General features: G+C 36.3%; 5 protein-coding genes and 1 non-coding gene across 6 annotated transcripts; 2 read left to right on the top strand and 4 right to left on the bottom strand.

Annotated features, from left to right (window-relative positions):
* Positions 1-68238: 68238 nt before the first annotated feature.
* On the bottom strand, positions 68239-77205 carry LOC132552201 (uncharacterized). The gene is made up of 4 exons (XM_060216350.1): positions 75260-77205; positions 70394-70569; positions 69808-69852; positions 68239-68826 (listed from the first exon to the last, which is right to left on the bottom strand). The coding sequence occupies exons 1-4, from the start codon at positions 77113-77115 to the stop codon at positions 68777-68779; spliced, it is 2127 nt and encodes a 708-aa protein (XP_060072333.1). The 5' UTR covers positions 77116-77205; the 3' UTR covers positions 68239-68776.
* A 7679-nt stretch (positions 77206-84884) lies between these two features.
* LOC132552161 (protein LTV1 homolog) lies at positions 84885-104087 on the bottom strand. Its single transcript, XM_060216303.1, has 11 exons — positions 104005-104087; positions 100942-101076; positions 100536-100685; positions 99735-99822; positions 98817-98961; positions 92093-92273; positions 90568-90695; positions 90011-90147; positions 89439-89491; positions 86919-87113; positions 84885-86205 (listed from the first exon to the last, which is right to left on the bottom strand). The coding sequence occupies exons 1-11, from the start codon at positions 104005-104007 to the stop codon at positions 86092-86094; spliced, it is 1329 nt and encodes a 442-aa protein (XP_060072286.1). The 5' UTR covers positions 104008-104087; the 3' UTR covers positions 84885-86091.
* On the bottom strand, positions 91132-91208 carry LOC132552217 (small nucleolar RNA SNORD53/SNORD92). The gene has a single exon (XR_009554321.1). It is a non-coding gene; the product is annotated as a small nucleolar RNA SNORD53/SNORD92 (small nucleolar RNA).
* Positions 104088-104542: 455 nt separating the features above from the next.
* On the top strand, positions 104543-109832 carry LOC132552160 (mediator of RNA polymerase II transcription subunit 26-like). The gene is made up of 3 exons (XM_060216302.1): positions 104543-104705; positions 107045-107119; positions 107579-109832. The coding sequence occupies exons 1-3, from the start codon at positions 104643-104645 to the stop codon at positions 109586-109588; spliced, it is 2148 nt and encodes a 715-aa protein (XP_060072285.1). The 5' UTR covers positions 104543-104642; the 3' UTR covers positions 109589-109832.
* A 4952-nt stretch (positions 109833-114784) lies between these two features.
* LOC132552204 (SCL-interrupting locus protein homolog) lies at positions 114785-128560 on the bottom strand. Its single transcript, XM_060216352.1, has 15 exons — positions 128430-128560; positions 127956-128060; positions 127523-127638; positions 127036-127139; positions 125533-125595; positions 124711-124958; positions 123998-124081; positions 123593-123679; positions 122255-122402; positions 121259-121359; positions 120794-120878; positions 118214-120246; positions 117869-118019; positions 116703-116836; positions 114785-116122 (listed from the first exon to the last, which is right to left on the bottom strand). Exons 1-15 carry the CDS (start codon positions 128558-128560, stop codon positions 115090-115092), a joined length of 4623 nt encoding a protein of 1540 aa, XP_060072335.1. The 3' UTR covers positions 114785-115089.
* Positions 128561-130636: 2076 nt separating this feature from the next.
* On the top strand, positions 130637-143601 carry LOC132552151 (UMP-CMP kinase-like). Its single transcript, XM_060216292.1, has 7 exons — positions 130637-130674; positions 133909-134106; positions 136828-136974; positions 137343-137492; positions 137742-137818; positions 138353-138449; positions 139806-143601. Exons 2-7 carry the CDS (start codon positions 134026-134028, stop codon positions 139860-139862), a joined length of 609 nt encoding a protein of 202 aa, XP_060072275.1. The 5' UTR covers positions 130637-130674; positions 133909-134025; the 3' UTR covers positions 139863-143601.
* Positions 143602-144179: the final 578 nt, after the last annotated feature.

Genomic DNA, 144179 nt, shown 5'->3' with positions numbered 1-144179 from the left:
GCAACAGTCCAAGAAAGTGTCCATGAATACACAATATTTAATATTTGTAATATCATGAATATTTAATACATAATATTCAGCGACTTCATGAGAATTAATGCAACATCTTTCTGTTTTAATTGATATTTTAAAATCTTGATTTTTGTGTAACATTTAAAGCATATCCAACACCCACATGAATCACATTTAAATCTTTCCAGTCATTTGTATCCTTACTACTTACAGTATTTTGGTTTTCACTATAATGGCGTTGTTGTCATATTTCAATCGAGCAACGACAGCAAACAAGGAATTGCTAACTAGATCAATTGGAATTTTACTCCTCAGAAAATACCGATGTTTAGCATTTTCTCACATTCATTTGATCACACATGTGGAGTCTGATTGATGTAACGTAACGAAAGCTTTCGCAAGATTCTATACCGATGGCGATTTTCAAAATGGACTTTAGCTTAGGAAACTTTCTGTTTGGAAAAAGAACTTCAGAATTATTCGTATACCAAAGTATTAGACAACTGACTCCGCTTTCCAGACAAAATGGCTCACTGTCACCCCCGTCACCCCCCATATCCGGATTCCAGAGAAAATGTCGTCGAGAATGCTATGACAGTTTTTTTGCACTATGCAAAATCAGTTAGAGTGAACTACCTTTTGAGAGTCAGTGTGCCCTTTTATCACGGTATTCTTTAATTATACAAATACCAAAAATACATTTCACATTTCTATATTCAGTATATGTATTTATTCTACTAATATCATCGACGAGGTGCATTGTTCGCTTCTTGTACCCGATCTCTAATTTGCTCCAAAGTCTGTGACTGATTCCCAGAACCTTATGGTAAAAACCCCCCACTTTAAATGGCAATATTAAAGTGCAAACATTTGTTAACTTTATTTGAATGATTTTCGCAATTAATTAAGATTAATTGTGGGTGTTGATGTCATGGTACCGATTCACATAGCTTGCTGATTGGTTTTAGAAGTGTATTTACTAGATGAGGATAAAACATTCACCATAATGAATAGTGGGTGTATTGTCGTGTACCATGCCCACGTGTTCATCTTTCTGTAGTGTTGTACCTGTATATAGCTTTTAATGCGTCTTCCATTTAAGAAATGTTCATATTGTGTCGCATTGTTATCATTATTATTTCAAAATTTCATTTTCATTTTCATCACCAGTTCGATTTTCATAAATAAAACTTACTATTTCAAAGGAAGTGTCTGACTAAATCATTTCTGAAAAAAAAAAGACTTTTTTCGGTTCGGTTCTCAAAAATATATAAATAAACCCTATTATTATATCATGAAATGTGTGACTTAAATATTATTTTAAAAACGACAATTTTTTAGGTTTTCAAGATTATATAGATAAACCTTATTATATAAAAAGTATCCGACTAGTCTGTTATTAGAAAGAAGACCATTCTTCTGTACAATTTTATTTTTATACGTCTGACGGTACCGATGATCTTAATCCATTACAGGAGTTTGATGTCGTGATGACCTTCAGCAGATAAACATGCAAAATAGTCTGTCGTAAATAACCTACGTTGATTTCTTAACAGTGCACAGTCAATGACAAACAAATTCATAATACAGATGTATCCGCGCGGAAACTGGATTTTGATCTGGATTATTTGCATATTCATCACTGACAAATGACGTGCTGTTTTCTAAAACATTTATATTATAGCCGTAAATGTTGATTACTTGTAATTGTATCACATCTACATCGTATTAAATAAAAATGATTTTTCAGACAATGCATTGCGAAAACAAGGAAATAATGGCATTTAAGTTCAAAATCAATGAAACGAGGGCAAAATCTGAATTAAAGAACATTTTACACTGGAACTCTTGATTAGGTTTGTAAGATGAGTGTTATGGAATTTTGCTAACCTCCGACAAGTTAAAATTTGAAAAAAATGGCGATATATCTCATTAATCCGATTGGAAATCGTAATACTTGAAATATCCTATTTCACGAACAACCAGGACTGGTTGGAAATTTTCTGACTGTGACCTTACTCACTTTGAATGACTAAGAGTTACAAGGCTGTGGTCCCCGATGAAGCAGAAGATGCTTATCCTACCGGAGCACCTGGTCATATTCTCCTTGCACTTTTAGGCGATATTGTCTTCATTGCTTTTAAAGAATATTATCTAACCAGCCGAGTATAAATGACCTGTCGCAAACTTGACGCCTAAGTAGTAAATTTTGTGACGTTACAATTGGGTTAATGAAAGGTTGTCGTTAATCACATGCAGCACTCAATTCGTGTTAAAATATTATCATTGTAAAAGGTGTTAAGGCGCTGAACATGGGAAAGTTTATGCAATGATATCAAATGTTTCCTATTTCTTATCGGCTTTAACCACTGTTTATGTTACGCGTATTTGATCATTGCTGATGTTACCAAGTCCTAAATAGCTTCCATTTGTAAGAAACTTATACAGTACATTTTACAAAAAACCTAAATTGTTATCAACTTTTAGATACTCTGTATAGTTGCCTAAGATGATATTCCATTCTAGAACATTTTTATAGTAATATTCTTATAAACATATTGAGTTGGGCAACAGGAAAAGTCTAAGAAAAATTCCTCTTGATGTTATACACAAATAGAAATTTTAGTAAAATAGTAGTTTGATTAAATGAAGAGCATTTTAACAATAAAGATATTTGTTAAAAATCTCCTTATTAGTTATGAACTTATACGTATACAATACATTTGTTATTAACTTACTTTGTAATTAAATTATACAACGTCTTGATACCTGATTGTCTTTGTAGTTATCAAGTTATACAATGTATTTGTGACTAACTGATGCAATGCTTTTGAATATTTCATATGAAAATATAGATAGATTTAAGACACTTTTTATCATATAACACCGCAAACTTTTTACCTTCAAGTTTTTAACATTTTTAGTCCATTTGAATATTGGCACGGTTCAGAATATACACCTATCCATTTAGAATAGGGTATTTCCTTCGATCAAGTTGGGTTTTCCCCAGTCGCCTCCTTGGTTTAAAATTTAGCCCCCTTTGCATCGCTTACGAGTCCTACATGGACGAAACAGCTGTATGATGCAGTTTAGTTCATTCTTTAGCTTCACTGTATTTCATCTAAGTATTAAAACATGCCACTTACTTGTGTTTTTGTACAATCTTTGACAGGATTAAATAAAAAAAAAAGGACAATATAAAACGGAGGCGGCAATTCCGTTTCCACATTTGCAATTTTTGACGTAACGTTCTTTTCCATATAATGACATCACAATCGATTTCTGTCTGGCTCAGTCAATGAAACATGATCAATGGCATATTACACTACTGACATAACGCAAAATATCACAAGGACAAGTTTGTTGAAAAACAGGCAGACCATATGAAATAATATCATATGAAATGAAAATCATTTCATCCTATATGATTGTTCAAAAAACACACAAGCAAATTGTACATTTTGACACCGATTAAGATCAAACATGTAGGACTCGTCAGCGATGCTGAGAGCCTGAATTTTAAACTTAAGCGACTGCGGAAGGAAATGTCAAAATCTAGATCAGGAAGGGTACTAAATAGAATCTTGTTTAGGATAGATCTACATACTGTTTTAAAATCAATTTATAACTTCTTATATATAATGCTTAAGATGTTATGTTTACACTTATATCATAACAATAAAGAACACCAACACGTTAACATAATCATAATCCAAACTCAAACTCAATAAAACATTTACGCGGAGACTCTGTGAACAGTACTAGAGAACCAGGTGTGCTGGAAGAGTAAGTCTCTTCTGTTTCATCGACGACACTCGACATGTAAATCTTGGTCAACCCTAGTTAGTAAGTAATGTCACGTTCTCAAAATGAGAACAAGTATTCAACAACGGATCAAACAGGCAAGTTAACGAGCATCAAACATGTTCTAATTTAGAATGTATATCGAACCAGATATGTGTGATAATACAGATCCTCATATTTAGTGAGGTAATCATGTTTCTTTTCTTCGGAACAATTTTCATATTGAGTGGTCCAACAATGTTTCTCTCCCTTTAGCAAACCTTTAATGTTTAGTGATGTAGTCATCGTTTGCAGAACTCTCTCGCCATACCAAAGTTTACCAATGTGTACCAAATTTTTAGAACGTAGTCGGGAACTGGACAGATATGAGGGTGACATAATTGATATCTCTTAAGCGTATGATCAACGTTTTTATGAGTATCACTGCCATTTTTCGGCCATGGCTGCTGTTGTCTGTAGAGACGATAACATTGAAGTATGGTGGAGTGCCAACAAGTGCCAACAAGTGCCAACTGGAAAAAAGAAGTTATATTAACATGGATGACATGAAGATCAGGTCTACGGACAACTGAAATAAATGAATAACTGAAACACTGACACAACAACGGAGCGTTGTCCTGCAAGAAAAACAAAACATCTTATTGACGAATATGGCTACCATCCAAACCTTTGATATCAACTGATATCCATTGTTTTCTATTGGAATAACTTAGACATCTAAATCGAGAATTTATGAAATATTTTATTGATTTACTTTCTTCTGGTTTCAACACAATATTATATGATTATCAGCAAAAGAAATGCAAACATCGTGGACAGATTAATTGTATGTGCAATAGAGCAACTTTTTCATTTGATGTAGAGGCCATTAACTATTTCAATGCAATCTCTCTCTCTCTCTCTCTCTCTCTCTCTCTCTCTCTCTCTCTCTCTCTCTCTCTCTCTCTCTCTCTCTCTCTCTCTCTCTCATTTGAAAATGATTTCCCGAATTAAAGAACTGGGTCAAGCGGGACATTCTATAATTGACTTTGAATATCGGGATAGCATAGGAAAGTATTTGGAAGAATATAAACCCGTACAAACTATAATGAAATTAATGTTTTCACTGTGATGCCCCTTTACGTGATAAGGAAGATGGTTGTCTTGATGATGTGACAACGGACGACGCCATACCAATCATACAACTATTAGAGAGAAAAACCACAATGTGCAAAACTGACATTTCAGACTCGTTAAACCTTATGCCTATTCATCTGAGTCAATGGCATTTGTAATGCATTCAGTAGTTGGATAACTACAGCTTTTAGAACAAACTGGCATTTGGATGAAGGTCAAGCCCCGGGATATTTAACACTTTATCTGAGGCACTCTGCTGGATGCAAAAGAAAATGTTGATATCTCCCACATTTTACATTTATTAGATGACTCAACTATGAAAGTCCAGATAAATGTTTGGAAGGAGCAAAGACTTATTACATCTGATTTTTGAGAGACTGAATATTCCGATGACTAAACACAAAACCTGTGGATATGGTGAAACAATACCTAGGTCGCATTTTGGTTTCTAGTAAAACACAAGCGCGTTTAGCTGAAAATAATTTAGTTAGGATATATTTTTCTTCAACAATTTTCAATCCAGGCAGTCTTGTAACTAAACTGGAATTATAGCACTTGCTCGAGGATATTGGAGCTATTTTGACCAAGAATGATTTGCACGACCTTGGCCTGCCGGATTACAACTGTGACAAATGACGAAGATCTTTCAATAGCTTTCAAAGAATTGTAACCTATTGTATTTGTGTCACAAATAGATATGGCAATGTATTGTGTTCATGTCTGGCAAAATTGCTTTAGTTTTTATCGTTCTGAAAGGCAGATTCAAATCTGCACATATTATGCCTCTTATGAAGAGACTAACGTGGTGTGTCGATTTACCTATAACTTCGCTGTTATCTCAACATGTATCAGTCATAGCTGATACTTTGTTTCGACTGCAGATGGGAAAATTAAGAAAAGTCATTCCAGCAGCCAACACGTATCCTCGTGCAGTGCCAACCCCGACCGAAATTGTATGGACCTCAGACCGGTAGTGGAAGATTTGTGGAATGAAGCAATCGCCTCCGGCAAAAAGAGTACTTATATAACAGATCTTTTTTTCATTCGGTTCCTTCTGACACAAGCGCTAGTGACACTGATGCACAAGTGACCGGGAATATATCTCTCTGTTTTGCAGCACATTGCTTCAATAGTAGATCGTCTCATATTACAGATAAACTGCATATGTGTAGTGTACGAATCCTGTGTCTGCATAAGAACATTTCGTAACCGATAGGAAGCGACATGACCGATCTTTTCCCTGTGTAGATGGTATCAAGTAGTCATGAACTACTCACGACCTCGTCGCCAAGTCACCTTTCATATCTTGAATAAACTTTAGATATTGATAGGGACAGTGTGTATAGTGTTTTTTGGGAGAGTGGCAGGGGATGTAGAGTTCACAATTAAACTACATTTGTCCTATCTAATCATTTATGTGAAAAGTATTTGACCGTCATACAAGATTGTGTGATAATCACACTCCAAACCTGATCATATTGCTGTCAAGTTGTTAAAATTTCATTATTCTATTTATCTTTATATTGCATGCTTTAAAAATATAGAATCGAGACAACAACAGTGACCACTACGTTTAGATCCTATGTTTATGAACAATGGTGCACTTTCTAGGATTACGTTCTATTATCACTTAAAAGGTGTAGATATTAATCCTGATGTGTGTAATGAACATGTATTTGGAAAAGGTCTAGCATAGGAGATCATCTGATGAAAGTGTTAGTCAGATGATCGTCTGATGCCTATGGTAGATATATCAAAATACCATGGACACCTATAGAAGAGGCTCAAACATCTATGGCTTTGCAAAGAATCATATGTTACAACTAATATCCAGTCTAACAATGAGTATGTTAAATATAGTTGAAGTTCTATATTCTGTTACGTACAAAGTATATAATAACTATGATTATTTTAATATATATTGATATTTATTACATATCTTATCAACTATAATTTTTGGGCACCAAGTTCAATTTACCCATTAAATTGAATTTTTGGATATAAAAAAAAATGCTGATTTACATTCTTAACTTTTTATCCTCAGAATTGTAAACGGAGTTAATATTTTTCACCTGATCCTCATGGCTCGTGTACAAAAGATATAGTTACAGGGGTCAAATAATAGGCTTCAAGACTGAATAAAATTAAATTTTCCTTAACCTCATTCAGTCTATGCATCTCATCAAGCTACAACGTAACGAGATTCAGGTATAAGTAGGTACAGAATTGTCTAAGTTACACTAAGGGATCATTACGTAGTCTTCGTCACGTTAACTGATTACATATTTATCATCTGGTCAACTTACAAGCCACACCATTATGAGAAATGGTATACGTTTCACTATCGTATTTCTGTAATTATCCTCTACACTTCTAATTTTGTGTGAAATTAAGCTGGACACATTTGATGTTCGTTAGTTTGCCTATTGGTTCAGTTGTTGTATATGCTCTCATTTGAGAGGATGTGAGATGTCATTGACCAAGGTTTACATGGCAGGTGTCGTCGATGAAGCAGAAGACGCTTAACTCTTTCGGAACACCTGGACTAATTCTCCTTGTACTTTTTCTGGAGTCTCCGCGTAAATATTTCTTTAGGCCATAATTTGTTCTAGTTGTATGGAATTTGAGTTTTAAAATGTAATTATGTTGCCTTGTTAGTATTTAAAAAAAATGTTTTTGCCAACTACTGCTGTCTCTGTTCAGTCCTGAGAGTTCTGTATAATTGTAACTTTATCCTCCTGCTAGGGAGAATGACATATTATATTAGTGTTCTTGATATCGTGACTGAGTTGCCCTTTAATCCAAATGATATTTTGAACTGAGTATAACAATTGTTTTTTTCATTGAAGAACATATCTAATAAATGTATATAGTGCATTATGTATCTTTTTGCCTTTTGTGTAAATACAGCATTAATATAAGCTTAGACATATTTATTCTTTGACTTAAAAATGGTTTTATTAGTGAATATATAAAACATTGATAGCAGTCATAACGTATGACTTATGATACAAAAATGTTAAAAAAAAATAAAATTGTCTTTTTAATTAAATAGATATTGGCATTTTCTCAAATGTGAGAAATTTATTTGCTTTGAATTATTTACAAAATGAAATATTCTGTTGATATGCATCAAAGATTGAAAGGAGGGGGGTTACTGTGCTTAATTGTTTGCAATTATTGTCATTCAAATAGCCATTTTTTCCAAGGTCAAGAAACAGCTTTAAATAATTGTTTTCATGTACTACCAAGTCGGAATTATTGGATTTGAAATCTGTGATTTGTGATGATACCTGATGTAAAATTAAGTTGAAATCTACGCAGGACTTTCAGACTTATACTGAACATCGAAATTGAAACGAATCACACAGTAAACTACACCGTCAGAACATCATTCGAAGCAGCTTATTTCAGGCCATATGGCTATAGATAAAAAGGTATATAGAAACACAACAGCCAAGAAATTACATTGGAATTCATTTTACATTGAAGTTTGTCCTTCTGGCGGTCAAACATTACTTTTTTTTTATAATTTTCGTTTTCTTAGTATAGAATTATTATTCTGTTACCTTTTAGTGAAAGGGAAAATTCATCTTATTTACATGTTGCATGGAGAAATAGCAAAAACTATGTTCTGCAGAACACAATAAAAATATATATGTAAAAGGATTAATTTTGTGAATCATACTCTGATGCTCGCAGCAAATAAAGAAATACAATAGCATCATTTATCAATATTTTTTCTTTGAAAATACTTCTAAATCTAACCTTTCCATACCCATCAGAAGGTGAATCTTCTTTTTTCACATTTTGTCCTTGTTTATTGAATCTGAGTTTGGACTATGGCTGTGTTGAAATGTTGGTGTTTTCTTGTTGTTTTAGAAACAGCGATGGTTGTGTTTCAGTAACTGGTACTGTGAAGTCTGCGTATTCACTTTACCCTTTTTTTTCCAGCCACGTAGCTGGTGATGTAACGATCAATACCATTAACCCTTAAGAATGTGACAAAGGAATCATGACCCTGCCGTGAGACTTTTTTTATTGTCCAAATTGAGGTACCACTGAGGATTGAACATTTAAGAACCTGGTCCAGAAGCTCAAAGGTTCCTTTGGCAATGACATTTTTTCCAACTGTTTCGATCGGTGTTTGCCGTTTGTATTCGAATATCAAGATGTTTTCATATCGAGGTTAGAAATCTGCATATCAAGAGTATTATGTAAAAGTATGTAATCATTTAGAGCTTTATTCTTGTATTAACTGGAAAATGTTATTCCTTTGTTTCAATCGAACATTATTAAATTTATTTAGTCTATTTGTTTAGTTATTGATCTAAATTAATTCAACAAACCTGACGAACCCATTTCAGGATCAATCACACAGACAAACATCCCAATTATTACATACAAGTACATGTAGTATGAAAAACATGAATTGAAATTCACTTACATTGAAACATATTAAATCGGGGACAGAATTCACTGAGACGAAAAATCAAATACATTTTATAAAAACATATTTTTTGCTAAAAATCATTTACCTTTATTTACTTACCGTGCTAAACAATTCTTGTCTGAAACACGCGATGTGAATTCTCAGTCCCAGAAGTTTAGACTTTCCATGGATTACACAACTTTTGGGCATAAATATGATTTAGAGTATCAAAAGTTCGATATCCACATTCTTAATATCAAACACACTCGAGACTTGTGTATCAAATTTTGTACTTATATGTATATATGTTCAAGAAATGCCACACAAGTACAAAACTTCAATGGTATTCCCAACAGTATTATTACTGATGGTATTATAACTGATGTATTATAACTGATGTTTAACAACTGATGGTATTATAACTGATGTATTATAACTGATGTATCATAACTGATGTTTAACAACTGATGATATTATAACTGATGTATTATAACTGATGTATTATAACTGATGATATTATAACGGATGTATTATAACTGATGGTATTATAACTGATGGTATTATAACTGATGTATTATAACTGATGTATTATTACTGTATATTATAACTGATGTATTATAACTGATGTATTATGGTATTATAACTGATGTATTATAACTGATGGTATTATAACTGATGTATTATAACTGATGTATTATAACTGATGGTATTATAACTGATGTATTATAACTGATGTATTATACAACTATTATGTATTATAACTGATGTATTATAACTGATGTATTATGACTGATGTATTATAACTGATGTATTATAACTGATGTATTATAACTGATGTATTATAACTGATGTATTATAACTGATGTATTATAACTGATGTATTATAACTGATGATATTATAACTGATGTATTATAACATGATGTATTATAACTGATGGTATTATAACTGATGTATTAACAACTGATATGTATTATAACTGATGTATTATAACTGATGGTATTATAACTGATGGTATTATAACTGATGAATTATAACTGATTGTATTATAACTGATGTATTATAACTGATGTATTATAATTGATGGTATTATAACTGATGTATTACAACTGATGGTATTATAACTGATGTATTATTACAACTGATGTATTATAACTGATGGTATTATAAATGATGGTATTATAACATGATGTATTATAACTGATGGTATTACAACTGATGTATTATAACTGATGTGTTATAACTGATGTGTTATAACTGATGTATTTTAACTGATGGTATTATAACTGATGGTATTATAACTGATGGTATAACTGATGGTATTATAACTGATGGTATAACTGATGATATTATAACTGATGGTATTATAACTGATGGTATTATAACTGATGTATTATAACTGATGTATTATAACTGATGGTATTACACCTGATGCTATTACAACTGATGTATTATAACTAATGTATTACAACTGATGTATTACAACTGATGTATTATAACTGATGTATTATAACTGATGGTATTATAACTGATGTTATAACTGATGTATTATAACTAATGGTATTATAACTGATGCATTATAACTGATGGTATTATAAATGATGTGTTATAACAAATGGTTTTATAACTGATGTATTATAACTGATGGTATTATAACTGATGGTATTATAACTGGTGTATTATAACAAATGGTTTTATAACTGATTATATTATCACTTGATGTACAAAACATATTCAATATAACAGCACTGCACTCATTCTTAAGGGAGCAAAATATTTGTGATTCAATATGGCTTCTTTTAAAGGAAATGCCTATAAAATCAAACCTTCTTCTTCTTAACATTTTGCTGGTTTTTTCCAATTTATTTTCAGCTGTTGATCGAGAAAGAGATTACACGTGATCGTTTTCTGACAAACGTGAACTAGTTATTCATTATGTTCCTGAAATGCCTCTCTCTACAACATTGTCATTATCCAAGCCATGTTATAATATGTACCTTAAGTTATCATTTTTCCTATTTTCGCAAAATCTCATATATGTACTTCCTTCTTGCACATAATCCCATGATATTTTATTAATTATATTTTGATCCGGAAACTTTTCCCTGTGTTATTAATATTTTTCATCCGATTATTTGGTTTCATTAGATAACTGAGCATGACCCGGGACATGTCTGATATGTTTTCTGATACGTCTCCCCTCGGAATTGATATCCCGTTCTCGCTGTCATCGGTTTTGATCGTGCGTGCCAAAGGTTGAGCCCAAGATAACTGTGGCCTTTCATGTCAATATGGTATGATCGACGTCATTGAATGAGAAGCGATTTGGTAGCTGTCATTATAGAAAAGTGACACTCCCAAAAAACGTTCAAGGCATGCGAAACACATGGGTGGTCGGGTGGCGTAATGGTAACGCACTCGCCTTTCATTACCAAGGTGTCCGGAGATCGATTCCAGGAACGGACGTGAGAAGGTATGGGGTCACATGATCTCCCAAAGTAATGCCCCTTTCGCACTTCCATCCAAGCCAGCGAGACTGACTGATGTTAGTTGGATAACCTGTTTCGCAATTGTTGTAAATAGGTAAAAAAAATTAACTAACGATTTTAATTTTAAGCATTTGATGCTGGACTGCATATGATGGGTAGTTACAGAAGTTATGAACGCTGTCGTGGCTATATCACTGATTCAAAACGGCATGTGACAGACATGGGTAACATACAAGTTTTAAAGACATTGAACATGTATTGTAGAAGGTTACTTCTAAAACGTTCTTTTTATCATAGGATTGTTCCCACACATTACCTTAAAATACTAACAACAGGAGTGGTATATCACTTTTGTATAAGGAAAACTTTCCTAGTATCAGCTTTAACGCTCTTGGTGCTCCTGTCAAACTTGGTTCGATAACAAAGGGTTCAATATGGTAGTTTCACAAGTAAGTCAAATATTTTAGTATCTTTACAAAAAATATCAGACACACGCGTGAAACATATTTCTCATTAATAAAGGCACTATTAATTTTTTCTAATTTTAACACATTCACTAGCAAAAACTATACATTTCTCTATATTTAATTGGAAAAAATGTAATGAATTATCAATGAAGGACCAGTTTAATTCAACAACTACTGTGATGATAATCACTATAATCTCGTTAAGTCACAGAGGTATTACTGTAATATTTGTAAGTGTTGCTTTCCGTTCCCATTCGGAGTAAGGTATTTTTGTAAAATTTATAAGCGTTGCCTACCGTTCCCAATCTGGGTTAGATATTTCTGTAAAAATTTATAAGCGTTGCCTTCCGTTCCCATTTGGAGTAAGGTATTTTTGTAAAATTTATAAGCGTTGCCTACCGTTCCCAATCAGGGTTAGGTATCTCTGTTGTGTTTGTAAGCGTTCCCTACCGTTCCCAATCAGGGTTAGGTATTTCTACCGTTTCGACATTTGAAGCACGTGATATGGCTAAAATTTCTTGCATAAGAACAGTTACAAAACACCGGGTCTTTTTCTAAAATACATTTTAAGGGTGTCTGTCTATATACCTGTATTTCATTTTGTCATATTTGGTTTTATCGATTTTGATTTTGAATCATTTGTCCTCATTTTTCGATAAATCAGAATATCTTATCTTACTGCCATTGTCCAATAGTATGCAGTGTTGCCTCGAAACTCCTCAATATCACATGAACTTCTGGCTTAATAACAACACACTGTCGCTCACTCATCTAAAACGGATCAGCGTTTCTGTAAGACTTAGAATAATAAAAGCCAGTATTAACTCTATTTTGCTGTTGTTGAAATCCGCTCCGATGTTGAGGGATGGTGTGACAGATCGTGTCAAATATTGCATTCCCCCCGAAACCATTAACACTACACACGACCCGAATTCAGGTCCAGTTTCACGACGACTAATTGGCATGGAGCAAACTCCTACTAATTGGAGCAGTTTCCCAGGACAGGAAATTCTTGTACTGTGAATTGCAACTTAATTTGTGTTTTTTTGCCAGTGTGTCGATGGCTAATTAATTATTAGGTTGCCAGTAACACTCCAGTTATAGACCCCGTCGATGAGCCTGGAGGACACACATCCGTCCCGGGGCCATTACCGTCCCAGTACACTCCGATAGCCTCTCGGCCCCACTTAAATTCAGGAACCACATGGTATGTAGTGATTGGTGAAGTGTTACAGGACAACATGCGTTTATGTTTAATTAATTTTTAAAAATATCAATATCCGTTTAATATCAAACATTTGAATGTACCTTTAACCAAAAACAGATTAAACTCGCCGTCAACGTCTTGCGAATTGCATCACATTAGATCTGCTCAAGTATTTTCAAAACCATTCAGTGTTTTTATTTTGTTACATTATAAATTCTTGAATTTTGATAATTCATTTTGTTGTATTTTCTATACTTCTTAAAATCAGAAAAAATGTGACATGACCGCGTGATATTTGGTAATTTGTTCGGGGGAAATTCTCTCTTCTATATGTCTATAATTACAATGTGTGATTTTGTGTGTTTATGTGTTGCTAATTTGTCGTCATTACAGCGAAAGGAGGGTAAGAGTACACATGATACTGTAAAGGACCGATAGCATTCCGCCCATATCCAACACGGTCTCAGTTGTAACGTAATAGACAGTCGCCGACCTATAAAACAAAGCTAATTTGAATGGCTTTTATGTGTTTTCGAGTAGCCCGGTCATAAATATAACTTCAGTGCAAGCTTTACGTTAAGAGTAATGAAGGCGAGTCATTAAAGGGACAGGCCCGGTCCTAGATCAGTAACAGAGTCACGACAGTCGTTAAAGGGACAGGCCCGGTTCTAGATCAGTAACACAGAGTCACGACAGTCATTAAAGGGACAGGCCCGGTCCTAGATCAGTAACACAGAGTCACGATAGTCATTAAAGGGACAGGCCCGGTCCTAGATCAGTAACACAGAATCGCGACAGTCATGAAAGGAACAACCCCGGTTCTAGATCAGTAACACAGAGACACGACAGTCATCAAAGGGACAGGCCCGGTCCTAGATCAGCAACACGGAGTCACGATAGTCATTAAAGGGACAGGCCCGGTCCTAGATCAGTAACAGAGTCACGACAGTCATTAACGGGACAGACCCGGTCCTAGATCAGTAACACAGAGTCACGATAGTCATTAAAGGGACAGGCCAGGTCCTCCATCAGTAACACAGAGTCACGACAGTTATTAAAGGGACAGACCTAGTCCTAAATCAGTAACACAGAGTCACGACAGTCAAAAACGGGACGGTCCCGATCCTAGATCAGTAACATAGAGTCACGACAGTCATTAACGGGACGGTCCCGATCCTAGATCAGTAACACAGAGTCACGACAGTCATTAAAGGCACAGAATCACGACGGTCATTATTGGGACAAAACCGGTCCTAGATCAGTAACACAGAAACATGACAGGGTCATTTACGGGAGAGCCCGGTCCTAAATCAGTAACACAGAGTCACGACAGTCATTAACGGGACGGTCCCGATCCTAGATCAGTAACGTAGAGTCACGACAGTCATTAAAGGCACAGAATCACGACGGTCATTATTGGGACAAAACCGGTCCTAAATCAGTAACACAGAAACACGACAGGGTCATTTACAGGAAAACCCGGTCCTAAATCAGTAACACAGAGTCACGACAGTCATTAACGGGACAGACCCGGTTCTAGATCGGTAACACAGAGTCACGATAGTCATTTAAGGGACAGGCCCGGTTCTAGATCAGTAACACAGAGTCACGACAGTCATTAACGGGACAGACCCGGTCCTAGATCAGTAACACAGAGTCACGACAGTCATTAACGGGACAGACCCGGTTCTAGATCACTAACACAGAGACACGACAGTCATTAACGGGACAGGCCCGATCCTAGATCAGTAACACAGAATCCCGACAGTCATTAAAGGGATAGGCCCGGTCCTATATCAGTAACACAGAATCCCGACAGTCATTAACGGGACAGACCCGGTCCTAGATCACTAACACAGAGACACGACAGTCATTAACGGGACGGTCCCGATCCTAGATCAGTAACACAGAATCCCGACAGTCATTAAAGGGATAGGCCCGGTCCTATATCAGTAACACAGAGTCCCGACAGTCATTTAAGGGACAGGCCCGGTCCTAGATCAGTAACACAGAGTCACGACAGTCATTAACGGGACAGACCCGGTTCTAGATCGGTAACACAGAGTCACGATAGTCATTTAAGGGACAGCCCCGGTTCTAGATCAGTAACACAGAGTCACGACAGTCATTAAAGGGACAGGCCCGGTTCTAGATCAGTAACACAGAGTCACGACAGTCATTAACGGGACAGACCCTGGTCCTAGATCAGTAACACAGGGTCGCGACAGTCATTAACGGGACAGACCCGGTTCTAGATCACTAACACAGAGACACGACAGTCATTAACGGGACAGGCCCGATCCTAGATCAGTAACACAGAATCCCGACAGTCATTAAAGGGATAAGCCCGATCCTGGATCAGTAACACAGAGTCCCGACAGTCATTTAAGGGACAGTCCCAGGTCCTAGATCAGTAACACAGAATCCCGACAGTCATTAAAGGGACAGACCCGGTTCTGGATCACTAACACAGAGACACGACAGTCATTAACGGGACAGGCCCGATTCTAGATCAGTAACACAGAATCCCGACAGTCATTAAAGGGACAGGCCCGGTCCTAGATCAGTAACACAGAGTCCCGACAGTCATTTAAGGGACAGTCCCAGGTCGTAGATCAGTAACACAGAATACCGACAGTCATTAAAGGGACAGACCCGGTTCTGGATCACTAACACAGAGACACGACAGTCATTAACGGGACAGGCCCGATTCTAGATCAGTAACACAGAATCCCGACAGTCATTAAAGGGACAGGCCCGGTCCTAGATCAGTAACACAGAGTCACGACAGTCATTAAAGTGACAGACCTAGTCCTCGGTCAGTTACATTTCTCGTCAACTATATATGTTTTGTGTCCTTTTGCGCTGTTATATTACTATGATTCTCTTCCATCACAAATATGTTATCTAATTCAAATCAACTGCAATGTCTAATGTTTTTCCTTTATGGCTTGTCATTTTAACGATCTCCAAACACATTCAATTTCAGGTACTCTTTCGTCTGAGAATTTACACGTATATTTTCAAGCTGTATGCATCTCGGCAGATTTTTCTTCACACTCCACAGTGTCATCTTTTGTAACGGATGCGCGTTGTTATATCACTTTTGACGTTTTAGATTCATGATACCATAAAAATCTAGTATTTTGACCCAAAATTCCTCAGAACCATTTCCGTTTTGTCCCAGAGTCACTTCCGCTTTGTCCCGCCTCTGCGTTCCCGGATCGTGAAATATATCACCGTCCATGTAAGTGTTATATCAATGTCACATACGATGAAATGTTGGAAATGGATCCCTGACAAGACTTGTATGTTTAAGAGACCTCGTAAAACCCGGCATTTTTCGAGACAGACAACTTTACATCCAGAGCTTTGTCAAATAACGAGCGCTGCTGTTTAGATTGTTGCTCTGGAAGTATTAACGGAGTGGCAATAGTGCAAGCGATGGGATATAATGTCCCTTATAAAACTACAATCAGATTACTCGGATGTCCTCACCACCAATAAAGTTCGGAATTACTCGGGACGTATGGAGCTTAAGCCGCTCTCCGGGGAGTTTGCCATCCTGACTAGGGCTCGATGGCTGTAGTAGCGTTTAATTATCACCATTAGAATGACCAATATACGGATAATGATCCATAGCGACATGTTCAATGTAACAAATGCCCCTCCATTGTCATACAAGCCTCTCGGGAACAAGGACTTTGAAGTGTCGTTAAGCGCGTTACTGACGTAGATTACCCGTTCGGTCCAGGACGATTTCCACCATTCATAGGTATAATCAAGCTAGCGACACCAGGAATAAATTTATTTACTTTCTGCTCACATCAGAATGTCTGGCCTAATTGGATTGACGGGAACCATGAGGTCCGGTGGGGACTCCAGTATGTGACAGACATACGGAGAACTGTTTTGTGCCTCGTGAAGACAAGTAGTTAAAGTAAAGCCGACAACTGCCGGCGCCGGCACTCTCCCCAAACGGTACTTGAGAACTTTCGAAAATTGACGGCGATTCCTGGCATGTTACTCTGCACAGCAAGACAATCAATGTTTCAAACTTACTCTAGAACAATGCTATCATTTATTGTTCTTTCTAATTCAATTTTACCGAAATTTAACAGGCAATAAAGCGGGGTGATCGCCTCCGTTGCAATGGCGATGTGAACGATACTTTGTTTCAATCTTTCAATATTTCAACGTTTAGATTTTCTTCGTCTAATTAATCTTGCCGTAATATATCCTCTAGGGAAATATAGGAATTTGAGAGCTTTGTTAAAATATAACTATAATTTTGACCTAGCATGATAATACTCTTAAATGTTTTTACACGTTTGAAGTAAAAGTCTTCAAAATCAATGTTGCAGACGTAACAAACTGGGTACTAATATACCCGCTATACCCTTCCATTTTACACTCAAGAACAGTCAAAATGTTACGCATTAACTTCATTGTATAAAATCTTCATTCACCACTCGGTAATGTGTATTTCAGATGTCATAAAACACCTATAAGTAGAGAAACGTGTAAACAAAATAAATAGATTAACATAAAGATCTTTTATGATTCTCGGGCTGAAACACGTATCCGAATCAAAATCGCAAAAGTGAACAATCCCGTCTGATGACAGGTGGGTGAAGTTAGCAGCGGATTGACGAATCTCCGGTACAGAATCCACTGCTAACTTCAGCCCCTCAGTTAGAATATAATTTGGAATCATAAATTTATATAGGAGAGCTAACTAATTACTTTAAACCATATTACTCAGTTGTTTCCTCCTCTAAGGAACTCGTAGGTGATGCTAATGGCCTAAATTATTGAAACCTAGAAGGAAACGGAGGAAAATCATATCTGGCCGAAAGAGAGTGTCAAAAAATGGGTTAAAAACCAAACACAATATAGGAAGGTTCACTACCCAAACACAATATAGGAAGGTTCGCTAACCAAATACAATATAGGAAGGTTCACAACCCAAACACAATATAGGAAGGTTCACTAACCAAACACAACATAGGAAGGTTCACTAACCAAACACAACATAGGAAGGTTCACTAACCAAATACAATATAGGAAGGTTCACTAACCAAACACATTGGGGGAAGGTTTACTAACCAAACACAATATAGAAAGGTTCACTAACCAAACACAATATAGGACGGTTCACAAACCAAACACAATATAGGAAGGTTCACAACCCAAACACAATATAGGAAGGTTCACTAACCAAACACAACATAGGAAGGTTCACTAACCAAATACAATATAGGAAGGTTCACTAACCAAACACATTGGGGGAAGGTTTACTAACCAAACACAATATAGAAAGGTTCACTAACCAAACACAATATAGGACGGTTCACTAACCAAACACAATGTAGGAAGGTTCACTAACCAAACACAATGTAGGAAGGTTCACTAACCAAACACAATATAGGAAGGTTCACTAACCAAACACAATATAGGAAGGTTCACTAACCAAACACAATATAGGAAGGTTCACTAACCAAACACAATATAGGAAGGTTCACTAACCAAACACAATATAGGAAGGTTCACTAACCAAACACAGTATAGGAAGGTTCACTAACCAAACACAATATAGGAAGGTTCACTAACCAAACACAATATAGGAAGGTTCACTAACCAAACACAAGATAGGAAGGGTCACTAACCAAACACAATATAGGAAGGTTCACTATTCAAACACAATAAAGGAAGGTTCACCAACCAAACACAATATAGGAAGGTTCACTGACCAAACACAATGGGGGAAAGTTTACTAACCAAACACAGTATAGATAGGTTCACTAACCAAACACAATGTAGGAAGGTTCACTAACCAAACACAATGGGGGAATGTTCACTAACCAAACACAATATAGGAAGGTTCACTAACCAAACACAATATAGGAAGGTTCACTAACCAAACACAATATAGGAAAGTTCACTAACCAAACACAAGATAGGAAGGTTCACTAACCAAACACAATATAGGAAGGTTCACTATTCAAACACAATAAAGGAAGGTTCACTAACCAAACACAATATAGGAAGGTTCACTGACCAAACACAATGGGGGAAAGTTTACTAACCAAACACAGTATAGATAGGTTCACTAACCAAACACAATGTAGGAAGGTTCACTAACCAAACACAATGGGGGAATGTTCACCAACCAAACACAATATAGGAAGGTTCACTGACCAAACACAATATAGGAAGGTTCACTGACCAAACACAACATAAGGAGGTTCACTAACCAAACACAATGTAGGAAGGTTCACTGACCAAACAAAATATAGGAAGGTTCACAACCCAAACACAATATAGGAAGGTTCACTAACCAAACACAATATAGGAAGGTTAATGAAAATAAAAAGACATTATTTCCACTATCTTCAAAAAATACAGATGGCATATGATACATCTTGTCGTAACGTTGTCTATGATAATTGTTATAGTTTGTTGATATCCTCTCTGATATTACTTAGTAATGATATAGAGTCAAATCCGGGACCTCTGTGTAACCTAGGTATTACACATTTGAATGTTAGATCCCTACGTAACAAAATTGATATAATTGATTCTGAGTTATCACATTGTAATATCTTATGTCTTACAGAAACACATCTTTCACCTAACATATCTGATGATGATATAGTTTTATCCTCATATTCTAAAAAAATTCATAGGCGTGACCGAAGGACTGGTCCTAGGGGAGGTGTCATTATTTATTGCAAAGAGTCTGTTTTTTCAAAGAGACGTATAGACCTAGAAAATGATGATATAGAAATTATTTGGATTGAAGTTAAAATTGACTGTCACACATTCTTGCTTGGCTGCTTATACAGACCTGAATCAAATATTGCCTATTGGTCCAAGCTTGACATTATGTTAGAAACTGTTATTGAAACTGATATGAATGTGATAATTACTGGTGATATTAATGTAAATATGCTGAATATTGAACAAAATCCTCATCCTAATCACTTGTTGATGAAACATAACCTGAGTAATTTAGTAACTGAACCTACGAGAATAACACCAACTACCTCCACTTTACTAGATGTTGTCTTAACAAATACTATTAGTATTATCCAGAACACTGTTGTTCATCCTCCAATTTGCAGTGACCACTCAGTCGTATCTTTTGATGTTCTTTATTCAATATTTAAGCAAAAATCTTACATTAGTGAAAAGTATATTTTTCATGAAGCTGATATTGAGAGTATGAATACTGAGTTGGCATCAATTGATTGGAATACATTATCTAGTACTTAATCTGTGGTTGAGTTGAACCATTATCATATTGATTGTATTAATGACTTGATTTCTTGTTTCGTTCCTGTAAAAAAGATTACTATTCGTCCAAATGATAAACCCTGGATGAACAGGGAGATGAAATTGAAAATTAGACAGCGTAACCGTGTTCATAAAAAAATCTAGATCTGGCTCATCTCAACAACACTAGGAAAACTACAGACAAAAAAAGAAATGAAGTAATTGACTTAATTAGAAAAGCAAAGAAAACTTATTATGAAAATCTAGAGAAATGTCTAAGTGATAAAACCCTTCCCCCTAGTAAGTGGTGGAAGATTGCCAACTCAGTATTCAAAACTAATAATAAATCAGCCTCAATGCCACCTTTAAATGATAATGGTTCATATATTAGTCATCCCTTTGCAAAAGCTGAATGTTTGAATACTTACTTTACTTCTATTTCTACTTCCTCTGCAAATCTTAAGCCTTTACCACCAGTTATACTTAATACTCATCTCATTTTGGACAATATTATTATTTCTGAACAAGATGTTAAAGATCAACTCTCTGTTCTTAATGAACAATATAGGAAGGTTCACTAACCAAACACAATGTAGGAAGGTTCACTAACCAAACACAATATAGGAAGGTTCACTAACCAAACACAATATAGGAAGGTTCACTAAGCAAACACAATGTAGGAAGGTTCACTAACCAAACACAATGTAGGAAGGTTCACTAACCAAACACAATGTAGGAAGGTTCACTAACCAAACACAATGTAGGAAGGTTCACTAACCAAACACAATGTAGGAAGGTTCACTAACCAAACACAATGTAGGAAGGTTCACTAACCAAACACAATATAGGAAGGTTCAGTAACCAAACACAATGTAGGAAGGTTCACTAACCAAACACAATGTAGGAAGGTTCACTAACCAAACACAATGTAGGAAGGTTCACTAACCAAACACAATGTAGGAAGGTTCACTAACCAAACACAATATAGGAAGGTTCACTAACCAAACACAATGTAGGAAGGTTCACTAACCAAACACAATATAGGAAGGTTCACTAACCAAACACAATATAGGAGGGTTCACTAACCAAACACAATATAGGAGGTTCACTAACCAAACACAATATAGGAAGGTTCACTAACCAAACACAATATAGGAAGGTTCACTAACCAAACACAATGTAGGAAGGTTCACTAACCAAACACAATGTAGGAAGGTTCACTAACCAAACACAATGTAGGAAGGTTCACTAACCAAACACAATATAGGAAGGTTCACTAACCAAACACAATATAGGAGGTTCACTAACCAAACACAATATAGGAAGGTTCACTAACCAAACACAATATAGGAAGGTTCACTAACCAAACACAATATAGGAGGTTCACTAACCAAACACAATATAGGAAGGTTCACTACCCAAACACAATGTAGGAAGGTTCACTAAACAAACACAATATAGGAAGGTTCACTAACCAAACACAATATAGGAAGGTTCACTAACCAAACACAATGTAGGAAGGTTCACTAACCAAACACAATGTAGGAAGGTTCACTAACCAAACACAGTATTAGAAGGTTCATAAACATTAGAATGAGCACTGACTTAATTTTAATATTGAATGATTTGAAACCAGTAACTGGGTCTATTTCGGTTTAACACTTAGTAGCCTCGATCTGACAAATAGACAAAATAGCCATCTTGGGGACTGGTTCATGATAAACACCTATTGTACGAATAGCCAGTCTGTAGACACACACTAATGTGTGAGGTATGAAGATTTTATCAACTTAATCATATAGTATTTGCTTAAATCGTGAGGATAGCCAATGTTACACAAAGACTTTCCTATGATAACAGCTTAAGTGTCTGTTGTTTCTAAACACGAGATGTACAAGACATTAGACATTTCACAGTCAATATTATTAAAGACACGTGTAGTATTTAGTGAGATTTATCATTGTATGAGAGACATTCCAGTGTTCCTCGCTAACACAAACCGCTTTCTAGGACATTTCTTTTCTGGTCTCGTTCATTATGTACCAAGCTAGCGAGGCCGTCTTCCTCAGAATATGTTTGTCTTCGTTACCGAGACAGGAATAATTGGCCTAAATTACAGATGGGTTTTAATCATCCGATTCCAACAATATCTGTTTCATGTTCAAATGCCATGCCTTCAAAATCATGATTTGTATATTTCTGATCACCTTCCTCTACCATTTGCATACTAGTCTAGGATCATTTATAATGCTAACATTGACATCCGTTTTGGAGACGATGGGACGTCTTATATTTGTACATTAAGAATGCAAATATGTCCACGTTCTCAATTTGATGCCCTTTCTATGGTCTACGTTTATTATAAGGCGACTTTATCATCCTCTTCTTAATTGTTACTTTAAGCTAATAATGCCTGATACTTTGTACAATCAATGGCTTTTTCATAGATCCTTTAATATGATACAAACATTCTGAGAGTCCATTAGTATCGATCGTTCGCAGCAAGGTAAGCCGACGTCTCTCCCCGCCTACTGGCAGTAGCAGCTGTGGCGGGAACAGGACGGGAGTGTCGTCTGCTCGAAGCGCATCCTAAACACTTCTTTATGGGCGATCCTGTGACGGATGGAAGACGCCCGGGTGATCTATCACCTTACTGCATGATTCAGTGTAGGGTAGAAAACCATACTTCATCATTTTCTTAGGATCTTTCCCAGAATTTTTTTTTAAGATGCAAGATATATGAGAATGGAAATTTTTCCTATTACTCGGTCTGCACTGTACCAGATAAATGTTTTAGGGAAGCGCTTTTTTTGAGTGATGTCATTGAACATGAGAGATATTCTACTATATTCTGTGGTAACAGATCGTCAAAACATGTAATCCTACCAAACTGTGCAAATAATGATTTGGAATTGAAATAAGGTGTTCTCATTTCGTCTTTCCTGTTGTAACTAAATGTTTAAGATTTTTATGTCAAGGTTCATGAAAACCTGGAATAAAATGTAGTCAAGATTGAAATATCAGCTTGAGTAGAAATTGGGCCAGAGTTCCGATTAAATTCCATGATTTCTGGATTTTTATTTCACTCAGTCACGCTATATCTGGTAAAACTAGAGGTCAGATATTACCAAATACAAATTTCGAATCGGGATCATGTAGATGTTTGTTTTTTTTTCAAATTCTATTCACGTAAGTTCACGTACTTAAATTATTGATTTGCGCTTCTGAGTACAATATAAACCATCTTAATCGCTCTATTTTATCAATGATAATGATCCTTTGAGATTTTCTCTGTATCAAATAAACTTATTAACACGTTTTATCTCCAGCGAATCCTACTCGGTTACCTCTCGTTGCAGTAAGTAGATATTCCTTTAATTTCATCCGTATTTGGTTTCCTTGTTAAAAACTGGGGTATATACATATCGCCATTTATCATTTCAATCTGACACAAAATTAGATATTGGTACCTGTACCCACTCATCTGCCTGTATGCCTGGTATATAACAACGTATCACTCGAAAGAAAATTAAAACACATATAAAGAGTGTCATTCACATAAGACCACAAATATATGTTTATTAATTATTTATCAATTTTTCAAAATCAATATTGAAGAATAACGTTAGTTATCAATAAAATTTTAATATTCGGGATTTTTTGGGTTATAAGGATAAATGTTTATTTCCTGTCCTTTAAATCACGTCGAACTCCCCGTGGGATTTTATCTTTACGTCAATGATATATTATATACTTACCTGTCCTTGTTATAATCAGGAGAGATAACGTTTAATACACGATAAATACATTTTTATGGTGTTTTGTAATTAGTCCCTCCTTAAAAACGAGACGAGTTCTAGATTTACAACGTATCAGTTACATTTTCCTTTCGGGGTCACACAAATGATAACCTAGATGCTGACCATAAGTGTGGACAAGTATTCTATAACGTGCAGTTTGCTCTGTTAGGGATCTTTGAAACAGTATCAATGGAACGGATAGGACAAGGTCTTTACTGGTATAACGACATTTCAGTCGTAGATAATGACTACAAATAAATCCCGACATATCGCATTTCCTTTGGATGGCTATTGTATGATAATTACTATTGTGACATTCGACGTATAGTTAGGATTCCTAGGTTAATGACTTACAGAATCCTCCTCATAGATACAGGACAGAACAGGTGGTCTGTCGCATGTAACTAAATCACAGTTATCCTCCCTTCACTCGTAAATTACCTCAATATTGTATTGCACATCGTACTGTCGGCAAACACGTGCGTCAAGTATTGACCTCCGAAGCCTGACGCTGTACAATCAACCTGGACGAGACTTGCCTCGGGCCATATTAGATGCTGGTAGCAATTTTTTGTCAGCATCAGACGGTGTATGGGTATTCACGGTACCCGGATAGTATTGCATTGAACACATAATCATATCCCGACAGTACTGTATTAAACACATTATCATCCCCACAGTACTGTATTAAACACATTATCATATCCTGACAGTACTGTATTAAACACATTATCATATCCTGACAGTACTGTATTAAACACATTATCATATCCTGACAGTACTGTATTTAACACATTATCATCCCGACAGTACTGTATTAAACACATTATCATATCCTGACAGTACTGTATTTAACACATTATCATATCCCGACAGTACTGTATTAAACACATTATCATCCCGACAGTACTGTATTAAACACATTATCATATATTGACAGTACTGTATTAAACACATTATCATCCCGACAGTACTATATTAAACACACTATTATATCCTGACAGTACTGTATTAAACACATTATCATCCCGACAGTACTATATTAAACACATTATTATATCTTGACAGTACTGTATTAAACACATTATTATATCTTGACAGTACTATATTAAACACATTATTATATCTTGACAGTACTGTATTAAACGTGTCATATCCTGACAGTACTGTATTAAACTTGTCATATCCTGACAGTGCTGTATCAAACACTTTATCATATCATGTTAGTTTTTGGTATCCATTGCGAGTAGTATTTGTCAAAACAATTCATAGCATTGTATACTGAAACTATTTGGTTAAATATTGCATCATATTCTGATACTATTGGGCTAAACTCAGTTTTATATCCCCTGTAATATTGGGTTAAGCATGGTATTTTATCCTGACAGTATTGGGTCAAACTTAGTTTCATATCCCCTGTAATATTGGGTTAAGCATGGTATTTTATCCTGACAGTATTGGGTCAAACTTAGTTTCATATCCCCTGTAATATTGGGTTAAGCATGGTATTTTATCCTGCCAGTATTGGGCTAAACTCAGTTTCATATCCCCTGTAATATTGGGTTAAGCATGGTATCATATCCTGACAGTATTGGGTTAAACATAGTTCCATTACGATAGCGTCATATGCTGATAGTATTGGTTAAACCAGACTCTAATCCTGATGGTATTGGGTAAAACCCCACTGAACGGACAAATATATTAATTAATCCCATACTGCATTTTGTTTCTCACAAGGTCCAATATTTCATCATGTAACTACCCAGCTACACATGTGTCAGTACGATTATACCTACGGCATCTTTATTGCCAAATTACCACACAAGCAAGATTACCTTGCGGTGCTGTGATTGGCTAAAGGTTCCAATGTGGCGTCATTACTTCATGACGTCATATGTATTGTGACGTCACATAAAACAAACATGTAGAGTCAATTTGATATCAAGCTCTATTTGATATGAGTGTGTTACTGTCAAATATTTCATGTCAAACATTTCATTAGTTTCAGTGATAAATATTGAGATAGTGATATCGTGTTAAATATTTGTTTTATGTACGTAAAATATATCAAGTTACTATCTACACTGTAACTACTGTATGATTCTTTCAAATCATTTCAAAATCTGTATTTAGGTATCATCAAGAGGCCTAAAGGCCTTTGCGGTCATCCGAGTGCTTAAAATTTTGTCGCTGTTGTTGTGACATATGTCATAGAAATAATGTTGTCAATAGTGTATACTTGAGCTACATTTAATTCATAATTTTGGTAATGCAACTTTAAAATTCCTTTCCATACATGAAGAGCATTTGATTCTATCATATCTGGCTCTTGAGAAAAAGATTTTTTGAAATCTGAGTCAATCTGACCCCTTTTGCCCCCACCTCATTAGTGTCTGGGGGTCAGCCAAGGTCAATACGCGCATATCATTTCACTGTCATCCTATACGTTGAGAGGATTTTTGAAATTATATTCCATTTGGTCTGTTTTGCACGCGCCTATTAGCCCTTGGGGGAACAGCCAGGTTCCGTATGTTCATACCGTCATTATGAAAAATTACCGCGGTTGAAGCCTCGTATGGTTTAAAGATCATCTAAGAGAAAAAAAAACACTCGAGCGGCTTATTGAACACATGAAACTATAACAAGAACAAATTGTTTGAACAATACGGATCGAAATTTAGTTGTTATTTAACAATGAGAACGTAACATAATTGTAAATATTCTGACACGGAGAACATTACTTGGCGATCAACTAGACGGTAAAATTACAGTTATCGCCAGGTTTATTTAGGCATCCGGCTGTAGAGTGTCGGTGATGTCAGTTTTATGTGAGAAATGGAAATATTGCTGGGACAATTTCAACAACTACAGTGAGAGCTGCATAATTCTCTTTTTTCAACATCCTATCTAATGCGTGCTTTATATCACCTTTGTGGGCGTACGTTCAAAACGGAAAAAACGGAATCTAAACGGTTTTTGAAATAATAAAATAAAAGCGAGAATGTTAAACCAAACCAGAAAAGTAGATAAAAGTCCTATAACACCAGGATGAGTAACACATTCTCATACAACACATGTAACACATTCGCATACAACACTCACATATAACACATTCTCATACAACACTCACATATAACACATTATCAAACCACACTCACATATAACACATTCTCATACAACACTCACATATAACACATTCTCATACAACACATTCTCATACAACACATGTAACACATTCGCATACAACACATGTAACACATTCGCATACAACACATGTAACACATTCGCATACAACACTCGCATATAACATTCTCATACAACACTCACATATAACACATTCTCATACAACACTCACATATAACACATTCTCATACAACACTCACATATAACACATTCTCATACAACACTCACATATAACACATTCTCATACAACACTCACATATAACACGTTCTCATACAACACTCACATATAACACATTCTCATACAACACTCACATATAACACGTTCTCATACAACACTCACTTATAACATTCTCATACAACACTCACATATAACACATTCTCATACAACACTCACATATAACACATTCTCATACAACACTCACATATAACACATTCTCATACAACACTCACATATAACATTCTCATACAACACTCACATATAACACATTCTCATACAACACTCACATAAAACACGTTATCATACAACACTCACATATAACACATTCTCATACAACACTCACATATAACACATTCTCATACAACACTCACATATAACACATTCTCATACAACACTCACATATAACACATTCTCATACAACACTCACATATAACACATTCTCATACAACACTCACATATAACACATTCTCATACAACACTCACATATAACACATTATCATACAACACTCACATATAACATTCTCATACAACACTCACATATAACACATTCTCATACAACACTCACTTATAACATTCTCATACAACACTCACATATAACATTCTCATACAACACTCACATATAACACGTTCTCATACAACACTCACTTATAACATTCTCATACAACACTCACATATAACACGTTCTTATACAACACTCACATATAACACATTCTCATACAACACTCACATATAACACATTCTCATACAACACTCACATATAACACGTTCTCATACAACACTCACATATAACACATTCTCATACAACACTCACATATAACATTCTCATACAACACTCACATATAACACATTCTCATACAACACTCACATGTAACACATTCTCATACAACACTCACATATAACACATTCTCATAAAACACTCACATATAACACATTCTCATACCACACTCACATATAACACATTCTCATACAACACTCACATATAACACATTCTCATACAACACTCACATATAACACATTCTCATACCACACTCACATATAACACATTCTCATACAACACTCACATGTAACACATTCTCATACAACACTCACATATAACACATTCTCATACCACACTCACATATAACACATTCTCATACCACACTCACATATAACACATTCTCATACAACACTCACATATAACACATTCTCATACAACACTCACATATAACACATTCTCATACAACACTCACATATAACACATTCTCATACAACACTCACATATAACACATTCTCATACAACACTCACATATAACACATTCTCATACAATACTCTCATGCATCATGCTAATAGAACATCAATATCGAAGTATCTGAAAGAACACCCACCACACCAATATAAAACGCTCTCCTACAACACTGCCATCTAACGCTCTCCTGTATCATTCTCTTAAAATATTCACATGTAACATTTTCATAGAATACCCACATATAACGATGTCATAGAACACCAACACGTAACGATGTCATAGAACACCCACATGTAACGATGTCATAGAACATAACATGTAACGATGTCATAGAACACCCACATGTAACGATGTCATAGAACATAACATATAACGATGTCATAGAACACCAACACGTAACGATGTCATAGAACACCCACATGTAACGATGTCATAGAACACCAACATGTAACGATGTCATAGAACACCAACACGTAACGATGTCATAGAACACCCACATGTAACGATGTCATAGAACACCAACATGTAACGATGTCATGGAACACCAACACGATGTCATAGAACACAAACATGTAACGATGTCATAGAACATAACATGTAACGATGTCATAGAACACCAACACGTAACGATGTCATAGAACACCAACATGTAACGATGTCATAGAACACCAACATGTAACGATGTCATAGAACACCAACATGTAACGATGTCATAGAACACCAACATGTAACGATGTCATTGAACATCAGCATGCGACATTCTTAAGAAATTTTGTAGCTCATTTACATAATTACACAAACTATAATGGGTAAAGTGTTGATATTATTATTAGCAGACATCATAACCTTTATAAAACTAATGTGTCACACTGCATGGTCGATCTCTGGTCACTTTAGACACAAGTTACCCGACATCTGTTAACCATGTCGAAATTCCTTATTAATGCAGTGACAATGATCTATTTAGAAAGATATCTGCCATTAAACCGCAAACACGCCACGGACCAGTGCAGTCAACTTTCCCACCAATGGTAAACCCCTTAAAGTATCTTCCAAACACAGTATCTGTAACATAAACTAGTATTTGATAACTATAGCTGTGAAGCGAGGGCGACGACTACAGGTTCTTTAACAACAGCAGTCATTATGTTTACTAGACAAAAAAAAACCTTTACACGAGAAATGATGGTACACCACACGGAGAAATAAAACCAACCGTTTCTGTGAGAACACTATTAATGCAGTAGTCTATTTTGGACAGGAAAAGACTATCAATTTGCTGGGATTTGGGGAGCACATCAGTCCGACATCGTGGCGAGATTCCTGTAAATACAATGCTGTTAGATGAGGTGTCTTAATGCACTAAAACAGCACACTTTATATGACGACATTTTTTTTTTCAATCACCGCGATTTAATTTACACTTTGCAATTCCATACAAATCACAAATTTTCGTAAAAGGGAAATTAGTTTACAATCGTATAGAGGCGAATGCATCGTATGAGTTGGGATGAATGAGGTTTTTTGATGAGACTGACTATCTCTGCAGTATCAAGAAATAAAGTACTTAAGTTTTAGTGGGTTTTTTTCTCTCTCTTTGCGGGATAAATCTCTTAAGTTCAAAACACACTGAATTAAAACGATCAAAAAGAAAAATAGCCTCTTCAAGAAGAAATGTTTTTTCATTTGTAGAGTCTCCAAAGTAAACGGGTTTTAATTATCAAAACATTACTTGTACTTGCCAACCAGCGAAGCGATTTAAATGTATGATTAAGGGTGAGAGAGCGACAGCATCAGTGTAGAACTATGTGGGCCATTTTAGGCAGATTTAACAGCAAGTAACGGTGCTCCACGGCTGAATGTAATAGGACAATTTATCAAGGTTGTCTAAAAATTGGTCGGTAAATGAGAATAAATGGGCAAGCTGTCACTGTCGGTAGGCCCGGGACCTCCACGGCACAAGGGACAACGCCAGATTACACGTTCGAATAACTGCTCGTTTAGAAAACGCAGTTACGAACGAAACAAAAATGAGATTTTACGCTTTGATTCAATTCCATGAAGACACGGTATTGGTGTTTAAATATCTCAAATACAGTATGGCTTTCTGGTGAGTAATGTGAAAACTGTTTTATTGGGGAGTATTAACTGCGAGATAGCAGAATTGTACGTACACGTTTGTCATCCCGAAGTTAAATGCTGTGTTATTAGACCGTCTTATTTATCACCGATGGTTCACAACGTCATCCGAGAAGTAAGATGAATTCGAAATGCAGCAAAGCCTGTTATTTAATCCTCAAAATTGTCTCAACCTGTATAATATTCTCAGTAGTCCTAGTCCCAGAGTCGACGCCAAGCTTTGTTTCAAGGAGACCGAAAACAACCACAAATCCATTCCCAAAATTCAATATACAGAAAATTATTCCAAGTATATCTTTTATGATTTTGAAAAGAACGAACATAATTTACACATTACACAAATTTTTTAAACTTCCTTAAGAATTCTTGTAGTTCTCTTAACTGTAATTATATCTTTCATACGTGAAAGTCTTGCTTTTGCATCATAGATAATATCACATCCTGAAACATTGACGTCAACCTCAAAACCTGCTGTAACCATGTTATTGATATCACCCTGTAAACCTGCTGTAACAGTGTTAATGATATCATCCTGTAAACCTGTTGTAACAGCGTTAATGATATCACCCTGTAAACCTGCTGTAATAGTGTTAATGATATAACCCTGTAAACCTGCTGTAGCCGTGTTGTTGATATCACCCTGTAAACCTGCTGTAACAGCGTTAATGATATCACCCTGTAAACCTGCTGTAATAGTGTTAATGATATAACCCTGTAAACCTGCTGTAGCCGTGTTGTTGATATCACCCTGTAAACCTGCTGTGACAGCGTTAATGATATCATCCTGTAAACCTGCTGTAACAATGTTGTTGATATCATCCTGTAAACCTGCTGTAATAGTGTTAATGACATAACCCTGTAAACCTGCTGTAGCCGTGTTGTTGATATCACCATGTAAACCTGCTGTAACAGCGTTAATGATATCACCCTGTAAACCTGTTGTAACAGTGTTATTGATATCACCCTGTAAACCTGCTGTAACAGTGTTAATGATATCATCCTGTAAGCCTGCTGTAACCGTGTTGTTGATATCACCCTGTAAACCGGGATAGCCGTATTAATGATATTTTCTGCGAAACTTGCTGTTACCGTATCAATGAAATCATTCTCTAAACTTGGTACTTTGTTTTTTTCTTAATCCGACACGGATAGTTTACCACTTCCCTTTATGATAAGTCTGATGATTCTGATTTTCCATTTCTCGATAGCAGCATCCTACTTCCTCAGTCAATGGTGTTAACAAGTCGTAATTAATTCGATATTCAAGGGTTTGTTCCCAGTATCAAGAAATCCGTGCAAGATGTTGACAACTCACAAATAAACTTACAACATAAGGCTTCGAGGGGTGCAAGTGGATGCAAGCTGGACGTAATCGATGCAAGTCAATATGCCTGGTAGTTCTTTTATTCTTAATATTGTTCTTATTACGGAACATTTTTACATGACGCATGTTGTATATAAGCTAACCATTTCGGAACACCAGGCCCCGTTACCAATATCGTTTAATTTATGTTTGAACATTTTTGCTGACCGTTGGTCATCTCTTACTATCTTTGAACAACCAGAGCATGGTCTTAATTTCCCTACGGTTGTTTTGGAAGGGTAATGGAGGGCATATACATTGCGTACATTTGACCGGCCTAATCTTAACCAAGGCGAATGCTGACATGATATAGAGAATATATGGTGAGTGTCTTAAAATATCACCTGTATTTTGGCGAGCCAAGATACATTTACATTTTAAGACACTCACCATGTAATCTGTTTATCTTGCAACATTGATTGAAAATCAGACAATGAAAACTTCAGTAGTTTTGTTGTTCAGTCTTTTGTAACCTGTCCTTGACGTCACGCTGAATTTTGCCTGATGACGTACGCCAAAATAATTGCTCCGCACAGAAATGTAGTTCCAAAATTCACCGGATATGACAGCGATTTTATGAATTTTCGTAAATAATCTTATCCATTACAACATATTGAACGTAATTTTAAAGTAAATTCAGAGAGTAATCCTGTCGAATTACTGCACGTGCTGAAATGCAGCTGTTTTCCGTCACTGCATTATACAGCAAAAATATATGTGGCAGGTGTATTCCGACAACGGCAGTGCCAGTTGCAGGATAAATTCAAATATCTGCCAAATTCAATTTCAGAATAACCATTCACATTTTTGTTGGAACACCACTCGCGCTCTTAGGGCTGATGAAAACGTCTTGATACGAACATCGATGGGTCTGACAATAGTATTATCAATGTCTTCATACCAATCCTAAACAGGCTGACATAAACATTTAAATACCTAAATACAGTTGACCAAAATGTCTGAATATTAACCCTCATTACAGTTGACCAAAATGTCGGAATATTAACCATAAATACGACTGACAAAAACAAAACGTATGAATACCACATGTCAATAGGGCTGACGAAATGGTCTCAACAGTTACCTACAACACCACTGATTAAAACGTCTTAATACCAACACGCATTATCTTACACGGAAAACATTATACAGGATCAACATTTCAAAACAAATTACATTACAGTAGGAACACATCAGGACAAAATACTGTAACACACTATAGTATAACACATAAGGACAAAATGAATTACTTTATCAACGCATAGGGACAAAATATACTACAGTATCGACACAACAGGACAAATTATACTACAGTATCGACACACAATGACAAAACACACTACACAGTATCAGCATACAAGGACAAACACTACATTACCAACACACCAGGACAAAATATACTACAGTATCGACACACCAGGACAAAATATACCACACCATCAAAAACACAAGGATAAAATATACTACAGTACCAACACACAAGGACAAAATATTCTACAGTACCAACACACCAGGACAAAATATACTACAGTACCAACACGCCAGGACAAAATATACTACAGTATCGACACACCAGGACAAAATATTCTATTGTACCAACTAGTAAGGTGACAAAAATACAACAGCTGGGATCAAAAGTGACAACATACACAACGTCAACAACAGCACACAGACAGAAACACGCACAGGCAGCAACAGCACACAGACAGAAACAGCACACAGGCAGCAACAGCACACAGGCAGCAACAACACACAGGCAGAAACAGCACACAGACAGCAACAACACACAGGCAGAAACAGCACACATACAGCAACAGTACACAGGCAGAAACTGCACACAGGCAGCAACAGCACATAGGCAGAAACAGCACACAGGCAGCAACAGCACACAGGTAGCAACAGCACACAGGCAGAAACAGTACACAGGCAGAAACAGCACACTGGCAGCAACAGTACACAGGCAGAAACAGCACAGAAGCAGCAACAGCACACAGGCAGAAACAGTACACAGGTAGCAACAGCTCACAGGCAGAAACAGTACACAGGCAGAAACAGCACACAGACAGAAACAGCACACAGGCGGAAACAGCACACAGGCGGCAATAGCACACAGGCAGAAACAGCATACAGACAGAAACACGTACAGGTAGCAACAGCACACAGGCAGTAACTGCACAGAGGCAGCAACTGCACACAGAAATAGCACACAGGCAGAAACAGCATACAGTTAGAAACAGTATACAGGCAGCAACAGCACACAGGCAGAAACAGCACACAGATAGAAACTGCACAGAGGCAGCAACAGCACACAGAAATAGCACACAGGCAGAAACAGCATACAGTTAGAAACAGTATACAGGCAGAAACAGCACACTGGCAGCAACAGCACACATGTAGAAACAGCACACAGGCAGAAACAACACACAGGCAGCAACAGTACACAGGCAGCAACAACACACAGGCAGCAACAGTACACAGGCAGTGTCACCATCCATGCTTCCCATCTCAAAGAGTTCCAGCAGACAGTGCCAGAGCACAATGACAAATGATATACGACGTTTTCATATGTCGGGCTGTAGGATAGAGACATTCCACCTGAAGTGTCACGTAATGTCTTAAAACTTGAGGCTTTGACGAGGGTTTACCGTATTTTTTATCTCGAGGGTGAAATATCCTATCCTTCACCCCGACACATGAAACAGTATTTTTTTCTCGTTTTTCATTATGTAATATTGGGCAAAGTGGCTTCAGACGTCAACAATGTACTGCAAAGCACGCTATATTACTCAAAAATTTTATTGTCATTACGGATTTAATCGATAATTGACATAGAAAATGATTTTCGCAAACAAAGTTTGCTCTAGAAAATATAAACAGTTACTGCAATTAACGATTTGTAAACAAATGTGTTTACATTGTATCAGGAAATGACGTAAATAGTGAAGAGACACGTCACATTTCTACGTGAACCTGTGTGTATTACCCCGGACAGATCAGTATTACATTGGTAGAAAAGAGACAAGTATATCACTGCGTCATCTACCAGTCTACGTCACTACTCAGGCGGCGTCACCACATAGAAAAGGCAGCGTCAGCTCACAGGCAACGTTAGAATACTGGCAGTGTCACCACAAATTTACAGAAAATTATGTCCCCATCACCCACGGATATTTGAAGTAAAAATAGGTCAAAATACTTCCATTGCTAAGGTAGAAGACAGGTTTCAAAATTGTTTCCCTGATTGCTTTCAGGAGGGTGAGACCTACCGTTTATACCAAAATGAGTTGTCTTTACCCATGGATTCTTCAGACCAAAAGGTGGACAGCCCCTTTCATTCCTTCAGAAGGAAGATTTAAAGTGATTTCTCTACTACACAAGGCCTTCTCTCCTAGAGACATTGTTACATGCCCCCTGTAAATTACAGCCCATATGACGGTCACACAATGTCGATTTTCGTTAGAGCGCGTGCTGGACACTAAACGTGACATGGCGGTATTGTCCTATAGATCTGAGTAACCGTACCAAACGTACCTACTACCGAACATGCAATATACCACACAAGTATTAAACAGAGACACAGCATGGACAATTGGATCTCATGAGACGTAGACACCGTAGACATTCTGTCATTCTGTGTCGCTATTTCCCACAATCCTCTCGGATCAGGCAAAGATAATGCGCCGCTTTTTCCCAGCATCCTCTCGGCTCTGACAGATATAATAATTGTCACTGTTTCCCAATTCCTCTCGAATCACACAAAGATAATGTGCAGCTGTGTTCCATTTTCGTTTGATTTTAAAATAATTATTTAAAATCGAATCCTTAATTAACAACTGTATTTTAATAGAAACATGATACAGATCTACCAGATGAAAAAAAAAATTCGGTACTGGGGACACATTTTTGTTGACCAGGTGGTTTGTGTGTTTTCATAACCGTTTACGATATTAATGGTCACACATTACTGCGCACTATCGTCGCAAAAAGACGATACTTATCGCTCTTTGTGGTTTAATAACGGAGTGCTAATTATTTTGTAGATGTTGAAGTTGGAGATAAAAACCCAAATGATGAGAGTCTAGTTGTACACGATATCTAAAATCTACACAATAGGTGATACTATACATCAGAATGAGGACTTTATGTCTTTGCTTCAGAATAGTGAAAGTATTTCTTTAAACTGCAGACAGGTTTTGTGAGACGTGAGTGTTCGGCGCTTCGCCATACAAACATATTAGCAGGGGAAACCATTTTCAATACATAAAGATGAATTAGTGATACAAAAGTTCATTTATTGAATTAAAGCTTGGATTAATTACCAGGTAGAAGTGCAACTCCGTTTAATTATAATTTTAACATCACATACATTTATGATATCCCGGTGCACGCGTGGCCTGGTTGGTGAGTTAGTAGGCATGATGTTGAAACAATAACGGCATAGGAATCACACAACGAACATCACACAGAGAACTCACAGCGAATATCACATAGCGAACACACATCGAACATCACATAGTGAACACACAGCGGACATCACACAGTAAACAACACACAACGAACACACAGCGAACATCACACAGAGAACACACACCGAACATCACACAGCAAAGACACACCGAACATCACACAGCGAACACACACCGAACATCACACAGAGAACACACACCGAACATCACACAGCGAAACCACACCGAACACACAGCGAACACCACACAATGAACATCACACAGTAAACAACACACAACGAACACACAGCGAACACCATACAGAGAACACACACCGAACATCACACAGAGAACACACACCGAACACACAGCGAACACCACAACGAACACACAGCGAACACACAGCGAACATCACACAGAGAACACACACCGAACATCACACAGCAAAGACACACCGAACATCACACAGCGAACACACACCGAACATCACACAGAGAACACACACCGAACATCACACAGCGAAACCACACCGAACACACAGCGAACACCACACAATGAACATCACACAGTAAACAACACACAATGAACACACAGCGAACACCATACAGAGAACACACACCGAACATCACACAGAGAACACACACCGAACATCACACAGAGAACACACACCGAACACACAGCGAACACCACACGGCCTTTTACCAACATAACACATGACAATGAAATATTCATTTTTTTTTCTTGTTCCAGAAAGTAGTGTTTGATGTTTTTCAATGCTTTGCACTTTTGAAAGAACTATACATTTGCCGGGCCACTTTCTACGACTTCCCGATCTGTCTTTATACGTAAGTCACAGAGACAAGCAAATTCTCAAGAAAGGTCAAAATCGTTAGTTCTGTACCGACATAAAACTGAGCCAAACTCTGACACAGGTTCACAGAACAGAATTGTAAGCGAGTTTTAATTACTGAAGGGACCAACTCCGCGCGGCGGTTCGGTCAGATATCTCGACTTTATCGCCAGGAAGGTTAGGCCAACCATCGCCTTATACATGACTGACGGAGCGTTCTGGAATCACGTCCATAAAGTAACACCATGCGTTCGCGGGATCGGCATTCACCAGTGTCAGGAGGGGAAGCGGGACGCGTAGATCCGGAATGGTGAGCTTGTATTGATTCGGTTTTAACACGTAATCACATAGGCCGGGGGTCTAGGGAACGATTACCGCCAGTTATGCGACGAAAATGAAACAACAATATGGTGACTGCCGAAGCTTTCAATCAGGGGGCGGGTGCCGATTGCCGTTTTTACTGGTCCAATGTTATATCGGGAGTTTTCAACAACTGCAGAATTTTTTTCTCGTTTCTGCATACTCGCGAACATCATTTGCTGTGCCGAGGGCCCAGCCAGCCTTACGGATATAATTGTTATATTTTAGTGCTTCTTACGATATTTCAACTCCTTTTCAAATTTCCGCCTGAAAAATGAAAGCATAATTAAAGGAACCATTGAAATGCGTTGTAATTGTTTATTTTCATTTCAGAAGGTACAATTAATATATTTCTACTGCTAATTGCAAACATTTGTGCGACTGTACTATTAATCATGTAATACCAAGGGACATACATAGGTGTACCTATTTTAGTCGTTACAGTATACAACTTGGCTTTTTAATCCCGTTTGTATCCCAGTGGTATTTTCGTAATTATAACTAACGGTATAAAATGAAAATCGAGTCTGGAATCACAATAATTCCGACATTCCTCACGCATTGTAACGACAAGCTGTGTAAATCAAATTGCGATTTTCAGTTACAATTAGTTACAGAACTTTCATTGTAAATTACTTGGTTACATCGACAGGCCATTAGAGGCACATTTTAATCATGTTTTTACTACGCAATAGTAAATGTCTGACTCGTTTTTCTCGGTACTTATCTGCATTGCGATAATTAGTGTTTACTAGAACAGGTCCGCCGGGAATGTGCATACATGCAGACATAATATATAATACAGTTGTCTAATACCCATTTATGTCTCCAAAGTTTGAACCTTCTACGCAGCCTAAAATTACACAGGATTACCGTAGGAACCGAGTGCCCCTGTATGGAGACTCCGGATCCCAGTTTAGTACGACAGGTGTCTACATCCTGTTCTAGCACGTGTATAACCACGTGATCTGGTGTTACTCTGACATTTTTGTGTGAGACATTTGATGGCAAAGCGGAGAGCAAAATAATACTTCAGAAAGTCGATATGTGACATTATCGCAGCCAACAACATCATAATCCCTTCCTTACAGACCAGTTTTTCGTTCACAAACATACCTGGTGTATATATCTACGGCCTGCTGTCAATCCATACATATGTTACTTAGTAAACAAGATGTGTTTATGCCCCCGGTCGCGAAAGATGAAAATACACGGACAACGACATTGGTACCTACCAGAACAGTCTTTTCACAAGGAACACAAATGTCAAATATGAAAGCCATACCTCTAATGATGCAATACTTATGGTCACTTTTCTTCAAATGTAGGTCAAGGTTATATTGTTGAAATCTTGGAACCTACGGACGGACTTGTCACAAGGAACACACATGCCAAATATGAACGCCCTATCTCCTACGGGGCAATGGTTATGGGCAAGGTTAAAGTTGACAAAAGACAAACAGACAGACAAAAAGACAGACAGCACAAAAAATATGCCTCCTATCTTTCGATCTGGGGGCATAAAAATATTCATACGCAGAGTACTAAATAAGTATATAATCAGACAGAGAAGCATAGGTAAAACAAAACCAGTTGTAAAGATAATTCATAATTACGTTACGTAGAGTAAACAAAGAATTGTAAACACCTTTATAACGTATATACCGCAACGGGAACACAAACGATCAGAGCGAGATCTATACAAATAACAGTAGCGGCTTGATAAGCTACCCATTCCTGAGACTGGTGAATGCTTCCCGAAAACGGCTTAAATGGGCGCAAAAAATTGAACAAAGGACGATAATGATGTAATTAAGAGGTTTCAGGCACTAGATATGGTACACAGTAAACACCTCTTATATGACCAATTCATACACCAAGTTTCCTAATTTAAACGAAGGCAAAATCATGATGGGGACATCAAGTTTTAACAAAACAGCACTAATTCTGTAATTAAGGTGTTTTGTGCACTGAATTTGGTACACTGAACATCGTGACCAAAGTATACACCCAGTTTCATTACCCTGTAGCTAGTTTTAATACAAGCAAAGTTATGTTCCCGATACAAAAATTAACAAAGGGCAATTACTCTGTAATTGAGGGGTGTCGGGACCCTGACTAGGGTACACTGCACATTGCTTTTGTATGACAATTGTATACATCACGTTTTGTTTACCTAATTGTAATTGTTTAAATGAAGGCCAAGTTATGCTCCGCATACAAAAATTTAACAAAGGCTGACTCAGGGTGTTATGAGTAGGATGCATTTGGAATAGGATGAATCTGGGGGAGATATGGGTAGGATAAAGTTTGAGCAAGGTGGATTTAGAGACGTATGGAAAAGTTTTGAATAAGATAGATTAAGGGAGTTATTGATAGGTTAAATAGCCTGGGCGAGTTATGGGTGGATAAGGTGAACTGAGGGAGTTATAGGTAGGTGAAGTGGATTGAGGGAGTTAGGGGTAGGTAAGGTGGACTGGGGGAGTTATGGGTAGGTAAGGTAGACTAAGGGAGTTATGGGTAGGTAAGGTAGACTAAGGGAGTTATGGGTAGGTAAGGTGGACTGAGGGAGTCATGGGTAGGTAAGATGGACTGAGGGAGTTATGGGTAGGTAACGTAGACTGAGGGAGTTATGGGTAGGTCAGGTGGACTGGGGGAGTTATTGGTAGGTAAGGTGGACTGAGGGAGTTATGGGTAGATAAGGTAGACTGGGGGAGTTATGAGTAGGTAAGGTGGGCTGAGGGAGTTATGGGTAGGTAAGGTAGACTGAGGGAGTTATGGGTAGGTAAATTGGACCGGGGAAGTTATGGGTAGATAAGGTAGACTGAGGGAGTTATGGGTAGGTAAGGTAGACTGAGGGAGTTATGGGTAGGTAAATTGGACTGGGGGAGTTATGGGTAGGTAAATTGGACTGGGGGAGTTATGGGTAGGTAAAGTGGACTGGGGGAGTTATGTGTAGGAAAGGTCGACTTGGGGAGTTATGGGTAGGTAAGGTGGATTTATAGGTTCTGCAATTTAAATAAGGAGGACTAATGGTTATGAGCAGAATACAGTTGGACCAACGTGCTTTGAGAAAATGTCTGGAGTCGTGTCTGCACCGAGTGACGAGTTCATTGTTATGTATTGAAATATCTAAGTGTTTGACATAAAATCTTATCACATAAGTGACTTCCTCATATGTTAAATAAATACTCGTGTTAATCTCCATTGGACATACAACGTATACATCTGATATTATAATGGTGTAGCCTTTTGAATAATGTCCGATAGCAAAACAATGCGATTTCAGTAACCAGTATCTATGTTGCCTGTTAACAGGTAAAGCATTATTCTGACATTTTCAATTAATAATGATCACAACATTTTATAGTTTAGTGGGAGGAAAATCGCATAGTGTTACTGATAAGTGGGGTAAAGAGTCATTCCCAAGGATAGATTCACGTCAGCACAGACCTAAATGTTTCTCGGTATCATTAGAAACACAAACCGCCATGGAAAGACAACCCCATCCCCCCATCCCCCCATCCACCACCAATACTCCGTGTTGCGGAGTCTACAAATGGCAATTGGACTCTCTTTTACCTGTCCTGGTTCTACAGAGATGTATATATCATGTTATAGACACTAGAGGTGTCAGTTGGTCTCTCTTTTACCTGTCCTGGTTCTACAGAGATGTGTATATCATGTTATAGAGACGATAGGTGGGAACTAGTCTCTCTTTTACCTGTCCTGGTTCTACGGAGATGTATATATCATGTCATGGAGTCTACAGGTGACAACTGGTCTCTCTTTTACCTGTACTGATATCTGGAGAGATTTACCATGTTATGGAGTCTACATGTGACAACTGATTATCTATTCAACTTATAATCTATCGTGATAACAGTTCTGTAACTCAAATACTCCAAAAAGGAACCATTATAACTAGTATGTATCCCGCGTGGACGATTTTGTAACCCGTAGGAGAGATGCCAAGCGGGACTACTCTGCGCCTCTTTCGTGATCATATTTTTCGAAGACATAATCAGATCGGGTATGTATAGTATGCTGATGTTGTGTTGACCCTAAAAAGTTTGTGAGTCAAATTGGTTGGAAGTAAAAGGAAACTTGTATAGTTTAAGTTTTTACAAATTAAACATTGAGTTGAAAGTTATTTTTCCTGCCATTAAAATATCAGATCTTAGGAAATATGAAAAAAATAAATTGCCAAAACCTTATTATTATGCCACAGACACATAATTGATAATTAGGGTTTTTTTTCACGTTAAACAATTTTTAAAATCCCCTTTAACACCTATCCATCAACACCTTAACCTTGACAAAAGTATTACTCCACCAGGGAAACTTAAGTTATATTTGGCAAATTACTCTCCCTAAATGACCCTTTAGGGCCTGGTCACGGCACCCAAAACAAAGTCACATAATGGATTTTCTATTTTAATCAACCTTTTCTTGGAGACAACTTGTCTTATTTTGATGAAATATGGTAGAAATTATCCCATGAAGGTGGAGTTGATGACATCTGCTCAAATCCAACACAAAAGGGCAAGCTTATAATTCAAGTTCAAAACACGTTGACAGCCCAGTAAGTCAAATTCAACGCACACGTATAATCTGGTGGTTAAAATTCAAGACTTTAGGACAATATTCTAACTTAATTTCAGCACACAGGAGCCTCTTTTTCAACCCTGTATGATGATCGTTTTACTAAATTTTAGCACTCATTGATATGATCTGGACACAGGTAAGTAATTTTTCTTAGCGTTTATCCTTTACAAAGGGGTCATATTTGATACAAGTTCGACAAGCTACAAGCGTCTACCGTGTTGGTTTCGGGAAATCTTGATACCAGAACCAGAAAAAAAAACATAAAGGATGACAGAAAATAATTTACCGGTTCAAATCACACAATGTCGTTGAGAAAGTGTCGTATCGGAGTGTATGTCCCATGCTCCACAAGTTCTCGTACATTATCCCGCCAAACAACTACGCTATTGATCTACGTGCGCCTTCGGTTGGCAGTCGGCTTTCTGGTGATGGTCTAGCAGCGCTTGGAGACAGGCGAATGAAAGCCCATGGGAAGCCTTTAATCCCAGCGCTGCTTTCGTGCATGTGTAACTGTCTAAGCATGCTACGGGCATGATTTATCTTCTACAAGCGGACCTAGTACATTCCTCGTTCTATCGTGATTGTCAGTCTCCGGGGGTAGAGTATCAAAATCACAAACACTCCTGGACTTGCAGGAATCGACAGCTTAACTTTCTATCCATTTGTGACAAGCCCCTAAAACGTAATTGGATGGCTTGTCGGAAGTTGAGGAAAAGTTTTATTTTGACAGGTTCCCCAGAATGTGAGCTACGTACAGGACAGGAGTTTTAGTCTGAATCACCCAGCTACGCCTTAAATCGTGGCTAAAATACAATTATAGAGGACCGCTGAGGATGACTGCATGCTGCATCGCGTGGTAACCGATGGATTTCGAAAATAGTTATCCCTGAGACTAATTGAAAACTAGAAAGAAAGAAAGGGTACCCGAAAAGATGTCAGTCCTTCCCGTTATCAGTAATTGCGTCACGTAAAGGCGACATTAAGTTCAGATCACCAAATTCGCAGTATTACATCCGACCTTCTTTATCTCATTAATAATAAATATAGTGGCCAGTGCTTTATATAGAATATAAAAGAGGACCTGTTATAACACACTGTATCAAATTAACCTCCCAAGCTGACATCTCCTAAATCAATGCGCGAGATACGCATGTTGTAATATGACTACACCTTGTCGGAGGCTGGTGCTTTAATAACGAAACTAAAATGAAGGGACGAGGACGAGTCTTCAGCTTCCTAAGCCTTAATGTGAACCATTCATACAAGCCCTGTAATCACACGACTATATCTTCATCTTAGACTTTCTTTTGTTGACGATAGCTAATTATAAATCAACTTTTAATCATGTTGCAGCTTGGACCACTGTCACGCGGGTAATGGGACACTAATAGGTGGTTACCATGGAAACCGAACGGCCCGTTGTCAATTCGAAGTTTGATCAATTCATATTTGCTCAGGTAACGGTTAATGACTATTTCTGTTTGCTCTTAATCACGAAATTCTCTTGCCAGTGGCTGTTTTCTGGTTTAGACTGTAAGAATTGGCTGTCCATGTCTTATTAGATACAGCGCATACGAACACTACATGGGCAATGGTGTGTCCCGAAATACCACTCCACCAAAGTATTATACACGCGTGGGGCGCATGCTCCTGCAAGTGGAAGATGTAATTGGCCAGAAAATACCAAAATCGAATACGTGCTTGTTAGTTTATCTGCCAGGATGCGTTTCGGGACCGCTGAATACTGCTATCGGCCGGTAATATCGGCATGAACAAATTTCACGACGTAGACGCTTCAAACCGGTTCAAACCGCTCATTATGTGTGTGTAACTTAGGTTTTGACAATATCTGTGAAAGAGCCTAATTTACCTCGGTAGAAAGATGCATCAAAGTTTTTTTTGTACATTAAATATAGATGTAAACGTTGATATAGACAGAATGATAAATAGAAAATATTAGAAACATGAAACAATTGAGACGTGATTATTAATGCCATGGTGCAAAGCGAAGGATTTTTATGAAAAAAGAAGCATTTTATCACACAGAAACAATAACAGTAGCAGATCCAGTTCACTTCATTTCAATGTAGATTATAAAGTACACGTTTTCTTTCACTTTTCTCTCAGTAAAACTAGAATTAGGTTTTTAGACATAACGCTGATCACTACCAAGTTACATAAGATCCCCCTGGTGGCCGGGAACGGATATCACTATACAAAAATATCGCATGGGAACGAAATATCATTGTTGATCCTCCCGTATGTTGTTCGGTAAGGTACTCACCAGCCAATACAAGAATACTCCTCCTCAAAATAACCAAGGATGTCGACAAACAAACATGTACTATTTTTTAACTATTGTATATGTTTCCAATGAACAATGTATGTAAATTTTTACATATCTAACACAGCGGTGTCGTCGATGATGTAAAAGACGCTCACCCTTGCGGAACATAAATAATTATTTTCCTTTCTTCGTTTCGTTGATTCAAAGTTTGTATCGAGGTTGTGTTAACATGTTTGAGGGTTTTACATTATTGCTGCCCTGTATATTGAGCAGATAGTTGTTGATGTTGATCTAAATAAAAGAAAGTAATCAATAGTGTTATAAGTTGACCATATAATTCAGTGATAATCCTGCTTTAATACCCGGAAGTGATAATGACAATGAGGTTAAAATGCCAGCTGGATATCACTTTCTGAACTAACAAAATAAACACAAAAAATATCCAGAGGTGAAAATAACTATACAAATATCAGCCCATTAAAGGGATAACAGCCCGTGTAAGGGGTACTAACCTTTGTATAGATATCTACCCGTTTACTTTGTTAGCAGCAAATGTAAGGTGATAACAGCCCGTGTAAGGGGGTACTAACCCTTGTATAGATATCTACCCGTTTACTCTGATACCAGCAAATGTAAGGAGATAACAGCCCGTGTAAGGGGTACTAACCTTTGTATAGATATCTACCCGTTTAATGTACTACCAGCAAATGTAAGGAGATAACAGCCCGTGTAAGGGGTACTAACCTTTGTATAGATATCTACCCGTTTAATGTACTACCAGCAAATGTAAGGAGATAACAGCCCGTGTAAGGAGCACTAACCTTGTATAGAATAAGAATAACTACCCGTTTACTGTGATACCAGCAAATGTAAGGATATAACAGCCCATGTAAGGGGGTACTAACCCTTGTATAGATATCTACCCGTTTAATGTACTACCAGCAAATGTAAGGAGATAACAGCCCGTGTAAGGGGTACTTACCCTTCTTGGATATCTACCCGTTTACTGTGATACCAGCAAATATAATAAAGTAACAGCTGGTGTTAAGGGGATGCAAACACGTGTATCGTGGATACAAACACGTTTAAGGGATACCAACCTCTATAAGTGGTACCAACTCGTGTAAGTCGATACCACGCCGCTTAAAGGGCAACTGGTCCATGTCAAGTATATTACCGGTCCAAGGGAAGACTAGCCCACGGGGACCAGCTCTTGTAGGGGGATACCAACCCGTGTAAGGGGCTACCATCCCGTGTTAGAGATAGTTCTTTTCAAATGGAAGACTAGCACAGGGCGATACCAACCCATGCAAGAAAACCAACTCTGGTCAGGGATACCAACACGCATAAAGGGATACTAGCCCTTCTTGGGAGATACCAGCCCGTGTCAGCGGATAAAACCCCTGCCATGGACGTGTCCGGTTAAAAGCACGGTATTCCGTGTTCTTGGTTGTCCGTTCATGTCAGGGGTTCCAACTTGGTCGACAGTCGACCTCGAGGTCAAAGGAAACTAGTTCATGGCGTTAGCGACAACTAGCTCTCCTTGGACAACACCCTAGCTAAATTCTTCACCGTAGTCGATACACAGGTTTCTTAATTAGCGTAGTACATATGTATCGGATATTTTCCACGGACAGGGTAGTAAATAGACGGCAGGTTATGAGCTACTTTAATGTCTGATGATTTCCCGCGCCACTGGAGCGCACGTGCCCAGGTGAGCCGCGGTACCAAGTGAATGCTAAGAGGCCCTGGATCGATCGATACCTGGATAGATAATCCGTCTCCAAAACACTTAGTATTTACGATTGAAACGTGGCTGACGGTAGGAGTTGACTAACGTCTTCTGTAAATCAATTTACTGACTATGGGGACCTACGTCGTAACATGGTATTATCACTGACAACCTGTCGTAAATTCTACGTCGGAGGACAAGCGTCGCTTGGCGTTCTGTCAGAGTAGCTCATCAGGGGATCTGTATTAGAGCCACAAAGTCACGGGACTATCCCCACAAAACATCAGTTTATATCTCTGCTGGTCCCTTCAACCTGTTGAAACCACAAACTATGGTTACACAGTCTTCAAAACACAATTTCGAGTTTAGCTATGGAGGTCATTCACAAAACCACGGATACTTACTTATGACGTTTGACTTCTGTGTAGATCAGATAGTATACTGTGTTCTACGTGTTAAGGTGTTATTTATGTAAACATGCTCTGTGTTTATCTCTGTAACATCCTACACCGAGTATATAGACTAAACACTGTAAGAGAAAGTTGACAACCCCAGAAAAACAAAAGGCCGTAAAAAGTCATTAAAAAAAAACACGACTTTCTCCTATTTTGTCAACTGCCCTCTCTAGTAAAAATAAGTGCTGTGTTTATGGTGAAAATCTGCCTATGCGCTTGACTCTTGTCATTCCGGAACATGTATCGTTTTCTGTGTATCTAATATGTTTAAAAAACTGTTAGAAAATAATGTTTTGTTCATAAGTAGACGTTCTTTATATAGAGAAAATGTCGAATTACCCAAACTAAGCGCACGAATTTATTTTGCAATGTGGTGATAACTTTTACTTCACATCTTATCAACCCAATAGGCAAACTTTTTGCGTTCCGTATATCAGAAATTTTTTTTCAGCGAAAATTCCATTTCACTTGAACGCAATTATTCCGGTACCTACAAAATAGAAACATGTGGCGTCTGTCTGTCAGCTGTCGACATCTTGCACAGAAAAAAGAGAACAAACCCCAGAATATCAAATCAACTGCGACTTATAGATAATACAGGATGGGGATGCAGAGATGTTGCTATCCAGAAATGAAAAAAAATATGGTAGGAACATTTAAATCATCGCGCTTATCACACAACTTCGAGGAAAATTGTCTATGTTGGTTTCGATGTAGGAAAATATCGATTTGAGCGGCTGATGTAGAAGAGTCAGTGTTGAGATCTTGATTTCCAATTAAGATCGGAATATACGATACTTAACGACAAAACATTTTCAATATCTGCAAGTGAAATGAAAGTATTTCGCAAAATGTTTGGGACCAATTTATGTACTCTCATGTTCTTCATAATATACCACGTACTCTCATGTTGTTCATGATATACCACGTGATCTCGTGTTGTTCATGATATACCACGTGATCTCATGTTGTTCATAATATACCACGTGATCTCATGTTGTTCATGATATACCACATGATCCAGTGTTGTTCATGATATACCACGTAATACTATGTTGTTCATGATATACCACGTGATATCATGTTGTTGTTGGGGAGGGGGGGGGAGGGTGTTTTTTCTTAAGTTTGCTTGATGATGACATTGTGTTCCAACAATAAGACCAGTGGTTGTGTTTGAACAATAAGGCCAGTGATTGTTGTTGATAAATAAAGTCAGTGGTTGTTGATAAATAAGGTAAGTGATTGTTGTTGATAAATAAAGTAAGTGATTGTTGTTGATAAATAAGGTAAGTAATTGTTGTTGATAAATAAGGTAAGTGATTGTTGTTGATAAATAAGGTAAGTAATTGTTGTTGATAAATAAGGTAAGTGATTGTTGTTGATAAATAAGGTAAGTAATTGTTGTTGATAAGCGAGGCCAGTAATTGTTGTTGATAAATAAGGCCAGTGGTTGCTAATACACAACTCTCGATTTGGACTCCCAGGCCGACAGAAAGTTACCATAGTAACATAGGGTTTGTAAAACCGTCAGACATATAACGCTGTTAAAGGGCATTACTTCATGCTTTAGAAGTCTCGTCAGTCATATGAGTAGTACATAGTATACACCAGAAATTCAATCACGGTTTGACTGTATGTCTGAGGCAGTGACTTTACTTACCAATTTATCACTATAATTCGCAAAGATATTCAATAAATAGGGTCCGTGGATATGGAGACTTGACCAGTAGACTGACAACACCGTCATGGCGGACAGACACGACCCGTCCATCAAGGGCAAAGTGCAACGGACTCCTTCCACAGACAGAGCGATGAGTAACAAAATATTTATTATCGTCATCATCTATTCTTCGTTTGTCCGTACTCATTCAACTGAGCTAACGAATACTCCAACTGCCAGTTAATTCGCTCGTAATTACAGAGTGTTAAGGTTTCTAAACTTTCCACTGAACCCTCAGATCTGAACCCTCAAAAAGCACTCTGATATTCAAAATTGTACTCATGGTGGCACGTTGAATTCAATGAATTGATATCTTCTCCTAGTGGTAAATGCGAAACATAATTGTAAAATAATTTTTATCTGTAACTGTTCCGCGTGATAGTGATGATAGTTAACAGCCGGTTACGATCATTATCTGTAACTGTACCACGTGATAGTGATGATACTAAAGAGCCGGTTTCAATCTTTATCTGTAACTGTACCAGGTCATAGTGATGATAGTAAACAGCCTGTTACAATCTTTATCTGTAACTGTACCAGGTCATAGTGATGATAGTAAACAGCCTGTTACAATCTTTATCTGTAACTGTACCAGGTCATAGTGATGATAGTAAACAGCCTGTTACAATCTTTATCTGTAACTGTACCAGGTCATAGTGATGATAATAAACAGCCTGTTACAATCTTTATCTGTAACTGTTCTACGTGATGGAGGTGACGAAAGCGGCGAGTGTTTCAGATCTTGTAGTCTGACGATAGATAGTGCGGAAGATTTACTTCACTCTGTTATTTGACAGATATTTCTGTCGAAGTAAAGACACCGTTATCATAACAGGAATTAATGTTATTGTTGTGGACAGTTTTATACTGAAATCCATACCGATTATTCATCACACATCCAATTAGTTACGTCCCTTTGCTGCACTCTCTTCACATTATAATTCATGAAACCAATACGGCCCGTGTTTTGGTATTACTTAGTTGGGCTTGTGGCGACGAAGCCCTACACGTTTACAAATGCACAGAATTTCTGATTAATTGGTTTATTTTACTCTTTAATTGAAAACATTTCTCTCGTGAAATGTTTAATTACATATGCACACTTTTAAGGTTTGAAATCCATTAGGATGGCATATTACGTTTTCTTCCAAAAAGTTTGTTCTATATATAGTTAGGGGATAGCCTCTCCCCATCACTTGTGATCAATGTCACGTGCTATGTAAGTTGTTTTTTCTTATTTAAGATGTTCTTATTTCAAAAACGCGGTTACCTTATAAGGTCCTGAAGAGTCTTATGTCACCATTTGTACACTGTGTTATATAGCGCGACAGAGTCGTTATTTATCATTGTATCAGTGACCAAAGCAAAAATAAACAAGGTGTGTTTATGAAACACTAAGCCGCCGGTTGCAACAATATTCTGAAGTGGGACATTAAAACTGTACTGTGTAAGGCCTGTGCTAATTGCATGCACACTTTGTGAAACACTTTTATCTGCATTATGTCAATGATTTGATCATTTTAGTTCAAAAGTAATGGACAATGTTATGGTTTTTTTTTAGATTCAGATCAAAGGTCACGGTCAAAGTCATATGATCGAAAATTTTGGTTGCACCGGAAAGGTTTCGTCACAAGGAGCACGTGTACCAACTATAAAAGTCTTACCTTAAACGGTAATATAGTTATGGCCAAGGATTTTTTTCAAACGTAGATCGCAGGTCACAGTCAAGGTCACATGGTCAACAACTTGGTTGCACCAGAGAGGTCTTGTCACAAGAAGCACAAATGCCAAACATGAAAGCCCTACCTCTTACGGTGCAATAGTTATAGGCAAGGTTGAAGATGACAACAGACAAACAGAAAGCACAAATACAATATGTGTGTCTCTGTGTGTCTCCGTGTTGATGCTAGAGCTGTCAGTGCATATATCAGTGTGTTTTGGTATCTCAATGTGTCTCTGTGTGTCTACATGTTGATGTTAGAATTGTCAGTGTAGATACATCTCTCCATGTGTCCTAGTGTGTCTACGATTTGATGTTAGAGCTGTCAGTGTAAATACATCTCTCCATGTATCTAAGTGTGTCTACGCGTTGATGTTAGAGCTGTCAGTGTAAATACATCTCTCAGTGTGTCTACTTGTTGATGTTAGAGCTGTCAGTGTAAATATATCTCTCCATGTGTCTCTGTGTGTCTACGAGTTGATGTTAGAACTGTCAGTGTAAATACATCTCTCCATGTGTCTCTGTGTGTCTACGAGTTGATGTTAGAACTGTCAGTGTAAATACATCTCTCAGTGTGTCTCAGTGTGTCTATGTGTTGATATCAGAGTTTTCAGAGTATATATATCAGTGAGTTTTGATCTCTCCATGTGTCTCCGTGTGTCTCAGTGTGTCTATGTGTTGATGTTAGAGCTGTCAGTGTAAATACATCTCTCCATGTGTCTTTGTGTGTCTACGTGTTGATGTTAGAGCTGTAAGTGTTAATACATCTCTCCATGTGTCTCAGTGTGTCTATGTGTTGATATCAGAGTTTTCAGAGTATATATATCAGTGAGCTTTGATCTCTCCATGTGTCTCCGTGTGTCTCAGTGTGTCTATGTGTTGATGTTAGAGCTGTCAGTGTAAATACATCTCTCCATGTGTGCCAGTGTGTCTACGTGTTGATGTTAGAGCTGTCAGTGTAAATACATCTCTCCATGTGTCTCTGTGTGTCTACGAGTTGATGTTAGAGTTGTCAGTGCATATATCGGCGTGTTTTGATATCTCCATGTGTCTCCGTGTGTCTCAGTGTGTCTACGTATTGATGTTAGAGTTGTCAGTGTCTGTATCTGCGTGTTTTGATATCTCCGTGTGTCTCCATGTGTCTCAGTGTGTCTACATGTTGATGTTAGAGTTGTCAGTGCATATATCGGCGTGTTTTGATATCTCCATGTTTTTCTGTGTGTCTACGTGTTGATTTTATAGTTATTATATAGTTAACTATCCTTATGTCTCCGTAATGTCATGCATTTGTCGGAGTATTTTCTAAACTGCATTTTAATTATGATATGTCTGTGAATCCGTCGCTCGACAGATGTGAACTGGGACGCCTTTGGAGCAAGGACGGACCACAACGTGCTTTGGACCTGAGAGGAGAGGTCGCCATCATGTCCAGTTGCCCCTGTGCACCTGTCATGACCCTGCCAGAGGTTACATCGCATAGATATCGAATCATGCGCTAATTCACAGACTTCTGGCAAGAAAGCTTCTGTTTCCTAGGAAACTAAACACAGGTTTTTTTATGGTTGTCTTGGAAAGGGGATATTGGGAGTGCTGCTATGGCTTCCTGTTAAATGAGCTCATCGCCATCTCGAGATAAAATCGATGGAAGCTTCCAAATCTAACCGTAGGCGCTTCCGTGCTAGCTGTGCCGTACCGTAGCGGTCCATCGTCCCCCCGACACGAGCGGGACGGCCCTGTCCGACCCTAATTGGGATAGCGATGCGGAGATGAGGGCTTTTCATGAAAAGTGATTTGTCTTGATGTCCGCCTAATGCTGTGAACACTATCAACCATGTGTTGAGATTCATCTGTACAGAATATTTCAACTATCTTAATTTGAAATCAATTTTCCGTTGATGAAATAAGACCGTTTTTGATAAAAAGAAAATAATATCGTCAGTACGAATGGCGTTGATGGGACATAGTATTGAACCTATTAGTGACGCGGAGCGTTGGGTGCTGCATCAACTAACATTTTATTAACACCTCGTAAAAGCATACCTCGGGCATAGTTGAATGGGCCGTGATTAGCCTGCAAATGCGGTGTTAGTAAAAATATTGTATCTCTAAATATATCTTGTGGCAATACTGGATGAGATTTTCTTCATAAAACCAGAATGTGGTTCCCACCTCACGACCAGACTGATGGATGATGTAGAACTTAAGGGGTCCAAAAAACGTGCCAATATACAATACCATCACGTAGTTAGGTACATGGTCTCATAGCATACCAATATATACCATAATATAGACTTAATGGGGATCCTAGCATACCAATATATACCATAATATAGACTTAATGGGGATCATAGCATACCAATATATACCATAATATAGACTTAATGGGGATCCTAGCATACCAATATATACCATAATATAGACTTAATGGGGATCCTAGCATACCAATATATACCATAATATAGACTTAATGGGGATCCTAGCATACCAATATATACCATAATATAGACTTAATGGGGATCCTAGCATACCAATATATACCATAATATAGACTTAATGGGGATCATAGCATACCAATATATACCATAATATAGACTTAATGGGGATCCTAGCATACCAATATATACCATAATATAGACTTAACGGGGATCCTAGCATACCAATATATATTCCATAATATAGACTTAATGGGGATCATAGCATACCAATATATACTATAATATAGACATAATGTTGATCTTTGCATACCAATATCTACCATAATAAAGACTTAATGGGGAAGATAGCATACCAATATATATTCCATAATATAGATATACTGGGGATCATAGCATACCAATATACACCATTCAGTCGATGTACTTAAATTCATTGCATATTATATATTGTATATTATAGAATAGATCGTGTCTCATAAGCAAATCATTATAAACCACACTATATACATACCGTGTAATATAGTACTATAACATAGGCATACTGTGTAATATAGTACTATAACACAGACACATTGTGTAATATTATACCATAACTAGACATACTGTGTAGTATTATACCATAACATAGACATACTGTGTAGTATTATACCATAACATAGACATACTGTGTAGCATTATACCATAACTAGACATACTGTGAAGTATAACATAGACATACTGTGTAGTATTATACCATAACATAGACATACTGTGTAGTATTATACCATGACATAGACATACTGTGTAGCATTATACCATAACTAGACATACTGTGAAGTATAACATAGACATACTGTGAAGTATAACATCGACATACTGTGTAGTATTATACCATAACATAGACATACTGTGTAGTATTATACCATAACATAGACATACTGTGTAGCATTATACCATAACTAGACATACTGTGAAGTATAACATAGACATACTGTGTAGTATTATACCATAACATAGACATACTGTGTAGTATTATACCATAACATAGACATACTGTGTAGTATTATACCATAACATAGACATACTGTGTAGTATTATACCATAACATAGACATACTGTGTAGTATTATACCATGACATAGACATACTGTGTAGTATTATACCATGACATAGACATACTGTGTAGTATAACATAGACATACTGTGTAGTATTATACCATAACATAGGCATACTGTGTAGTATAACATAGGCATACTGTGTAGTATTATACCATAACATAGACATACTGTGTAGTATTATACCATAACATAGACATACTGTGTAGTATTATACCATAACATAGACATACTGTGTAGTATTATACCATGACATAGACATACTGTGTAGTATAACATAGACATACTGTGTAGTATTATACCATAACATAGACATACTGTGTAGTATTATACCATAACATAGACATACTGTGTAGTATTATACCATAACATAGACATACTGTGTAGTATTATACCATAACATAGGCATATTGTGTGGTAGTATACCAAATCATAACATACTGTTGATAAGAACTACTATTCTATAAACATACAGTGTGATGTTTCAACGTAGAAATATATTGTGATAAATTACCATTTGCGTCCTCCTAAGTATCTGACCGACATCTAAACTGACCGCATCTAACTCTAGATCGACACCAAGAGTAACTGAGCTGAACTCTAGACCGACACCTTACCTAACTAAGCCGAACTCCAGATTGACACCTTAAGAAAGTAACCGAACTCCAGATTGACACCTTAAAAAACTAACCGAACTCCAGATTGACACCTTAAAAAACTAACCGAACTCCTGATTGACATCTTAAAAAACTAACCGAACTCCAGATTGACACATAAGTAATTAACCGAACTCCAGATCCACATCTTAAGAAACTAATCGAACTCCAGATTGACACCTTAAAAAACTAACCGAACTCCAGATTGACACCTTAAAAAACTAACCGAACTCCTGATTGACATCTTAAAAAACTAACCGAACTCCAGATTGACACATAAGTAATTAACCGAACTCCAGATCCACATCTTAAGAAACTAATCGAACTCCAGATTGACACCTTAAAAAACTAACCGAACTCCAGATTGACACCTTAAGAAACTAATCGAACTCCAGATTGACACCTTAAAAAACTAACCGAACTCCAGATTGACACCTTACCTAACTGACCTGAACTCTAGATTGACACATAAGTAACTAACCGAACTCCAGATTGACACTTTAACTAACAGAGCTGAAATCCAGACTAGTACCCTTATTTACTGACCTACATCAGAAACCGTGAAGCTCAACCCCATTCCTACTTGATCCATTAAGTGTCTGTTACTCAAAATGCCAGCAAATAAATTCTGACTTATCTGAAAGAACGGTATTGAAGCCATCGAACTTGGTCTGTATCACACCGCATCTACACATAGGTTTATTTGTATGTTATCATATTATTAAAATTGCTTACAGGCCTATCAATATTCAGATGTGGACCACCTCATTATACCTGGCCATGTTCTGTTGTCACCTTACAATCAACAAGTAGGCATCCCTAAGAATTAATGCTATCAAGGTAATAAGGTCAAACGTGAAAGGTCACTATGTTGGTACAATATTTTTAATGTTGTCTGGTCAGCCTTCGCCGGGTCAGCCTAATAGTTATATATGCTTGATAATGTTCGAATGTAGTCCGATCAGCAATAGGCAGGTAACTCTGGACGCACTATCTCTGGTCAGTTATTGACAGGTCATTCTGGACGCACTATCTCTGGTCAGTTATTGACAGGTCATTCTGGACGCACTATCTCTGGTCAGCTATTGACAGGTCATTCTGTGCGCACTCTCTCTGGTCAGCTATTGACAGGTCATGCTAGACGCACTATCTCTGGTCAGCTATTGACAGGTCATTCTGGACGCACTATCTCTGGTCAGGTATTGACAAGTCATTCTGGACGCACTATCTCTGGTCAGTTATTGACAGGTTATTCTGGACGCACTATCTCTGGTCAGCTATTGACAAGTCATTCTGGACGCACTATCTCTGGTCAGGTATTGACAAGTCATTCTGGACACACTCTCTCTGGTCATTTATTGACAGGTCATTCTGGACACACTATCTGTGGTAAGCTATTGACAAGTCATTCTGGACGCACTCTCTCTGGTCAGTTATTGACAGGTCATTCTGGACACACTATCTCTAGTCTGTTATTGACAGGTCATTCTGAACGCACTATCTCTGGTCAGCCCTTGACAGGTAAATCGGACCATACTATACTCGTCTGTTGAAAGGCCGAATGGCCATAATCGTGACGTAAAATCCGTTTAATTAATTAATTAAATAAATAAATAGCCATACCATATAATGTTTGTTAAAGTTAGAATGTGGCAGGTTCTTGACTGGGGTTTTCGGTTAATGGGAAACAACTCTCTCTTTCTTAACATGTAGTAACACACTAAATGCACGTCAATTCCACGGATAATGGTAGGATGTAATTAATCCATCGTAACGATAAATTTTGGGGCTAAAATGTGAAATATACTCGGGGAAATGCTGTATCCTCGACAGATGACACCAGGTAACGTTGTTAAACACCAGACTTTCAGTATACACACGGTAAAATCACCTATACGTATTTAGGCCCGTTGTAAAAATTCAATTCCGGGAAGTGAGTTTAATGCTAGATGAGACTTATTTTATTTTGATGTCGCTTATGTTATTGTTTGGATTTATTTTACTTCTTAAGAGCCTCCGTTCAGTACGTAACTCTGTTATTTAAACGTTATTTAAATTTATATAAAGCATTAACTTTAAATCAATGAGGAAATGATATTCGAGAGAAGAAAGTTGACGTTTAAGAACTTCGTACTTTCCGTCAATAATACACGTGCATGAAAATAAGGTCATCAAGAATATATATCAAAACAAACAAACAAATAAGGCACTAGCTGAAACAGAATTTTCAATAATTTATTCTATGGTCCATCAGAATGAAAACTTAAATAAGGGGTGTTGAAAACATTACAAATATTTTCATCAAACATTTCAACCAATGTAAATCAAAGGAACCGTAATGACCATTCGGATATCCTCGGCTGATTCCCGCACCTTTCATTGATACTTGTCCTTTGATTGCAGAAAAGTTGGTGGTCATATGCTGTAATGGGTATGGATAGTGGGGTTAAACGTTCAATATTGTCCCATGATGATGGACTTTTGATATTTCAGGAGATGTATAACTGTGTTGAATATGGAAAATAGAAGTTAAATTTACTCAAGTATCGATAAAAATCTACATCATAACAAAGATCATATGCACAGTGAACAACGATGAAACCATCCACAGACTAACAAACATTCAACAACTCTAACTTCTTACATACAAGAAAATATATGTCACTCTGTTGTATATCCATATTATTTACTCTATACTCACGGAGACTTTTGCGAAATCAGAAAGTTTAGACATAACGTCGAGGAAAAAATCTAAAAATATCTGCATACACATGCATTTCGTTATGAACTGCCCCCTACCACCACCAACTCACGTGTGGATACACGAGAGTTAAGATGTGTGAATGAGTATATGAAGATTAAGTCGTGTTTCAACAATTTCCGTATTTAAGGCCTGAGCTATGTATATTGTAGCGAAGAGACTTTTTAAATTGTGTCCCCTGTTATGGAAAAGGCAATAAAATATTTAAACGTAATCTTGAAACCTACCCAGGCTAATAATCACATGACAATTTACCCTACCTGCTTAACCTCTAATAGCAGTTGTGTAATAAACGACATGTCCATGTATCGGCTGATAGTTAACCTCTTCTCTGAGATACTGATATAATGAGTTAACAAGACATATCTCAGACGCCGCGCCCGAGCAAAGCTCTCGAAAGATTGAGATATGACAATTAAAAGAGTTGCCTCCCTTCCATATGGTGGTTCCTCAAGCCGGAACCTGATTATGATTCGTTCAACCAGTCACTTGATCACTTTGTAATTCACTGTTTGCTTAATTTACATTAGGTCTTTTTAAAAAGTATTTGATTGAAGTAAACGTTTTCTCTGATTTTAGATGACAGTATCAGTACGTTCCAACATGTTTCACTATAACAGAAAACGATAATATCCGTGCTTAGGTGACTAAAATCATTCTTTACTCCTTCAGGTATTAAGCGTCAGTGAAGCGATCGATCAATCACTGAAGCACAGCAACCAAGGGTACTCTTGATATTAAATGTAAAACATCAACTGCACGTAAAAGTACTTTCTTTCGACAGTCTGTTCGATTTGTTTTTGATCTCGGCAAGTTATTCGATTTATAATCTAAAGTAGACAAGCAAAAATCCATTTACATTGGAGTGTAAGTTTATATTTATTTATTCATTTATTTTATTCATTTATTTATTTATGTTATAATGCCGTAACATTGTCATATTTTCCCAGACGATCCGACACAATGCCTGCGTCCAAGAGATGTAGCTTCTGTTAAGCAGAAATTTAAGCCGCAAAAAGTTTAACTACTTCCTAATACATACACAGGCCATTTTTCCCATAATCTTGAGTATGAACGCCATATAGATACCTATGGATTATTCAACAATCCGAATGAACGTAGCAATTAATCATACAAGTTGGACAAAAAATGTTTTACGTATAAAAAAAGAAAAGAAAAAAGTTCATATCATGCCAATAATGTTATTTTCATAGTTTGATATCACGGATGCCGATAATTCCTTTCCCTTCAATGTCATATTTTCTTATGGGGGCGTTGAAGTAGATAAGCGCACGTGCTGAACATTGGGAATATGACTGCCGGGTCATTCAACAATAGTCGCAACAACAGTACAGATGTTTTATTATTATTACAAGTTAACAGGTAATAATTTAGATATAACTGTGTTATCGGGAGTCCTGTGACACATGATCCGTTGTACAGTTGTACAGTCGGGGTGAAACATCTTCTAACAGCAAATATATATATAACTGTGTGAAATGGAACGGCTGGAGTTCATAATTTATGTGCTCATCGGTTTTATAAGAAAAAAATATCAAGAGAAAGAGAGAAAAGAAGAAAGAAAAAATATCAAGAGAAAGAGAGAGAAAAGAAGAAAGAAAAAATATCAAGAGAAAGAGAGAGAAAAGAAGAAAGAAAAAAATATCTGTATGTAAAAATGTCCCAGCTAAGTTCGAACTCTTGAGTCGCAACCAGTTATACCTCGTCACAGTTCGCTTCTTCTTTCTGAATTATGTCTTCATTTTTGCAATTACCAAACCTTGTCATTAATGTACGTCCCTAGGGAATCACGCGAGTGGTATATAAAGCATTTAAAAGTTCTAATGTGAATTAAAAGCAAAGCCATTTAGAACGAGCGTAGTATTGTCACTGGTGTATTTCATTGTGGTAAACAAAAGTAACAAAATATTTGGCAACAATATTTATCTAAGCTAAAGTTTAACTCTTCCTTCCCTGAAATATTGTATTTATTTTGTTCCTTTCGGACACTCTCTGCAGGTTTGCTGGGTAATATACTAATATTGCGATAGTTAGAAGATCGGGTCATGTCTGTCCCATTCGTTAAGACATGGCATTACCAGGGTATGTTTCCAAACCACGGAGGAAATTCTGGTATCTAAAGAAGGTCAGAAAAAAATATAAAATAATGTTTTTAATATGTTATTACTGATTGTGTCATGTCGTATTGCTTTGTTGATATCAAAAGGATTCAAGTATGTCCACGATGTCATCAAATTCAAAATGTATGATGTGATACAGAAGAGTCCGTTCTATCGTTTATAATCGGTCCTTCAGTGTTAGTGTCGGTGATTATGCTATCCGTATCATGAAAAATATATATCGTTATTCTTATGTCATTGTTTTTTTTCTGTCAGAAGGTGTTGTTTTGATGGGCATGAGCGGTAACGTGTCGCTGTCGGGCGCTAAAAAGGTGCGGAACTGTAGTTATTATATCCTATATTCACTTATGTAGAACATTCTGAAACTCGAGGGGTAATCGTGTTTGTTTTGTTCGTTCGATTTGTTCCGCATTTCAGTGGTAAATAACAATAACAATGCCACTGATGAATTGTTCCTCTTTATTTTTACGTTTTTTTTTCAATATATATATATACGAATTCTTTATATTAAACAACGCTATATAAGACTACATAGGTAAAAAATGTATACATAATACCTGTACGACAATATCTGGTAATAATCAAACTCATACTCTCTTATAGATTTGTGTCGTTTCAAACATGGGCCGATATCACTGTTTATACTGGGTCGATTTACCTCGGAATCGATTGATTCCTCGTGAGTCAGAAACCACATCCTAACTATTGATGATGAAGGATCATCATACTTGAAGATCGGTTTATATCTTATCTGACTCCGCGGCCAACATAAATCTTAACTAGTTTAGCATGAACCGACATTATTGGTGATTTGATTTCGAGGACAATCATCCCGTATTCGTGTCAGTCTTGTGCATGTTAATAGTTATTTCAGTTTTATGAGATATCGACTGTGAATGATTATTACATAAAAAAATACGCATACACACAATTGTAAATTTGGTTAGAAATATCAGTCATTGTCTTTTCCAGCAAGCTTCAACTGTTTATCAGTGGTCAGGTGTGAGGCTGGGTTTCATCATTGCCCTTATAAAATACGTAATTGGTAATTATGTAAACATATTAGGATTGTGTGATGAAAAGTAGAATGAAACTATTTATCAATTAAAAGCTAAGTTGACAATTATCATCTTGGTGATAGATATATCTCGTTCTTTAATTACATGTAATTATTTATAAAACATTCATTATACTTTGAGTTAGTGTAGCAGAAAGTCGTACACCATAAATCTTAGGAACGAAACACTTGGAAATTCTGTTCGTTTTCATCAAAATAATTTTCAAAAATCAACAACGACGACATTGAAAATAGAACACTTATTTTGAAAGGCAGATATCGCTACTAGATTCGAGGAAAAAACATTACAGAACAGCGAACACATTAGTTTGTAAGTCACGGGGTATATACATCAATTCACTTTCGGACCCAATTCGTCAATCTGTAACAGTACCGTAATGCGTACAAAATCATACAGACTGGTTTATCATTCGCCCCACCTCTGTCGATTCTATTCCTCCGTCAGAACTAATGATTAAGGAACGGAGTCTGCTGAGGGAGAGGCTTTTTTGCCTTCCGTAGGGTTATGTAACTAAGGGAGGTAATTCATTTTGGATTTTTATGAAAACAAGGATTTCTGGGTAATTTTATTGACTTCCGCTGTTGGGATACAAGTGAAGGTCGTCGGTGCACATCGGGTCCAAAAACTACAGATATGTCGATTCCGGCACCACCTGTAAGCAATTTAGATTTTGGTTCAGTATCAAGTGGTCTGGTTTTCTATTCTTTCACCTCTTTCATAATTTCTTTCACCTGTTTAAAGATAATTCTTTCCGTGTTATTCGCATGCGAAACATCACGTCCACTCATAAAGTCCAGTTGCAGACATGTGGATTTGTAATCCCATCTGGGATTCCTCCTTGAGACTCGTCGGTCCGATGAGGGACATTTTCGAAAGTCCGATATAAATGAGTCCGAAGGAGGAATCCCTAAAGGAATATCATTAGTTTGATTTGTCATTGATAATATTGTATGTATGTGATTGGATGACAGAAAATACAGGTGTCGAATACATTCAGCATAAAGCATTAAGACATTGAAATAACTAATTGAAAATGTTTTTTCTTGGTTACTAAATTATTGATTTATCGTCTAAATTAAGATTCGTTGAAGGTTAACTTTCCGATTTTTATGGTCTTCAAAAATTTAGGGGGGGGGGTTTGGAAGATGGAGCATATAGTCACCCCTTTGTTTTTGAAGTTATCAAGGAATAGCTACAATTGATCTCCTTTAAATTGAGCCAGTAATGTAACAATTACCCAAGTTTAATTGTAGTTATCCCTGATATGGTTACACAAAATAGATTGTGGGCCCTTTTAAATTACAGGTTGTGTTTGATTGAGTTATGGTTTTTAGATACTGTTCACTTACCTAAAGACTACCATTGTAGAACTGCCTATTGCTTCATTCTGATACAACAGCAACTAAAAGAGCAACATTTTAAACAATATTTTACATATATTCATATATCGTACATAAAAACCAAAAAGAACAACATTTATTCTATTAACATTTCATTAGAGAAAACCTCAAAGTTTAATTGGCTTAAGTACATAATCACAAAAGTTCTTGATCATTTTAAAATGTGAAATTATGTTAAGCAGGGGTCCTTCTTTGATGACATCATGTATCAATGTGTGCACTAGACAAACTTTCTATCATTAGCATTAAAAATGTTATAGAGGTACAACAGTAACGATGTATTATTATAGTCTCTGAACTGCCGGAATTCTTTCCTGGAAATGGAGTATGTACTTTGTAGCCCCATTAAATACTAGTTGGAATATATTCAAATATGATTATATTTGTTCATTTGGGACAGCTAAAGGACAAGGACGCAACAGCTTTTTATTAGGTCACCTGACCATATGTCATGGTAAACTATAGCAGTTATTGTTAGTCTGTTGTGCATCAACTTTTTAGATGGTAAGGGTCTATAGTTAGCACCAGATTTATAACCAGGAACATTGTGATTTTTTCATAAAAAGCCAACAATACATATCTACGTCTGCAAGATGTTTTAAAATTGTTTTATGCAGTAGTTGATGCTGCTATTTTGCAAAATACATGGATATAAGATCAATAAATCAAAAAGAAATGAAAATATCTCACAAAATTACATTTTAACTTGTGAGAAACTACACCTCATGTCTGAAAGAAAATATGAACAGATGTTCATGGAACTTGGTATGCAGCTTCATATCCATAAGATCTTGTATGAGTTAAACAATAGAACCTATATGATGTAACTTATAAGAGTTAGGGCTCTAGCTTTGCAGTTTAAGTTCAGTGGAGATTAATCGGGTGAATGTCAGGGCCCATGGGTCTCTTGTCTGGAAAAATTTTAACTTGAACCCAAATTGTTAAGTTTATACCCAATCGGTGGCTGGCTGTAGGTAAAGTAGTATTTTATAGAATAAATCATGTTATGGTGCTATTGGTCTCTTCTTGTTTATGTTTTTTATTGCTCATTGTTAAAATTGTTTGTCCAGAGCACAACTTTTCCTGCATTTCAACTAGGCTTATCAAACTTGGTGCATGCATTGATCTTGCTAAGACAATATGCAGTGTACTAAAGTCAATGCTCGTAAATCCTTAATTACAGAGTTACCACGTTTATCAAAATTTCATGTCTGGAGTAAAACTGTATTTTGAATTTATACTTTTAACAATAAATGTTCATTAAGTATCAGACTGAGTGAAACTGCCCTTACTTCTGTTCACAATTATCAGTTTGTGTTGGACATAAATATGTTTGTAATGTTTGAAAACATAATTACAAACAAGCCTTTTTTTAACATATTTATAATAGATATCTGTTATTATTATTGATAATTTAAATTACAAAACTCGTAGACAGGAAATGCTTCCTGTAGTTTGGGTTCAGGAGGCATTTATCAGTTTTCACTATACTCTTTTAAGAAACGCTCTTACACTCATTCCAACTTCATCGCATTTCTTTTTCTGTTCCAGCGTTCTGCTTTCAGGAATCACTTGGCAACAAAGTTTAGCTCAGCATTCAAGAGATGTATGTTTGGAGCAACCATAGGAAGTATTGCCTTCACCTTGGCCTACGTAATACCTCAACTAAGGAAATATGAAGTAGCATTGAGGTAAATTTTGAGGTTACCTTAGAAGTCTCATGTGACTTATTGTAAATTCAATGGACAAATTTTCATGAAATTTTGCGGTAACTTTTTTATGTCATATAAAATTGTCAGCCCTGTTCTCTTAGGAATTATTTGATTTGTCTAAATTTGGTTTGAAGCATTCTTTAAAGGGTATTCAATTTTGCATAAACATTGGGTCTTGGCCAAAAGGGGAAATAAGACAAATTAATTCAAATCCTACTCCTCTTGTCAGAATGATTGGATTTTGTTCAAATTTTGGTCTCAAGTATTGTTGGGGGAAGGGGAATTAGTTTTGTATAAATGGTGGACCCCAGCAACTGGGCCCAATAGGGGAAATTATACAAATTCTATAAAATCCTACTTTTGCACAAATATAAGGACTACCACCAAAATAAATAACAATGGTATGTGTGAGAAGAATACATTGTATCCATTTATGTGAGCCAAAATTGCAATTTTGAAATGTACTCCGATATTTGAGTCCATGACTTATAATTTTCCTTCTCGGTCTCACTCAAGTTCTGAGTACCCACTTTATCTGTCTGTAATGAAACTCATCAAAATATTGGAAATCACTTTCTTGACTTCTCTGTAAAATTTTTAAAAAAATTCCTGTGAAGTAGGGGAATCAACATTATATAAATGGTGGGTCTGTTGGCTTGTTTGTGGCTGGAGGAGCAAGGTCAAATAGGAGAACTAATGAAGTTAAGTTTTAGATCTTTCCACTTCCTAAATGTTGCAGGTCTACCCACCTCATGTGTGTTTTTATGCCCCTGGATTGTAAGATAGGGGGCATATTGTTTTCATGCCGTCTTTTTATCTGTTGTCACCTTCAACCAGGCTCATAACTATTTCTCCATAAGAGATAGGGCGGGCTTTTCATATTTGAGATGTGTGTTCCATAATTAAAACTTTTAAATCATTACCACAATGTCGACATAAGTGTTTCACAAAGTGTGCATGCAATATGCACATGCCTTACACAGTACAGTGTTCATGTCCCACTTCAGAATTTTGTAGCAACCAGGGGCATAATGTTTCATAAACACATCTTGTTAATTGCCATCTTTTTTGTTTCAGTTCGATAGACTCAAAGAAGTTATATAACAACATCAAAGCAGCAGGCGCTTACAAAAATATTGACCAGTATGGCATACCCCATCGTCCTGATGCTGATGATGATGACGATGATGATGAATGAGCTGGAACAGGATTCTAATTAGGCAGATAAGGTAAATTGCTGCAGGCCTGAATTCAATCTATCACATATTTTGAGACTCCCTACAGCTTACCATGCTGTCAAAACTGCATCACATTAATTAAACAGTTCCATACTTGGAAGTTCAGTGGGGGGTTGTGGGGGATTCTTTCTTCCTGACACATCTTCTTCTTTAAAATGCTACCTGTCTGTAATATTTCTTTGTGTATTGGGATTTGAATCATGATTTGCTGAAGGAGTCTTGCCATCACCCACTATTCAATTACAGGGACGAGTTTATTCATGTAATTTGATATTCATATTTGATTAATGACGGTAACTCATTGTATAAAAGGACTAATCTAAACTAAGAGCAGACTAAACTGAAGTTGATTCTTTTTATGATACTTCTTGAAAACGGAGCCATCTTGGATTTGGACAAATGAAAAATTTCTTTTGAAAACCTTAATGGATGTCAAATTTCATGTGTAATCTCAGCTTGTTCCCCTTTTGATTTTTGAAATGATTAAAAGAACTGAATGGCTCACAGGCACCAATCTCCTTGGATTTGGCAGTGAATGTACTAGTTGATGGGTCTTTCTCAAATTTCATGTGTAGGTTCCCGTTGGTCTGTTGTTGTGTCCTTTAAACATTTGGATTGATGATATAAAACAAATGACTGATGTTTGGCCATTTTTTATAGTTGAAAAGAAATCTGTTTTTTCTGATTTTTAAGACTGTGTGTTAAATATATTAAGATGTATCAAGTTGATATCAAGAAAGCTCAGTATATGTGTTAAGTTTTATCACAATTTTCAGATTTTCAATATTATTAAATATTACATAATTATATGTATTATACCACATTTTCTTGTTTCTAATCCACAGTGTCACATGATGAGAAGGATGTCCTGGACAATTCTGTTTTGAAAAGTGTGTTGAAAGATGTGAAATTCAAAAACAATTTGTACATGTTGTATATGTAGAATAAAAACTGAAGTTTTCTTTGAATAAATTTTAAGAAAACCATTGGGTGTTCTTGTGATTACAATTTTCACAATCTGAGTTCTTTGTGATCGATTAGGCTGTGACAGGTTAGTCTGCTTGCCCACATTACATCATGTAGAGAAAGATCAACACTCCTTACCCTTTTCATTTCATGTTTCACAGAAAGTTGAGAAACGAACTCATCTGTGAGTGGTTGTGCCATTGGGCAAGATACTTACCCTATTTGCTCTCGATGGCATGTACGGGCCTCCACAAGGAAGCCACGAGCTACAAAAACGAGGCCCCTACCTCAGAATGGCACATTTACAATAAATCCCCACTTCTTTGAACTTGCATTACTGGAGTACCCCTTTGTCAAATTGATTACTTGGTCCTAAACGTGTCTTCATATATTCTTTGTAATCTCTGCTTAAGCGATTCATTGTTCCGCAAACTATTGGTGTGGTTTTGAGGAATTTGAGTTAGTGGGGTTTTACTCTCAAATAAACAGTATAGGGTTTCATGACAAATAATATCATATCAAGAGTGATAAAAAAACAAACTATGATCTACTTTATATGTAACCTTTATTTTAACACTACATATGGTGCCTAACAGTAATTGCACCAGATGGAGAGTGTTTACAATTCATTTGTATCATTTATATATCTAAAAAACAATATTGTTGACATTCTGGTATGTCCTTGTTTGTGTAGACTTTTGTGAATGATATAATTCATAGATTTGGGACGTGTTGCTTTTGAAGGAAGTCTGCTTCACAATAGTTGAAAAGAGCATGGGGCATAATATAGTGTACAAACACTACCAATATCTTTCTTTATTTGTTGATAAAGTTTAAGATATAAAAATTATTCTTGTCAGATTGATATGTCTTGGAACCTGGCAACATAATGTAGTTTTGGAATCGCCAGTACCATGAAATATATAGTTCATGAACGGAGTTAAAAGACATATTTCTGATTTTTCATTTATTTTTCAGTTTCACTATAAAATAAATAATAGATATGTGTGCTAAGATCCATTAAAAAACACTCTTTACTTAATGCTATTCCTTCTGGAGGTCAGAAGGATGTGGATTAGCATGCAAAAGTGGTAATACATTGGTAAAACATAGACCGAAGGGAGACAACTGGGGAAAACCTGCATGTATAGCTTTTCATAAGTGGGCATACAGTGTTGTTGATCCGTCAACAAGAAGCTTCTAGTCATTAATTACTTGGTGGTTTTTGACGCAAATCCCAAAACAGGATATAGAGCAAGTTCTACAAAAGTCTACTCCTTTAGAAAGACTCCCCAAATTTGAAGCATCCTAGGGTGAAAGGGACTCAATTTTGTACAAACAGTGGGTTTCTGCCCCTGTGGCAAGAGAGACGGGACCTTTTACTTGGAAATTTGAACAAATTATCTAAAATTCTTCTCAAGGAATGGTAGAGGATTCTGTCGCAATTTGGTCTGATTCGGTCAATTTCTTTATGCTGACTCACTGGGGAAAGGGTTTGGGCCCAAATGGAAAATAGATACAGTGTTTGTTGTGTGCATGGATATTAAGAATTATTTTTCTTTAATTTTGATAAATCAATTTCAGCGATACAGGCCCATGGACCTCTTGATTTTCTAATACCAAAAGTACATGTAAATAACTACAGCTATGTGTTTAACTTTAAGATGAGAACAGTAAATGAAATGAGAAAAAACGAGTTCTCTATCATGAGAGACATGTTATGTAAAGAATGTTAAAATACTGACCAGAATATATCGCCAATTTTCTGTAATTAACTTTATGGATAATAAACAAAAATAAATATATATGTAAACAATAATACATAGTTAGATAAACAATACACACTATTTGGTTATATAATTTTGATTATCTAGTAATTATATCAACAAATATTACCCAGTTGACATTAATCATTTGCATGAAACTAGGAATTGACCACGAAAATCTCTAATAATCTGATTTTGATATTCTGGTCAATCATATGCCAGACTGGTAATTGTCATAACTTGTATGCTTTTCCCTTAGCACTTATGTGCCTATACGACTATCGACTCCTTGTTACCAGTGGGATCGTGATGGTTGAACACTGTTCATTCTAATAGGTCTGTTGAACAACATATATCTATGTGTAGTACTAACATGCAAATTCTTTATGCATTGCACAGTTTGATTATTGCATATCTGAACATTTTTTTTTACATAGAATCATTCTGTAATAAATAGTCTATGTTTAAGTACAATTACGCCATCTTTTTCTGACGTCACATTTCTGTTTCACAACTGTCTCTGAAGTAAGTGTTGTTGTAGGTTACACCATAAACATCATACACGTTTACATGACTAGATTCTACTGATGTGGAAACAGAGAGCATGTCCAATATAAACCTCAAAATTTGGACGTTTTCCTCCGGAATCTCCTAGGACGAGGAGGCCGTTCTGAAAAATAAATTTTAATTTTGTTTTAGAATTCCTGTATGGTTGCAGCTGATCTATCAAAATCCTAGATATATTTAATGTCATTTAGACCATATACTTGTTGTGACCTGACAAATCCCATGAAACCCACAAAAACTAAATTCTACTGAGAAAATACTCTTTTTCAAATAATCAACATTTTAGTTAATCTTAAACGAGTACGGGAACTACCAAAACATGGAACTTCCGGTAAGAGATTTGTGACGTCACAGTTGCAGTTATTGTATCAAAACTAAATTAGCACTATTACGTCCTCACAATACTTTAAGCAACTTTGATGACGTGTCTTTGTCAAGTGACTTCTTGGACATCCAGTTGTCAAATTCAGACTCTAAAACATTATATTGTCTACTGTCATCATTTTAGGTTATGATTTCTCTGTTCCACATCTTGATAGACATTAAAAGAGGTTCTAAAGACAGTCCGAGAACAGGGGAAATGTGTCTTTAGACGGACTGAGAATATGGGAAATGTCTCTTATAGACGGACCGAGAACAGGGGAAATGTGTCTTAAAGACGGACCGAGAACAGGGAAAATGTGACTTAAAAATGGACTGAGAACAGGGGAAATGTGTCTTAAAGATGGACCGAGAACAGGGGAATGTGTCTTTAAGACGGACCGAGAACAGGGGAAATGTGTCTTAAAGACGGACCGAGAACAGGGAAAGCGTTTCTTTTGACGGACCGAGAACAGACGAAATATGTCTATTTGACATCATTTTGAGTTTTCGAGATCACTGTAGTGATTGTAGTTGATTTTTTTGTCTACCTAAGTTATTTTACTGGTGTTGGTACTAATTAGCGACATATGATTGCTGTAGACTATATAGTACCAACTGTTCGATGCTAAGTATCAACACTATACTGTTACGATATCACACTGTCCTTTTATTTACTGTCGTGTACCATTTAAACCACAGTAGTCTTTTAACCACAACTTACCTGGTTTAGGTGTGGGTGGATTGTAACTCTCGTAGATACATTCATCTGGTAAATATAAAAAAAAAAAAAAAATCAGGCGTCATTAAAATATAAAGATAGAGGATTAGGACGTGCTGAAATTAGTCCATAGATTTACAAGGTCTACTTGGGGTAGATCTTGTCTCTGACACCGTTAGAGGACAAGTGTTTCTGTGTGTTAAAGTAGACAGACATGCACTACAATGATAAATATAATGATATATAAAATAACATCAAACATTTACAAATTGATTATGAAATCAGCTGATTTCAAACACAAATCAAATCGTTTAAGACGCATGATAAACGGACAAGATATATTCTAATGGTTTTGGGAAAGAAATTAATATAAGCCCTAAAGGGCTTGTCTTACCATCCTTTACATATCACATGTGTGAGTAATATTGTTCAATATTGAACGAAATCTTATCTAAACTATATAGTCAATGGAAATATAATGGAGATTGTGTGTACTTTACCAAACACTTGGTTAAGGAGACACAGACGGTCTCCAAGACACGTCACGATGACGTAAGCAATACCGAGAGATAATACACAAAAACTGTACCTGCATAAACAATGTCGTCCTGCATGGATTCGGTGACTGCCGCCTCCTTAAGATCACTCTCGCTTTTGTATGGAGCCTTGCTGTCTAGCTTCTTTGACTGACGAGCGTTTTGTGGAAGGGTAGTCAGCGATTTGTTTTTCTTTCTCATCAAGTTATAATTTTCTTCTTCCTTTGCTCTGAAGTGAATAAAAAATATGCACATTATAATCATAGTGGCAGCTTACTTAATATGTCACATATCCTAATCAGATATACGTCAGTTCACATCGCCGTCCAGAGAGACACAACTTATAACCAAGATAAACGTCAGTTCACATCGCCGTCCAGAGAGACACGATTTATTACAAGATCAACGTCAGTTCACATTGCCGTCCAGAGAGACACAATTTATTACAAGATCAACGTCAGTTCACATCGCCGTCCAGAGAGACAAGATACATTACAAGATAAACGTCAGTTCACATCGCCGTCCAGAGAGACACAACTTATAACCAAGATAAACGTCAGTTCACATCGCCGTCCAGAGAGACAACTTATAACCAAGATAAACGTCAGCTCACATCGCCGTCCAGAGAGACACAATTACAACCAAGATAAACGTCAGTTCACATCGCCGTCCAGAGAGACACAACTTATAACCAAGATAAACGTCAGTTCACATCGCCGTCCAGAGAGATCACATCGCCGTCCAGAGAGACACAATTACAACCAAGATAAACGTCAGTTCACATCGCCGTCCAGAGAGACACAATTACAACCAAGATAAACATCAGTTCACATCGCCGTCCAGAGAGACAACTTATAACCAAGATAAACGTCAGTTCACATCGCCGTCCAGAGAGACAACTTATAACCAAGATAAACGTCAGTTCACATCGCCGTCCAGAGAGACAAATTATAACCAAGATAAACGTCAGTTCACATCGCCGTCGAGAGAGACAAAACTTATAACCAAGATAAACGTCAGTTCACATCGCCGTCCAGAGAGACAAGATACATTACAAGATAAACGTCAGTTCACATCGCCGTCCAGAGAGACAACTTATAAGCAAGATAAACATCAGTTCACATCGCCGTCCAGAGAGACAAATTATAACCAAGATAAACGTCAGTTCACATCGCCGTCCAGAGAGACACAACTTATAACCAAGATAAACGTCAGTTCACATCGCCGTCGAGAGAGACAAAACTTATAACCAAGATAAACGTCAGTTCACATCGCCGTCCAGAGAGACATTGCAAGATAAACGTCAGTTCACATCGCCGTCCAGAGAGACAACTTATAACCAAGATAAACGTCAGTTCACATCGCCGTCCAGAGAGACAAATTATAACCAAGATAAACGTCAGTTCACATCACCGTCCAGAGAGACAACTTATAACCAAGATAAACGTCAGTTCACATCGCCGTCCAGAGAGACACAACTTATAACCAAGATAAACGTCAGTTCACATCGCCGTCCAGAGAGACAAATTATAACCAAGATAAACGTCAGTTCACATCGCCGTCCAGAGAGACACAATTACAACCAAGATAAACGTCAGTTCACATCGCCGTCCAGAGAGACACAACTTATAACCAAGATAAACGTCAGTTCACATCGCCGTCCAGAGAGACACAACTTATAACCAAGATAAACGTCAGTTCACATCGCCGTCCAGAGAGACACAACTTATAACCAAGATAAACGTCAGTTCACATCGCCGTCCAGAGAGACAAATTATAACCAAGATAAACGTCAGTTCACATCGCCGTCCAGAGAGACAAATTATAACCAAGATAAACGTCAGTTCACATCGCCGTCCAGAGAGACACAACTTATAACCAAGATAAACGTCAGTTCACATCGCCGTCCAGAGAGACAAGATACATTACAAGATAAACGTCAGTTCACATCGCCGTCCAGAGAGACAACTTATAACCAAGATAAACGTCAGTTCACATCGCCGTCCAGAGAGACGAAAACATATACTAGTACCCGAGATAAGTGCCGTGATAATCGATAAAATGAATGTAACACGAAAGTATCAATATCACAGTGAATCTTACTCTGAAATCTGATTTATATTACTGTACATTTTTTTTCCATATTCACAATTGTTTTATTGAGTACATGTATTAGAGGAACGGTTATCACTAAATGTTAGCGCGTTATTGAACTGATCACAGCAGTCATTTTTATATCGATGCCTCCGCTCGGATTCGAACCCGGTACCACTGACTTACAAGTCTGACATCTAAGAGATTGAGCTAAAGAGAAGTTTTCTCTAGCTGAGTGGTATATTGCGGCTAGTACTTACAAGGTTACAAGAACATTATGATAACTATACAACTTCCAAATATCTATCAACCTACATTTTCTCATCAGCTTTCGACATCTATCACGGAAATTGGAGATACTACGTAAATATCTATCAACACCTTTTGAAGGGCAAACAGTAATAATACGATCTCTTGATCTACATAACAAAATACGTGTTTAAGATAAGCATCGAAACATTTAAATTATGTAATAAACTTACTGTTCCTCGAAAAATTGAATCGTGACAGACAAAAGAGAGTCATGATGACTCGACGATGGCGTGATTAGCACAATAACATGCCAATATTTGTATTTTATAACAATAAAAAATATGAAATCATCTTAAAACCAGGTTATCCCTGCCTGGGTCCATCCTTCCTGGTAATCAGATCACCACAATTTCCAGGACTCGAGGTTTTCCAGTTTGATATGTAACTGGGGACACTCGAGTCCCAAAGGACATTTTTTAGTCACAATGAGTACATGTATGTATTGCAAACCCATTGTCTAGTCATACCTTACAGTATCTGTACGCCTTACAACAGCTTAGATTACAAAATTAATATGGTGTAACCTTTTTTAAGTGGAAATGATGTCAGTTCCATTTTGATACTGAAAATTACTACTGAAACTAATATTTTCAAATTTCAACAATGAGAAGGTGACATAAGCTTCCGCATTGCTGTAATTAAGATCACACTAAGATATGTGTACATCCAGATTCTCATGGTCAATCTTTATACATCACGTACTACGGTAGTCAAATGACATATTATGTGTACATTCAATCAACTTTCCGCACATTCTACCTAATTAACGATACTGTATGTCTGGAATGCGGGATAGAATCGTTTAAAAAAACGTTTACTATGGGTAGTGTTCTCGGGTCAGCTACTGTCCCGGTCATTGTACTCCGGCCATTGAACTCGCGTCAATATTTAATGATTTTTAAGACTGTTTGGGAACAGCGATTCTTTACTTAAGTAACAAACCGGGTTAAATATGGAAAGTTTTTTTCGTTAGGACAAGAGTGTAGCAAAGAAAATGGTAAATAGTTAATATAATCAGCCATCTTTTTCGATATTAGTGTATTTTACTCCAGTTACTTTCTTTTCCAGTTATCACTTCGATTTAGGATTTTTTTTTTTTTTTTTTGGGGGGGGGGGGGGGGGTTGTGTATAATTGTTATTTCTGTCACTATTTCTTTAGAAGTACTGGATGGATCTTTCCCAAATTTTATATTTAGGTTCCCCTTGTACCATAGTTGTGCAATGTCCCATTTTCGGAATGATCCGAGAAACAACATAACCCACAGCTTAGTTTTTGACAGTAGTAAATTGTTGTCGCTATTTATGGAGTACTCAAAGAATCTTTTCAAATTTTACACGTAGGAAACCATTGGTCTCTAACTGCACATTTGTTCATTTTGGTATTGATTACGGAAACACAATCACTGTCAGGCGGTCATCTTGGATTTTGACCACAATTTTTTTATCTCTGTTTCTTGAGAAGTACTGTATGGATCTTTCTCAAAATTCATTTGAAGGTTATCATTGGTCCCTAGTTCTGCCAGTTTGATTTTGGGACTGACCAGATAAATAAGATATACAAAATGGTCGACAGGTGGCCATCTTGGATTTTGACAATGACTTTTTTAGTTGTTTCTTGAAAAGTACTTGATGGATCTTTCTGAACTTTTATGAGTAGATTCACCATTTCTGTGCCCTTTTAAATGTAGAACTGATTTGAAAAACAAAAATTATGCCTGACAGGAGACAAACTTGGATTTGGCAGTTGGTATTGCTATTTCTTAAGAGGATTAAAAAAAAATCATATTATTAAGAGCAAAAACAGAGGATGGGAAGGATGGAAAAAATCAGACTTTTAAAGAATAAATAAAGATCAAATGACGGTGGGCGCCAAGATTTCTCTGTGATCTCTTGTATAACGATGATTTAGTCAGGATCATTGACTACAACTAACACTAACTGAAAGGCTTATAAACATGTTGTTCTGTATTGTAGGAATTTGATACTTTAATGAAATGTGTGTAAGTAAAAACCCAATAGGAGTTGAACTTATTAATTGTTATTCATATCTAATATCAGTGCTCTTTCTAACTACAATTTCGTCACTTGTCGATCTCGGTAGACAGACCCTTGTCTCTGGGATCTTAAATAATGTCCGATTCTGTTCTTGCAAGAAAATGGAGAGGTTGCTTTAATCCAGAAGAGGACGTTGGCAGGTTATATGGATCAAGGAAGAGGCGTTGCTAGGTTACATGTATCTTGGAATGAGTGTTGTTTGGTTACATATTAGTTAAGATTATTACTTAAACAGTATATAGTGAGAAATGCGATGTTATTGAAATATTTTCAAATCCTAAACTAAATCTCGTTGAGAGTAAATTCCCTTCTTTGGAAAAGTCCATGTCATGCTATGATTTATTTGCTAAAGCTCGAAAACATTTGAGGGGGTTTGTCTCGATGGGTTTGGGTATACCAAAGAAAATGTCTCATTTGAAATTATCTATGTTAACAGGACTGCTAAATCATATAATTACCTTTCAATGAGGCATCCTACCGAGGCGCTGGCTTTAGGAACTTCTGGAGCTTGATAGTCCTCGTATGCTTGGTCACTGTATTTCACCAAATGCTCATATACATCCTTGTCGACTTCCTCTACATCTATCTGGGTCCACGTTTCTTTGGGCGGAAACCGAAAATAACTTGTTGGAAACTGTAGTTTTTCCGATAATTTTAAAGTCACGTCATGCCGTAGCGGAACTTTCATGCAAACATCGACTTTAGCGTCCAGTCCAGACGTCCGACGTTGACGACGGGACGGTATTGTCGATATGACGACATATGGGTCGGAAACTAGATATTCAAGGCTAATTTCACGATCACAGTGAAGCGGCGATATGGTGTCATCGAATGGGAGAAAATCGACATCTACAGGTAATGACACGCGCCCTGAAAATATGGCGTCGGCCCGGAACCCTTTCTCCTTTCCAGGGGGCGGCGTTTCAATCAGTTTAAGGTCAAGGTCATCTGGCAGATATAATGACTTCTTTGACCCGTCCTCCAGAATTTTATAACATCCTACAACTGGAATATCAACATAAGACTTTTTACTAAATTTAATTTTGTATTTAAGAACTGTTAATGATTTGAACACCAAAACATCACCTGTTCTCAAGGAAAATGGCGCGGGTACATCTGAAGCAATATCCTCCATCACCTTGACATTGATTGGTTCATTCAGTTCAATAAGGTCTAAAATTGATCTAAAACGTCTCAATGCTTTCCGGAAACGACCTTTTACATTGTCCGATATACTGTAGAAGTCTTTTTCCGTCGTCCCCAATAATTTTGGGTCGTGTTCGATATGATGCACTAACACTTCCAACTCTTGTGAAAAATACCTTCGGAACGTACCCGGGATAGATCTGTAGTTTGTGATTACAGCAGTGATTGGGAATTCTGATTCGAATTCGGTCACAAAGTCACGTAGTGAGTACTCTTTGGCCATTGGCTTCTCGTACTCAGCCTCCGTACTTGATACAACCTCTAGATCTAGGTTAAGGTCAAGTTTCCATCGGACGTCCAAATCGTCCCTAGGCGATGCCACAAAGAACACTTCCGGTTTTTGCATGGTTATTATGCCTTTGTGAGACAAGGGCAGTCCTGTGATTCTAGACAATGACAACTCTTTGTTTGTAACATTACCGTATAGGGGTTCCTCCTCATCCTTGCATTTCTGAGATTCTTCAACGGCCACTAGATTCATATTTTCACCTGACAACTTAAGTTTTCGAGACACCACCCCAAAGGATATGATCTCCTGCAGTGTGTAACTTCTGTCGTCTTCAAGCACTGAAAAGTCTCCGTGGCAAGATTTCGGAAGTTGGATCACATTTCCTTTCTCGTCCTCACATTCCATAAATACTTGTTCATCCATTGGGCTCCGGGTTTTTCTATGGAATCTGAATATTTCATCCTTACGGAAAATAGCTGGCAAGTACGGGTCATCATATCCTTTGTTGGCCCGGAATTTCATCGGAAATACATCCAAAAGGTCTCCGACGGTTGGAAATATCTTTGGTTTTTCTTGCTCTCCCGAATTCTGGAGAAATGTTGGAGAAATAATTTTGAATTTGATAGCGGTTTTAGCCGGAACTCGGGCAAACCGCCTTGACCCAGTGTCTGTGTCATAAAATGACAAGTTAATGCTGTCAACGGCGAGTGTATGTAAATAGATGAAATCTCCTTTCTTAATGCCCGTTCTCCGGTACACACTTTTTAAATCTCTTCCTCCAACTACCCTCACAAACTTGGGAAGTTTATAACATTCCGTGATTTCCTTCAGTGAGCGAACCCGACGGGTCTCCGTTGAGTTACTCTCGGAGGCCGCCATCTTTATATCTCTGTATCTATAACGGAAACACTCACCTGTGTTGACATTCACAAAACCACACTCACGTGGAATGCTTAAAACGTTTGAATCGCCTATCACTAGACGGGTATAACACAGATTATATTGCGTTATCGATCCGTTTAGACGCCATATTGTTTACTACAGGCACAAAACCCAAATTGTGGCTACGTTAAGGCTGCACCTGTGTAATCTTTTGTATTATTTATCACACTGACACAATATATACACACACCGCAATATTTACAACACTAGACATGGTATTTGTCCCGAACGTTTAAACAATTTGTCATCTTTCCTGACCCCATAACATCACACTTTCGGTATTATAATTGGTCCCTGTACACTTCGCCTCAACGTTCGGAGAATTAGATGTTCTATGTCCGACAAATATACCAGAAAACTGTGTGATATTCATCAATGGCTACTGTAGATCTATATCTGTATGTACGTCCAGGTGCCTCGGGGTAAAAATTACTGACACGCTAGATTGATTCGAAAGGTAAATATAGCATACCTGGATTTTCCACGTCGCGATTTTAAAGTTCACAAAACACATGATAACACGGCACAGTAAATACTCGTGTTTAGTAGAATATCATAGTGTAGTTCTGTTTTCAGGTAATTACTCTTGGAAACAGGCCAAACATATAGATGAGCAATGGTTTTATGTCAATGATGTACCGACTATTTCTAACGCCACACAAACTCCATGAAAACTTGCTGTCGAGTTACTAGTGAAAGTACGTTAGGATCTCTCTAACCGCTAGCAAATCAATTAAACCTAATGGCGATTTCTGGTCTTTGGATTCCGTCTCCTTTGCTGAACGATGTCAATAACAATTGGCCAATCCACATAATCCATTAAATAGATATTACACCTTGTAGAAAGCTATCATATCTCGATCACATCTCCACGTGTTCCTCCCTGGTTTCTCAAGCTTATACAAACTGTAGGCTTTCTGTCACTCCCCACTGGCCAACGGTTACCAAAACTTCTACAGAATTCGGTTTATATTGAGCAGCGCGTGATTGTGGTAAAAGTTCCGGGCGTAATTCTAATTGTTGGGATTCAGCACCGTCCTTGGGTTTCAGCGGCTCTCTACCTACATACGTAGCATAACCAAGAGAATGTGTTTCTCCAGCTGCCGTACCACCAATTTACACAATGTATATTATCTTACCCGCACACCGTTGTCGTTAGAGAGGTAACTTATTCGCAGTAAATGATTATTCAACACTTACACCCACTGGAAACCATTCCGAATCGTTTAGAATTTTTCGGGAATTGTACATGTAACAAACTTCGTTTTTGTCTACAGTAAATCCTCAAATTTCGATTTGTAATATTCAATGTCGCTCTCTTATACCTCCAGGGTAACGCGGCCACGAACTGGGCCTGTTCTATTGAAAACGTACAAATTTCATAATCTATTCATAATTTGCCTCAAAGCCAAAAAGCCTGCCAGACGTGGAGTGGAAACAATTTAATAACTGCTGCACATCACTAAATATCTAAAGCCAGGCTATGTTATGTGTTAAACAGGAAATCGTTCTACCTCACCGCATGAAACACGGTTTTATTGATACAAGTAACCCCATGGGACCGTGCCCCGGTACAGCTGACGTCACGGGGGAGGTGAGATTGGGGTTACCTCGATTGACTTGTAATACGTCATGCTGTTCTCGGCACATATTGTGTTGCATCGTAGACACGACTGGAAAAAAAACCCATAACTGTTTAATATTAATTTACATCAAAGATTGGATAAACTTTGCTAATACACTCTGACAGAAATAGTTCTGTGGGGATGGTGAGTATCTTTTGTGGAGAAATTAACCCCAGTCTTACGCAATTCGCTTCAAAGCCTTTTTAGAAGATCCAGTAAATGTTGTACATCCGTCGGAGGAATATTTCCCTATCAATAACCGTCTGATCGAGATCAAGCTTATTATCTTAGACATCGTTTTTTCTTTCTCTTAAAACTGTAAGTTTTTGCACAAATGACTTGGCTTAACTGTAGTAATCGGCCTGGGATATGTTTTAGTAAGATATATTAGGAAGGATTCTGGTTTCATTGGTTTTAACTTTACATCTATATAGAATTTATATTGTGAAGTTTGAATTCTCAGTGTGCGGTACATACATGGAAAAAAATAAGATTGGAAACAATTAGTAAAACATAAACGCTTTCATATCTGTAAGCGTTTTTACAATTAGTTTCGCTACCTCAGTAGATCTTATATGAAGATGTTTACGCTTTACTCATCAGAAGTGTTTACAATTTTATAACCTTCCAGTACAATTACTTCAATATCGTTATATCTGTAATACCTGGTTTATTGTTCATCGTGAAGTATGATGTATGGTTAATCGTGAAGTCTGATGTATGTTTAATCGTGAAGTATGATGTATGGTTAATCGTGAAGTATGATGTATGGTTAATCGTGATGTCTGATGTATGGTTAATGGTGAAGTATGATGTATGGTTAATGGTGAAGTATGATGTATGGTTAATCGTGAAGTGTGATGTATGGTTAAATGTGAAGTATGATGTATGGTTAATCGTGAAGTATGATGTATGGTTAATCGTGAAGTATGATGTATGGTTAATCGTGAACTATGATGTATGGTTAATCGTGAAGTATGATGTATGGTTAATGGTGAAGTATGATGTATGGTTAATCGTGAAGTATGATGTATGGTTAATCGTGAAGTATGATGTATGGTTAATCGTGAACTATGATGTATGGTTAATCGTGAACTATGATGTATGGTTAATCGTGAAGTATGATGTATGGTTAATCGTGAACTATGATGTATGGTTAATGGTGAAGTATGATGTATGGTTAATCGTGAACTATGATGTATGGTTAATCATGAAGTATGGTGTATGCTTAATTGTGAAGTATGATGTATGGTTAATGGTGAAGTATGATGTATGGTTAATGGTGAAGTGTGATGTATGGTTAATCGTGGTTTGATGTATGGTTAATCGTGAAGTATGATGTATGGTTAATCGTGAAGTATGATGTATGGTTAACCGTGAAGTCTGATGTATGGTTAATCGTGGTTTGATGTATGGTTAATGGTGAAGTATGATGTATGGTTAATCGTGATGTCTGATGTATGGTTAATCGTGAAGTATGATGTATGGTTAATGGTGAAGTATGATGTATGGTTAATGGTGAAGTATGATGTATGGTTAATCATGAAGTATGATATATGGTTAATCGTGAAGTATGATGTATGGTTTAATGGTGAAGTAAGATGTATGGTTAATGGTGAAGTATGATGTATGGTTAATCATGAAGTATGATGTATGGTTTAATGGTGAAGTAAGATGTATGGTTAATGGTGAAGTAAGATGTATGGTTAATGGTGAAGTATGATGTATGGTTAATGGTGAAGTATGATGTATGGTTAATCATGAAGTATGATATATGGTTAATCGTGAAGTATGATGTATGGTTAATGGTGAAGTATGATGTATGGTTAATGGTGAAGTATGATGTATGGTTAATGGTGAAGTATGGTGTATGGTTAATGGTGAAGTATGATGTATGGTTAATCGTGAAGTATGATGTATGGTTAATGGTGAAGTATGATGTATGGTTAATGGTGAAGTATGATGTATGGTTAATCATGAAGTATGATATATGGTTTAATGGTGAAGTAAGATGTATGGTTAATGGTGAAGTATGATGTATGGTTAATGGTGAAGTATGATGTATGGTTAATGGTGAAGTATGATGTATGGTTAATCGTGAAGTATGATGTATGGTTAATGGTGAAGTATGATGTATGGTTAATGGTGATTTATGATGTATGGTTAATCATGAAGTATGATGTATGGTTAATGGTGAAGTATGATGTATGGTTAATCGTGAAGTATGATGTATGGTTAATCATGAAGTATGATATATGGTGGTGAAGTATGATGTATGGTTAATGGTGAAGTATGATGTATGGTTAATGGTGAAGTATGGTGTATGGTTAATGGTGAAGCATGATGTATGGTTAATCGTGAAGTATGATGTATGGTTAATCGTGAAATATGATGTATGGTTAATCGTGAAATATGATGTATGGTTAATCGTGAAGTATAATGTATGGTTAATCGTGGTTTGATGTATGGTTAATCGTGAAAATTGATGTATAGTTAATGACTGAAGTGAAGACAACATATCACTGAACGTTTCTAGATGATGGGGCGTTGATGCACCAGTTATATCAGTAGTCTAGACACTTGAGAAGGTAGAGCCGGACTCTTTACTCGCTTTCTGTGGTGTAAATTGCTTAACGATGTCTTCATCGATGCTGTGTGTTGATTCTATGTAGCGTAACACAATGTTAACACGTGGCCAAGAAATAAATTACAAGGCAGTTTGTAGTTGTAGTCTACAGCCAACTAACAGTTCTACCACTGACGTTTTTTTTTTAGATATCGAAGTCGTGGATCAGCGAAATATGATCGTGGAATTTTTTTTAAAGTTTGACATTTTCAACTTAAATACAAAATCACATCTGATTTGGCTAAACAAGACGAAATAAAATATGTACAAGTGTTGGATAATTTACTGAAGCTCGATACACCGGGAGCAGCATATCGCGTGGTATACATTGTTCTGGTGTCGGATTGTTGACAGTTGTTACAAACATTCTGATCATCTTTTCACCTGTACGCCATAGCTACCCGTGTTATTACGGATGTTTCGGATATACGGTTCAGTAATTAGGAACGCCATGCCACATTTTCTTGAAAATGAAACTTCCACTAAAACAACTTTTTTAAGTATCATATTCCAGACACACGAGTAAACACGGACACACGTGCGATTACTGAAAGCAGGGAAGATTCGTTAGTTAATGACGTTCATAGTGGAACGATATTAAGTAACAAGCTATCAATTCCGGTTAATCTATCTATGAACACAGGTTGTTCTTTTGTCAATGATCCTGTTTTAAATCGCTTATAGTCGGATAAAATTACTGTATTTAAGGTCGACTTTTTAGTGTTTAAAACTAACCATCGGCCTAGTTTATCGGTTAATTTTTAGCGTTAGGATCGGTTATGAGCACGAAAAACTTACTGCTTCTATATAAAAATACTAATGAGATATACAACACAACATTTTGCCGAACTTTCTAATTAAAATCTTTCGCTATGGACTGTGAGTATGAAACACACCTCGGGTCAAACCGTCCATGTATCCTGTAGTCAGGCGTGAGAGACAACCCCGAGGGCTAGATGGATGTGTTGTATCAGTATGTACAGCGAAACAGTAGCCAGTCGTTCTGGTATATACCAGATGGTAATGACACCAGGCATCTATAGCAATTAGTGTTATAACCTTATTTAGAAACAGCTTCAGAGTGTGCTACATATCAACGTTTTGTCTTAAATCACACAGAAATGTTCTTTAGATACCATAATGCCAGTTTAGATTCCGTTTCGATGTGTAAGAATTTTGTGTAAACTTCGGTGTTAAAAGTCCCTGTGTGTTAGGATGCGTTTGATATTCCTGTGTGTGGGATGCGTTTGGTCTCCCCGTGTGTGGGATATGTTTGATATTCCTGTGTGGGATGTCTGATCTTCCCGTGTGTGGCATGATACCTGTTTGATCTTACCCTTGATCTCCCCGTGTTTGATCTGCCGGTGTGTGAGATGTTAGATCTTCCTGTGTGTGGGATGTTAGATCTTCCTGTGTGTGGGATGTTAGATCTTCCTGTGTGTGGGATGTTAGATATTCCTGTGTGGGATGTCTGATCTTCCCGTGTGTGGCATGATACCTGTTTGATCTTCCCGTGCGTGGGATGTTTGATCTTCCTGTGTGTGGGATGTTTGATCTTCCCGTGTGTGGGATGTGTTTGATCTTCCTATGTGTTGGATGTTTGATCTTCCTGTGTTGGGATGTGTTTGATCTTCCTGTGTGTGGGATGTGTTTGATCTTCCCGTGTATGGGATGTGTTCGATCTTCCCGTGTTTGGGATGTGTTCGATCTTCCTGTGTTCGGGATGTGTTTTATCTTCCCGTGTGTGGGATGTTTGATCTTCCTGTGTGTGGGATGTGTTTGATCTTCCCGTGTGTGGGATGTGTTTTATCTTCCCGTGTGTGGAATGTTTGATCTTCCTGTATGTGGGATGTGTTTGATCTTCCCGTGTGTGGGATGTGTTTGATCTTTCTGTGTGTGGGATGTGTTTGATCTTCCCGTGTGTGGGATGTGTTTGATCTTCCCGTGTGTGGCACGTGTTTGATCTTCCCGTGTGTGGCACGTGTTTGATCTGCCTTTGTGTGGGATGTGTTTGATCTCCCCGTGTGTGGGATGTGTTTGATCTTCCCGTGTGTGGAATGTGTTTGATTTGTCCTGTGTGTGGGATGTGTTTGATCTTCCTGTGTGTGGGATGTGTTTTATCTTCCCGTGTGTGGGATGTTTGATCTTCCCGTGTGTGGCACGTGTTTGATCTCCCCGTGTGTGGGGTGTTAGATCTTCCTGTGTGTGGGATGAGTTTGATCTCCCTGTGTGTGGGATGTGTTTGATCTTCATGTGTGTGGGATGAGTTTGATCTTCCTGTGTGTGGGATGTGTTTGATCTTCCTGTGTGTGGCACGTGTTTGTTCTTCCTGTGTTGGGATGTTTGATCTGCCTATGTGTGGGATGTGTTTGATCTGCCCGTGTGTGGGATGTGTTTGATCTGCCCGTGTGTGGGATGTGTTTGATTTGTCCTGTGTGTGGGATGTGTTTGATCTTCCTGTGTGTTGGATGTGTTTGATCTTCCTGTGTGTGGGATGTTTGATCTTCCCGTGTGTGTGGGATGTTTGATCTTCCTGTGTGTGGGATGTGTTTGATCTTCCTGTGTGTGGCACGTGTTTGTTCTTCCTGTGTTGGGATGTTTGATCTGCCCGTGTGTGGGATGTGTTTGATCTGCCCGTGTGTGGGATGTGTTTGATTTGTCCTGTGTGTGGGATGTGTTTGATCTTTCTGTGTGTGGAATGTGTTTGATCTTCCCATGTGTGGGATGTTTGATCTTCCTGTGTGTGGCACGTGTTTGATCTCCTTGTGTGTGGGATGCGTTTGATCTGCCTGTGTTCGGGATGTGTTTGATCTTCCTGTCTTGGGATGTTTGATTTTCCAGTGTGTGGGATGTTAGATCTTCCTGTGTGTGGGATCTTAGATCTTCCTGTGTGTGGCAAGTGTTTGATCTCCCCGTGCTTGATCTGCCGGTGTGTGGGATGTTAGATCTTCCTGTGTGTGGGATGTTAGATCTTCCTGTGTGTGGCAAGTGTTTGATCTCCCCGTGCTTGATCTGCCGGTGTGTGAGATGTTAGATCTTCTTGTGTGTGGGATGTTAGATCTTCCTGTGTGTGGGATGTTTGATTTTCCAGTGTGTGGGATGTTTGATCTTCCGGTGTGTGGCACGTGTTTGATCTCCCCGTGCTTGATCTGCCGGTGTGCGAGATGTTAGATCTTCCTGTGTGTGGGATGTTAGATCTTCCTGTGTGTGGGATGAGTTTGATCTCCCTGTGTGTGGGATGTGTTTGATCTTCATGTGTGTGGGATGAGTTTGATCTTCCTGTGTGTGGGATGTGTTTGATCTGGTGTTGCTGGTTAGCTATCCCAAAGACTTCTGACATATCTATGGTAACTAACTGTGCCCTCTGTTGGCAGACCTGTTTTTGTTCTCATACGAGACTGAATTTGATTTCTCAATATCATAACGGAGTTATAAAAGAATAAAAAACACATACGTCTCTTACACCTCACTTTTATTTCATAGCATCAAAAATTATGTAGATGAATACATATTGAATAAATGAACTCAACCTGCCAAAAACACTCTTAGCATCAACACAAAATAAACATTCTGAACAATCTCACCTGCAAGTTCATCTGAGGAAGTCACAATTTTAAACACTCCCATAAATGTGTACACATGTCAAATGTTCTTGCATTTCATTAATTAATAAAAATTTCTTCAGAAAAACACTATATGAGTTTAATGAAGTACATACAACACAGGAATTTATTAACGGTTCACTTCAGGAGAATACAGAGGTAAACAAAGTAAGTAGTGTTTCAATAAATACTAAAAAGTCATGTACTGTATAAACAGGGTGGGAGTCCTACCAGTATCCAGAACACAGGAAGTGGCGTTTATCTCCCAAAACACGAGTGTGACTTGTGGTCAGTACGCAGGAAGTGGCGTTTATCTCCCAACACACGGGTGTGACTTGTGGTCAGTACGCAGGAAGTGGCGTTTATCTCCCAACACACGAGTATGACTTGTGGTCAGTACACAGGAATTGGCATTTAACTCCCAACACATGAGTGTGACTTGTGGTCAGTACACAGGAAGTGGCATTTATACCCGCCACGTAGGAGTATGACTTGTGGTCCGTACACAGGAAGTGGCATTTATCTCCTTATACATGAGTATGACTAGTGGTCAGTACACAGGAAGTGGTGTTTACCTCCCTCACATAGTAGCATGACTTGCAGTCAGTGTACAGGAAGTTGTGTTTAACTGCCTCCACGTAGGAGTATGACTTGTGGTCAGTACACAGGAAGTGGTGTCTGTCTCCCTCATGTAGGAGTATGACTTGTGGTCAGTGTACAGGAAGTGGCATTTATCTCCTCCAAGTTAGAGTATGACTTGTGGTCAGTGCACAGGAAATGGTGCTTATCTCCCCTATGTAGGAATATGACTTGTGGTCAGCACAGTGTTTTGCTCTCATATAAGAAGCAATACTGCCGATTGACATATCATATTCTGACAGACTTTGAGAGGGTGATTTGCTGTGATGTATGGTTCTAAATGAAGGGAAGGAACTCCAGAATACTGATGTTATTCCATCAGAGAAGTAAGTACCTTCTGACTGACGCCAAATGGTGAAGCAATTCTATCTGATATCATTTATCAGATATTAAGAAGCTGCCACATCTTGAACACAGTGTCTCAAACAATTTTTACTCCTTGTAAATTGTTCTTCAAATTTTTCATTTCTTTTTCCAATCGAATCTTTTCTTCTGTAAATGCCTTCTTGTTGGATTTTTTCTCTTGTCTTCTCTCCTGAAAATATGAAAATGAGAAACATGAAAACACTTTCCATACTATTCTTTGATATTACAGCAATTACAATTCAGCATCATTGTTTAATATGAATTTAAATGCAAAAGACAATCACTTATGTAATATATAGATAATAATATGAAGTCCCAGTTTTACCTTATAATTCCATCTATCAATGGTATCAACACCTAGAATTAGATTGTATTTAATGTATTGTTACTAAGTGATGAAACATTGTATTCGTATCTAATGGTTTTCAAAATGACACATTTGTATTCCATATATTTTAACTAATAGATGAAACATTGTTTTCGCATCTAATGGTTTTCAAAATGACACATTTGTATTCCATATATTGTAACTAACAAATGAAACATTGTATTGGTATCTAAGAGTTTTCAAAATGACACATTGTATTCAGTATGTTAATATATAGACAGAGTATAATGTATTGTATGTAATGTATTTTCATAATGTCACAATATACCAAGTACAGTGACAGATTAATCTGTATTTGTGTTCAATGTTTTGAATGTGACTGATTGTCCAGTATTCATTGTTGACAGATTGTATTTACATTCAATGATACAAGGGTGAAATATTGTATTAAATATGTTACCATGGTGATATTGAAGAAAAGTACTCATTGTTGCTATGGTAACAGATTATATTTGAAACCTAGGATTTATACTTATACATTATGAGGTTCTCACTTTTCTCTCCTCTTTGATTGCCTGTTTCCTTTCCTTTTTCTCTTTCAATGTTTCATCCTTTGGTCGGTATGTACTTGCTCGGTCCTGTATTTTGGCAGCCCGTTCTTCCTGTTCAATCTGTTTCCGTGACAACCCTGTTTTCTTCAGTGACTTACTTGGAATGCCTAGTCGGGAGGTTAGTTCTATTTTCTTTTCCTATAACAGACACAAATCTTGTTTCATTATGATGGCACTATGTTTTGACATTCAGTGGCATTAATGGAAAGGTCAGACAACAGAATTAAATCTGAATTGACCTTCAATCTTTCTAACATTACATAAAGCCACCTGAATTAGCTTATTTCGTCTAAGTCAGTATCTAACATAACAAGAGAAACTTTGGGCAGATCAATATACACCAATTCCATGCCCAGAAAGTTACATTGTTTCATCAAAACTAATGAAAAATGGAAACAAACCAATAATTATCTCATAAAAAACATGACAGGTCTGGTGAGAAAATGGGTGAGTTAAAACATGACAGGTCTGGTGAGGCAACAGGTGAGGTAAAACATGACAGGTCTAGTGAGGCAACATGTAAGGTAAAACATGACAGGTCTAGTGAGGCAACAGGTGAGGTAAAACATGACAGGTCTGGTGAGGCAACAGGTGAGGATAGAACATGATTGGACTGGAGAGGAAACACGGGAGGATAGAACATGATTGGACTGGAGAGGATACAGGGTAGGATAAAACATGATTGGTCTGGAGAGGATACAGGCAAGGATAAAACATGATTGGACTGGAGAGGATACAGGGGAGGATAGAACATGATTGGACTGGAGAGGATACAGAGGAGGATGGAACATGATTGGTCTGGAGAGGATACAGATGAGGATAGAACATGATTGGACTGGAGAGGATACAGGGGAGGATAAAACATGATTGAACTGGAGAGGATACAGGGGAGGAAAAATATGATTGGACTGGAGAGGATACAGGGGAGGATAGAACATGATTGGACTGGAGAGGATACAGGCAAGGATAAAACATGATTGGACTGGAGAAGATACAGGGGAGGATAGAACATGATTGGTCTGGAGAGGATACAGGCAAGGATAGAACATGATTGGTCTGGAGAGGATACAGGGGAGGATAGAACATGATTGAACTGGAGAGGATACAGGCAAGGATAAAACATGATTGGACTGGAGAGGATACAGACGAGGATAGAACATGATTGGTCTGGAGAGGATACAGACAAGGATAGAACATGATTGGTCTGGAGAAGATACAGGGGAGGATAGAACATGATTGGACTGGAGAGGATACAGAGGAGGATGGAACATGATTGGTCTGGAGAGGATACAGGCAAGGATAAAACATGATTGGACTGGAGAGGATACAGGCAAGGATAAAACATGATTGGACTGGAGAGGATACAGACGAGGATAGAACATGATTGGTCTGGAGAGGATACAGACAAGGATAGAACATGATTGGTCTGGAGAAGATACAGGGGAGGATAGAACATGATTGGACTGGAGAGGATACAGAGGAGGATGGAACATGATTGGTCTGGAGAGGATACAGACGAGGATAGAACATGATTGGACTGGAGAGGATACAGGCGAGGATAGAACATGCTTGGTCTGGAGAGGATACAGGGGAGGATAGAACCTGTTTGGACTGGAGAGGATACAGGCGAGGATAGAACATGCTTGGTCTGGAGAGGATACAGGGGAGGATAAAACATGATTGGACTGGAGAGGATGTAGGCAAGGATAGAACATGATTGGTCTGGAGAGGATACAGGGGAGGATAGAACATGATTGGTCTGGAGAGGATACAGGGGAGGATAGAACATGATTGGACTGGAGAGGATACAGAGGAGGATGGAACATGATTGGTCTGGAGAGGATACAGACGAGGATAGAACATGATTGGACTGGAGAGGATACAGGGGAGATTGGACTGGAGAGGATACAGGGGAGGATAGAACATGATTGGTCTGGAGAGGATACAGGGGAGGATAGAACCTGTTTGGACTGGAGAGGATACAGGCGAGGATAGAACATGATTGGTCTGGAGAGGATACAGGGGAGGATAGAACATGATTGGACTGGAGAGGATACAGGGGAGGATAGAACATGATTGGTCTGGAGAGGATACAGGGGAGGATAGAACATGATTGGACTGGAGAGGATACAGACGAGGATAGAACATGATTGGACTGGAGAGGATACAGGGGAGGATTGGACTGGAGAGGATACAGGGGAGGATAGAACATGATTGGACTGGAGAGGATACAGGGGAGGATAAAACATGATTGGACTGGAGAGGATACAGACGAGGATAGAACATGATTGGACTGGAGAGGATACAGGGGAGGATAGAACATGATTGGACTGGAGAGGATACAGGGGAGGATAAAACATGATTGAACTGGAGAGGATACAGGGGAGGATAAAACATGATTGAACTGGAGAGGATACAGGGGAGGATAGAACATGAAAGGTGAGGAGTGGAAAACCAGCATACCTTTCTTGGTTCCTCAATCAATTTTGGGTGGTTGTATATGTTTGAATAAGTACCTGAAAAATAGCAATAAAATAAATATTTATCTAATGAACTAAACAGAAAAAACTATATGTTTTGTATTAAACACCTGTGTGAATTGTTCTGTAATCAACAACTGGTCAAAGATTGAACTGCTGAATTACTAGAGCAACAAATCCATGTCGCTAATCAAGTCAGGTTGGATTCTACATTACTGTTAAATAGGGTGCCAGAGAGTTACATACTATCAGATGCATCCATGCCAAATCAAGACCAATGAGGGGAAGATTAGTGATTGTCAGGAACTTTGACTTTAAGCAAATCAACATTCATTGGACACTTAGGGAGTGCATGAAGTGAAGTGGATTACAGTGGCCATTTTGAATGACTGATCATGTGTTTGCTGTCATAGCTTAACCAAATCTCATAAAATCTTGTGAAAAATCTACAGTTTCTGTAAACAAATATGGCAATGAATAAATGTAGGAGGGAATTACATAATATGAGAGATGGTGCCATTGGGTTGAAAATAGATAGAAAACCTAATAACATACTTAGAATAGATTCACAATCCCACTTCTCTCCAGGTTCCTCAATCTCCACATCTACCATATCACCAGCATCCTCAGACTCGTCACTCTCTGCCCCAACTTCCTCTCCTACGTTCTCATCTACAACATCCTTCAGTTTTCTGTAACAGTAATATAAGTTCATGTGTTACAGTATTAAGTCAATGATCCAAAATGTGACTAAACTAGACATTTACATAAACTGAATTTTGAAAATAAATATTTCTTGCTTAATTTTCAATCTGCTGAAAAACTATATAGATCAGTCATTTACATTTTTTACATATCAAAAATTTTATTTCACAGTCTGAATTTATCAACTGATCTAAGAAAAATTATCTTAATATTTTCTGTTTCATCTAAAGACCATTCACATTTCTCAAGACTTAAGAAATTCCAAGGGTGATAACTCCAACTGTTAGTATAAGCAAAGGACTCCCAAACAGGCAATTATCCCATATGATTTTGAATTGCTTCAGGCATAATTAGTATACCATTGGCTTAAGTTAGATCTATAAATACATTTTTCTCTGAATCCTTACTTAGCATCTTGTTCTTTCTCAAATTCCTCCAGGATTGTGTTGAGCATGTAGCTGTTCTGATCTACAGCACCCTCTATGTCCTCATGGTCCAACGGTCCAATCTCACAATCATCAAACTGCTCATAAAACTGCACAAACAAAAACACATTAAAATTACAACATAAACAAATGTGATGTAAATTACAGTGTGTGAAGATAATATTTACAATACAGAATGTTCTATATAATTGCTGTTCTATTTAAAGCACCAGTTGAACATCAGTAGAAACAAAATAAAGGTATGAAGGAATTCCAATATGGCAACTTGGTAACCATTAAACAGGGGAAAACAGTTACGTACTACTAAAGGAATACAATACATACAGAAGGATAATATATTACCATAACCCATCACATATTTGGTGCTCTAAAGCTGACATCTAAAATTTTCCAGAAATCAGCAAGTTTGAAAAAAAAATGAAACAAATTAATGCACCTGTCAGCATGTTTGACCTGGCTGACAATATTACACATATTTTTTGTTTTTTTAACTAGTGTTTTGATACAATGTTTTGTAAATATGTACAGCTCAGACAGCCAAGGAAAATGTGATCATTAACTTTCATTGAAAGAGAAACCATATCCTTTAATCATCATAGCTGATATATTCACCAACGTCAGATTCTGGATGCGACACACAGGTTTACGTATAAGATCTTAACAAATAATGACAGAAACTACTGTTGGTGACCTATAATGACCTTTTACACTACAAAGTATAAGTATAAAGGAAGAAACAGTGAATAACCAATCACAGAGGTCACCGAGCAAAATTCCTAAATTAGATCACCTGTCTAACCACCTATTGCATTTACTCCCAAATTTAGACCCCCCTTACACATTTCTATCTTGGCCACCAAGAGTGATTAATGGAAGATGATAAACATTCCTCACGTAAGAAAAATAAAAATGTTGATACTTTCACACGAGATAATAAATAACCATCGCATATATGTGAAGTAATTCAGGCATTATCATGATTTAAATTGTTTAATCAACTTCATCTCGGCCACAAATAACCTGAAATCATACTTTAAATGTTAGCATTGCCTCTTCTATGACTGTACAATAATCCTCCTTTGAGCTATAAAAAGTCACATACATCAGCGGTACCTTGGATAAGATCCAATGAAGTCAGGTATCTGTGTATGTATTACTTGTATGTGTTCTGATATTGAGACCTCTACATGTTGAAGTAGAAAGATAGAAAATTCCTGAAGTGTATCCACTCCCTCGCTTCTTTCACAAATTTCTATAAAGAGTAATGGTGACCTTGGATTTTTTTATGAAAGTGACTGTGTGGTCATTGAAATGTTACACTTTCATCTTCTACTCAATGTGTAATAAGAACTCCTGTTCTATTACCCTTTGACATCCAGGAGGCTTGTAAGTGAACTACTTTCAGCTTTCTATTCTAAAATCAATGACTCTGCAAAAGTGAAGATGGGACCAACTTGTAGATATGGGTTTATTGGTAGATAAATACCTTTTCAAACCTATCATCAAGCAGTGTCAGACCTTCATTCCTACGGATGACTGACGACGTCATGGAGTAGCTGGTGAAACGGGATTTAGTTTCTTCTTCCATAAACATCTGGTCACCAGGGAAACCTCTCATCTCATCGTCAGACATGTTAGCATCGTTGGAATCCATGTCACATTCATCACTGTGAAAAATAAAACTTGTACATGTATCAAGTTCATTTAGAATTCCCTTCCTTAAATCTCTTTACCAAGATAAGTATATATGATCCCTCATCTGTATGTTGTGTTGATTACATAAGTAAAACAGACCCTGAACTGATTGTTGTGGTGACTGACCTTGAAAAGTTACAGTTATCAACCATGACTGACTGTTAACATGAATGACCTTGAACGGTTACAATGACTGACCATGACTCAGTGGCTAACCTTGAAGGCTGTTACAATGACTGACCTTGGACTCTCAACTGACTTTGTATGTCTATTTTAATGACTGACCTAAGGTTACTGACTGAACTTATTACAATGACTGACCTAAGGCTGTTGAGTGGCCTTATTACAATGACTGACCTAAGGTTACTGACTGACCTTATTACAATGACTGACCTAAGGTTACTGACTGATCTATTACAATGACTGACCTAAGGTTACTGACTGACCTTGTATTTCTATTACAATGACTGACCTAAGGTTACTGACTGATCTATTACAATGACTGACCTAAGGTTACTGACTGATCTATTACAATGACTGACCTAAGGTTACTGACTGATCTATTACAATGACTGACCTAAGGTTACTGACTGATCTATTACAATGACTGACCTAAGGTTACTGACTGATCTATTACAATGACTGACCTAAGGTTACTGACTGATCTATTACAATGACTGACCTAAGGTTACTGACTGACCTTATTTCTATTACAATGACTGACCTAAGGTTACTGACTGACCTTGCATTTCTATTACAATGACTGACCTAAGGTTACTGACTGACCTTATTACAATGACTGACCAATGGCTCTTGACTGACCTTATTACAATGACTGACCTTAGGCTCTTGACTGACCTTATTACAATGACCGACCTATGACCCTTGGCTGACCTTATTACAATGACTGACCTAAGGCTGTTGGCTGGCCTTGAATGACTGTTTCAGTGCCATCTTTTGGGGTAGAATAGTAGTAAAGTGTTTTCAAGGAATAAATAATACACAAAAAATCTATAAACAAAATAAAACCATTTCCCGGTTAACTTACCCTTTTTGTATCTGTCATATTAGTGGAAATGCATTTTTGAGACCTTGAACATTCAATATGTTTTTGATGGTTTATGATGATTAATATACACATACATCAGAGGTTCCATGATAAGATCTCTTCACTGAGGTCAGGTATCTTTGTATACATCATCTGTTTGTGTTATGAAAACCATTCACTCATAAAGTCACACAGATAATTACGATTATTTACAGTTTTTGTTCACACCTTAAACATTGATAATCTCTACATTTTATTTCAGTATCATATTGGTAAATAACAGAAGGCACCAGGTACAAGGACATTTCTACAGACGTGACAGTACCACTGATGCTCCCCTCACTCCAGCTTCTTTGATAAAATAAAGGGTCCTAAGCATTGAAGATCAAGAATGAAAAGATGATAAAATGTGGCTCCAATTTTTCACTTCCTACTTAGTTTGGTTTAATTGATATGGTCTGATTGATCTAAATGTATTGACTTATAAGTACACACATCAGAGGTTCCTTAGATAAAGTCTCTTCACTGATGTCAGCTATCTTAGTTTCCATCATTTGTGTGTATCCAAAATATATCATTAGCACAGACTTCACATCTCAAATTCTATTGCCTTTTTATTTACTTTTATAATTCAAACAATATCATATCAAAACATCGTTTACAGAGATAAAGATAGAAATATCTGAAATTTTTGAGATTACATTTAAATTTGAGAGGCATTTAATGATCAGATAAAATTGATTGATTTTGATACATTGATAAATAATGTTTATTTTTGTCATAACACAAATTAGCATCTCATTTCACACACACTTCAGAGGTTCCATGATAAGATCTCTTCATTGAGCTCAGGTATCGAATGTTCATCATTTCTGTGAGTGAAAATTAATGTATTTACTTCTTTCTTCCTTGATTTATCACAAAACACATCTCACACTGCTACAATTATACACTATTTTCAGATAAACACTTCTTTTAATCAAATGGTTTGCAATCTCAAAAGAAAATCTCAGTCTATCTAATTTACTTCAACCGATCGTTAAATGATCTACATTGATAAACAAATTTCTGATATTCTTTTAAACATTTAAAATCACGTTTGAAGACACAGATATAAATTTAACAGGATGTTAATTACCAGGTAACACAGACTGATTTAAATACACCTGTGTAATATATAAAGTATGATCTCATCTTTGTTACAATAAGAAACTTTCACACACACTTCAGAGGTTCCATGATAAGATCTCTTCATTTAGATCAGGTATCGAATGTTCATCATTTCTGCATGTGAAATTATTGTATTTACTTTAACTGATCTCCACTTACTGTAAACTCAGAAATGTTGGGCTGGGGTAGTTTTATTTTGTATTCTACATCTACAATTCTAACAGGACAGGTTATTATAGAATATAGTATAGTATTATAGTAATATAGTATTGTTTATCAACAAATTATCCTAAATCAAGGGGAGACAAATCCTACCTTGTACTAAATGTTTACTGTATCTGACTGATAAATCAATTAAATGTTTTAAGGTGGCTGGTGACACATCAGAGGTTCCTTAGATAAGATCTCTTCATTGAGGTCAGCTATCTGTATTTCCATCATATGTTTGTGCCATCCACAAAATTTCAGCTCAGAGACAAACAAGGGCAATCAAATTACACATTGTCAGGTGACACAGTAGTAATACATTTGACATAAGACTAGGCAACTATTGTCAGATTCTCTGATTGGCTATGAAAAGGTATCAGGTCACCTGCCCATCCATGTACATTTTCCCCAGGTACTTCAGTTTCCTACGATAGTACGGTACCTCACATACTTTGATCTTGGCTAACGAGAGTGATTAATATCAGCTTATAACTTGTTTCACAACTGTTCTATAATGTATTAAGGTTATAGGTTTTGAAATATACAAAGGAACCGTAAGGTTTTTGCCCAGCATTTTATGAGAAACTTTGTGATGTAATTATCTATGTACATCCAAGGTACAAACTTCACATCTCAAACTTCTCTAGTCTTTTTATTTACTTTCCTAATTTAAACAATACCGTAACAAAACATAGTTTACACAGATCAATATAGAAATGTCAGACATTTTTTTAAAATAACATTTAAATTTGAGTGGCATTTAATGATCAGATCATATATATTTATTTCAAGACTTCGATAAATAATGTTTTATTTGTTTTCTAACAAATGTTTATTTTTGTCACAACACAAATTATCATCTTATTTCACACACACTTCAGAGGTTCCATATGATCTCTTCATAGAGTTCAGGTATCGAAAGATCATCATTTCTCCGAGTGAAAATTAATGTGTTTCCTTTTTCCTTGACTTATCACAAACTTACATCTTAAACTGTTACAATTTTACACTATTTTCAAGTGAACACTTCTTTAAATCCTATCATATGTAATCTCAACAGAAAATCTGATGGAGTCTGTGTCACTTACTTCAACGTGTAGTTAAAATTATCTACTTTCATAATCAAAGCAATTTTACATCAAAATATTGTTTACAGGCAAAAATGTAGAAACTCCCTATATTTTCTTAATTTTTAAAACCATGTTTGAAGATATACATTCAAGAGGACATAAATTACTGATTTAAATACACACACACTTCAGAGGTTCCATGATAAGATCTCTTCATTGAGCTCAGGTATCGAATGTTCATCATTTCTGCATGTGAAATTATTGTATTTACTTTAACTGATCTCCACTTACTGTAAACTCAGAAATGTTGGGCTGGGGTAGTTTTATTTAGTTTTCTACGTCTGCAATTCTAACACGACAGGTTAAGTTATAACACAGTACATGAAAGAGTGCAGTTTATCAACAAATCATCCTAAATCAAGGGGAGACAAATCCTACCTTGTACTAAATGTTTACTGTATCTGACTGATAAATCAATTAAATGTTTTATGGTGGCTGGTGACACATCAGAGGTTCCTTAGATAGGATCTCTTCATTGAGGTCAGCTATCTGTATTTCCATCATATGTTTGTGCCATCCACAATATTTCAGCTAGTGAATCAAACAACGGTAATCAAATTATGGGATGTCAAGTGACACAGTGGTAACTAGGCAACCAGGGTCTGATTCCCATAATTGGAAATAAAAAGGTATTTGGTCATTTGCCCTACCATGTACATTTTCCCCGGGTACTCCAGTTTCCTCCGATAGTAAGGTCCCTCACATATTTTGATCTGGGCTAATGAGAGTGATAAGTTTAAATTTGTGACATGTATCACAACTGTTCTAAAATATATTAAGTTTATAGATTTTAAAACGTAACAAGGGACCTTTATGTTTTTTGCCAAGCATTTTATTAGAATCTTTGTGATGTAATCATTTATGTATATCCAAGGTACAAACTTCACATCTCAAACTTCTTTTAGTCTTTTTATTTACTTTCATAATTTAAACAATATCATAACAAAACATTGTTTAAAGAGATAAAGAAAGAAATGTCAGACATTTTTGAAATTACATGTAAATTTGACAGGAATTTAATGATCAGATAAAATACACTGATTTCAATACACTGATAAATAATGTTATATTTGTGTTCTATCAAATGTTTACTTTTGTCGTAACACAAATTAGTATCTTATTTCACACACACTTCAGAGGTTCCATATGATCTCTTCATAGAGCTCAGGTATTGAAAGATTCATCATTTATGCGAGTGAAATCATTGTATTTATTTCTATTGTTCTCCACTAACTGTAAACTCAGAAATGTTGGGCTAGAATATGGCATAGGAAAGAGTGTAGTCAATATTTAAGTATCTATTGTATAGTTTAAAACAACATATAATGTACCTTTTCATTAATGAGTAACTTATAGGTATTGTAGTGCTTGCGACAACATGTCACAATACTGTGTCCACTATTGATAGAATAGGGTACTGCAATTTAAGTACTTAAGGTCATGAAAAATCTGTATTTGTCATCCTGATGAAGCCTGGAGAGGACAAAACCTATAGACAGTACTAAATAAATTAAAGTACCTACTCTGATGCTGTTGTGATATTTCTGACTTAATTTTCTCTATTGATCAATCACCCTGCACACTCCAAGGTAACCAGCGAAAGAGTAAAGGAACCTACAACCCGACCTACTAATTCGAACGGCATTCGCTACAAAAATCCTTCTAGTTTCACAATTGTTCTAAAATACATGAAGTTTATAGTTTCTAAAGACCTAAATACTTTTTGCCAAACGTTTTCTTAGAATCTTGACAAATACACCTAAAACTTATTTCAATGCTTTAAAGCCAAGTGATGTTTTCTACATGTTGTGGGTGTAAACTAGGACTTAAAACGATAACATTAAAAGTATCAAAGAAAATCTTGATTTCACTGAAATCCAATAGAACACAATAACAGCAACTGACTACACATCATAAAACCTACAGAGTATAATTTATTCAATATTCATACAGTCTCTGGAACAATAACTCAGGACAATTTTCACTGTTAAACCACAATGTGAATGAAAAGTTTTTAACATTACATCACACACCTCAGAGGTTCCATGATAAGATCTCTTCATTAAGATCAGGTATCGAATGTTCATCATTTGTGTGTTATTGTGTTGTTGTACAATGGTAAACATAATGATTCTTCCTTAGATTTTATAGAAACAGCATTTTTAGTGTTAATTATCTACAATTTTTAAAGCAGTAAATATTCTTCTTCCTTACATCACCTGGCATGGTCTATTCCTTGTCTAGCTTCAATGTGTGTATGTTTTTAAATTAGAATGGACAAAACACATGTGGCTTTCTATCTGATTCCTTTGGGAATAGTGTTTTTAAACTTCAACATTTTCACACTATAGAATATAGGGAAGACTTCTTTCTAAAGGATAGGGGTTGTTATTCACAATGATATCTAAGTGGCCTGAATGCTAGAATGACTATGTTATTGTAAATAGATTCCAATTCACAGTTATACAATGCATCAACTTATTTTTCATTTTTTTTACCTTCATTCATGTCTGAAGTTATGTGTCCACCGAGTGGCCTATTCCACTATATGTGTCATTGAGGCTACCAAGTTATTTGGTAATTAGCCTCAATTAGGTAACATTTATAGGCCAAAGTCAGGTTGAATTAGGTAACAAATCTACACATTTAGGCCAACGTGAGATCTAATAAGGTAAGACATTTTCATTTTCGGTGTAAAATTATAAGCATATATCTATGTCAATGGTGTAGTATTGTTCTAAAAAGGGTTAAAAATAACAAGGATCTTTCCACTTGGAATCATGCAAGTTTTAGCTGCACAATGAGATAACAAGACTCTTTTTTTTTTCTTTGATTCTAAATTAAATTTTTCAACACACGTCAAAGGATCCAGAGTAAGATTTCACCAGTGAGCTCAAGCATCAAAAGCTGATAAAAAGTTTTTTTTCATTAATAATATATACAATATTACTAATTCTTACCTGTCCAATTCCTCTCCCTCCACAAATCCCCCTTCAGCATTAGCCATTTCCATGAAGTTATCTTCCAGCTGGTTATCAGGATCATCAAACACGAAATCATCATCAAGGGCAGCAACTATGTCAGGATCCCAGTCAAGCTTCGGGCCTATATTATACATAACATGACATTGTGAAATTGACAGTAAATGTACAAATTTTTGAGCTGTTATTGCGAGAAAATATGACTGCGATTTTGGAATGTAGTTCAAATAGCAATCACAGTGGATGCACTAACTCATCTTTGCGCTAATTCATTAAAAAGTGGCAAATTGCCAAAATTTCATTGTGCCAAATTACCAGTAAGTTTGTTTACAGTGGTCAGCTTTTGAGCATATCTTTTTTTTGGGTAGTAAAGCAGAGAAAACTGTTTACATGGTCTGCTGACAATTTGGTGGCTTAATCCCAGTCCAGATTTGCAAGATATATTTGCTACAAGCTTAACAACTTTCTGTAACATTAAAACTAAATTCTGCATTTTCTATTAACAAATAAAGTAGTTTACAACAAGTTTCAGTTTTATAATCTGAAAGGAAAATGACAACAAATCTGTCCAAGAATACTTGGATTTCTGAAAGATTACAATTTCATACTTCAGTACATAATTGTATATGGTTTAACTTTAAAATTTTAAAAATGCTCCAAACCATACCATGTCTTTAAACTGCATTGCAAGACACCACTGAATTACATGTGGCTCTCCAGACAACTGATTGATAAATTGTCTGTTTACGTTTGTCTTATAAGCATATGATATTTATCAAAACAATTTGCATTTCTCGGTTTAAAAAAGATGCTTCCTAAAATTTATTTTTAGCCAATCTGTTTGCTTAAGGCTATGTGGCATTGATATTATAATATACTTTCAAAACTCATACTAACCTCTGCTTGGAGCTGCCTTATTTAAGAGGCCCACATCAGTTTCTATATCAGAGGCAAATGCTGTGGAAGGCAGTTGGATTTTAGGTCCCTGAAAAAAATGGTTTGTTATTCATAACATAAAACATATAATGTATAACTTGTTTTAAACGACAAAAGTCCCAAGACTTATTATGTCGGGATTAGTACTAATTTATTATCCTCAAATTTTTGTTTTTATCAGAAGCAATACTCTCTTCAAAATCTTGAAGCAGTTGCGTCTTTGGGTGCAATTCATTTAAATGTTGATTTCAATGTTAAATGAAATTATGGTAAGTCCTATGAAAAATATAACATCCATAAAATACAACTTCTAAAAACCATCACTTCTTGAAGACGATGAGTCTAGATGCCTCAAATTTGACAAAAACACATTCAACATTGATCGAAAATTACATCAGTTAAGGTTTTATTTTCTTTGGTTTTGTTGGTAGTCTAAATTAACAAATTCATATGTCTGCATTAAAATTAGCATAAGAAGATATACAGAGCTATATCTAAATTTAAAAAAAAAAAAAATTTTTTTGGAAAAACCACAAAAATTAAGTCCCACAAAAATAACTGATTTTACAGTACATGTAGAAATGTTCAGACTTTTTTGCCGTATTGGTTTTTTTCATACCCCTGGTAGCGTTATATTTTAGCAAGCCACTAGTCACATATAGTAAAAATTCCTCATAGAAAGCATGAGGGTGTCACATAATGAATGTCTAAATATCATTTGACAGGTTGTACTGATGTTGTACAGAATTAAATTTGTTATACCCGTTGCTCTTGTTTCGCTGATATACGGCTCTCGCTGACCGCTTCCAGCACGCATGCTTCATTAGTTTCTCGTAAATGTTGCATGTAGTCATATTCGTCATCATAAAACACTCCATACTTCTGTTCCTCTTCCTTCTGCTTTGCCAAGTCCTAGAAAATCATCACCATCACAACACTGTAACTATCTGTACCTCCAAATATATTTTACAACCTTTTGGTTGATTACAATCAGTGTTAATGTTGTATCTTAAGAAAAAAAAGGTGTATGTTTCCAGACTTAACAAAGGTCAACATAAGCATTATATACTCAGTACTTGTTAATGCAACAGATATGTTTTCTGGTTCTGATTTCATAAACTGGTTTTTATCTTATTTTTTCTCATAGACTGTATATTTAGGGATGAACCTTTTTACTGCTGGCTTGGAGGAGGACATGTTTGGATGCTTCTTCACTGGCCTGAAGCGGATCCTTCTGACTTCTGTGAACAAGGTGAAATGTCACAGCATTCTTCTTGTCAATGAATGGCTTCTTCCTTCCGGGCTACAAAAAGTATTTATTCACATCAATAATAAATAAGAATTTTGTCACATCAACTGTAACATAGTTTCATTTTGGCAAGTTTTTATTTTTATTTTTAGATAAAGCTTAAAGTGAAAACTTAATAGTCCTATGCATTTGTAAAAATTTTAATTTCATAATTATTTTGATTATCACAACACATTTTTCTATTTTTTTTCAAATAAATCACAGGAAGGAACTTGGTGTACACAATTGTTTTAATTTTTATCAGTTCCTTAAAAGGTTGATCATTTTTGCTCTTAATTATACAAAATATGAAAAATACTCTCCAAAACGTCCACAGGTCAGCCATTATATTTTTCTGATCAGTCCCAAAATCAAAACAGCAAAACTAGTGACCAGTAGGAAACTTTCATAAGAGATTTGGGAAACATCATTCTAATAATTCATGAAATAGTGATAAATGTTTAAAGACTGAAGACAAACGTTCATGGTGATTGGATACAATATAAATATATCATATCAGGACTAAATGAAATAATAGCACAAAGTGAAAGTATTTCAGCTATCAGAATCAATAGGCAGGTGATGAACAACATTAAAAGTGAACATACAAGACTGATTTAAATATTATCACCAGAGTTTTCCATTGGTATTTTTGGAAAATCCCTTTTGTCAATTTGGGAAAATTTAACCAGTAAATTGTATCAAAACATTACATGCAAGTCATGGTTTATGAGACGCATGCTTGGAAACTTTATAATTGAGTGAAAATTCCAGCTTTTCATATACCACATACCAATTTTGATACTTGAGTATACTTTTCCTTTTCTATTTTGTATAAGACTTTCTATTGTATTTTTCTACATTTAACTGGAGATTTAATCAATTGTCACAATTATGAACTTTACAGTTCATTTTAAGAAAATGTAAGACTTAAATTGGGAAATGGGGGTGTTTATGGCAGCCAGTCATTTAGGCAGGAGAAGAAACATTGATGACTACACCGTATACTATACAGGGACACTATACCAGTGTATCTTGGTTGTACTTATGGCTTGTATCTGATGAAGTGAAGAAAATTTATCTCAAATTTAATGTAATTTTCCATGTACTTTTTTTTGTAGAAATTAAAAATTTTGCAACCAAAAAAAGTCTGGAGTCCAGATATTATATTGAACAAAATCAAATTCAAGTAAATAGAAGTAGCTTCCCTTGTGTCGTATTGTATAAATGAGTATTGTATGCTATGTGTGGATGTTTCTTGTACATATACCACTGTGATGTTATTTGTGGGAGAGGACTTAAATAGGCTCTTTCCGATGTTTAATACCTTTGTCAACTGTGTATTTTTTACTTTAATTAAAGTTTGAAATTGGAAGAATTGTTGTACTACAAACAAACTACTGGTATCTTGGTTGCACAGGAGACAAAATACTGTTATATACTTGTATCTCAGATGTACTAGGAACAAACTATTTTCATGTATATATCACTGTGGAACTGTGGACACACTATAAATATAAATCTCAGCTGTACTGGGGCCAAACTACACACATATATATCACCATGGAACCCGGAACAAACAATGACTCTGCTTATCTCGATTGTAATGGGCCATACTGTAAGCGTAAAAATCTTGGCTGTACAGGGGACAAACGATACATGTATAATAACTCTGCTGTGATGAGCATAATACTAACATCCATATATAAATGGGAAAATAAGAATACTGAATTAATAATTACAGTAAGATTTTGGGTGTAACAAGATTGTCCATGCTTTTGCTGTTATAATTTCGTACCTCTTAAATTTGAATAGAATGTTAATTACTGAAAATAATGAGTGAAAATTGAGCAAATTCAACTCTGCCAAATAAACCTGAATATGATATATTCTTATAACACATAACAGATGTTAACGACTACATGGTTGATACCAACGGACAATGACAAACGTTATCAGCAAGTTTAACGTTATCAGTCACATGTGCTCAGTATATACATGTATACTTTACTGTGTATAGTTTAGAACGCTCTAGTGATGGGAACTTGTTTCACTCTCGTAATCGATACCTGAGAACAAAAATGCTTAACTATCACAAATGCCCAAGTCAATTCTAAGGATAAACATCCAAAGAGAAAGACAAAGTATGTGTATACAAAATTGGATGATGCAAGAACTGTGAGGCAGGAAATTTGAGATCTTATTAAATAAAAATTAGAAAGACACTTAATCTAAAGAAAGCAAAAAATTCACTTCACAGGAAAAATATTCTCAGTCCCGGGTCAATAAATCAGCACTTACAAACAGAAAAATGATATCATATAGTGAAAAAATTCCATGTAGTCAACAGGAAAAACAATATTTTCAGGTAGCTGGTCAAGGCAGCCATGTGGAAACGCTACAACGGGGCAGTGCCTAACATGGATGTGGAGGTCCACAGACTCTCGTACATCTATGATAATGTGATAGACAAAGCATAGCCGAATCACTACACATTTACCATCACATCATACTATATAACACTATACACATTTCCACCTGGAGTGGTGCACAATAAAAAAGATGGAGAAGTAAGCGAAAATTTGATCAGAATAATGAAAAATGTATTTTGTATATTGTATTTACTATTCTTTCGAGATATACGGTGTCAAAATCATTTAGGCATATGCAAGTGAACAGATAAAGTTTGGTCAAAATCTGCTTAAAGCGAAATTCCATAAGCAGTGACAAAATAAACATATGTAGATGTAATCTCATCGATTCTAAATCGTTGTTGACAAGAACGACCAACTTCTATGGTTGAACACCGACTAAACACGTGGTCACATTGGAAAGAGAATTTGCGTCAAGTTATGCGTCATGTGCAGTAAATCATTGTTGTACCATTTTTACCAACAGTTTTCTTCATAGCGAGAGTGAATGCCTACTTAAACAGTGACTTACCATTTTGACCACACTTGGTCTCGATCAAATAATTACTTCATTCTATGCAATTTTTTCGAGACCATACCGGAAGTTCTAATTTTTACTATCGGATCACATCAAGAAAAGCCTACATTCGTAATGAAAAGTTGAAGATTCCGAAATACTACGGAAGTGACCAATGAGACAACACATAAGACATACGTCTATTCGCCAATCAAATTATTCGATATGTTTGAGAGAAGGTAATTTTTAGAGCGCCTTCTAGCGGAAACTATTTAAAACCGATTAGTTGAATTTGAATGGCTGTAGTTTGTTGCCATAATTTCAATTGTTTTATTTGCCTTAATAAATACAAATCATGACAAATGAGATAGATCGTTCAATTTATATATTAGTAATTCTCAGTTTTCACTTGAATCTCGCACTCTATTTTCTACGTCATATAACTTCATTAACATAATCACGTGGGGTCGATCGGCGCACGAGTTAGGCCGAGCTGTCGTTCGTCATTCTACGTCACGCTATTGGAGAGGCTTCCCAGATGTCAATGCGCTGCACAGATTCGCACAATGTATGGAGGGCCGCCATACTGGTGGGACGATATCGGTCACTCTGTTGGCTGAATTCCCTTCAGTTGGGGGCTTTTGGGCATCCCAATGCAGTGCACTCCTGTCGAAATAAAGGAGAAGTTGCTGAAGGCTCTTGATGAGGATAATAATGTAAGGAATTTGGTATTTAAATGCGGTTGTGAGATGTTTTTTGTCCCGGCATGAGGAAGGTGGCCGATTAGTGAACAGTCCGACACAGGACTGTTGCAGTTTGAGAGAAAGTTGTGCTGTTGTCGCATGCATAGTCCGATATAACCAATGGTACTGTGAAATAATACGGTTGTGGTTGATTATAATGCTTTTGATTAGATCTATGATTGTGAAAATTATTATCTTAAAATATAGTTCATTACACTGAAAATTATGCAAGTTGTCCTTATTTGTGCAATCATATTATGACTGCTGTCGTGTGTCTGGCACATTTAGTTGCCTTCGGCTTATGGCTGGAAACGTGTCGCTTAATTTACACGCACATCAGTCGGATGTCTATATGGAATCACCACGAATCGGTTATTTGATCCGCACAGTATGCATTTACCATTGTCTAAACATAGTCTATGAAACGGCATGGTTTCAGATAAACACCAAAAACCTTTTAATATTACGACAATACGGGTACTGTATGTATGGTAGTAATGGTCTTTCATAGAAATATGCATGTATTAATATCACTTTACATTCCCCATAACCCCCTGATGAAGTATGAATCTATGATTATTGCTCAAGATGGATAGATAAATCTGACTTTGCTCCTTGAAGAAAAACTGGTAGTATAACCAACACAAAGTAATTGTGGGTACTATTGTATGTCTGAATTTTGATTGATAATCATGCATGCATATATTGTTTTATTGGGAATTTTCAGGATTAAATTTGTCACTCACATACCTCTGTTTGAATTGAGATCACTTGTATGTTTTATTCACTACCAGCATTAAGGGACTTCTAGTTATTGGTTACATGTATTGGTTTCACTAACCAATACTTTGCAAAGTTGATCAATTGGAAAACCACTAAAATGGATCTTAAAATACTAATTAATTAGATTGTTGGGTGAAGATAAAGGGCAAGTGAACTTTTGCGATGACAAAGTATCGGAAAAGCCCTGATATATTTAACTTAAGTACAATACGACAGGCGTGCTTTGACCATAGCATTTGGTCTGTAACATGCTGAAAGGAATGAGTTTAACCACCTACCCTCAGTGGATAAATGTATATGTAACTAATTCTAATTACGTACCAAGTACTTCATGTATTTCAATCAAAAACATCCAGTCCAGCTTGTTTAATTGAAATGATGCTCCTTCCTATCTAGCTGTCCATGTGGTATTTCTACTGAAAAAACTTTATCCCCAGTATTGAGAAAAATACATAAATATCCAGTAATGTTCTTCCATAGTTCATTCATAAATCTTATTTGTACTGCTTTTCATATTTGTTGACATGGTGTCATGAGTGAATATATATTGGAGTGGGCCATTTTATCTCATTGTTTGAAGAAAAGAAAAAAATCTGTTTGGAAGGAATATTAGGATATTTTGGGAATTGGCAATATATTGAAATAAATCCATTTTGGAATGGAGCCATTACTCTGCCCCACAGAGCCCTTGGGAGAAGGTCTGTAAATAGTCTTGTTGACTTGATATTTCTGCATCTGTTCATTTCACACCTAAACAACTTTATATGATTGAAAAAAGAATAGTCCTACACATATATACAATGTATATATTAAGTAAATGAATGATATCATCAGTGCAGTCACAGCTTTTCGTTTGGATTCTGAATTCTAAATTTAAATAGAATCATCACTTTACATACATCAAGAATACATATTATATGCTATTGGTTAACTAAGAGCTACGGTACTGAAATTAATGTAGATGTGTGATGCTGCACTTTATTCCATGCAGGAGTAGATTTAAGAAAAAATTTGGTTGCATACCCATGTGTCAAAAACCATCTGTCAAAGACCTTGCAAAGGAGGGTCAGGGATGGGTTTCTAGAATATTTTTTGAAAACCTTAATGGTCAAAATGGCTTCTCAGTACCTGGCTTGTATACACAGCAATAGAAATAACATCTTTAATAGCTCAACCTGAATAAGTATAAATCTAAGCGACCAAAGGTAAAATCAGGCGGCCAGTGGCTATAATTATCCTTGACATGTTGCTGATGCTGAATTTGGTTTACAATGTACATATATGATATGTTTTAATGCATACTGTATTCCTTTTGTTTGAATTTGGCATGTTGCATTTTAACTCATCATTACAGTGGTTTGGTTAGCTTAATGGCTGTCCTGGTAGTTTCAGGTTTTATCTTTCAATGATGAAGATTAATTGAATGTAATTTGATTTCTAAGAACAAACAGCATGAAAATTATACTAATGTCTTAAAAATCATTATTGCTGACAGATGCTTTAAATTTAATTTTCCTATCCCTTTGTAGGTGGTCGATATGGCGGGAGTTTTGGCGGTCATCACCGTGTTGGAAACATATCCAATCACCCGGGAAGCCTTGGAGGTTTGTTAATGTTCCTTTGTTTGCTTTCAAACTAATATGTTCAATTTCAAAATATAAGACATAAAAAAATTACTGCAGCAATTCTTATGAACTGAAAGGAAAATAGCTGTTTACAAGCATTTGTTTTGAAGTAGCCAAAAACTGGAGACAACTGGCTTGGTATTGGCTTTCTAATCACTGAATGGGAACATGATCCAACTAAATGTGATGTTGCAGGTGGCCACTGATACTGAATAATTTTCACATTTTCAAGCGATTATAATCCGCCAAAAATATAGCAACTTTTAACTATATGTAATGATTTTTAAACATTTGACAATAAATTAAATGAAGAGAAAAAAAATGCCTTCAATAAAATTTTATCAACAGGAGTTAATTTTTTAGTAGTATAATTTTGAATTCATCAGATAGTATAAAATTTATGATCACAGTTAAAACAATTTTCTTTTATTTTTATAGCAAACAAGGATTGGCAGGACTGTCAATGAACTCAGAAGGAAAACTACTAATGATCAATTGGCCAAACGAGCAAAAAAACTGGTACGGAACTGGCAGAAACTTATATCAGCAACTCCACAGTCAGACAATTGTACTGTTAATGGTGATAGAGATAATGGAGAAAGGTTAGCTGGAAAACACTCCCAGTTGTCGTCTCTTCAGGGTAGTGATTCATCATCTTGTCCTAACAGTCCAGCATTCTCTCAGAAATTAGTGTCTCCTGCACTGACCAGAGTGAATGCACAAAATGCAAGTGTTCGATCTAGTCCTTCACAGTCGCATACAGTTGGAGTGAAACCAACAACACCAAACTTGCAGCTATCTCAAAGAAATAAAAGTAAACCGGGTACACCAAAACTGCCACAGAGCCTGGCAACTTTCAATAGTAAACCAAATACTCCTAATCAGCAATTACAACAACAGCGAGGCAGAAATAAACCAAATACACCTAATTTGCCTCAGAATTCCAAGATGGGACAATCTCCCAATCTAAGAACTGATTCTCCTAAGTATTGCCTAAACCAAAAAAGTGTCAACTCACCTAAGGTATCTGTCAACTCGCCTAAAATACCAGTTAATTCACCAAAGGTATCAATACTTGAAAATTCAATTCGTGTAGCATCTCCTTCAGGCTCTACAGAGTCCAGTCTTGGTAGACCTCTCACACCTTCTGAATGTGGAAGCACAAGTAGACCACAGACCCCTCAGTCAGTCAGTAATGGCCCTGATCAATCAGGAGGAAGGTTGCCAAGAAACCTATCTCATGAAAATTTGTCAAACTCATCCACACATAATAACATAACAGAAGAAAGACACCAGAATAGTTCAAATCATTCCAGTGACGTTCCTTTAGTCTCGCAAACGGTTTCTCCATCAAAGGCTTCTAAGGCTGCAAAGCCAGATCAAAGCTTGAATGTAAAAACTAATGTTGCAAATAAAAAACGATCACGAGAAGATGTTAATGGGTCTGGGCAGCCTAGTAAAATTGCACGTATGCAAAACAGTGATAATTGTAGTGGATCGTATAAAAAAGCTATGAATGGCTCCCTGCAAACTTCATTATCGAGCATTGATGCAAATTTATCAGATATAGGGCATAGTACCTATGCTTCAACTCCCGATGGCAAAAGCAGTTTTTCTTATAAGAGAAATGTCAATCTGTCAGTGAAAACTGAAACGACTCCAAAAGTGACATCTGAAAAGGCAACTTTGTCTGGAAAGACACCTAAGGTGAAAACAACAGCCCAGCTTATAGCTGATTTACAAGCAAAGAGTGGCAGCGCAGCATTGGGAAGTAGTGTTATCAGAGAGATAGAGACCAATCAGATACATAAAGAATCTGATGTGCCTGATTCTGTACTTCCTCCTGGAGTGGGCAAAAAACGTCGGCTTAAACCAGACACTTCCACCCCTATCAGGTCACACCTGACTCTCAGCAGGACAAAGACAGAACTTGTTGAGAAATTTTTGGAAACATCTGTTACACCAAATACAACTGAAGATCTGAGTCCGTTTAAATATGACATCAATAAAGCAGAATCTCCCTATACACCTGGTAAATATGACTCAAGTTTAGAGGTGGATGTGACTAATAGCTCAGGCGGAGACACCAGTTTCCGTCCAGCAGAGGTTAAAGCTGTAGAACATGCTGATACAGAAAGTAGCAATAACGTTCCTCTAGTGGAACATACAAAACCGTTAACTTTGGAGGAGGCATATAATTTGCTTCCACCAATTGATTATGATAATGTGTGGACAGATGATACACAGGATGTGTCTGAATCTATTCCAATGGAAAGCGAGTCTGTGAGTGATCAAGATGTGCAACGTGTGCTAGGAGAAGAATGGGCAGGTGTAAATGGTGTCTATAACACATATGGAAGATGGTGTGATTGGACACAAACCATGTCTAGTTCATCATATAATGGTGACGTTCTGCATATTTTGCCATATGTTCTCATAGATGATTAAATAGTCGGTGATATTGTTTTGAAATCCTGCTGAAATAAATGAAGAGACAGTTAAACTTGACATCAGTTTTAGTGCTTTCATTTAAATGCAGGACCTCTCTATTTCTTATGTTAAAGTTGTTTTTGCAGTTTTTTTATTTGTAATAGTTTAATATATGTCACGTGTTATAATATTTGTGTAAAATTGTCAAATTTAAATTACAAAGAGAGGATATCAGATTTATTAAATAAATCAAAAGCAAAAATTTGTTTGGGTTGATCAATTTAGTTGGATCCTGAGGAGAACCAGATCCCAGGGGGATCTTGGTGCCCACCATTGTTTGATCTTTATATGCTCATTTAAAGTTGGATCTTTTCCCTTTTTTTCTCTTCTCTGTTTTTGCTCTTAATTATAAGACATTTGAACACGAAATAGTGATGATAATCTTTATCTGCCAAATCCAAAATGGCCACCTGGAAGCCATTTTGTTTCTTCTGATCAGTCCCAAAAGCAATTGAGCACAAGGAGAGACAAAAGGGAACATCCATATGAAATTTGAGAGATATCCATTTGAATTCTTTACTAGGCAAGATCCAAAGTCTGTTGGCCATTTTGTTTTTTGATCAGTCCCGTACTCAAATAGGCACAACTGAGGACCTAAAACCCCTAGAGAATACATGAAATTTGAAAAGATCTCTGCTGTAGTATTCAAGAAATAGCAATAGAACCATTCAAAAGTCAAAATCTAAAATGTCCATCTGTCGGCCATTTTGTTTTTTCTGATTAGTCAAACGTTAGATGGGCACAACTAGGGACCAAAAGGAACCTGGATATGAAATTTGAGAAAAATCTATCCAGTGCTTCTCGAGAAATAATAAACTTGCAATGTCAAAATCCAAGATGGCCACCTTTCTGCAACTTTATTTCACTTATCAGTTCCAAAATTACATAGACACTAAAGGTCAAGAAGAACCTAAATATGAAATTTGAGAAAGATCTATCGATCACTTCTCAAGAAATAGCGAAAACAAACTTTCAAAGTTAAAATGAATGATGGCCGTCTGTCAGTTGTTTTGTATTTTTTATTAGAACCAAAACCAAGTGGGACCAAGTGGAACCTACATATGAAATTTCAGAAAAATCCACCCAGTACTTCTCAAGAAATTGTGATAACAAAAACTGTTTACAGACAGACTGACCATGGACGCGGAGCAATTTGAATAGCTTAAAATCTCCACTTGAAGAATTTCTCAGAAGTTGCTAGCCCCTGTTGGGACTTCAGAACAAGGTGTAAATATCAGTCGTAAAAGCCAGTTTTCTCCCTTAAATATAGATTTATGTGAGGCTTTTGGTTTCTGATTTCAAAACTTCATAACCAGGTGTATCAGCTTCAAATCAAATTTTCCTTCTGGGTTAAATATTGGAATTTACTCAAACTTGGCAATGCCCTTAAATGTTGGGTTTAAGGCTCTATACTTGGCAAGTTGCTATATTAATGTGTTAATTATGTCAAGATGGCTGATACAGACAACTCGTGTAAGCCTAGGCTTTTGTTAATTCCAATTTGGTTAATATCCTAAAACCTTTTTGAAATGATAAACAAAATGACTGCCTTGACATTTAGACTAATCACAATATACAATGGCTTCCAGATAATTTTGATTGTAACATAAACTTGATTTTACAATTGCAAAACAAGTTATTTCAACTTATACTAATCACTTATGTTGGTCCAGATGTAAGTGTGCTAGGTTCTAGCTGTGGGAGGAAACCCAAGTAACTGAGGAAAGCCAACGCTGTCTGGCAAGTGACCCCTTACCTTTTCACGTCTGTTCTGGGAATCAAAACTTTGGGTGGCTAAGTGAAAGGCCAGTGTGTTACCACAGTGCAACCCCACCCACTGAACACCTAATTTTGAAACTGGCCTAAGGATTATATTTTGAGAATAGCAGCTCAGTTTCAGAAACCTTTCTTTTTTAAACGTCAGTAGGATGAACAACGGTGATATTACTCTTTAAATTGTATCCGCAATGCACTATCTTACCAGTCTCTGAGATACAATGGACACATCTTCGTATTCAATGTCACTATTAGATAAAACAAACAAACAACGCAGGTTATAAAATAATTTATTGTAAGGTATTTTTGTTCTTTACAGTTTCTACAAAAATAACTCATATTTTAATAAATAGCATTAAACAAATACATAAAAATATTAAAACAGATAAAAAAAAAAACACATCTAGACATTCTACCATCATTATTCTATTCAGAGGAGAAAGTTGAAGAAACTGTTAATTTACTTTAATTAATTGGAAGCTATTTATTTGTGCTGCAGTCTTTTTACATGTTGGAACATGTTGCCAGGACAAGATACTTGATTACATAATTTACAACTGCCTTGCAATACCGTTAAAAATGTATCCATAGATAGGTATTTCTAATTTTCATATTGATGAAGTATATAACGCATCATTAAAATCTATGCAATATAAATAGTTCAATTTCAAATCATGGATTAAAATACTTCAAATATAATGTAAGATTTTGACATACATGTGCGACACAACACAAGATATCACTTATTGTCCGAAGTTCTTGTTAGTGTGCAGCTTTGAAGCATAATTATTATAACATATCTTTTATGTCTTACAAATCCTAATTGGTCATGTTATTAAGACGAAATCTGTTTAAGGGTTTGTGCAAAAACTGCTTCTAGAAATAAATATTTTAAGTTTTGGTTTGTAACTAATATTTGGTTAGTAAGAATATACCTAAATAATACTTATTTATACAGATTACCTAATACTATTATATTTACTGATATATGTCTAGACTAGCTGCTACACTAACTGCGTGTATGAATTCACTCATCACAAATCACTGATTTACTGATGTTGGCAACGAAACATTGTGTGTCCTTGTTGATACATGCAATGGTTTTGTAAAGGAAGGATGCATTGGATAATAGAATCTAGACACTTCCATTTCACACTTCACTTCAAAATGATCACACCGCAAGTCTAATTAACCTTAACATACCCTGAACACACCTAAAGACTAATCACAGGGCAAGATATGTATTATTTGTACCTAAAAAATTGGAAGGTACCCTAGTATTAAAAAAAATTCCATGAATTTTGTCCTTAGTTATAAATTTTTTTGAATGCTGTTTTCTTAATTAAAAAAAAAAAGATTAACATGCCAGGCATGATTTGATGTATATACTTAAGATAAGGAGAGGCCAACACCTCCAATGGTGACAGGATTATCATTTCCTTAGCATAGCTATATAGCAGATAATCATTCGTCCATTTGGCAAATATATTTGCTCGAAGTTATACATGTTCCATATGAACTCACATTTAAAATGATCAAGAATTTCGGACGGATAGAATTCTGAGTATTTTTGCAAAAATCAATTTTGAGCAAATTAATGATTATTGATACAGTCTCCAGCTGAAATTTACACATCATGTCTATAATGGAAGAATGCGAGACAAACTGGCACTAAACTCCGGTAACCCTGAGAACACATTTTACAGAGTTCAAATACAAAATGAAACACACTTAGCACTATTTTGCCTATCACAGGCCAAACAACATGACTTTGTAATTGTCCTTAAAATTAATGGTTTCCATATCTTGAAATGAAACATTTGAGAAAATATAGAGACATATCTCTGTGAGTTAAGTCAGTATATTTCCCCTCAAAAAATTAGTTTATTACATATACTTCAAACTGTTAAATGTGTAAAATACTATTGACAATAACATGCCCAAGTACACAAATTGGCACATTTTCCCCTTATAACACTGAAAACTTTTAATGTGTATATAAGCATTTTTATCATGAGTTTCTATAAAATGACAAACCAAAGGTAGTTATAATGCCGGACAACCACGATTCTGTTTTAATATGGCAAGTTGGACGAGTCAGCGAAAATCTAAAATATATATATTTTTCAGAAATGCATGCCAAGATATTAGATTTTTATCAAGTCAAAGAATATCAAGTTTTTAAAAACCCTTAATATTTGTCATTGGCTATTGAAAGATCACTTAGATGTGTTCATACAGATTCCTAGAGAACAGGAAGACTGGTCCAATAAACCCCATTCAGTACCATCATAAATAAAATTTGTTTAAATGAATCAAACAAAGGTAATATCACTGGGGCCTAAAGAGTCACAAATTTATGTTCCTGGCCGAATTTCAATTAAAATATTTAACACCTCATCACAGCTTTTAAAAAGCATTATGTATCTTAACTCAATAATATGAAGTAAGAATCAAAATTTACCGTGTGTAGAAACAAAGAATAAAATGCTTACATTTTAAAAAAGTTTTTTTCCCAACAAAAAGGATATCTTGTTTTTAAGATTACATTATACCAAACATCCTTATTAGGACTGAAGAAAGTAATAAAGGAGAAAATTGTGGATCAAAGTAGAGACTCAAATAACAAGCACAATAAACAATATCAGGGACACAAAATATCACAGATTGAAAACAGATCCATTTTACACGCTTGGATCACCAATAAACAGTGCCATCATTGTACACAACAAGTGCTTTGAAAACGTTTATACACATGCCCATCCCTTTCATCAAAATTTACATACACCACTTAATTTCAATACTGAAGGTCATTATGTGAGGGAAAGGCGAGGAACATAATTTACCAGTTCAGGTTTATTTGGCATTCAGACAAGCAGGACTCTCATCTCCTAAATCTGTAAAAAATCTTATTCACAGATAAGCTTGATTCTCATTCACTAAATCTCTACATCATCTCGGTTACAGATACACTTGACGCCCATCCACTATATCTGTAAAAATATCTCATTCACAAATAAGCTTAATTCTCATCCATTCAATCTCTAGAAAATTCTCATTCACAGATAAGCTTGATTCTCATCTAATGAATCTCAAGTTATCTCATTCAAAGATAAGCTTGATTCTCAACCAATAAATCTCTGAGTCATTCTATACACAAATATACTTGATTCTCATCTAATGAATACCTTAAGTTCTCTCATTCACAGACAATTTTAATTCTCATCCATTGAACCTATAAGTCTCAACGTTCACAGCGATTCCATTGTTTACAGTCATACTAAGCATTACAAGTCATGCCTACATCTATACACAGACATGAGACTATGTGGATACCGTATTTACAAAACAAAATCTACAGGGTATCACAGTAGCAAATTTTTGTGGTAGTTGTGTGCATTTAAACATGTACAAAGATAATTTCATTTCAGAGTATCTACATTTCAAATTTCAGGACCAATATCTCAACATGATAACTGTCAGGCATTACAGATAATAACACCTTTGTATCATGAACATTCTATCTATTTATAAAGACCTAATTACATTAATGCCTATCTAAAAACTAATACAAAATATCTATATAAATTCACTTGGTAAAACACTGGTTAATATCAGCACCACCATTACCTGCCCATCTTTGGTCGTTATATTGACAATGATAAAACTATACACAATCAACATCATAGCAGTTTGGGGAGTGTCTTCAGACGTGTAATATCTAGTATGTTGTCATCTTCTTCCTTGGATTTGTGTACTACAGGTGGGGATGGTTCCCTGGCTATGGGACTCAACACTCTATCCCCAGTAACCACCCGTCGGTTGTCTCCCACAGGACTGTGGTAATCATGGTAACCATGTGGACGTGTACTTGAAGCACGATGTAAAGGCTGTTGGGTGGGTGTGGCATTGTTACTTGTCTGACCTTGTGGCAAAGAACAATCTTCCTCCTGTGTTCTATCTCGGTGACAAGTTCTGACAGGAGTGTGTGGTTGCTGTGGAGAGGAGAACTGTTGTACACCGCGAGTTGGAGTACTTTTAGGTGTGACTGGGGAGAAGTTGGAATATGGAGTTCCTATTTTCTTTGTTTTTTCAACACAAGGGCTCCCGTAATCTTTATTGTGTCCATTTACTAATGGACTTCTCATTTTGTCAGTGAACTGCTCCTTGTGTATGTATGGACTACCAGATACATTCTGACTATTAGGAGTCCTACTCTGGGGTGTTAGTGACCCCTTTACAGGTCTGTGTCGGAGTACCTCTGGAGTGACCTGAGCTGGCGTATCAGAGCCTGAGGTAGCTGTACTGTAGTCCAGTTTTAATCGATAGGTATCATCCATCAGAGTGTTAACACTACTGTCACCGTTGCTCTCACTAAGGAGTCCATGTTTCTCCATGTATTTCCTCGTGGCAAATGTCATGTCATTTGGAGACATTCCCATCGTGGTTACATTAGGGGTAGAATCCTTATCATTTTGCAGCACATGTTTTAGCATCGCAAGGCGCTGATTTTCTTTTAAACCTTTTGATAAGCCTCTTGTGTGAGCTGCTTGTGAATGAGCTTTACTCATCTGTGTGAGCTGCTCATCGTTGAGGTATTTCATTGCCATGGCATTGATTTCCATTGAGCTGTCTGAGTCCGAGTCAAACAACATGGACATGTAGTTGATCTTAGGAATGTATGTTGTGTCAGCTGGGTTACTGGAAACATCATACCTATAACAGATTTATTTTTACAATGAAACTTACATATTTTCAGTGATTATCATTCACACAGTGCCCTTGTTTACTAGAAGTTTTATTTCTATTGGAACTGACTTCATGTTTAAATACATAAACCAATGAAATAATATGTTACTTTGGTATATTTGAAAGTACATGATGAGTACTCGAGACAGAGAGAAAGCAGTAGAATGATTGTCTACCACTGTCTTGCCTTGTTAACATTATCTTAATAATAAATCAGGCAGTTGGCACATTTTCATACCATATTTTGCTAGCCTATGCTTGACCCAAAGAGAATGAAATTCATTATTTTTCAAAATCCTTAGTGGTGAAAAATAGTGAATGATATGTTATATATAGGATCTTAAATATGTTTTCATTTCATATGAACCAAGCCTTAGAAAATTGTGAGTCTTGGCCAGCAATTTAGTTGAAGCAAGACTAATTGAGTTTATAAGAATTATCAGTAAAATATCGGTGTGGTCTTCTGCTACTAATCTGGTCATCAGTGACCAATACAAAAAAGTACAATAAAGGTCAGTGTTGACAGACTGGTCAATCTGTAGTTTACCTCTGCATGTTGCTGAGATGTTGTCCTAACATGATACTCTGTTGTAGTGTGTCCTTGGTCATCTCCACATGACCACTGTCCATTCCTTCCATGTCCTCAACACTCTGCTGGTTTAGCATTTTATGGATGTTGTCCTGGAGTAAACAGAACCAAAAAGTTTTATAGGGACATACTATTACCTGCATCACAAATCTGAACTATTTTATCATAACCAGGTACTAATGAACAAGAGATCAAAGAGAGATCTTGGCACCTACTATCTTTTTAATCTTTATTTGGTCTCTAATCTTTGAATCTTTTCCTTTCTTTTCCCCAAATCTAACAAAGAGTCATCCAGTACTTTCCTACAGCAATAACAAACTTTCACAAGTCAAAATCCAAGATGGCTGCCTGTTCACCATTTCACCTAGTGAAACTCAAATATGAAATTTAAAGAAGATCTATTCTGTACTTTTGCAGACATAGCAGTAATAAGGACCTCCTATAGTCAAAATATACATTATTACAATGCCTATTAGCCAATTTGTTTTTCTAATAAGTCCAAAAATCAAAAAGGGTACAAAAATTGAGAAAGGGAACCCGTCATTAGTTATTTGGAAAAGATCTATCCAGTACTTTTATCAGGAATAACAATAACAAATTCTGACTGCTAAAAAACAAGGATGGTCCCCTGTCAGCCATTTCATTTTGCTATTGTAAAGACCGAGGTGAACTTACTTATCAAATTTAAGAATGATCCATCAAATGCTACTCTAAAAGTAGTGACAACAAACCATTAAACGTGTACTGTTAAAATCCAAGATGGATGCCTGAAAGCCATCTTTTTTTTCCAGATTAGTCTCAAATAGACAATGCACAGTAGGGACAAAGCGGAATCTACATGTGAATTTTGAAAATGATCTATTAAGTTCTTCTCAAGAAATAGTGATAACAAGAACTGTTTTAGGACAAAGAGCAGACAAGAGTCGGAGGTAGATTTAACAAATGGTGAGCTAATATAATCTCTATATACATAAATACAGAAATAACTGGTAGTTGTGATTCTTATGGATCAAGTGTTGCATATTAAAGTTATAGTGTGCTGGTATCTGCACTGTATGTAACAGTGTTGTTACAGTGTACTGTTAGGTACATGTGCTGTATGTTATAAGGTACCCAACACCCACCATTAGTCTGTCATAGTACTGCTTTGTATTCTTGTCATCATCCACATGTTCATCTTCTGATTCCCCCTCTCCCATGTTTCCTCCACACATGCTGGCTGACAGAGGACTCTTACTGAACTCATTGGATTCCGTCTCTCTAGACGTGATCGATCTGCATAAAAGAATGAATAGATTTTAAACACTTGTAAACATGTGAAATCTTTCTCTAAAGGTAAGATTTTGAAATACATGTATTTGTTACTGATAATAACAGCATGACATTCTTTTTGAGCAATATCCAATAAACTGCCTCAAAAATAGATAATCGTGTTTAAATTAGAAAAAAAAATATCAACCAGGACTCACCTGGAAGGAGATGACTGGTAACTTGGAAGGTCAACAATGATTTCTGACTGGACACTGTCAACTGTCTGGTTGTGGACTAGCATGTTGCTCATGACATGTGAAAGGTCCCCTTGGGAAACATCCACGTCCTCTTCCCGCTCTGTACTGTTGAGAGGCAAAACACCTCTATGTCGGATTTCTGCAGGCGTTCGAGGATCATTACTACATCTGGAGGCCTCACTTGGCGTAGAACTGCTCCCTGATGACTTCTGTCTTGGGTCACTCAAACTACACTGTGATTCCTCACTGGAGTGGTGACTTGTGTGCTGACTGTATGGGTGAGGTCCATCACTCGAGGACTGACTGTGGGGCAAGGACACCTGATGCTGTAGTTGTTGTCGAGCCTTTTGGGGGCTGGTCTGGAGCGACACAGATTGCTTATTCTGCTGATACAGCATGGTAGTGTTGACTCCCACTGAACACATATTGTTCTTTGTATTTTCTTCGGCCATTGGACCAACGGAACTGTCCTGTGTCTGAGAATCTGATGAGTTGATGGAAGGCTGTAAGTCTGTCATGGTTGTGTGTTGTGTGGAGGCACTCTGACTATGCATGAGCATTTGTATCTGAGACTGTAGCTGTTTGAGCTGAGCATCCTGCTGTAGAAGCAGCTGATACACTTCCTTTGGAACCTGGTTCCAGTTGATTTCTGATCCTCCAAGTGCCTGTGGCACACTAGATTCCTTTAATCCTTCAGGGGGAGACGCACCATTTTTTGCATTGATTCCTTTCTCCGGAGTGAAGCTAAGTCCACTATCATCACTAGACTTGCTGCTGTCCCCTTCTGTTGTAGATCTCCTCTGGTCCAGATTTTGGACTATCTGTCCACCAGATACTGGAGTAAACTGTGAAGACTTTCCCTGCATTGACTGTGTCATCACACCGTTGGATACTTGAGGGGTAGCAAATATTTGTCCATTGGAATGAGGAGCTGGTGTTTGCTCATTATAGACCTGAGCCACATTGGGTGTAGTGGAATACACATGGGCATTGGAGGAGGAAGTGGCATGCATCTGACCATTGGGGACTGACATTGGATATAAATGACCATTGGAGATTGATGTTGGAAGTAGATGCCCATTTGAGGCTGGAGCAGGTTGGTGATGAACGAATGCTGACTGTGGCTGACTAAATCTAGGCTGTTGGCTGTAGGCTTGTTGCTGGTGCATTCTACTTGGTCCAGTGGGAGTTGTAAGAGCAACACTTGGTCCCATCCTGGGGTCTGGATTGGACATGCGAGGTTGTGGCTGGACTGGAACTGGGTGCTGAACTGACCTGGATGGCACTTGACCTTGTAAACTTGGCATGAATGAATGATGTGGTGATGGATCTTGTGCTCTTGGCATAGAGTTTCCATGCTGCTGCTGCTGATTGCTGTAGTCACCATATGGGACTTGCTTTGGATGTGGTATGCTGCTACAGTTTTGCTGGCTGTGTGGCTGACTTTGAGTCACTGGATAAGGATGTCCACTTTGTGAATTATAGCCATTGATCATTCTCTGTCCTTGTGGGTTGTTTGGCTGTGACATATTCTGGTGTGTGTTATTCTGTGGGTACAGTGGCTGACCAACAGATATCTGGTCACCCTCTTCTGACAAGGCCATATTACCCATGTAGTTGTGGACTCCAACTCTGCTGACTGGAGGTCCCTGTGTGCCAGTGCTGGAGTGGGGACGAGGCTGACGATTCTGTTGCTGGTAGAGTTGGTTAAGCTCTGGGGCACTATGGCTGTGGAGTGGCATTCTCCTTTGTGGTTGCTGACTGTTATGCCCAGAGTAGTGTGGTGGCTGTTGTGAGTAAGCTGGCATATTTGGCTGACTAGAAATACTGGTCAGAGGGCGCTGGGGAGTAAAATCCTTGATGTTATTAATACCATGAGGACGTCCCTGGTTAATACCCAATCTCTTTGGTCCTCCTTCAGAGAAGATACCTGATTGCCCATCCTCACCAAACAATAGTGACACTTCAGGAACCATAGGCATCATAGCAGGCAACTGTGATGGTAAAATATAAATAGCATCAGTATCAACCAATCCAACCCCTTTATAGGCCTAATTATATAAAGACAGGTAGACAATACTAAACACAATAGGTATCTTGCAATAGACTACAACTGAACATGGCAAGTACATAACAAGATGCCTATAATACATATTTTTTATTTTATTGAAGATTTCTAAAATCTTTTTAATTTCTTAAAATTTCTAAAATCAAGGTGCAAAAACATTAGAGTTCTAACGATAATTTTACATATCTTAAATTTGCAAGAGATGCAACTCCTGCCTCTAGTTACTGGCATAAAGACTTTACTGCATTATTTGGTTTCACTTTTATATTTGCAGTAATATTTACGAAGACCTAAAGCATAACTTGCCAAACATGAAACTTTAGAACTAAATTGAACTTTATGTGTTACATGCATTAGCATTGCATGAGATAACAGGAAACTATTAGATTTAAGAAGTAATTTGAAGAGAACATGTTTTGAATAAATGGAAAATCTTGAAATAATATTCCTTTTTTCACAGCTATATAACATACTTTTGATCTGTGAGGAGCTGGTATATTCCTTGGTGTGATTTCATCACTAACAGGAGCTGACTTAAATGTAGGCTCTTCAGAAGAACTGAAACGTACAACCAACAACAACAAATAAAATTTATGTCATGTTAACAAGTTTTAGAGCAAGATACACATAGAGAAGTTAGTCAGGGAGACAAATAAAATTCTACACTACACATCAGGTCCTTATAAGATACAGAAGTATGTGACAGAGACCACTGTAATGCTAACCTACGCATAAAATACTACTATTAGATACAGAAGTATTGTGCAGGTTTAACCATAAATCTATGCTACATATAAGATACTGTACAAATACAGAAGTATGTACCAAAGACATACAAAACCATTGTTAACAGATAGGCTAATATTGTGAACATTTCAGCTTTATTTATCCAATGTCTTTTAACAAAATAATGTGTTATCTGTGTTAAGGTTAAGTACCTTTCACTGAATCGATGAAGAGCACCATCAAACAGGTCCCTCTTATGACCACTCTTGACAGTATTTAAATCCACATCAAATGTAGCGTTTGGATTATTAGACTGAAAGTAAAATTTGAATCATTATAGAAATAATAAAAAGGACAACGTAATATAGTTTTTGGGAAATCTATAACAAATCATACTAACCATGTCAGCTTTTCACAATGCAAAATAAAAACAATGTGTATCCAATGGTTACATAGTATATTGTAATGAAATAGTAATTGACAAGTCAACCTTACTGAGCTAAATCCAAAAAAGTGAGATTACAGAATATTAAAAAAAAAAAAAACCCTCTAATACAGACTTCCCTCTCCCTCTTCACACTTTATCATTTTTGAGATTTTTTTCTTGTTCAAATCACCCACTATGTGATGAAATGTATAGCTGAAGCCCATAACACAACAATATCTATTTACACTAATAGTAAAGCCTTGCTCTCACCTACTGCAGTGCAGAAATATTAACCTTTCACTTTCATATAGGAGATCTGTCTTAGTTTAAAAAGCTACTTCATAACTTCTTTTAATTTTCAACCTGTTATTTGTAAGTTATGATGCATCAAAATGATAGTGTCCTATCAAAGTCTGATACTTTAATTATACCAAGTGATATGAGTAATGAGTGATGCACATGGGCTGTAGGTTATCATATACCTTGATACTCTAATCATTTCACGCCCAAAACGCATCTTCAACATATGATAGCTGACACTACAGTTTAAGAGTTATTTCATGGGAAAGTTTGAAATACACATTTGAAATTGTGCTGTCCATATTCCATGGCATTTTATATATCATCACTGTGTTGTTATCTATACAACTGACGACCTACAGACAGATTTTTTTCTTGTGAACACATCTTGGAAGAATTCCGCACCCCAGGATGTTTATTAGAATAACTACAGCAATACCTTAAAACTACACAAATTACAAAGAGTATACTAATTACTTACTTTGGATATGCTGACAACTTCATATCCTGTAAGGAGGTCAAAGTCCATCTTAGATGTGTTGGACATAGTACTGAGTTCATAGAACTCTGGTTTAGAATGGACAGGGCTGTAGAGTACCAGTAGAAATGGTTCTGGAGGGGAACATATCCTGAAACATGTGTTATTTAATATGTAAATCACAAACACAAATCACAGAGGTGAAAGGTCATATATTCATTGATCAAGATGGAGTCTTTAAATCTCATTTATTTCTTATTCATTTTTTTCCTAAACTTACAAAATGGAAAGAAAATTGACACAAGTAAACTGCAAATGTTGGGAATAAGGTAAAATGTAAATGAGGCCACCACTACAATTAGGTTACCTAGGAAACGTCACACTACACTAGAATGTCAGGTTATTCAGTCAACAAGCAAGGTAAACTAGATATCAAAAAGGTCATAAGCAGCATAGAAAGGTCACCTAGACATAAGAAAGGTTGGAAGCAGAACAGCAAGGTCAACTAGACATCAGAAAGGTCAGAAGCACAACAGTAAGGTCAACTAGACATGAAAAAGGTCAGAAGCAGAATAGCAGGTCACATAGACATCAAAAAGGTCAGAAGCACAACAGCAAGGTCACACAGACATCAGAAAGGTCAGAAGCACAACAGTAAGGTCAACTAGACATCAGAAAGGTCAGAAGCAGAATAGCAAGGTCACACAGACATCAAAAGGTCAGAAACAGAATAGCAGGTCACATAGACATCAAAAAGGTCAGAAGCAGAATAGCAAGGTCACACAGACATCAGAAAGGTCAAGGTAAGGTCACACAGAAAGGTCATAGCAAACACAGACATCAAAAGGTCAGAAACAGAATAGCAGGTCACATAGACATCAAAAAGGTCAGAAGCAGAATAGCAGGTCACATGGACATCAAAAAGGTCAGAAGCAGAATAGCAGGTCATCTAGACATCAAAAAGGTCAGAAGCAAAATAGCAGGTCACATGGACATCAAAAAGGTCAGAAGCAGAGCAAAGAGGTAACACAAATACTGACAGACCATACAAACAATGACATTGCGACAGAGACACTTACATCTTAAAGCACAATATTGTTACTGTCAAAAACTTGTTAACACTCTTAATGTCAAAAAGACATTAACAAAGATAAAATGACAATGAGTAAACCGAAGTGTGTCACTATAAAACAAGGTTAAAAATAATCCTGTCATATACATTTCCACTGAGGTATGGAACAAATGCACAGGTCAACAAAGCAACTAATATGTTGATGAGAGGTAATTTGATTGTCTGTTACATAAAATATCGTAAGCATTGTATACAAGAATGTGTATTACCTGTCAGTGATACTGGAGTTATGGAGATACCGTAGACATGCGGCCCACACAAAGGGGCTGTACACAAATGGCACACCGCTCACCCATCTGTAAACAAACGAACACAAACTGCCAAGTTCCGACACTTACTGGCAATGTGCCAGAATATTGGTCAATCTATAGCTTATCATACATGTGTATGTTTTTTCTCAATCAGAAATATCACAGCACGAATTTATAATAATGTATGACAAACATTAATAGTTAAGTTTTAAAATGACAAACAATCTATGACCAGAAAGTTGTTCTTTGAGCCTAACCAATACTTAAGGAACATAAATTGGGTATCAGTAACTTTCATTTTTTAGCTACTCCTTTAAAATCATTTTTCACTTTCATACAACATTCACAGAGAGGGGTACTTACATTCCAACAAGAGGTAGATTGAAGACTTTGGGATCAGATTCCAAGACTAATAGCACTTTCCTTGTATGGTCCATTGTTAGGTAGCTACAAGTTAGATATCAGGTTTTAAATAATGCTACTTAAAGTTATCTATGGATTTTTTTTTTATCATAATTATTTAATAACAATTTAGAAGTGAGGTGCAATTAAATGGAAAACAACATAAGACATCATTGTTGTAAACATTTTGATCATATTCTCAAACATTGAGATAATTTTTGTATAAACATCACATAGATTCAGATCAGTGGTAAAATTGGTTCTTATATTATGTTTCACAAAATGCACTGGGACCATGCCCAGGTACCTTTTTAAAAATTATCCTTTTCTAAAAACTAAAAAAGACTTCTATCCAAAAAGAAACAAAAATAACAACAATCTGGATATTGTCTGCATTGTTTATACAGGGTAAAATGATGATGATCAGGTTTATATTAAATACACATCAATTTTTGTTGTAGGGTAATTTTTGTGACTTTGAAGAACATACACTGAAACTACAGATTTAGTATAGCCAAAAAATGCTCTTAAATGTATGGTAACTTAACAAACAATGAATTGTTCATTCAACACAATGTGAAATGGAACATTTCTAGAAACAGCTAAAATATCACTACCTGAAATCTTGTAAACACAGTTGACAAGACGACAGGCGATTATTATTAAGTACATACCCTGCTTTGGGTTCTCCCTGCAGGTGACTCAGACTCATAGGTCCCGACAGATTTTTAGACAAAGCGGTTGGCACTATAGGAACGGGGGTGATGGGCACAGCTTTGAACTCTGTACCCATAGTTATGACATCAAACTCCAGATGGTGCACACTCTTGTCCCCAGTAGAGAAGAAATTACACCAGCCTTTCACCAACAGAAAACTGCCAACATCTAGAGACTCTTTTGCACAACATCTCTGTTTTAGCACCTACAACAAGCAAACACAAATATGTGATGATGAAGTTCATTCAGAAATGGATTTGGGGGCTAAAATTCAAGATGATTTGTTCAGATGTTTTCAAATAATTTTGGATTAGTTTCTTATTTGTCTCATTTCAGCTAAGTTTCAAAGCATTTTTAAATGAAAATTTCGGAAATCTTGCATAAACATAATATAAGTTAAACTTCAAATGGCATTATTATCAGTTAAAAAAATCAAAATGATATCTAGGTAATGTTTAGCATACATAACATGTTTTTCTAAGACAGAAACTACTGTAACTTCAAATATTAAAAACATCTATTTGATAAAATTGTCAAACATTATCAGCAATTCTATCTGACAACATAATCTAGATTTCAAATCTGATTTGCAAATCAACGTAGAAGTCATTCTGTGAAGGTAATGGAATGTTGTAAGAATTACATACGATGACATTCACCTGGTTGTTAATCCTTGTTTTGTCTCATGCTACAATATGATTCTTCATTAATCCCCTAAGATTAGTACTGCAGTATAACAAGGGCTCTCCCATTGTCTGACCTACAGTAGAACAGCTTACCTTTAATCCCATGAGATAATCATCTATTGAGCTCTCCCTCTCCTTCTTAGTGTTGCCCATAATCTGTGAACAAAACCAATTGCCATACATAAATATATTAATGAACAGATGTTTAAAATATGAACTTTACCTGGTAGACCTCAAGAAAATATCTACACGTAAAGTGGTTCTCATACCACTGACTTCAGCAGAAATAAATCACTACTCTAGTACCTATAAATGACCTAGAGGTCAGTCACATGACAAGCTATACTTTAGGGGACACCTACCTGGATCCATGGCTAATTCAGTACAAGGTACTTGTCATCCAGTGCTAGTTCAATACTACCATACCCTTGTTTCTATATTTGTCTTTTTATACTTTAATTCAGTGGTTTAATAACACCACCTGTCGCACACACAAACACATACTACCTACTTGGAGTAATCAAAAAAAGTTTAAAAAGTAAAACGGTTTTTCAAGTTATAATACTTTGTTAATTTCTATAAAATATACATTGCAGTCAAGAATAAGGTGATGTTTATCTGAAATTTCTGACCTAGTGGCAAATCATCCTGACTCTGAAACATTGCTCTATTTACCATCTTCAACAACTAATTATTGTCCTAAAACACATATTTCAGAGATACATATTTTTGTATTTTACAAGAATATATTTAGTTAAATGGTAATTTCAAGATGTCACTCACATAATGTTTGTGGATCGACAAGTAGAAAAATATTCAAATGAATACAAATGTTGCTGCTGGCCTTTGTCATTTGCGGCCTGATAAGTGACAATATACAAAAAGTGTTGTGAACCAACAATGAATAACAGATTAACCCATACTTGAATAATTCTGTTTTGCTTCTGTGAACAGGCTTTCAATTTTCATATAGTATAAGTTATTTATAATTACAACAACTGTCCTTTTGCTTATCAGATAAATGGCACAAAGTTGACAAGTGTCTTAAAAACAATAAAATCGTTCTAGTTTGTGATAACTAATTTACCTACAAGGTTGCAAAGGATATGGCAGACTGATTATAAGACAAACATATTACTAACTTTTACTAAACTTCTGGAGGCGGGCTTATTACAGGACAGTGGAATAGAATTAATTCATAAGTTTACCAATTTATCTATTATACACTTACTGCAGGATTACTACCATTATACACAGATTGTCTCTCCACTCTCCTAATAAAAGTGTTGTTGATCTAGAAAGCCTAAACCCAGCTAAGGTATTCTCTAATGTAATTGATATACCTTTGTATATAGTTTTTATCAGAATCCCAATAGAAATTTAAATGCAAAATTAAAAGTGAAAGCAATGATTCAGGATGGGAGAAACAAGAATAAAACTGTGCCCATATACAACCCTTCATTAAATGACTTGGGCATTGAAATAGTTCGTCTGTATGTTCCAAATCCTGGAAAAAAGTATTCTCAATTGAAATAAAAGATTTCAGTTTGATGTGCCTCACTGAATCAGCAGAGTGAGTTAAACATGAGTACCAACCTGTAATGGTACTGCCATGTCCCCAGGGGTCAAAGCACCCACACTAGATGTCAATCCACCACCAGGGTCAAAACGGTCCAAAGTAAACTTGACACCCTCACCATCTTCCGAGAGAAAAATTTAAATATTTGGTAAAATCCAAGTAAAAACATAAAGGATGAAAATTCTGCAGTTTGAAATTGAACAGTTCCATTCAATATCCTAGCAGTGACAGGTGAGAAAGCCATCACACATTGTCAAATTTAACAGTAAAACAAGCCAGCACCTCAAGTAAATATACATTACATACAGTAAGTTTTAGATTTCATAAGGACAAGTTCTTAGAACAGTGGAAATAGCTCAATAGCAATGATAACTCTATACAAAAAATATGATAAAAAAGCATGTAAAAAGTAATTAAAGATATTATGGGTAAATCAAAAGCGAAACGTAAGCTAATCTTCCATATGGTAATAGAGAGGCATGCAGCTAAGGAAATAACACATACCTTCATCAATAGAGAGAGAGCCTACTAATGCACATGAGCATTCCTGCTGTCCTGTACTCTGTAAATGACGCTGAGCAAAACGGATCACACGCTCCAGTACACATAACTTTGGTTTCCTGCGACGTAAAGTAGACCATTTAATCCATCAGAAGAAATGCATGACTACTTTTTTTTCCATCAGATATATACTTTGACTATTATGCCAAGAAAAACCAAAATTCAGAAATGCATTTTCAACCCACTATAAAGCAACTTCCTCAAAAAAATCAAAATCTTATGAAGAAGACAATTTTCATCTAGAATGCATTTTTTATAAGAGGGTTCCTTAGTTGGAGTTCTGAATTTTTGATGAAATGAAGACAGGAAATTGCATATGAATAAAGTTGTTCAATAAAGATTAGTACATTAAACGTTTGGTCACTTATTTACAAACCTGTAGTAAGAGATGTGTAACTGCACTGGAGTGTCGATACATTTGTGATCCCAAAGAATTGCCCGAGTATTTGGGAACTTTAACATTTGATTTTCTTCTGAAGAGCTGAAAAACAAACATCACTAGAATGTCTTACATGTGTAAAATAAAGAATTCAAGAAAATTTGAAAGTAACCAATTGATTTGAAACTTGTTTCAAGAATAATTCATCTAATAGACATGACCACTACGTCTAATATATTAATGGTTTAATCATCCACAGCCAAAATTCAAATCTTGTAGGGAGCTATCATCTGGCAATTACCTAATCTTCATTTTGACAAAATAATATACATAATATTTTGGTATCTGAGAATTTCCTTACATAGACTGGAGCCTCTACAAATGATGATGGATCACCAATGTAGAATAGCTGACCATCAAACCAGACTAACAGTAACCTGTTACTGTACAATTTTGTCAAAGAAACTTTACCTTTTCTTCTGTCTTTGTATTTCTCCATTTTGGTTCAATTCTATAGAGGTTACAGGAGGTGATTCAAAGTGGACATGCGGATGCATCTGAAACTTGTTGGGTAGGCTTTTCACCTTCCCTGGCATTGCCATTGGAAATTAGAACTGAAAGAAAAGAAATTCTATTACATTCTAATTATGTATCACAACCATATATATACAGATGTATAATTTTTGGTTAAAGCAGAATATTTTTTTTAATTTTTGATTATATCTTATTCCATACATTAAAGCTTGTGTTGAAGCTATCCGTATACCTGGTAACCTTCTGAAGCATACAAAATTAAAAAGTTACAGATGGTTATCGTGAAAATCTTCTCTGTGTTCATAATACATGTAGAGCATGATCAGGATTAATTTCAAAACTAAGTCACATTAGTAAACACATACATTCAACGCCATGATGGCAGAAGTAGCTTGCAGTGACAACAGTAATTTGTTTCTTTTGTAAGAAGTAAATTGTAAAGGATGTGGCTCACAGTTAAGTACTATATAAACTACTATGTGACCATTTGCCGGCTAAAATGTTTCCCAAGGTAATGAGGATAACCATTTTATTTCATTAACTACTAATTGTTGTTTATTTCTCAGCAAATCCTGATTGCAACATGTAACCTTTGTACACCTGGAACATTCATGTGCCACTCTATGGTATGTCCTGAATGCACGAGGTTTCATACCTAAATGTTATCTGGTGTGAAAGTTATGATTGGATGAGAGAATTGCATAGTTTCAACCTATTCCCTGCACATTTCATCCCATTTCGCACACCCAACTTTAATTCTCCATCAAGCCGTCATACAATCAACACATTGTGCACCAGATTCATGTTCATAATTAGCCAGCCCTGGTAAGTCGGAATAAAGTTTCTATGAATGTTCTACAACATATGAATGCAGTATACGTCACAGAAAATTACATTACAATGTAAATGCATTATGTAATTATGTCCATGTACTATGTCAACGATTTATATGTTGTGGGTTTTGTCAATGAAATTACCAAGGTTGTCAAGTCATAACCAAACCAAGTGGCTACCAATATATACTTAAGTTTAGGTAAGCACACTCACACCACAAAAATAATCACTTCACTGTGATGATTTAACCTGGGACCTAGGTATAGATGGATCTAAGTCATTGGCCTGTTCCATACCTCAGATCTTCATCTGAGGTTGCTAAGTTAAATGTTCTACCAACTGACCTATTGCATCCCCAGCAACATCCAAGGAGTCTATCGATCCATAAAATTCTCTGCTAAAACAATGAAATTGCTATCACTATGAGGAGTGAGGGTTTCACCAGCAATGAATTGCAATACAAACAGCTATTTCATGTATAAATAGCATCATTGTAATTTAGAATCCATGAATATGATTCTTTGGTTACACAATCATCAAACATTTTTTGTACATTCTTCAGTAATGGTTTTTACCAAAATGAAATATACATACCTTACAACAGGGTACATATTGTAACACGTAATGGTGTAGCTTTGCATGTTGCAGGTTACTTGTATCCACAGAAGTTACTCCACCCTAGCATAAAATCCTACTTATATTGGTAGATATGAATCAAAAGTGGTGACCGATCACACGGTTCACTGAATTAAACCCTCATCATATTTCTTTTTGCTTGCCTTGAATGTCATATTACTTCAGTGCACTAATACACACTTGTTTGAAGCCAACCTGAAACACGCCCCGGCATGTTTACAGTCATCCGCGAACTTCCGAGCATTTCAGAATCTACCAAAATGACACTTTGAACATGGACAAACCAATGAAATTAACTCATTGTTATCAAAGATGAAGTTTTATTCGGGGAAATATTTCGAATAATGCAACGTTTTAGCACAAACTACCTTTGACATGTTTGTTTACAACCGGAAGTCGGCTTATTCCAAAGCCGTTGTAGCAAGAATATTCACGTGTATGGAATTTTTGATGTTTCAGGTTTCCAGAATCATTTAGGTTGAATATTCGAGTTATGCAAGAATTGTCTGTACCTAAATCGATCATTGATCACAACCTTTATAAAAATAATGATTAAAATGTCACAGTTCACTTACCTTTGGTAGGAAAACATTGGCGCTTCGTACTCAAAATTTTTAATTCATTGCGCATGTTAAAGTATTCATTTCCGGTCGGTGTACAGTGGCTATTTTTTTTTTATTAACACGTCTACTGGCTGTTAAGTGCGTTTTCGGTAAGTTGACAACGTATTTAATTTCAAGCTAGTACTAGAAATTCATTTATATAACATATATACAACTGTCAGACTTAGTAAGGCAAATTTACCTGTCCTCATGTGGTATTTTTCAAATACGCCAACTCGGACATGCTTACACTATTATCGCGATACTTCGCCCAGTATTATACTACTGCACAAAGTCATTTCGTCCAACGAAAGCAAAAGAGAGATTTCGGCCATGTCTTTTTAAATTTTACATATGTAGGCGTACCGCCGAATAGCTACTCACTATTTGTATATATAAATCAGCATCTCATACAAATATTTGCAAGACTCAAATAAATTATTTAACTAGTGACAGTGTGACTTTGTTAAAATCTGACACAAATCAAGAAAGATATCCCCAGTTCTGACTACATGCTTATGTTTTTTTAGTGCTTAGAGCCCTAATAATGAATTCAGGGCATATCATGAAGAGCATGCTCAGTTGCTTTGACAGCTAACAGACTATTTGATTTTTTTTACTTATATCTTGTTATATATGTCTTGTATACTCTATATATTCTTGTGTGATAATTTCGCATGTGTCTGGAAAATGAAGGCTTGATTTGTTTGTATTTTTACTGGGACTTTTAACTCAGAAATGAACACATTTATAGATTCTTGATTCACGATAGCCAGTTATAATAACTAATCAACGATATTGAAATCTCAACCCATCTCCATGGACACGGGAAAATAGTTACGAGTGTTTACTACTTTAATTGTTTGGAGGTCTCTACCTTTGCACTGCGCTGCAAAAGGTGCATATTTCAGTCACACTTGACTGGACATGATCAGTTTTTACATGTCTAATTACACTAACCCACCATAATGATGGTATGCAGATATTATCATGACTATGTTTTGAACCTTCATATAATGTATAACTTCCTATATTTCAATACATATTATACACCGCACCTATGAGCGACTTAAACACTTTAAATAGTTATTGGTACAGATTAATTTCCTAGTCGTGTGAGGGGAGAGGCAGAAATTCCTCGAACTCGGATTCCCTGCCTATTCCCCTTAACATGCTGTATATGTACAATGTGTACATGTGGATAATTACAACAAAGATTTCAGGTTTGGGTGATAGTCAATGTTTATTACAATTACGTAATTTTTAATATTACGTAACGTTGCAAAACAAGTATAATCTTGTTATCTTGAAAGTTATGTAATCATTACACAATATATTGATAATTAATAATATGAAAATCACATGTAATAAACCAATTAGTAAATTGTTCCATTCGTGAATTGTATATAAGGAGGAAACCTTGACAAAGTTAACTAATCTATATATCTAAACTATCCTATATATAATCTACGCTAAATGTCAAATAAAACGAGAACTAATACAAACAACTAAACAAGGAAAATTCAGGCCTAGTCAATACACAACCATAAAATGGGTGGGAGGTGTGGGAGAAAAATTTAAAAATATCGCTAGTGTGCGGTGCTGCAGAATATGTCTGCTCTGATCAGAGTTTCTCAGAGAAGTGACGCTATTTGAAAATTATCTTTATTTCTAAAATTTAAACCAGTTTAAAATCATTGGTCCTCGCTTATCTTATGAGAGAGAAAGTAGATTCCCATGGGGGTACACAACGTTGTGTACGTTTGCAACTGCATGAAGGAATCCGAGAGTATCCGAATGTGGTTTAGGTAACGCGAGGGCGCGATCTTATGAGACTACGTAAAGGGGATGTTACTACCGATTTTTTATTTCTGCACTAGTCTCCCAATATATATAAAATAAAATGTACATGGAGAAAAACCCTAATAGAACTGTAAGTATGTGTACTATCTATAGAACTAAAAAGTCCCGGCCTTCGCAACCGGAAGTAGAGTTTGGAGTTTATCAAAATACACACAGATGCGACTTACAAACGTGTACACCAGTGTAGTGTCAGGCCGACTGTAACTCGTCAGTGGAAGTACAGATGGTGGAAGTATATCTAGCTCTCCCAGCAATTAATATGATATTATCGACATAATATATACTTCATTTTCATAATATCTTTAAATTCTGATAATTTTTAGTTAAAATTTCTCTATTCCTTTTTCTATATTTTCTTTAGAGTACATATTATGTATTTCAACTATAGCAGTTACAATGCAATTTCAGTAGTCAATAGCCTGAAAGATATTAAAAATTGCCTTATCTTTCTGTAGGATAATGGTGATCATAAAAGTGGGTAATTACAATGATATATACACTTGGTAGTTAATATAGTCTAATTGCTTTATTCAGCTGACAGAAAAAATACTTTCTATTTTCTCCCTTTTTTCAAAACATACGACTATGTCTCGTTTATAGTGAAACTGTGTATACACCTATACGGAGAAATTGAGAGATACAAAGACCACTGTGACTTGAGAGGGAAAAATGTGAAATATGAATGCAGCTCCCAGGTTGATGTTATTGTTGATTGGAGAAAACTTGACTTTTTTGTATTCTGTTACAAATTGCTTATACATACCTTTATTGTAGTATTCGATGGGTAAAATAATATTCTCCAACACAATATATGTTTATATTTCATATGGAAACTATGCATCCACTTATGATCATACAGGATACCTTTTCAGAACAACAGTAATACTGATCAGAGAGACTGACTTCATAATTATATGATTGTATGCACTTTTAATGAAAAGTGGAAAAAAAAGTTTAAGTGTGAGGGATAGAAAAAGAGAGAGAAAAAATAAAAGACTTTTCGTTTACACATCCTCTCATAAGCTTTAGACCTGAAGTCAAGTGAAAAATAGAAAATGAGCACATTGTGACTTCATATTATATGTTCCCATTTCACTCAAAAACTATCATATTCCATGTCGCTCTTACATACAACTTCCTCTGTTTTAATATTACTATCAAGTTCAAGTTTTGAAATCAGTAATATTTAGATGGTACTGGTTCAATATTTGCTTATAAATATAAACAGCATGTAATTATATTCATTAGATCCAGATTTTGACAGCTTCCCTCTGTTGCACGGTATGTGTCTACAAGTGTCTCAAGTTTATTTTTTAAAGTGCATTTTGCAATCACTACTTGGTTACAAACTCAACTGTCACCATTGAGTTGGTTTCTCTACAAGGTGCAAGACTGATTAGAATATGATTAAATTTTTTATTTGGACGGTGTATGGTGATGCTGAAAATAATTTTTTTTTTTTTTACTTTTTTTTTTTTCAGGCCATTCGAAAAGGCCATCCAGCAAAAATCAAGATTTTGTTTTCACTCTTTCGGCACTGTGCCCCTAAGTTCCGCCATAACATCTGGAACAAATCCTTGGCAAGAGGCTTGAAAACCATGACGGACAAGTACAATGTGATTTTTATCTTAGGAGGACCTGGGGCAGGAAAGGGAACACAATGTAATAAGATAGTGAAGGTAAATAAAAGATGAGCATGGTGCAAGGTCTTTCAAGTTTGACAAGATAATTATGATATGTCCAGGAAGTTAATACAAAAAAAGGACATTACATGTATATGTCTTTGTTTCCTTTTAACTTTGACTAATGAATAAAAGTAGTGTCCTGATATACACAGATGATGATGAATTGAATGAAAATATGTGCTATGTAGTATTTGGTATATCTGAAATAAGAACATAGTAAATTCAGTGTTGCAGTCATTGAATTACATGTACAATGTACATGTACAGTTTTTATATCAATTGTAGACAAACTGCAAAGCATGTTATTTTTCCTTTTTCATTTTTGATGTCATTGTTTATTATATGAGATTCCATTCTTATGTGAGGTTCAAGGAGTTGGAAATGTAAAAATTAATCAATGTCATGTTAGGGCAGGGACAGATCACGTAATGGAATGGTCAGTGCCATGGGAATTAAAAATGCCACCTTAAGTAACAGTCAGTGTCATAAGGAAGCAAAAAGTCCCGTATTGTAATAGTCAGTGTCATAAAGAGGGGAGAAGTCCCGTATTGTAATAGTCAGTGTCATAAGGCAGGGAAAAGTCCCCTATTGTAATAGTCAGTGTCGTAAGGAAGGGAAAAGTCCCGTATTGTAATAGTCTGTGTCATAAGGAAGGGAAAAGTCCCCTATTGTAATAGTCTGTGTCATAAGGAAGGGAAAAGTCCCGTATTGTAATAGTCTGTGTCATAAGGAAGGGAAAAGTCCCCTATTGTAATAGTCTGTGTCATAAGGAAGGGAAAAGTCCCCTATTGTAATAGTCTGTGTCATAAGGAAGGGAAAAGTCCCCTATTGTAATAGTCTGTGTCATAAGGAAGGGAAAAGTCCCGTATTGTAATAGTCTGTGTCATAAGGAAGGGAAAAGTCCCGTATTGTAATAGTCTGTGTCATAAGGAAGGGAAAAGTCCCGTATTGTAATAGTCTGTGTCATAAGGAAGGGAAAAGTCCCGTATTGTAATAGTCTGTGTCATAAGGAAGGGAAAAGTCCCCTATTGTAATAGTCAGTGTCATAAGGAAGGGAAAGTCCCGTATTTTAATAGTCAGTGTCATAAGGAAGGGAAAAGTCCCGTATTGTAATAGTCAGTGTCATAAGGCAGGGAAAAGTCCCCTATTGTAATAGTCAGTGTCATTAGGAAGGGAAAAGTCCCCTATTGTAATAGTCAGTGTCGTAAGGAAGGGAAAAGTCCCGTATTGTAATAGTCTGTGTCATAAGGAAGGGAAAAGTCCCCTATTGTAATAGTCTGTGTCATAAGGAAGGGAAAGTCCCCTATTGTAATAGTCAGTGTCATAAGGAAGGGAAAGTCCCGTATTGTAATAGTCAGTGTCATAAGGAAGGGAAAAGTCCCCTATTGTAATAGTCAGTGTCATAAGGAGGGGAGAAGTCCCTATTGTAATAGTCAAGGTCATAGAGAAGGGAAGGTCACCTTAAGTAACGGCCAAGGTCAATGAGAAGGGAAGGTCACCTTATGTAACGGTCAAGGTCAATGATAAGGGAAGGTCACCTTATGTAACGGTCAAGGTCATAGAGAAGGGAAAACCCTAATTGATATTATTATTATTGCATTCTTAACGGCCCGTCAACACATAAAAAATCATTAGGGCCATCAAAAGGTAAAACACACAGAGATCAAAAAGGAAATAACATTAAAGAAACCAAAAGGTAAAAGACAAATGCTAAAAATCTTAAATGGGTATATTTACACAAAAGATTAAGATGGTATGTCCTGGTCTATTATGTAGACCAATATCTTTAAGGTACTTTAGAATTTTACAAATCTCAGCAGTTTCAAAAAGGGTATTTAGACATGTAATGTTACAATAAAAACACCCTCGAGTAGACAGAAGGTCAATGCAGTCCTATAGAAAAATGTAATAGTCAAGGTCATGGAGAAGGGAACCTTCACCTAGTGTAATAGTGAGTGTAATAGGGAACGGAAAGGTCACCTTATGTAACAATCAAGGTCATAGAGAAGGGAAAGGTCACCTTATGTAACAATCAAGGTCAATGAGAAGGGAAGGTTACCTTATGTAACGGTCAAGGTCATAGAGAAGGTTTGTCTGACATGACAAACACAATGACAATGTACTTTTTCTTATTGGTCAAAATGGCTTTCCTACAGTGATGACAAATGTGGTGAAATTCATATACATGTATTATTGAATTTCATCATATTTCATCCTATTTTAACACTACATATATCATCTACAACTGCGTTGATGTTTAAGGGACATATGTTACAGTTAGTACTTGTTTTATGTGCAGTGATTCCTGTATTTAGTGTACCAATACATACTTGTCTATACCATAGCTACCAAAACTGACCTACAATGTTATCAGTAACACAATGGCAAATTGCACACTCATCTTTCTACAAAAGTAGGAAATATACATATTTCCTTGAAAGGGGAGACATGTTTTTGTTCACCAAAACAAATCTCTAGCTTTCACTGTATTTACATCCTGTTGACTTTATTATTCCATTGATAAACAAAGTATCTTCATGTTTTACTTTTTATATATATATATATATGTGGTGATCATGATATATTTTAAGGTTATATATTAAGAAGATATTTAAATATGGGTGTAAATATTTGTACATACCAAAAAGAAACCCATTTAGACTACCCTTTGTTGACCAATAAACACACTTCATAATATCAGTTTATTATTTGCAGGAGTTTGGATTTGTCCATTTGTCCGCTGGTGACCTTCTGCGGGCGGAGAGAAATGAACCAGACTCAGAGTTTGGAGAAGAAATCGCTCAACACATTAAAAATGGTTCAATCGTACCAGTGGCAATTACATGTTCATTACTTAAAAGGGTTTGTATTGATAACCTCCTTCATATATATAATCCTGTTGAATCTGAAATACAACACTGAAAGTATTTTGGAATATTCTTCCGTTTTTATGTTCATCACACGTTCAGTTTGTATCTCACATACTCTTAACTATAATTCCTACTCTTAAATGTGTCTTGGACAATAAAGATTATGAATTTGAAGAAATAAATAAATAGATAAATAGATAAATAAATAAATAAGCATTTATAAAGTTTGCCAATATACAATGTATGCAAACAATGGTTTCAGTTTTCTGGCATGCATGTATAGTTATGCATAAATGCTAAAGAAACAATTGAAAGTTTCTTTGTATAAAGTTCTATGGTAAAAAATGTGTTTATTTACAGGAAATGAAAAGGAGCAAGGAAAACGATGATAAAGATTTTTTTCTTATCGATGGTTTCCCAAGGAACAATGACAATTTGGATGGATGGAACTCAGAAATGTCTGGCCTAGTAAACCTTAAATCAGTTTTAGTCTTCGATTGCCCTAAAAAGGTAGGTACTAGGCTGCAAGCAAAATATTGACTCCAATGCTTGTAAAACACAACAATAAATTTCCCACTGGTTAAACAACAATGCAGTGGATTATTTTGTAATGGTTCAGGTATACTGGGAGGAGGGGAAAGAAAAAAATGGTTTCACACTAAAAGAGTGGGATCTTTTTTCATTTCGGGAACAAAAAACATGCAGAAATTATATTGAGTATGTTGTAATACAGAGTGCCTTTATGTTACACTGTTTCAGGTTTGTGTTGATCGATGTCTAGAACGAGGTAAAACAAGTGGTCGCACAGATGACAACAAAACAAGCCTAGAAAAACGGTGTGTTGCATAACCCTCCCAAGAGATAAACTGAACTTTGAAAATAAGTCTGATCAAGAAGTGTTATGTCCTGAGAGACATACTTTCTAGATTTATTTATCTATTCATAAAAATACATACAGTACTGCAATATTGCTTTATTTGCTAAGTATTTTTAAATATCCACTATAAAAATGTAGGAAAACCTACAAGGATTATCTGGAATTATGAGACAATATAATTATTAGTAACTTAGTGCAATTCGCGCAGGCCTTATATCCAAGAATCATTTGCTAGTAAGGATAAATATTTAAAAAACTACCTACATGATGAAAATCCAGCCTGAAAGAGGGTAGAATCTGTGTATGCATTTTGTCAATCTCTACCCTGAATTGTTGTTACATATAGTCATTAACATTTTAGTCATCGACAGAGTCATGAGGACAACTCTGTGCTCAGATATTGACAACATGCTTGTTAAAAACCTTCTTCAGTATATTTCATTGTTGGTAGGGAATATTGGAAATATTGTGATTGTTGTTATTCCTTATGCAGAATACAGACGTTTACAGACAGTACCATGCCAGTTATAGAGTACTATCGCCGTGAGAACTTGGTCAATGAGGTATCCGCAGAAAGACCAGAAGACGAGGTAGATTAAGTAGAGTTATAATATCCGTTTTTTCATTTATGGAAATAAATTTCAGAGAATTGTATTGCTTTATCAGGTTCAATGATAAACTTATGTTTAATAATGTAAAATGTCACTTAATTTTACTGAATCATATGGTATGCCAGGTTCATTTTTTAAATTATATTTACTAAGTCCTATTTGTTCTGGAGCATAATTTGCCAATAATTTAGATAAGGTTTATGAAACATGGTATGTACATCAGCTACACTAAGATGATGTACATTGTCCTAGATTCAAAGCCCTCACAATCCCTTATTTACAGAGTTATTTCCCTTCTTTTAAATTTTGTGTCTATTGCATAATTTTGCTTGCATTTGAAATAGGACAATGACACTTGGTGTATGTAGTGTACAAATACCAGGGCCCAAAACCACTTATTTACATAGTTGTTGCCTTTTGTAAACATTTTATGTCCAGAGCATAACTCTGTTTGAATTGGTGACAATGAAATTCTCTTAGAAAATGCAATTTTTTGATAACCATATTAAAGCCTATAACCTTTGATCTCTTGGTTATCTTCCTGTCAAGTTGCAATTCATAATCATTCTTAAACACATATACTTATAACAACCAGTGGCAAAAGCTGACATGTACATTGAGACTTTTATATATCAAACATAAGTATATGCATGTGTCTAACATAAATAGTGTTAGTAATATAGTAAAATGTCATTCTTTCCTCTTCCAAAATCCATCTTCAGACCTTTTTACAGACAGGTGTAATTAATATACCAAATACAAAATTCACAGACAGGAAATATCTCCAATAAATAAAAATATCTACCTTCACAGTATTGGAGTATCTGTAAAAATGTCTGGAATAAATGTCTACTCCAAAATGAAAACCCAATGGAATTCATTATACAAGCAGACTGAAGTTCTGACATCAGTAAACAAGTGGATAAATGTTAATACATTTAAAAATGTGTACTTGTTGTTTTTATCTTCAATCTATCATATATGACCGACGACTCCAGATATAACTATGTGAAGGGAGGTAATCAAATGTTAAAGAAAGAGAACTCAAGAATGATAGCCCCAAGTATGACAAGTTCCTGCGTACAGTACACACCCCTTTTTTGACTTGACAGTTTTTGCCTAAAAAAGTGTACACTATACGCGCAAATTATGATGTATAGTGCGGTTTCATTGTTAGGACTCAACAATGATGGCAGATATGATATACATTCAAACTTTCACTGAAATAAGACCTTAGCAGTGATATTATATAATGAATGAAAGCTGTTTTTATCAAATGAATATATGTTCGATTGTTAATATTTACGTAAGAACAACCCATTCATTTACTTTCAGGTTTTTGAAGATGTGAAGAGGATCATCCAAAAAATTCAAAGTGAAAATAACTCTTAAGGAAAAATGTGTTTTGTCTCTTGAATCTTTAATCCATGGCAGTAAGGGATCACAGTAATCATGTAGGTAGAGCAGTTTACCATTCAGGTACCAAATAAGTAGATGTATTAGTACTTGAACTTTCCTGATATAGTGTACTTAAATTTAAAAAAAAAAGGACAAAATTGTACATGTGGAAGGTAATGTCAAATGTGCAGTAATATATGTTACCACAGACTTTGATGTCATAAACCTTTAAGATTCTAAGGCATAGTAATGAACAAATAGCTCTTTGGTAAATCGTGGTTTGTAGTTAGAGCCATTTTTTCCCCCTTTTTTTTTTCTTGTTTTGTTTTGCAAGCTACAGTCCAGCATATACTGCTGTCCGAGGGTGTAAAATACTGGAATCTAAGGGTTTTAGAAATGTGGGAATATATTGGTGATGGAAATGTGGAATTCTGATGGGATAAAAATGTGGGAATATAAGGGTGATGGGATTGTGGGAATTTCAGGGTGATGGGATTGCGGGAATTAAGAGGGGATTGGATTGTAGGAATTTCAGGGTGATGGGATTGTGGGAATTTCAGGGGGATGGGATTGTGGGAATTAAGAGGGGATTGGATTGTGGGAATATAAGGGTGATGGGATTGTGGGAATTTCAGGGTAATAATAATAATAGACTTTATTTCAGGTCGATAACACTTTGAGTCAAAGACTCTTCTTACAAGCGGTCGACAGTAAAATGTATAGTATTTACAACATTAAATTACATTGTATTATTAAAAGGTTATAACATCACATATAGAGTAAATGTATCACAGTGAACATAATGATAGTTTTAATTTGGATCATTAATTAAAAGTAGTGCACTACATAAAGCTCATGATGCATATATATTGGAATTAAAACGCATATTCAAGTGTCCAATATACATATATGTCAGTGTGACAAATAATAAAATTTAACTGACTATACGCTAATATAGCATATATTAAAATTGATTGATTGTAGCTAAAAAGATGGACATTTAATTCTAAACTAAAAGTTACTGGACAGTCATATTACTAAAACCTTACAAGGCCACTGGAAAGTAGTTAGAATCATAACTAAGATAGATTTAAAAAGTGTTTTTTGCATTCCACCTTGAAAGTTTTTAATGTCCCACTTCCAGTCACAGTAACTGGTAAACTGTTCCAGAGTAAAGGACCATGGTATATAAATGAACTTTTAAATTTTTCAGTTTTGTGTTGAGGTAATACATATTTACCTGAAGTTGCTGACCTAGTTATGGACATTGGAGACCAGGGTATTACAATTTAGATAGTTTGGACATAGTTTGTTGATAACTTTATACATCAGTATACACTCATTATACTTCACCCTGTTGCTGAAAGGTAACCATTTAAGTTTTAAAAATAGTTCATCTCCAGAGACAATGTAGTCAGCATCTAAAATTATGCGGAGTATTCGGTTTTGCATTCTTTCAAGTTTTTTCAGGTATGTTTGAGAACAATGCCCCCAAACATTATAACAATAATCAAAGTATGGTAAAATGAAACAGTTAAAAAACGTGATTCTTGAAGATACTGGTAAAAATTGTTTAATTCTACACAGTTTGAATATTTTGAAATTTACTTTTTTGATTACTTCTTGGGCGTGTTTATCCCAAGTAAGTGTATCATCTATGCACACGCCTGGTAATTTTTCGTTTTTCACATTTTCTAATTTTGAATCACCAGACTCGTCACATAATATACACAGTTCATTTGACACTCTCTGTTTTCTCTGTTTTCTACCTATCAACATTACTTTTGTTTTTTCTGTATTAATAACCATTTTGTTTGATCCACACCAACTTTTTACATTAGAAAAATCAGATTGCAGACAAGACTCAATAACATCAATATTTTTGTCTGCTTTTTGCATTGATGTGTCATCTGCATACATGAAAATTTCACACTGATTTGAGTAAAGAGGCATATCATTTACGTACAATAAAAACATCAATGGTCCAATTATTGAACCTTGGGGTACACCGGTTGTTACTTCATTTGGATTACTTAAACAAGTCTTAAAAGAAACACTCTGTAGTCGTTGTGATAGGTAAGATGTGAAAAAGAGTTTTGTATTTTCTGAACATCCATATATTTTCATTTTTTGGAGTAGGATTTTATGATCGACAAGGTCAAACGCCTTTCTAAAATCAATGTACATGACACCAATAAGGTTACCTTTGTCTACCTCCTCATACCATCTGTTTGTTAAAGCTGTTAAAGCAGTTTGACAGGAATGCATACTTCTAAAACCAGATTGGTTTTCAATAATTAAGTTATGCTCTGTTAAAAATCTATACAAGGTAGAAGGAACATGTTTTTCTAGAAGTTTAGACAGGACAGGTAAAACTGATATTGGTCTATAGTTACTGACAACGCTTTTCTCACCCTTTTAAAAATTGGGTTAACTTTTGCATGTTTGAATACATCTGGACACACATTTTGCCTAATGCACATATTTAACAATGTGGTAATAGACTCAGCTACAACATCAGCTGACATCTTAAGATACTTAGCAGATATACCATACAACCCTGTAGCTTTACTACAGTCTATATTGCTAAGAAAATTTTTGACAAAAGACACAGTAATTTCCGGTATATCATACATGGTGTCTGCAGGCAAATGTTTGGAGACAAAAGAATGAATATTGTTTAAACAATCTGGTAACATGTTTGAATTGTTTTCTGAAATGTACTCTTTCACAATATTTGTAAAAAAATTGTTAAAATTAATCGCAATTTCACTTGGTTCGTCAATTTGTTTATCACTAAAAACAACAAAATCTGGCTTAGTATCGCCTTTACTAGGCACTAACTGCTTAAAATATTCCCAATATTTGTTCGGCTCCTTTTTACAAGATCTAAAACATTTTTATAAAAATCACTTTTATAGGGTGATGGGATTGTGGGAATTAAGAGGGGATTGGATTGTAGGCATTAAGGGGTGATGGGATTGTGGGAATTTCAGGGTGATGGGATTGTGGGAATCACAGGTTTGACAGAAGGAGTTCTGAAATCCAAGAACTACAAAATTATGGTTATTTGAAGGTGACAAAAATGTTTGAATCTAACGGAGAAGGAAATTTGTGAATATAAGGGCAGCATGAATCCCTAGAAATTTGAAATGGTATACGTATTTGAATGTGAATTATGGCCCATTCACATGTTGATAACTATAGTAAGTACTTGGATATATATCCAGGTTGGTATGTCCTTAGTTTTTTTGTTATAGTGCATTTAAGATATTTTTAACAGTGACACTACAGTTCTTTACCAGATGGTAGTTTCAATTGAAATGACTACAATTGGTACACAACTGCTTCTGTCTATGTCTAGCATTTATGTAGTCCTTCTACAGCTTTGTAGTCTGGGTAGTCGCTTATCAGTATATTTGTCACAATCAGTTCATATTTACATATATGTACAGTAATCACAAACAACTTGGTGTGCAGGTTTGACCAACACTTCGTTTGATATCAAGTGTTTTTAGATGTTTTAAAACATGGTGGCAAGATCCATTGCATTTTCTGTTTTGAATCAAAAGCATAGTTGATGTTATATTTTGTTGATGACTTAATTATGAAGTAGTGTAATTAGTGGATTTCAATGATTATTGATTTATCAATATGTTGACATATTCATATTTATATGAATACAATCAGTTATTAGAACACAAATAATAAAAAAATGTGCTATTTCTTATAATTTTTGTTTGATTTTATTTCATATTGATCAATTTGGCCAGTTTGTCCCTTGACATATTATCTCACCAAGGTGAACCCACACCTCTAATATGAATTTAGTTGTGTAGAAAAATAGAGCTCAGACAATCCTTTTTCCTTTGATATAGGTCAAAGGTCAAAATGTAGGTTAGACCTATGCTCGATACATGCTGCAGTGGTGAACTCATACCCAATGAAGTTCCAGTGATCAGTAATGTAGGGGATAGAACCCTAACAAACTTTTCTTAATGTAGGTCAAAGGTTAAAATATAGGTCAGAGTGACCTCTTTTGATACACTTTGGATCCTAACTGAACTTGTCTACAAAGTTTGATGATGGTTCCTTTATTAGTCTATTTGATATAGCTGCAACAGTCTTCATACAGCAAAAACCAAATCGGCTGCTGGCAAAATTCTATTACATAATTAATTGTATAATATTTAACCACACTCCAAATGAATTTGTTGATAGAGATTCCAAAATATCCAGTCGTTAGTTCTGTGGAAATAGTAATCACAAACATCAGCTGTCGGTTATGTTGACATCCAGATCCTCTTCCAA

This window comes from Ylistrum balloti, unplaced genomic scaffold (genome assembly GCF_031769215.1).
Source record: "Ylistrum balloti isolate Yb309-2 unplaced genomic scaffold, AGI_CSIRO_Ybal_v1 Utg370240, whole genome shotgun sequence".
Classification (NCBI taxonomy): domain Eukaryota; kingdom Metazoa; phylum Mollusca; class Bivalvia; order Pectinida; family Pectinidae; genus Ylistrum; species Ylistrum balloti.
This window is presented reverse-complemented; position numbering and strand designations above follow the sequence as displayed.

Excerpts from the sequence above, each read along its gene's own strand:
- LOC132552201 (XM_060216350.1), bottom strand. The coding sequence starts at position 77,115 with ATGGCGGCCTCCGAGAGTAACTCAACGGAGACCCGTCGGGTTCGCTCA. Across the intron at positions 69,853-70,393 it reads GGACGACATTGTTTATGCAG|ATGAATGTATCTACGAGAGT; the intron begins GTACAGTTTTTG and ends TATATTTACCAG. Across the intron at positions 68,827-69,807 it reads TCCACCCACACCTAAACCAG|AACGGCCTCCTCGTCCTAGG; the intron begins GTAAGTTGTGGT and ends TTTATTTTTCAG.
- LOC132552161 (XM_060216303.1), bottom strand. Across the intron at positions 92,274-98,816 it reads GAGGGAGAGGAATTGGACAG|TGATGAATGTGACATGGATT; the intron begins GTAAGAATTAGT and ends TATTTTTCACAG. Across the intron at positions 86,206-86,918 it reads CAATCAAAGAGGAGAGAAAA|GAGAGAAGACAAGAGAAAAA; the intron begins GTGAGAACCTCA and ends TCATATTTTCAG.
- LOC132552160 (XM_060216302.1), top strand. The coding sequence starts at position 104,643 with ATGCAGTGCACTCCTGTCGAAATAAAGGAGAAGTTGCTGAAGGCTCTT. Across the intron at positions 104,706-107,044 it reads CTCTTGATGAGGATAATAAT|GTGGTCGATATGGCGGGAGT; the intron begins GTAAGGAATTTG and ends ATCCCTTTGTAG. Across the intron at positions 107,120-107,578 it reads TCACCCGGGAAGCCTTGGAG|CAAACAAGGATTGGCAGGAC; the intron begins GTTTGTTAATGT and ends TTATTTTTATAG.
- LOC132552204 (XM_060216352.1), bottom strand. The coding sequence starts at position 128,560 with ATGGCAATGCCAGGGAAGGTGAAAAGCCTACCCAACAAGTTTCAGATG. Across the intron at positions 125,596-127,035 it reads ACATGGCAGTACCATTACAG|ATTATGGGCAACACTAAGAA; the intron begins GTTGGTACTCAT and ends TTTTGTTCACAG. Across the intron at positions 118,020-118,213 it reads TACCAGTCATCTCCTTCCAG|ATCGATCACGTCTAGAGAGA; the intron begins GTGAGTCCTGGT and ends TCTTTTATGCAG.
- LOC132552151 (XM_060216292.1), top strand. The coding sequence starts at position 134,026 with ATGACGGACAAGTACAATGTGATTTTTATCTTAGGAGGACCTGGGGCA. Across the intron at positions 134,107-136,827 it reads AATGTAATAAGATAGTGAAG|GAGTTTGGATTTGTCCATTT; the intron begins GTAAATAAAAGA and ends TATTATTTGCAG. Across the intron at positions 137,493-137,741 it reads TCTTCGATTGCCCTAAAAAG|GTTTGTGTTGATCGATGTCT; the intron begins GTAGGTACTAGG and ends ACACTGTTTCAG.